The sequence below is a fragment of the Lemur catta genome, chromosome 4, assembly GCF_020740605.2.
Source record: "Lemur catta isolate mLemCat1 chromosome 4, mLemCat1.pri, whole genome shotgun sequence".
Classification (NCBI taxonomy): Eukaryota; Metazoa; Chordata; class Mammalia; order Primates; family Lemuridae; genus Lemur; species Lemur catta.
The window spans coordinates 106,114,721-106,258,899 of record NC_059131.1 but is presented as its reverse complement, the minus strand read 5'-3'; the positions used below and the strand labels follow the sequence as shown (position 1 = coordinate 106,258,899).

General features: G+C 43.6%; 2 protein-coding genes, 1 long non-coding RNA gene and 1 pseudogene across 8 annotated transcripts; 2 read left to right on the top strand and 2 right to left on the bottom strand.

Moving 5' to 3' along the window:
* Positions 1 to 5,428: 5,428 nt before the first annotated feature.
* On the bottom strand, positions 5,429 to 7,237 carry LOC123636528. 3 transcript variants are annotated; one of them, XR_006734573.1, is made up of 3 exons: positions 7,181 to 7,237; positions 6,644 to 6,835; positions 5,429 to 6,018 (listed from the first exon to the last, which is right to left on the bottom strand). It is a non-coding gene; the product is annotated as an uncharacterized LOC123636528 (long non-coding RNA). The 3 variants fall into 3 exon arrangements; XR_006734574.1 differs by lacking the exon at positions 7,181 to 7,237 and adding an exon at positions 7,143 to 7,173; XR_006734575.1 differs by lacking the exon at positions 7,181 to 7,237 and adding an exon at positions 7,106 to 7,135.
* An 8,922-nt stretch (positions 7,238 to 16,159) lies between these two features.
* TLR10 (toll like receptor 10) lies at positions 16,160 to 19,551 on the top strand. Its single transcript, XM_045550644.1, is given in 5 exon segments — positions 16,160 to 17,834; positions 17,837 to 17,911; positions 17,914 to 17,996; positions 17,999 to 18,675; positions 18,677 to 19,551. Coding segments are annotated over 5 exon segments (2,820 nt in total). The 3' UTR covers positions 18,987 to 19,551.
* Positions 19,552 to 71,226: 51,675 nt separating this feature from the next.
* KLF3 (Kruppel like factor 3) lies at positions 71,227 to 105,837 on the bottom strand. 4 transcript variants are annotated; one of them, XM_045550521.1, is made up of 6 exons: positions 105,428 to 105,837; positions 90,648 to 90,743; positions 83,004 to 83,487; positions 82,192 to 82,342; positions 77,129 to 77,289; positions 71,227 to 75,138 (listed from the first exon to the last, which is right to left on the bottom strand). In XM_045550521.1, the coding sequence occupies exons 2-6, from the start codon at positions 90,702 to 90,704 to the stop codon at positions 74,957 to 74,959; spliced, it is 1,035 nt and encodes a 344-aa protein (XP_045406477.1). In that variant the 5' UTR covers positions 90,705 to 90,743; positions 105,428 to 105,837; the 3' UTR covers positions 71,227 to 74,956. The 4 variants fall into 4 exon arrangements, with proteins under 4 accessions (XP_045406477.1, XP_045406476.1, XP_045406478.1 ...); XM_045550520.1 differs by lacking the exon at positions 105,428 to 105,837 and adding an exon at positions 96,112 to 97,627; XM_045550522.1 differs by lacking the exon at positions 105,428 to 105,837 and adding an exon at positions 92,873 to 93,674.
* Positions 104,611 to 118,896, top strand: LOC123637485 (annotated as a pseudogene).
* The last annotated feature ends 25,283 nt before the right edge of the window (positions 118,897 to 144,179 follow it).

Sequence of the window (144,179 nt, the reverse complement as noted above, 5' to 3'; positions counted from 1 at the left end):
ATCAGAAATCAAAATGGCATTGCATGTCTCAATACAACACTAGAAGCTAGTATGGGAAAATTACTTGCAACTCAGAACTTTAAATTCAGCCAAACAGTCAAATATGAGACATGGCATTCAAGTTCCCCTCCAAATCAACCACCAATGCATTCTTTCTCAGAAAACTACCGGAGGATGTGTTCCATTATGACGGATAAAAATCAAGAAAGAATATGCTATGCATTCCATGAAACAAGAGATCTAGTACAGGAGAGAGGAGCAAGGACTTTCTGCCATGGCAGCAGGTAAAAGTCAGAGGACATCAGCTCTGCAGGAGTCCGAGAGAGCAGTCAGTCCACACTGGGGCAAAGGACAGAAGGTTGTTTGAGAGAGGCGATAGTTCATTTGATAGATTTAACTGTTAAAAAATTTGACTTGAGAGCTATTTGAGAATGTGGTGGAAATTATCACAGATACATAGAAAACTAACAAAATAAAATACAAAGCTATTATTAACTAAAAGAAAACCAAAAAGTCTAATCCTGGATTGTAATCATGGTGTATAATGTACTTTTTAGCTATAGCCCAATATTACATAGATCATAATAATGTAAACAGTTGAACAAAATTTAACCAAAAGTAAGAGATTATTCATATGTAAATCCTTGCTAAAATAGTGTTCTTTTAAAAACACGAACCATTGAGCCCAAGAGAGACCTACTCAATGCGTGCCTTGCAGGGTCAAGTGGAATCACCTCCCGCCACTGCCCCCCTCTCCCTCTCGCTCTACCTCAGATCTCGGTCGTCGCTCTCCTGCCTTCCTTCCAGGTCTGTTCTGTGACCTTGGCAGGGTGCGAGTCTTAGCCCAAGCGGCCTCTTTTCTCGGAAGAGCTGCGGGCCCACAGGGGTGAAGGTAGCTCTCCTGTGAAGGCGGCTCTCGAGGGAAGTAGCAAGTCAGGGCTTCGGGGGTGGTGGGAATCAGGCAAGAGGATGAGCTCCCACAGTACTGACAGCGAAGAGCCTGCAGTACCAAGTGGACCACTGCTGAGCGCCATGGAAAGTGAGCTACAGGTGGCAGCGAGAAGCGGGACCCCACAGAGTGCCACCTGTGCTTGGGCCCGCAGAAGAGCAAGCTGTGGCTGTGCTTCAAGGAGCTCTCCAAGGAAATGATCGTGACAGGAACGCAGGAGGATGTTCCTGGTGTTGAAGGTGAGTGTGTCTGGCCAGGACTCCAACACCAGGTAGCCTTCCTGCTGCACTTCGTGGCGGCCGACAACCACCCGTAGGTGAACTGGGAGTGGCAGCGGGCGGAAGCCCTGGGCACGGGGGCGCAGATGGTCTGCCCACCCTGACTCTCCCAACGCCGGGGCCACTGGATGAAGGCGCTTGTCTCCTTCAGCAAAGTCAAGCTCACCAGGTGCGACGGAGGCCAGATCATGCAGAACTCACCCAGTGAGAGCCAGGCTCCTCAGCGCAGGGTTCCCAGCCATTGCCTTCCTGACACCCTGTTCACAGCTGTGATAGCTTATCAGAACGAGGAGATCACAGCCCTCAAAATTAAATACAATCCATTAGCAAAAGCTTTCCTCGATGTAAAGGAAAGAAGCGATCACAAAGGCGTGATGGAAGAAAGCGGAGACAGCGAGCAACCTGGGTGCTCCCAGTGCAGGGGCTTATTCCCGGAACCAGCACCCTGTGTCCGCCTGCCATCCCCACCCGCAGGCCCCCTCTCGCTCCCCTCCATGCATGCGGGAAAGGGACCCCGCCCTGAGGAGCCACCAGTCCTCACCCTACCCCAGCCCTTAAGCTCATGGGAACAATTCTCCAACCTATTATTACAATTTGCATGTTTATACTATACACGCTGCAATCCCGTGAGAATTGGTCCAGCCTGGGAACGCCTGCGCATGCCAGCATGCTCCCCATGAATCATAACGCCGCCCCTCTGCTCCTCTAGTGAGCACCCCAGCCTGTGGTCTGTGAGCAACGAGGCCATCACTGCAGGCTCTCCGACAGCAGGGGTGTCTAGCCTGCCGGGAGCCCAGGGAGCCCAGTTCTTCCCGGCTCCCAGTGCACCCTGCACCCCTCGCCCCTCTGTCTGAGCTTCCTCCTCCTCAGGATGCCCACTGTATGAAGGGGCTGCTGCGGCCACAGACATTCCTGACAGCCAGTTCCACGGCTTGGCCCAAGGAGGCCTCACAGCTTCACGGACACCTGTGTCATCACATTTCATGTGAATCAAGGCCCTTGTCTTAAAGCATGCAGTGACTTTTTGTTGTAGCAACCAGTGTGGGTTGGATTGATCTGCTAGGCACAAGATGTCAGTCTCATGGGTCAAAGGAAGGAAATAAAGCCTCACTAACGTCATTGTAAAATAAGAAGAATACATGCTCTGCTACTTATCAAGAGTCCTGCCACTCCTTGCTCACATCTGCAGTGTTGTCCTGAGCGGTTTACAGGTGAATCTAAGCACTGAAAAGATGCAGTTGGCCCAATTCCCCATGATTCACAGTCAATTTTTTTTTGCCATGGTCTAGAAACTTTAAAAATTTATTTCTCATACAGCATATAGGTGACTTTGGCACACCAGGATTTGTACACTCCACTGCTCCTACTTTAGTGAGATAAAAGGCACTTTAAATTCTCTTTCTTGTTGCTTTACAGTAGTTAGAATTGGGCTGTTAAGGCCAGAATAAAACCACAGTTGAGGACAGCAGGCTTAAGTCGCATTAGAAATTGACTGCTCTGCCACTACGATGTGTTTATTTTGAGTATACATAGTTAATCTCTTGTGTTGTTGAACATACTGTTCAACAACTGTTTTATATTTTTCTTTTGACAAAGTAGCCAAAAATAATCAATAAAAAGCATTTCCTGAATAATAAAGGCAATATTCAAAAAAAAGTGAACCATTGAGTTGAAGAAATTCTTTCTTTTTAACATCAGATATAAATGATACCAGCTGCAGTGGTATGCTGGTAAATAAATATTTAACAACAGATTCTCAAAAAGAAAGTTTGACAAATTAACATTTTCTCCATTTACTTTCAAAAGTCTAGAAAATTAAAACAATAAACAAAATCCTAATTTATAGTGTTTGCCAATTTCATGGTGTAAATTACTCCTGCTATGGTCAATTTCAAGGTATCAGCGTGACAACACTTAAGATGGAGTTGGAAAGAAGTGTGCAGTGACCATTAGGTAGTGTTTTCATGTCACAGATCCGATAGACATAGATAAGCTCAAGAGCATAATAATAGCAAATATATAGTAAAAGAATTAGGAAGCAATGAGTTCTGAGTACTTACTACCTTTGTTTTAAATATAGTTTATGCCAGAGAAAGAAGTAAAAGGCATTTGAATCAAAAAGGAGGAGGTCAAATTGTCCCTCTTTGCAGACAATATGATCTTATATATAGAAAAACCTAAAGACTTTACCAAAAGACTCTTGGAATTGATACATGAATTCAGTAAAGTTGCAGGATACAAAAGTAATATACAAAAATCAGTATCATTTCTACACATGAGCAATGAACTGGCTGAAAAAGAAATCAAGAAGGCAATTCCATTTACAATAGCTACAACCCTCCCCTAAAAAAAAAACCTAGAAATAAATTTGACCAAGGACCTCTATGAGGAAAACTACAAAACACTGGTGAAAAAAACAAGAGGATACAAACAAATGGAAAGACATCTTATGCTCATGGATTGGAAGAATTAATATTGTTAAAATGACAATACTATCTAAAACAATCTACAGATTTGATACAATCCCTATCAAAATACAGTGACAATCTTCACAGAAATAGAAAAAAATTCTAAAATTTGTATGGAACTGCAAAAGACCCCAGATACCCAAAGCAATCCTGAGCACAAAGAACAAAGCTGGAAGCATTAGACTACCAGACCTCAAAATATATTACAAACCTGTAGTAACCAAAACAGCGCAGTACTGGCATAGAAACAGACACATAAGCCAATGGAAGAGAATAGAGAACCCGAAGTTAATCCACATATATACAGCTAACTGATTTCTGACGAAGGTGCTAAGAACATTCATTGGGGAAAGGAGAGCCTCTTCAATACTTGGTGCTGGGAAAACTGGATATGGATTCATATCAGCAGCAACCTGGGTGCGGTGGCTCACGCCTGTAATCCTAGAGCTCTGGGAGGCCGAGGTGGGAGGATTGCTTGAGTCCAGGAGTTGGAGGTGGCAGTGAGGTACAATGATGCCACTGCACTCCAGCTGGGGTGACAAAGCAAGACACTATCTGAAACAAACAAACAAACACAAGCATAGGCCGCAAAAGCAAAAATAAACAAGTGGGATTATATCAAACTAAAAAGCTTCTATTCAGCAGAGGAAATAATCAACAGAGTGAAATGACAATCTACAGAAGGGGAGAAAACATTGGCAAACTACTCATCTGACAAGGGATTAATATACAGAATATATAAGTTCTCAAACACCTCAACAGCAAAAAACAATCTGACTAAAAAATCGGGCAAATGAGATGAATAGACATTTCTGAAAAGAAGTCATACAAATATATGAAGGCAACAAATGTATGGAAATAATGCTCAACATCACTCATCATCAGGGAAATGCAATTCAAAACCACAATGAGGTGTCCCCTCACCCCAGTTAGGATGGCTATTACAAAAAAAAAAAAACACCCCAAAACTAACAACTACTGATGAAGTTATGGAGAAAAGGGAACTCTTAAACACTGATAATGACAATGTAAACTAGTACAGCCACTATTGGAGAACAATATGGAGGTTCCTCAAACTACAACTAGAACTACCATATGACCCAGCAGTCCCACTACGAGGAGTTTGTCCAAAGGAAAGGAAATGATTATATTGAGGAGACATCTGCAGCTTTCATGTTTGTTGCAGCACTGTTCACGATAGCCAAGATACAGAATCAGCCCAGGGGTCCAACAACAGAGGAAGGGATAAAGAAAATGTGGTACACATATACACAATGAAATACTATTTGGCCACAAAAAGAATGAAATCCTGTCATTCTTGGCAACATGGATGGAGCTAGAGGACATTATGTTAAGTGACATAAGCCAGGAACACAAAGTTAAACATTGCATGTTCTTATTCATCTCTGGAAGCTAAAAAAAATTGATCTCATAGAAGTGAAAAGTAGAATAGAGGATACTAGAAGCTGCGAAGGGTAGGGAGAGATTTGTTAAAGGATACAAAATTATAGCTTGATAGGAGGAATAAATTATAGTGTTCTGTATACCATGGTAGGATGACTAGAGTTAACAATAATACATAGTTTCAAATAGCTAGAAGGAGAATGTTGAATGTTCCTAACACAAAGAAATGATAAATGTTTGACATGATGGGTATGCTAATTACCCTGATCTGATCACTAGACATATATGTATTGAAACATCACTATGGACCCCATGAATATGTACAATTATTGTCTTTCATTTAAAAAACAAAATTAAATATAGTTTATTTAAAAGCAAGTAAATATAATTTAATTTTAAATTATGGCTGTTTTGCCACTGGCTCACAAAATTCTTGAAAATTAAAAATTAACTCTCAGGAGCTGGTATAAACTGGCTCTAGTACAGCCCTGGCTGCCTTGGAAAAGAGCAAACATGAGTCAGTGCGTAATTTTTCACATTCAATCAAAAGGATGGCACATGGTTTGGATGCAAACTAGGAAATTCAGGAGAATTCCTCCTGCTGACATGTCTTATAGGATGTTTATTACATGATTGAGCTTGGTAACTCTGAAATAACCCTAAGCAACTCATCAATAAAGTGATAATAGTAACTACCCCTGGATGGACAGTCCAGACTTTCTGCTTTTCCTCTCGTCTCTTTTCCCTTCGCACTCCTTCATTTAGCCTGCGGATTTCATTTTCTCCCTTCTTTCCTGTCTCCATTCGCCTCCTGCTCTTTGTCTTCCACTCTCATTTTCTGCATTTTGAGGTTCCGTGTTTTTTCTCCCATCATTTTGCTTTCTTCTTTTGATCCTCATTCTTTCCAAACTGAAATGTGCTGTAAGTATAAAAGACACACCAGATTTCAAAGACGTTGTATAAAAAATGTAAAATATCTCATTGATTTTTAAAACATAGAGTTCTTGTAAAATAATCTTTTAATATGGTGGATTACATAAAATATATTATTAAAATTAATTTTACCTTTTTTGTCTTTTTAAATGTGGTGACCAGAAAATTTAAAGTTACTTACAGGGCTTGCATTATTTCTATATTCTCGTGGACATTGCTGCTCTACGCCTTGAAAATAAAAAATTTACCAAATCTCTGCTAAGTCTTTAATTAGGTTCCCACTAGATATCTGGGACTATTTAAATTTATCTGTTTGAACTAAAACGTTCTCCCTTCCTTATACTCTTCAAGTACAATGAATGAATGACAAACTATTTGAATTTCCTAACCATGTGAGAATTTTGTTACCTTTTATTTATTTTTCATGATTATGATTCAGAAAAAATAACCCCTGTCACTATTTTCCCTTACGGATTACCCGTAAAAAGAGTCGCTTTCTCCAGCTAACACGTGCTCCTACTGGACTCCGAGCCAGCCCGTGAGCCCACGGGGAGAACGCAGCCCCGGGCTCTCCCACCCCTGAGCAGGCCTGAGTCAGGTGACTTTCCTACCTGCCTGGGGGAGGGACCTAGGCACTGTCAGTCAAAGGCAAGACCCAACGTAGGCCCGCGGACTGTCAGGTGGTCCGTGCATCCTCTGCGCGTTTTGGATGGTGGACCAAGACCAGTCAGATTTCTCATCTCGGGGGAAGTTTCCTCCGGATTAGCCTCAGCCCGAACTGCAAACCTGGAGAGCGAGGCCGGCTCCAGGAAGAACATGCAGAAGCAAAGGCAGCAAAAAAGAGAAGTGGGGAACAGGAAGAGGAGCAGATTGAGGAAGAGTTAAAGAGAAGCCAAGTCATAGCTAAAGTGAGAACAACAGCCCATGCTGCTTAAGAGGGTCCCACGAGATGGCCTGACCAGCAGGGCTGCTTCCGGGTGGGTGTCCCAAGCAGCCCGTGCCCGTCTCCGCGAGGCGGGGCTGCGCGGCGCGCCCCCTGCTTCCTGTGGCCCGAGCTGCACCCCGTCCCCCACCTCCTTCCTGCGGCCCGAGCTGCACCCCGTCCCCCACCTGCTTCCTGCGGCCGCGAGCTGCACCCCGTCCCCTACCTCCTTCCTGCGGCCCGAGCTGCACCCCGTCCCCCCCTCCTTCCTGCGGCCCGAGCTGCACCCCGTCCCCCACCTCCTTCCTGCGGCCCCGAGCTGCACCCCGTCCCCCACCTGCTTCCTGCGGCCCGAGCTGCACCCCGTCCCCCACCTGCTTCCTGCGGCCGCGAGCTGCACCCCGTCCCCCACCTCCTTCCTGCGGCCCGAGCTGCACCCCGTCCCCCACCTGCTTCCTGCGGCCGCGAGCTGCACCCCGTCCCCCACCTCCTTCCTGCGGCCCGAGCTGCACCCCGTCCCCCCCTCCTTCCTGCGGCCCGAGCTGCACCCCGTCCCCCACCTCCTTCCTGCGGCCCCGAGCTGCACCCCGTCCCCCACCTCCTTCCTGCGGCCCGAGCTGCACCCCGTCCCCCACTTCCTTCCTGCGGCCCGAGCTGCACCCCGTCCCCCATCTCCTTCCTGCGGCCGGCCCCGAGCTGCACCCCGTCCCCTACCTCCTTCCTGCGGCCCGAGCTGCACCCCATCCCCCACCTCCTTCCTGCGGCCCCGAGCTGCACCCCGTCCCCCGCCTCCTTCCTGCGGCCGCGAGCTGCACCCTGTCCCCCATCTCCTTCCTGCGGCCCGAGCTGCACCCGGTCCCCCATCTCCTTCCTGCGGCCCGAGCTGCACCCCGTCCCCCCCTCCTTCCTGCGGCCCGAGCTGCACCCAGTCCCCCGTGGCGGCCCGCGCTCTGCGCACCGCGCTTTGCACGTGCAGGCGGAGGTCTGGAGTCCGAGGAAGACGGAAGGGGGAAGTGTGTGTGTATGAGGTCTGATCAGAAAGTATCCAGCCATTGCATGTCACATTTTTCATACTCCACGGCTGGAGACTTCCCGGACAGACCTCACATGAGACAGAGAGAAAGGGGAAAGTTTTTGTTGGTTTTTTTTACAGGAAAAAAAATTACATCCCAAAGATATCTTCACATATGGTTCTGAGCATACTATTTTTGGCTGCTAATTGTGAATAATGACTTACAGATTTTAGAAATCCCACGTGAAGGCAGTGCAGACTCTTGCACACCTAGATTAGTGAAAAAACTATGGGCTTTGGGACCAGACAGACTCGGTTTTGAATCTTGGCTCCATCTCTTACTGGATGATGACCTTGGGCAAGTTTCTTGTTCTCTCTCAACCAATGTCCTCATCTGTCAAATGTATATGCTGTGTGTAGTTTGTGGTCAGGATTAGCCAATATCTTGTGTGCGATACCTCCTGCACTTAGAAAGTAAATGCAAACTTTAGTGATAATGATGAAATGACACAGATTCCTGTTCCCTTACTTGGCCCAACTTGTTTTTGGTAAATAAATCAAAAAATAAGTAAAGAAGGCGGGGCGCGGTGGCTCATGCCTGTAATCCTAGCACTCTGGGAGGCCGAGGCGGGTGGATCACTCGAGGTCAGGAGTTCGAGACCAGCCTGAGCAAGAGCGAGACCCTGTCTTACCAAAAATAGAAAGAAATTATCTGGACAGCTAAAAATCTATATAGAAAAAATTAGCCGGGCGTGGTGGTGCATGCCTGTAGTCCCAGTTACTCGGGAGGCTGAGGCAGGAGGATTGCTTGAGCCCAGGACTTTGAGGTTGCTGTGAGCTAGGCTGACGCCATGGCACTCACTCTAGCCCGGGCAACACAGTGAGACTCTGTCTCAAAAAAAAAAAGTAAAGAAAACGTCTTCATTTACTGACAGTGTAAAATGTTTAAACATGTTGGTCTCTGGAAAAAGGAAGAATATGTCTTTGGACAAGTGATTATATACGATATACAATGTGAGTGTGCTGATCATAGTTGTTTGAGAATTTCTGAAATGAAAAAGATTTTAGAGCTTAGTTCATCCAACAAACTAGGAATACCCTCTCCAACATTCCTGAAAGGTCCAACACTTGTTTTCCTGTGTCTGTAACGTAGACAAGCTTATATATATATTTGGGTGGGCAGCAGAGCAAACTGGGTTTGTTTGTCTTTGTTGTTTTTCTTTATACAGTTTTATATTATGTGATTTCCTCCCCTCTACAATATATGTAGAAATACATGCATTCCATTTTTAATAAAAAATTGCCAATGATTGTAAATTTTTTTAGAACCCACACCCTCCTCAATTTTACACTACATAAACCCATTATAATCATTAACTTTTAAATTGATCGTTCCTCCTGTGGACAAATCCATTTGGAAATTTTCATTACTGGTGATCTCCAGCAATGTGGCCTAAATCTTAAGTCAAGTATCAATAGAATCTCAAAAATGATACTTTAAAAAAATTGATTTATACTCTGCAATCTACATATAAGATATCATGTCTATTTTACCACTTCACTTCAAGACAAGGCCTCTAGGTAAGCCTTTCCTATCCTCTTCCAGTCAGATTGCTAAAATTATGAAGCCACAGTTTCTATTCCTTCTTTTCACCAGGTGGCCACCCCACCCAATTTGATGGGCAGAATAACTACCCTGGGCTTTGAAGAAATGCATCATCAAAGTGCTCTAAGCTGTTGTGGAAAACCAGGAAAAAATTAAACATATAATGATATTTCTAAACATAGAATGATCCAGCAATTCCATTTGTAGGTATATACCCAAAAGAATTGCAAGCAGGGACTTGAACAGATACTTATGTAACTCATGTTCATAGCAGCATTATTTACAAGAGCAAAAGGTGAAAAGAACCCAAATGTCCATTGATAGATGAATGAATAAATAAAATGTGAGATTACACACACACACACACACACACACACAGGAATATTACTCAGCCTTAGCAAGGAAAGAAATTCTGCTGGGCACAGTGGCTCACGCCTGTAATCCTAGCACTTTGGGAGGCCGAGGCGGGAGGGTTACCTGAGGCCAGGAGTTCACGAAAGGAAAGAAATTGGGATACATGCTACAACATGGAAGAAGCTTGGAAACACTGTGCTAAGTGAAATAAGCCAGTCACAAAAGGACAAATATTCTATGATTTCACTTACGTTGCAAGGCCTCACCAGGTTCATTGCTTGCTGCTCAAGAGGAAGCCAATACGCTGAGACAGCAGGGGTTACAGCAGAGCAAGAGTTTGATATCGCAGGTGCCATGCGAGGAGATGAGAGGAAGTTCTCAAATACGTCTTCCCGAGAATTTGGGAGACAGGGTTTTTAAAGATACTTTGGCAGGCAAAAGCCTGGGCAATTGGGTCTACTAATTGGCTGGGTTTGGGGCAGAACCATAGGGGTGTAGAAATTGTCTTCTTTGCTGAGTCGGTTCCTGGGTGAAGGTCACAGGACCAGTTGAGTCAGTTCCTTGGTGTGGGCCATGCGTCTGGGTGGGTCAGCCATTCCACTGGAATGCAGGGCCTGGAAGATACGGCAAAAACTAGCCTTAGGTTTCCCAAGGGTGATGTTATCTATGGGAGCAATGAAGAAAGCTAAGAATCTTGTTGACGGTTGGCTATAGGACTCCTGAGTAGTAAGTTTAGGAAAGCGAGCTAGGGAACAATGGCTGGTTATACGAGGCCTGTCCAGAAAGTATCCAGCCATTGTTAATATAGCGACAATGGTTACAAAGCTGGATACTTTCTGGACAGCCCTCGTATATATCTATTTCCCCTACCACTGTTCCTACCTTGTGGTCCTTTATTAATTTTATAAATGGCAGTTTCAACATGAGGTACAGAAAGTAGAATGGTAGTTTCCAGAGACTGAGGGGAGGGGCATGTAGGGAGTTATTTTAATAGGTACAGAGTTTCAGTCTGGGATGATGTGAAAAGTTCTGGAGATGGATGGTGGTGATGGTTGCACAACAACGTGAATGTACTTAATGCCATTGAATTATACATGTAAAAATGGGTAAATTGGTAAGTGTTATGTGTATTTTACCACAATTAAAAAAATGCTCTGAGATTATGATGTATGAAACATGTAATGCTACTAACATGCAGTAGAGGGTGGAGGGGGTTTAAGCTTTACAGAAAAGCTCTATTCAGCCCACTCCTGCAGCTAACACTGACCTTGTCCATGAATCAGCCACACACCTGCAGCTCTGCTGGGACAGTGCAAGTCCTGGGGTAAGAACTGCAGCTTTGTTTATTGCAACCTCAAGAAAAAGAAATAAGGGTTGCAGGGTGTTTTCTTAAGAGGAGATAATTTGAGCTAATATAGATGGGAGGAAAGTAGACTTACTCAGATATTTAGTCTTTATTATTTTGCCTAAAGATTAATGATTGTTGACCTTGGCACTATTGATCTGAGGAATTGTCTTGCAGGGACTTAAGGTTTGAGTTTCCTTTCACTGGTTGTAGATTATACCTGGTCAGTCCTTCCATCCAGAGTGAATGGTCCCAGGCATCATGGTGAGTTTTCTCTAGCTTTTATTTTCCCATAATACATGGTAACAACATTTGTTGATGAGATCGTTGGCTATTTAAAGCATAATTGTTGCCCCTTAATAAGTTAAAAGGTTTTGCATTTGTGCCACATGTCTAAAAGTAGGGGCAGATCTGACGGGTCTTGTCCAATGCAGTTCTTGCTCGGTTTCCTTCCGAGGTCCACAGTGGGCAAAGAGGGCCCTGTGGCTGCTGTGGAGTAGAGGCTGGTTAACAACACGCAGGCATTTGACTCCCAGAAGAGCTTTCTCCCAGACCACCTGTACTGAGCTATTAGTTAGGGATGTGTGCACTTTGAGTTTTATTTAAATTCTTGTGAACTTATAACTCTTTAAAGAATATAGTTACCTGTAGGAAAAGTCTCTTGAACTTTGTGACAGCTAGCATAGTGTCCCATAGCAGCTGCATAGGGCTTCAGAGAGAGGCATATGGGGTGGGAGGGAGGGAGAGGCCACCGTGGTGCTGGCCAGGTCAGTGGAGTCAACCTTGGCTACCACATCCCACACCCTAAGCCACCTCACTACAGGTCTTGAGGTGCCTTCCATTTGGGCTTGGCTACCAGCCAGAAGGGACCAGACACGTCTGGGCGCAAATTCCTGCTCTACTGCTTATTGACTGGGTCACCTTGTGCAAGTTACTTAACCTCTGGCCTTAGCTCCTCCCTCTATAAAATAGAAATAGTAATAGCTACCATTTTGTCAGGTTGTTGAGGGGATTCAATAAAATAACGTATGGAAAGTACTTAGCTCCATGTTGGACACAGGCAACACTCAGAAAAATGTCCTTTTTACTCTCATATTGCAAAGATCATTCAACATTCAATGGGTTTTTAACCCCTTCTAAATTTCTTTGCATCACTGAAAAAAGAGAAATTAGATGATTAAATATTCTTTGCCAAACCACCAATTGTCATTTCATGGTGTCCTTTGACTTGGACTATTAAATCACAAGCTATTAAAGAACGTCATTCTCTGTTTTTCATCTACTTCCAGCATAGTAGTCATAGTGGTAAGGATATGATAATAATACATATACTATTTATTGAATACATCTTTTATCAAAAGCTTATGTCCTACTTTTTAAATTGTTTTAATGAAATGTCATAATGCATAGGCACTGCCTGACAGATAGTTATTTTATTCTATTAAGAGGAGTTCAAAAAGAGTTACTTCCTCTTCCATTATATTTCCAGACAAGGTTATGGTATCAGGCAGAGAGAAGTGGGTAGGAGATAGAGACTCTGACATCGTAGCCCACAGGACAGCAGATAAAGCAACTATGTTAAATTCTGCTGCCTTTTTCAGGGGCTGTGGCTCTCAGGCATAAAGGCTTAAAGTAATTTGCTACACATTAAAGCATTCTGTGAGATGATAACATTAAAAGCACATTTTTCAACTTAATTATTATAACTGCCAGGGCCCTGCCAACCTGTGATGGAGCCTAAGGCAAAAGAAAAAAAATCAGTAATACTGATCCTGGGTTTATGAAAAATTTCAATATTTTGTTCCACATCGATTTTTGTATCAATTTTGATTTTTAAAAATATTCATGTAAACATTATTTATCTTGATTACTGAGTTCCTTGACACCCCCTTAAAATTTATGCCTTACTTGCCTCACCCTAGTCTTGGCCCTGATGACTGCTACCATTTATTACCTGTGATACGGTGGGTGGGGGACTGGGTCAGTTATGCACGGCGTCTATTTTGTGCCTCTGCACAAGCCCCATTTTACAGATGAGAAAACCAAAACTTTCAGAGGCTAAATAATGGTCCAAGTACACAGCCAATGAGTGGTAAAGATTGGACTCAAACACAGAGCTATCAATCCCTAATACCAAACTCATTCTTTTTGTTTGTTTTTGTTTTACTCTGTTGCTTGCGCTAGAGTGCAGTGGCGTCATCATAGCTCAGTGCAACCTCAAACTCCTGGGCTCAAGCGATCCTCCTGCTTCAGCCTCCTGAGTATCTGGGACTACAGTTGCATGCCACTATACCTGGCTAATTTTTCTATCTTTTTGTAGAGATGGGTCTTGCTCTTGCTCAGGCTGGTCTTGAACTCCTGGGCTCAAGCAATCCTCCCGCCTCAGCCTCCCAAAGTGCTAGGATTACAGGCGTGAGCCACCATGCCTGGCCCCAAACTCATTCTTTAACCATCATGCCCTGTACTGTATCAGGAATTCACAACATAAACTCATTCGTGTAACACATATTGTTTTTTTTTTTTTTTTTTTTAAGACAGAGTCTCACTCTGTTGCCCACGCTAGAGTGCTGTGGTGTCAGCCTAGCTCACAGCAACCTCAAACTCCTGGGCTCAAGTGATCCTCCTGCCTCAGCCTTCTGAGTAGCTGGGACCACAGGCATACTCTACCATGCCCGGCTAATTTTTTTCTAAGATTTTTAGCTGTCCAGATCATTTCTTTCTATTTTTTTAGTAGAGACGGGGCCTCACTCTTGCTCAGGCTGCTGTCGAACTCCTGAGCTCAAACGATCCGCCCGCTTCGGCCTCCCAGAGTAGGATTACAGGCGTGAGCCACCGCGCCCGGCCCACATATTGTTGAGAGCGTACTGTGCACCATGCTGTGCTAAGGGATCAAATGTTGAAATCATTCATTTATACATACACACATCCAGCCGGCATCAATATTTGCTCAGCACATGTCACGTGCTGGGGATGCAGAAGTGGACGAGACAGACAGCGCTCAAGAGGCGAGGGGGGAGGGGCAGGCCATAAACAAATGAACCAAAGTTCATCTGCTAAGAGGTCATTCAGAAGAGACAGTGAATTCACAGAAAATTATTTTCCCCACCTAGTGTCGCAGAAATTAAGATCCTCTAAAATTTAAGGAAACTGAAAGAAAATGTAAACTTTATAGTTACACACTAGATGATATGGACACAATAATTTGAGTAGTAACTAATCCTTCAGGCAACAGTGGTAAACTGATTTTCTATTGGGAATATTTAGAAGTAAATGTAGAAAACTTATTCTTAAATATATAACAGTTTAGAAATTTGTCGGGAACTAAATTAATTACATAGAATATTCACTTGTTTTATCTGATAATTACACTATGCATTTACATATTAATGCAGTATAATATTTTAGTATATACTGTACTCTAGGGAGTCACTAACATGTGAACAAAGAAAAATACTACTGAAGGTATCTGAAATCATTTGATCATGTTTTTAAAAGTTGGTGTTTTGAGAAATCATCTAATGATGGGGACCTCGACAAAATTAGTGTTTTTTCCCCCAAGATATTTGAGAACACTTAACAGAGAAAAAATAGTTTATAAAATATAAAAATCATGTAATCAATGTGAATAATTAATTTTTTATTTTTATATATTTTTTGAGATAGAGTCTTGCTCTGTTGCCTGGGCTAGAGTGCCATGGTGTCAGCCAAGCTCACAGCAACCTCAAACTCCTGGGCTCAAGCAATCCTTCTACCTCAGCCTCCCAAGTAGCTGGGACTACAGGCATGTGCCACCATGCCCCGCTAATTTTTCTATTTTTATTAGAGCTGGGGTCTCACTCTCGCTCAGGCTTGTTTCGAACTCCTGAGCTCAAGCAATCCTCCCACCTTGGCCTCCCAGAGTGCTAGGATTACAGGCATGAGCCACCGCCTCCGGCCCGATAATTAATTTTTTTTTTTAAATAGGAATTCTCTAAGTATACAACGTGAGGGAATTCACACAAAGGTGTTGCGATGGTATGTATTAGCAAGATTAGGAATAGATGCCGTCTATACTTTACTGGTATTAATGGCTACATGGAAAATCCAGGTGGCACTCACTCACATGCATGCCCCCTGCCTCTCTCTCTCTCTGTTCTCCTCCCCGTGATGATACAAACCAGGAAAAGGGTCCTCAGAAGGAGCTGAATCGGTGGCTCCTTGATCTTGGACTTCCCGGTGCCCAGAACCGTGAGAAATAAATGTTTGTTGTCTAAGCCACCCAGTCTACGGTGATTTGTGATAGCCTGAACTAAGACAAAGCATTTCTTTTTTAAGGGATTTTGGGAAATAGCCACAGGGTTTCTAGAATTTCTTCACTTCAAAAAAAAAAAAAAAAAAAAATCTAAACTTGAGGGGCTTCTAGAGAAAGAGAAATCCAGATGAGAGGTAATATTCTCAGTGGCCTTGTTCGTGTCCCGCTTTGTTACCGCACCGCGTTTGCGGGCGCGGGCGCGCATGCGCACACACAGCGGCGCCGCTCAGGGTGGCAGGACGGCGTGAAGCGCAGAGCGGTCTCTGCACACCGCGCTCTCCCTGCTGAGTCTGGCTTCTGTCCCCTGCGTGTCCATGAGAGGCCTGAGGGTCACTGTGTAGGACGCATGCCAGCGGAAGCAGGACACCCGCCGGCACGCCGCGCAGACAGCGGGAGGGCGCCCCGAGCCACTGTCGCTGACTTCGCCCCGGCCCCCTCCCACGGGGTGCTCTGCAGTGTCCCAAGGGGTCTTCCCTGCCAGGCTGACACCTTCCAGGCATTTCCACCCAACAAGAAGGGGAACCTTTAAAATGTACGTCAGAACCAGTCACTCCTGGACTCCAAATCCTCCTCTGGTTTCTCATTTCAGTCAGGAAAATGACCCAGTTCTTAGGCGATGTGACCGCTTCCGTCCTCGCCCCCCAGCTCCACTCCTGCCGCTCCTCACCGCTCCAAGCACGTTCCCACACCGGGATCTCTGCACCTGTACCTGCCGTCCTCTCCACCACCGCTCCAAGCACGTTCCCACAGCAGGATCTTTGCACCTGTACCTGCCGTCCTCTCCACCACCGCTCCAATCATGTTCCCACACCGGGATCTCTGCACCTGTACCTGCCGTCCTCTCCATCACCGCTCCAAGCACGTTCCCACACCGGGATCTTTGCATCTGTACCTGCTGTCCTCTCCACCACCGCTCCACGCATGTTCCCACACCGGGATCTCTGCACCTGTACCTGCCGTCCTCTCCATCACCGCTCCAAGCGTGTTCCCACACCGGGATCTCTGCACCTGTACCTGCCGTCCTCTCCACCACCGCTCCAATCATGTTCCCACACCGGGATCTCTGCACCTGTACCTGCCGTCCTCTCCACCACCGCTCCAAGCACGTTCCCACACCGGGATCTCTGCACCTGTACCTGCCGTCCTCTCCATCACCGCTCCAAGCACGTTCCCACACCGGGATCTTTGCACCTGTACCTGCTGTCCTCTCCACCACCGCTCCACGCATGTTCCCACACCGGGATCTCTGCACCTGTACCTGCCGTCCTCTCCATCACCGCTCCAAGCGTGTTCCCACACCGGGATCTCTGCACCTGTACCTGCCGTCCTCTCCATCACCGCTCCAAGCGTGTTCCCACACCGGGATCTCTGCACCTGTACCTGCCGTCCTCTCCACCACCGCTCCAAGCACGTTCCCACACCGGGATCTCTGCACCTGTACCTGCCGTCCTCTCCATCACCGCTCCACGCATGTTCCCACAGCGGGATCTCTGCACCTGTACCTGCTGTCATTATTAAGAAGGTAGCCGACCCATCTTAAATGCAGCATAACTTCACATTGTTTTACCAATGAACACAAATTTCTGGGTTCTTTTGCGTGACGGAATCAAGACTTCAGAAATATTAGAAATGACAAATATAGATGGCAAGAGCCAATTTGTCAGTTATGAAATTCAACCAAATCTTATTTTAGAGAATGCCAAGACATCTACTCTGTTACTTAGTAAAGTTGATTTACTCTGGGATGAACATCTCCTTCTCTTGTAATTTGTTTGGCATGTATCAGTGGAATACTTCCAGAACCAAAGTATGGCTTTTGGAGGTAAGGTTTCTCTTGATGACAATGCATTTGACTACTAAAATACTGTAATGAGAACTATAAAACTGGAGCATGTACATTTCTTAATTTTTTGTATTCCACAGGATAAAGTCTACTTGCTTTTTACCAAAATGGGTGTAGAAAACCTGACAATATCGAATGCACAGATGCCACACATGCTTTTCCCTACTTATCCTACAAGATTCCAGTATTTAAATTTTGCTAACAATATCTTAACAGATGAGCTGTTTAAAAGAACTATCCAATTGCCTCATTGGAAAACTCTCATTTTGAAGGGCAATGGACTGGAGACACTTTCCTTAGTGAGTGGCTTTGCTAGCAATACACCCTTGAAGCACTTGTATCTGAGCCAAAATCTATTACAACATAAAAATGATGAAAATTTCTCATGGCCAGAAACCCTGGACATCATGAACCTGTCATCCAATAAACTGCTGATTCTGTTTTTAGGTGCTTGCCCAGAAATATTCAAATACTTGACCTAAATAATAATGAAATTCAAACTGTCCCTAAGAGACTATTCATCTGAAGTCCTTACAAGATCTAAATATTGCATTCAATTTTCTAACTGATCTCCCTGGGTGCATCTCCCTGAGAGTCATTTCAGTAGACTCTCAATTCTGAATATTGAAATGAACTTAATTCTCAGCCCATCCCTGGATTTTTTTCAGAGCTGCCAGGAAGTTAAGACTCTAAATGCAGGAAAAAATCCATTCTGGTGAACCTGTGAATTAAGAAATTTCATTCAGCTTGAAAAATATTCAAAGGGCATGATGGTTGGATAGTCAGATTTATACATCTGTGAATACCCTTTAAATCTAAAGGGGATTAAGTTAAAGGAAGTTCATCTTCCTGAATTATCTTGTAACACAGCTGTGTTGATTGTCACCATCGTGGTTATTATGCTTGTTCTGGGGACAGCTGTGGCCTTCTGCTGTCTCCATTTTGACCTGCCCTGGTATCTTAGGATGGTTGGTCAGCGGACACAAATATGGCGCAGGGTTAGGAAGACAGCCCGAGAACAACTCAAGAGAAATGTTCAATTTCATGCATTTATTAAATACAGTGAACGTGATTCTCTCTGGCTAAAGAATGAATTGATCCCCAATCTAGAGAAAGAGGATGGCTCTGTCTTGATTTGTCTTCCTGAGAGAAACTTTAACCCTGGCAAGAGCATTGGTGAAAATATCATAAGCTTCACTGAGAAAAGCTGTAAGTCCATCTTTGTTTTGTCTCCCCACTTCGTCCAGAGTGAGTGGTGCCATTATGAACTCTGCCCACCACAACTTCTTCCATGAAAATTCTGATCATATAACGCTTATCTTACTGGAACCCATTCCATCCTACTGCATTCCTGCCAGGTGTCACAGGCTGAAAGCTCTCATGGAAGAGAAAGCATACTTGGAATGGCCCAAGGACAGGCATAAATGTGGGTTTTTTTGGTCAAACCTTAGAGCTGCTATTAATGTTAATGTACCAGATGCCAGGGAAATGTAATGAATGTGTGAATTACAGACCTTCACAGAGCTGAATGAAGAGTCCAGAGGTTCTTCGGTCTCCCTGATGACAACAGACTGCCTATAAAACCCCACACCATTAGGGAAATTGTGGCCCACATACACTGTTGGGCTATAAATTGATACAACTTTTATGACAGCAATTTGGCAATATCTATTAACATAAAAAAATGGTTATTCCTTTCATATCAGTTCCTGGAAGGAGTTCTAAGAATATATCCTACAGAAACACCTGCATGGATTTGCAAAGGTTTATGTAAGAAGGTGTTCAACCCACTATTGTTTATAACCGTGAAAAATCGAAAACATCCCAAATGTTCACAAAATAAGGATTCAATAAATTGTAATACATTAATGTAACAGAATATTACATAGCCATTAAAAAGAATCAAGCAGTGGTATATTTACCGGTGTGGGAACATTATATTAATATGTTAATTTGTACATTGAAATAAAAGTCTAAAGGAATCTGTAGCAACACATGGATGTAGTGACAGTGGTCGGGTCTGGGAGGTTTGGATTACAGGGAGTGTTTGATTTTCGTGTTATATATTTCTATAGTGTTTGAATTGCTTAGAATGAATTTGTCTTTTGTAAGTAGAAAAAACAATAAAGATAATTTTTAAAGCCTACATCCTACTCATTTTGCTTGAGTCTTCCCTTCTAGTCTCACAGATCACAGGAAGAAAACATGCACTCTTAAATTTTGCAAAATTGTATTTCAAAAACAAGCATCATGTCACATCCTTCATTAGAAAAAAGTTGTTGTTGCTTACCCCGTGATAAAGGAAGAGAATGTCATAGTCCTTTAAGATCTGTCACCAATCTCCTCCTACCTCCTTGCATCCACCCTTGATCCCTACCCAGTTACTGGCTCTTCCCCAGAACACTGAGTGCCCTTTCTCGCCCCCAGACCCTACGTTTGACATTGTGCCTACCTGCAGGGCCTTCCCCACCTTGGTTTGTTCAGGAAATCTTATCTTTCCTTCAAGGCACAATCTAAATGTCAACTCCTCTTTGAAATCTTCCTCACTCCTTCCCCTAAGCATGATGCTCCTCGAATCTCTTTAACACTTTGGATGTATTTCTACCACCCAACGGATTATGTTCACCTGTAAAGTTTCCATTTCTCTCTGGACTAGAGACTCCTCAAAGACAAAGAAAGACTTACATCCGCCCTGTCTCAGGAGTAGTCCCTGGTGCGTGGAAAAGGTGCTCTGTGAATGTTTGTGGACCGGATGTTGGGTTAGCTAGAGGGACTGACTATGGACATAGCTGGCTTCAGGATAGATGGTGGAATTTCCAGGCACATTCTGAGAAGCTGGGGAGGAAGAGCAGGAATAGGTCAAACTCAGGTGAGAAGACAGAGAATCCAGGATTGAAGGATTTCTAAATATAGCTGGAGTCATGTGAAATTGCCAATATTTCATTGCTCTTGACCTATAAAAACATCTATTTTTTTTCTTACTCAATTGAATAAAACTAATCTCCTAACAGATTAAAACTGTATTCTATATCTACTTTATTTCCTTGTAGTTTGTGGTCTTATGAATTCCTCATGCTGGTAGTTCTTTTAGAAATTGTATTCCAGAAGGCCACCCTGAGGGTGTAGGGACAGGGCCGGTGTCAACCTAGAAAGCAGGCTGTGCTGGCATTGGGCCGGTGGGGACAGTTCAGCAGCCTTGAGGGTGAGAGTCTCTGTCTCCTCCCTGGTGAGCCGTGGTGTGCCTGGCAGGAGGGAAGCCCACGGAGACCGCAGTGGGCAGGGGCAGAGCTGGGGGACTATGCCTGTCCCAGGCGGGGCCCCGCTGGCTGTGTGATTCTGGAGGAGCGAGACAGGTTCTGCATGAGGGTTTGTAAATCTTGAGTAAATTACTCAGTGTGAGGCTTTCACCTTTAAAGATTAATTAATTGGGAACATGCAAAGAAGGTAACATTAGTCACTAGGATTCGGTTATTTCATGGTAGAATCTGCAGGTTAGTAATACAGTTTTAAATATAGATACGTTTAATTACAATTTTTAAAATAACACATTTGGCTTAGCTCTCAGCAGTTTCTTATTTCAGCAGCTGGGCAACCTTTAAATCTCACCTATCAGACCGCTGTACTGTTCCTTTCTCTGAAACTGAGATACCGTCCCAGACTTCCTAATGTGCTTGGTTTTGACCGTTATGACTTATAATCAGAGAAAATGAATTTTACATAAGTTGAATGTCATCTGCAGTTGGGGGCTTGAGATATAAGTGAAAACCTGGCTTCATGCCAATCTGATGATATACTTTTATGCAAGAAATTTCAGATTTCAACCATGACCCACTGTTCTGAATTGTGACTGTGACGGGGAAGTGAGCCTGCCTTGCCCGCGTGCAGTCACGGAAGCCAGTGTGACAACGCTGGTCGTGTTTTAAAAATGACTCTAGAGCTTGGAACTTGCAAGTTCCTTTTTATTTCCTTGCCATTTGTCAACCTGGAGCCTCTTTCCTTTTTTTTTTCTCCCAAGGAAACTGAAGTCTCTATCAATGTGATTGAAGTCTGTGGATTCCTCAGGGGACCCTCACGATCACTGATAAATGGCAATCTTTTCTGAATGTCAACAGCTGAGTTGTCGAGAATGTTCTATAGTCTCTCAGTAAATGTGGCAAAGAGATCTGAACTGAAATGGGATTGTAATCCTTGAATTCCAAGCTGATTAGGGGAGAGGAAGAGTTTTAAATCTAATTTATGGCAAATGCTCCCAAAGTTTCACTCCTTTATCTATTGTGATGAACCGTTCAAGAAAAGCATAGATTAGGAATATTTAAACTGAGTAAGAACTTAGAGATTGTTAAGTATAACTATCACTTTCAAGTGGGGAAATGGAGGCTCTAGAATTTTAAATAACTCACCAAGCCTAAGGTCAAATATTAGTCTTTTAACTCCTAGATTAATGCATTTCCTTCCTATCTACAAAAAAGTGGCCTTTACTGTTTGCATTTAATTTTCCTTATCTGAATGCCCCTATTGCCATTCCCAACATCAGAGCTCTGAGCAGGGCCCACTGCGTCCCCCGCCTGGATTCCCCAAAGCCATCTGAGATCCAGACTCTGTCTGCAGTCTTTCCCCGCTACATCTCATTCTGTCAGGAACTTGTGATGGGGGCTGCTCCTCAGATAAGCCACCCTTGGTCCGTAACCCAGACTGTGTTCTCTATGTAGCGGGTGGAGAGTAAGGGGGAGCCTGGTCTCCCCTGGAGGTTTCGAAGGCGACTTCATCACTGGTACCCTGCTGGGGATACATCCCACAGTCCCTAGCTCAGTTTTCCATCTGGTGTGCTGTGACCCATGATGTGCTGCTGGTATTGGTCCCTTTGGCCCCATACAGGGTCTGAGGTGGGGCTGAGAGTGCATCCTGAAGCCCCCCAGGGGGCGAGCACAACGAAGCACCCGAAGGTGGATCCGGAGGTGGCCCACGCCTGCACGTCTCTTTCCCCAGCCAGCCGCTGAGATGCTGCGTCCTTCACAGACAGGCGGCTACGGAGCTGCCGGAGGACATTGTGTTCCAGTCATCCAAGGACAAGGGTGCTGCCAAAGGTAGGGTTGTTCCGGGTCAGGGTTAGGGACATTGCCTGGGGGTCCTGGCCAGTTCAACTCCAGACAGGAGCCCCATCCCCACCTCTTCATGGTGACAGCTACCTGTCCTCGGCATGTGTCTTGTTAGTGGTGTCCAAGCAGCCTCAGATGTAACCACCCTACCAGTGCATGCACATTCTAATAATTATTTTAAAATATTTAGTGAGAACCCAGTGGAGTGAATACTACATTCCTTCACATTTTCCCAAGACATTTAAATGTCCCCTTTGCCCTTCAAATCTTTGTTCCAGTCCCATGCCCAGTGAAGACTTCCCGGATGACCTAGTTGAAAATGGCGGCACTCCTTGTCCACCTTCCTTGCTTTGTATGTCTGTACAGCATTTGCCGTCTTCGGCGTTTCTGTATCATTTTCCCATTTATCCTGCTTATTCCCTGTTTTCCCCCAACAGAATGCAGACTCTTTTAGGGCAGAGGTTTTGTCTGCTTTTGCTCACAGATGTTGTCTCCACCTCTGCCTAGAACAGTGCCTGGCGCACAGCTGCTCTCCAAGTGTTTTCTGGAGGAGACGCAGGGTGTCTGTGGACCCTTTGTTAGTTGCCCGGCCCCCTCTGAAGTCCAGCAGGGCTTCTGCCACCAAGGCCGCCCACCTCAGTGTCGGCCCTGTTGAAAATCAAGGATCCAGATTTGACTCATCGGGGGCACCCTTCACCCTCAGTAAGTGTACTTTTGCTGATGCTTTCTGGGACCTGGCATCGCTGGCCTGTTCCCCCCCCCACGCTCCCCGACTCTTCTTTTCGCACGCTCCTGTCAGGAGCTGCCCGGGCTCGGGGCCTTGCAGTGGGCAGCCCGTGCGCCATTGCCAGGTCTGTGGTGGTCACTGCAAGTGGAGTGCGTGGCTTCCCCACCAGCCACAGCCCTGCCCTTGCCGCCGCATCAGCCTTGGCAGAGGACAAGGGGCAGTACTGGGCCAACAGAGCCCCTGTCATGGGGCTGCCACAGACCCCCTTCCCAGGGCTGTGGAGGGCCTGCCTTGAACTTCCTAAGTCCTTCGCAGGGCCTGGCACTGCCAGTCTTGTCAGTGCTCTCCAAGCAGATGCCCCTGGCCCAGACCCAGACCCAGACCCTATGGGCCACACTCATCATTTCTCCCTTTCGAAGTGACTTCAGACCCTCACCCTGAACGTGGGGTCAACGTGCTCTCCCCGTCAGTAGTAAGCTGTGCCTGACGAGGGGAGGGGATGTCCTGCCGGAGTGGACCCCCGGCCACCCTCCCTGGTGGTGTGTGGAAGGCGGGGTTCGGCCAACAATGAGAGCTCTCATTCTAGGAATACAGCGATTACCGCCAGAGGAGGCCAAGGGAAGGCACGGCTGGAAGATGAGTTGTTGCATGTTTATGCTGTAAAATTCGGAACGGTAAACTTAGCAGGACCGGAACGCGAGCGCTGTACTGGCTCACATTTTCCCGCGCACGCTGGGGAGACTCGCACCGACGCTCCGAGGGAGTCGCCGGGAGCCAGCGTGGCCGGATGACAGGACGCAGGGATCCACGTCAGCTGGAGGCATCTGGTAGGGAACCGCAGAGGCAGGAAGATCTTCCTGTGTAATGCAAACAGCTTCTGAGGAGCCGAGTCCTTGTGATGAGCTGCAGCGCCGCTGCGCTCTCCTCCTGGGGAGACGCGAAGTCCCCGGAGCAGCGCACTGGGCGATTGAGTGCGCGGAGAGGTGGCTGCCCAGTCCCGGCAGGAAGAGGTGCTGCTGGGACGCTACGACGACTCCTCCCGCGTAGCAACTGGACAGCACGCAACTCGCCCTCCTCCGCCTGTCTTCACTGACAAGTCACTAGACCGCACGTGGCCCACACATTCTCAAACATGCTTTTTCATCAGATTGTTGATACAGACAGGAGCCCTGCGCTACAAAGAGATCTTTCCCCAGGGCCACGCACACCCCGGGAAGGGGCTGTCCTGCTTATGCTTCTTGTTTCTTGGCTGCACGATGACTCGTTTCCGTTGCAGAGTAGGCCGCGGGCAGCAGGGCAGGTTTTATCTCCAGTGCGACTGGATGATGTGGTGACATTCTGTGGCAAGTTTGATTGCTCTGACGGATTGCAACAGGCAGATCCCAAAACCACAATATTAAGGTTTTTCGACATTCCTCCTGTGATTTTTATTAAAAATTGAAAGGAGACGAGACATTTCTTGCTTTATGTCATCATGGGTTGAGGCACCAGATTATTAAGTTCTCTTCTCCCTGTGGAGAAAGTTAGATCCTTAATCACTCCCAGGAACTTTCTAGACGTAAGGACTTACGTGTCTTTCCTGGCAGCAGTACCTTTGGCCTTGAGGGGGGAAAAATAGGCCAGAGAAAGATGCTGAAAGAATCTATACCAGATTAGCTCTAATATTCCATTAGGATCAAGATCTTCTCCTGGCCCCAAGGAGATCCAGAGACCCCTTAACACTCAGCCTCCTCCTGGTTCTTCTATTTCTGGAAAAATAAGCCTCTGTGATGCTGTCATTGGTGTCCTGGCCTTGTGCTTGACAATGCAAAGTGCGGACCCTTCTTGAGGCTTTATATGTGACAGCCACTGTTCCAAGGCTGTCATGAGTTTTACCTTTTAAATCTCAAAGACCTGTGAGTTAAATTTTACCATTATTCTCATTTAACAAGTAAAAGACCCAACCAAAAAGTTAGGGTTTTGTGACTAGTAAGTGGCAGATGTCTAAGACAGCGTGGTCGTGGGGCCGCTTTCACGGGTGCTCTGCTGCGCACAGCAAGGGACGGTGACTTGACTATTGGCTTCCTTCCTACGCACAGTGACCCTGGACACACTTGTTTCCGCGAGACTCCATTCTTGGACGGAGGCGTCTTGTTGTGTAAGAGCAGTTCTTCCATCACTTTGTGTGTACCCCAAATGCTACCAATCCTCATCGGCCTGTGGCTGCAAAGAAGGCAGGCACACCCATATCAGGGACCCCAGCTCTCGACCTTGCACCCACCCACTGAAGCGAGACCCCTGGCTCTCTGCGAGGGTCCCCACGAGTTTTTGCATCAGAATCCCGGGAGCCTTGCGAGTGCCCGGCGCCTCACAGTCAGGTACTGTCACCACGCGCCGCCGCCGTAGCGCACTCTTCTCCAGCTCGCGGGCAGCTAGAGCGGGGGGGCACCCAAGGTCCTTGCAAGAGTCTCACTATTGACATCGCCGAATGAAGGCCGTTCTGGGTGATGCCAATGTCCATGCTAAGGGAGCCTTCTCCCAGTAATCCCAAATCCAGTTCTCCTTGAAGGGAGGAGCCGTGCTGGGTTCCGCGTCGCTCACAGTAGGTTCAGTACCTTTCTCTTCAAACTGTATGTCAGCACCTCAGCATCCCAGTGCCACATTGCTGGGGCCCAAAGTCTCATCGAGGTTTTCTCACGAAGTCCATGTGTTCGGCACTACTCCCACCTCCATGGGGGCTCCAGACTGGTCCACAGGGGCACAGAGTATGGCATGGCACCCACCCTTCCCACCGTCATGACTCCCTCCCGCCTCCCTTTCTGATCCCCAGAATACTCCTTCGTCCTCCTACCTACGCACATCAGTGGAGCTACAGTGCAACTTCTCAGCTCACAGGGGACATCCGCCTTAGAGCAGGGCCCGGCGGGGTTAGAGGCAGTCTCGGTCCATCGCTGGCTCCCCGCGGGCCCTTTCGCTGTGGAAAGCAGAAGTTCATGGCATTAAAATAAGTCCCATTGTGCATGCAAGAGTAACACCACCAGCAAGGCACCTCTTCCTGTTTTCCCACTTCTTCAATTCTGAGGTTGGCTCTTTCTAACTCATTTATATGAACCCTGTCAGAAACTTGACTTAGCTTTCCGGGGGAAAGCCACAGAGTGTTTTTTGAAGCACTTGGCTACTTAGCTATGAATTCTCTAATAAATTCCGGAATGAGTCTTTGTGTCCGAGAAAGAATGTACTAGGGCGAGCCATTCTGACCTTCTCTACAACTCGGCTTGATCGGGACCCTTGGGTCAGTTCTCAGAGGGCAAAACTGCAAGAGCCCAGGACTGCAATGCTAAGAGAAAGCTGCCCTGTTTTTCTTTTGTTCTTTCTCATTTTTCTTTCTTCATCTTCACGATCTCCTAAAGGTGTAGAATGGGGCTGCTTTTGGGGTCTACGTAATTCTCACTCCTCTCCCAAATCAGAAGCAGCACAGAGACTCGCTGAGGGCTATGCTCTGGCCGGAGCCAGGCTGCGGCCCGGGCGTCGCCGGAGACCTTGCTAGAAACGCAGGATTTCAGGCTCCATCCCGGAGTCGGCATTTTAACCAGATCCCGGCTGGTTGGTGTGCAGTTGCGTTTCAGGAGCACTGAGAAAGAAGGGTGTAAAACACACTGGCCCATACAACCTTTTTTTTTTGGCTCCATGGCAGAGTAGTGTGACTATAGTTAGTAACAGTGGATCGTGTATTTCTAGCTAAAAGGGAGGACTTAAAATGTTCCCAATACATAGAAATGCACTCCAGGTGACGGACACCTCAGATACTCTGACTTGATCATTACACATTTTATGCATGTAACAAAATATCACACGCATCCCATAACTATGTAAAAAAATTATGTATCAATTTTTAAAATCTCAGAACCCCCCTCCCAACCTTGTTTTTCGCTGCAGGCCCTTGTGTGAAATTTTGGGTCGCAGCGCCCCCTTGTGGTCACTGTGGCGCTTGCGGCGGGCAGGCCGCGGCTAAGGGCACCGCAGCCCGCTCCCAACTCCCGGGAGGAAACGGACCGCCCTGTGCTGGTGCCCAGAGGGGTCCAGCCGGGGCCTGTCTGGACCTCACTGCCAGTTGAAGAGATCTGGGCCCTCTTCCAAGGATGCCTTCTACCCAAGCTTAAAAGAATGGCTCCTGGACTTAGGCATTTTCTGCATTAGAAACAGCAGCAGCAACACATCCACAGATCTCAGATCTTGTGCCTCCATCGCAAGACTTTTTATAAAATTCATAGCGCCATCCAAAGCCAGAAGCACAACGCATGACTTTAGAGACCATCTAAATGGGCGAGCCCCACCTCTCAAGGATGAGGGTTGCTTAACGGTAACGGCTGATGCTTGCTGAGTGTGTACGGCGGCCCCGCGCTGTCCTAAGTACCCGTCTGTATGTGATCATTGGACCCTCACAACCATTCAGTGAGGCAGCTGTTACATTGTCTCCATTTTCTAGACCCCCACGGTGACGGTCCTTTTGTTTGTAGTATTTGCTGGTTGGGAAAATCTATACTAAGAAAAAACTATTATTATGAATGTAGCAACTCTTGAAAATGAATTTGAATGAAACCCAATAACTTCTCCATATATTTAGAGAAGGGCAGTGCAGGTGTAGGGAAGATGTTGTCTGCCGCGCCCCAGGCCACGCTGGGCGCAGACAGCCTTAGGGCCACTTGCCACAGCTCCAGTCTCTCCCCAGGCTGGGGAGCCCAGTGCAGAAGCACGAGCCAGATGCTTTGTAGGCGGCATGCTGCACAGTCCCAGACACCCCGGATGCCATCTGGTCTGACGGTTAGTGAGAGCAGGCTGGCCTTGGCCTTGGATGGGAGACGTTTGAGGAGTAGCAGATGAGGAACGGACTGCAGAGAGGTTGCGCGTGGTTACCCTTCCAGCTTGGAAAAGCTACACTATAGAGAAAACCAGTGTCCATGGCTAGTCTCTCCTGTCTGTTCTGTGACCTATACACCCTAGGAGTGTTAGTTTTCCCAGAATACAGTTCTGTTTGCGGTATTCTCCAATGCAAAATTACCTCCAGCTCTGCCCAGCTGGCTGTGTGAGATAAAGCCATCTTGGTTTCCAAAGCAAAGTCTAACCCCAGCCCGCCTGCTTGTTGCTGCTCCCTTCATGTCCCTCAGGCTCTGTCCAGACTCTTCCTCTTGTCCTCCGTGTTGCCCATAGAGAACGATGGCCTCGGGAGACGCATAGGGAGGCCACTCTCCCTGGGTGGCAAAGGCGACCCTCCCTGGGAAGCAGTGCTGTGGTGACGTCGCTGGGAGTGCAGGGTTAGGTCCTGCACAGGCACAGGAAGACAGTTCTGGCAAGTAACAAAGTTGGATGGCCTTCTCTCAAGACCAAGCACAAGTTTACTGTGAGAAATATAGTGACTGAGGTGACCAGGTAAGTGCACGAGCTGGCGGTGTTCTCTTCTGCAGGCCCTCGTGGAAGAAATGTGGAAGAAATGGCGTAATCAGAAGGATGCTTGGTCAGCATGTGTCTTGGCCATTTCCTGTTTCTGGCTGCACAGTATCAAGCCCCTCTTCTTAAAAGTACCTCGTTCCTTTTGAGGCATCTTTCTCTCCACTGGATACGGTGTGGGATGCTGTGGCCAAGACTCCCGCACCCTCTAGGTCGTGGGCAGAGGTGGTCGAGGCTAGGGCAGTTGCATGCTCTCTTCTTGGCATTTGGATCTTGCCCGGAGGATCAAAGAAATAGAGAATAGTTCTATTTCACCACAGCAATGGTGCCCAGCCTTACAAGAGCCTGCTTTTAGACTTGCTGGTGGTCCTTGAATCCATCCTCCAGAAACATCCTGGTTCTTGCCTGTTTCCAAGCTTCTACCTACGTACTGATTCTGTGAGCCACCCACATCATTCCCCCTCCAAAAAAAAAAAAAAAGTCTCTTTGACTGTGTTAAATGCACTAGTCAGCTATTGTTAGAATAATATTACATTAAAAACAACCCTCAAAATCTCAGTAGTTTGTAGCAACAAGAATGCATTTTTCTAGCTCACAGTTCTGTTGGTCGGCCAAGGTGGCTCTACCTCCACCCTCGGGGCAGAGTGAGCTGCGTGGAGATGCTCCCTGCCTCCGCAGGCAGGCGCTCTGTGTAAAGGGCACAGATGCATTACCATGTTGTGAGGAGAAAGTGTAAAATTGGAACCAATAGCCTACCTTGGTGAACCGGAAAATAACAAGACATTAACAGAAATTAATTTTAGCATAGTCACATTTACCAGTCCTTTCCTTTGTGCTTTCCCACCCTTAAGAAAGTCTTCTCTGACCCAGAGTCATCATAAAGATCCTCATCTTTGCTTAGTTTCTCACACTATGTCTTTAGTCCAGGCTAGAATCTAATTTTGAGTTTTTGCTAATGGCCGACCAGTTGCCCTGGCATTATTTTATTGGATAATTCATCCTGCCCCCACGGATCTGTAATACCACCGTCGCCATCTATCAAGTTTCTGTAAATGCAGGAAGGTCTTTCTGGACTCTCTATTCAGTTTCATTGTTCTATTTGTCACCCTCTGTACTGACACCACACTTCTCAATTATTTTCTCTTTAGTCTTCATTTAGAATCAACTCATCGAGTTCCGCAAAAACGCGCTAAAAATACTCATCAATACTTTGTTTTCAATGACCTCGAATTAAAGATTAGTATGGGGAAAAGAAAAGTGTTCAAGATAATGAATCTTCCTTTCCATGAACATGGAATAGGTCTCCATTTATTTGAGTCATCTTTAATTACATGGGATACAATGTTATAATTTTCTTTTTAAAGGTCACACACAGCATTTGTTAGACTTGTTCCTAGGCAGCATATTTTTATGCTATTTTAAATATTAAATGTGATCTTTTAAAAATTATATCTTTTAACTATTTGTTGCAGTGTACAGACTGGAATCAGTTTTTGCATATTGATAGTCATATCAGGCTATCATAATACCGTATTATAACAGCCAAACAACCCTCGCCGTGTGCCAGGCACTGTTCTAAGCATGTTACATGTGCAAAATGCGTTCAATCTCACAATGACTTCGTGAAGGAGGTCTTATTGCTGTCAGTACTGATAGATGAGAAAACTGAAGCCCAAAGCAGTGCAGAGAGGGTAAGTAGGTTAGATCAAAGAGGTGGAGCCAGGATTCAAACTCATTGTCCAACATCCAGGGCTGTAACCACGACACTCTACTTACCTCTTACTCTTGTTAAGCTCTTTCATTAATTCTAATAATATGCCTATTTTGGGGTTTTCCATGCAAACAACAATAAATATTTTAAAAATCAGGTAGCAAACACACGGTTAATGCCCTAGAAAAGCAATGCAGGGTGTGTGTGTGTGTGTGTGTGTGTGTGTGTGTGTGTGTGTGTGTGTGTTGGGAGGGGAGCTTTATGAAGAACAGCACTCTCAAAGCGAATAGAATTCACCAAGCCCTTGGGATCACTGCGGCACTTCCTGAGGAGAGAGGAATTTCATGCATCTCAGGGCTTGCCAAGTCAGGGCACCCTCAGAGAGGGCCCTGGGGCTCCAGGGAGGCCAGGATAGGCAGCAGGGCCCAGGGCCAAGCCCAACAGAGAGTGTCAAATAGCAGAGCTGCCACCTCCCACCCTCCACCCCCAGATTTGGGCTGAATCAAAGGGCCATTCAAGCCCCTCCCTTTCGGGCCACCGGGCCACCCCCTGAGGCTGGAACGAAGCAATCCTGCCCTTCCAGCTCCGTGCAGGCTTGTGTTTGAAACCACAGTATACTTGGCTCTGGTTTTGCACACATTACTTTTCTGGTGCTGCAAAAAAAGGAATGAGAAGAATGAAAGGGAGAGTTCTTGGGAGATGGGGAATTCTTTTTCCAGGCTAGTGAATGAGGTTAATAAGTGGAAAAATAAAACTACTTTCCTCGAAGGGTCTTTGAAAGGGCTACCGGGCCAGGACAATTAAAAACAAATTAAAAGGCTATATTGGTCATTGTCTCCATTGCTTTTCTCAGCCCTCAGGGGAACGAGGGGACCTCAGTGCTTTGGAGGGAGAACTGCGCCTTCTTAGCCGGTCTGGGAGGAGCAGAGGCGGCTGTGTGGGTTCCTCTCTATGGCATCTCAGGTGCTACCACATGAAGTGAGGAATGGACTGCACAGAAACCTCCCCAAGCCCCGCTAGACATTAGACCTTTGTTCACATGTTTCAAAGGAATGTTTTTAGCGGTTTGCATGGTGGTGGGGGTAGGGTGGGGTGGCGGGAAGAACCCCGGCTTTGGGTCTTCTTGAGTGAGTCACTTGCATCTCTGGCTGTCAGTTTCCTGTCTGTAAAACGAAGGTGTAAACCAGAACGTGGCTTTCCAACAGTGGTCTCCTGAGTCCTCTCTGAAGCTGCAACAGGTAGGAGGGAGGGAAATGGAAGAATTTAATCGAGGGACGTAGCCCATGTTGCGTCTGTCATCTGCGACCTCAGACCATTTCCAACAGAGCAGTTAATCTAACAAGCCTGGTTCTGGGTAGACCTGGTTAGGTCGAGCTAACTCTCAACAACGCCAGGTGACCCTCAAGGTAGGAACCACTGTCTCCATGCTGGCTTGGCCCACGTCACCACCTTGCAGAAGGCATGGAATCTTCCTGCCAGCATCATAGCTCGTGTCTTTCCCAAGGAGACTGAGGAAGGCTCGCAACAGTCCCCGCGGTGGGGAGGCCCACGGCTCCGTGCCCGTGTGTGGAAGCAGCCCTGCGGTTCGTGTTGAAGTGAGAGCCACAGATCTACATCTGTATTTTCACAAATACAGGTGAGGTTTTCCTTAAGATTCTGTGACAATTTCCATGGTAAACCTTTCTCAAGCCCCAAAGTTGGGTTATGATGCTTTTCCTATGTTTTCCAAAGTACCTCAGTTATTTGCTACTATATAAATTAAAATATTATCATTTTATTATTATTACATTCTATTATTGAAAATAATGGTGTTATTGCTTGTTAATCTACCCTTTAAGCATCCTTTCTCTTGTCCTGAGGCCAGAAACATGACTTTTCGCTGATTCCTCCCGGACCTGGAAAAGTCTCTGCCCTAAAGAGGTGATTGTGTTTTCCAAAAATAGAAATAGTAATATTTCTGGTGTCACGTGTTCTTTCACAAACTTTTCACTCCCTGTCTAGAGGCAGAATCTATTTCTCCTCCCCTGAGACCCAGGGTGGTGGAGCAAGAGGCTCGGTAGACGGCTGCAGCATGCTGGACTTCCAGGGCTGAATCATAAGGAGCAATTAGGCTTCTGCCTGCTAATCTTTCCCTTGGGTGTTTACCCTTGAAACCAGCCACCAGGCTGGGAGGAAGCCTGAACCAGCCCACCCAAACAGCAAAATATGCCCCCAGCCAACAGCCAGCTTCCGCCACCAGGTAGAGGAGTGACAAGCCTTCAGGTGGCCCACCCTCCTGCCCTCCGCCCTGCCAGCTGAGGCCTCAGACGTTATAGAGCAGAGGCAAGGTGGGCCATGTCCAATCCCTGACCCACAGAATCCGTGAGCATAATAAATGCTGTAGTACACCACTAAGGTTTGCAGTAATTTGTTACAAATCCACAGTGACTGCAACAATGGCCAATGATAGACACTGAATACATCAAGGAATGGTTGGCCATGGGCTCTCTCAGATCCCTGGACCCACCGTGGAAAAGATAAGAGCTGTTCTAGGAAATGGGTGGAAATGTGTTGTGTTTTTCTAAAGTTTTAAGGCACAAATATGCATAAATATTTACTATACCATAGTAGAAAAAATTCTTTTAAAAATCATTGTCCTACCTGTGTTTGAATGTTTATTGTAGCACAATTCACCATTGGAAAGATGTGGAATCAACCCAAGTGCCCGTGCATTCATGAGCGGATTAACAAAATGCTGTATGTATGTGTGCCACAGAGTGCTACTCAGCCATAAAAAGAAATGAGTTAATGTCTTTTGCGGCCATGTGGATGGAACTGGAGGCCATCATCCTAAGTGAAGTATCTCAGGAATGGAAAAACACACACCATATGTACTCTCTAATAATTTGGAACTAGTCAATAGGCACACATGGGCACAGAGAGAAGTAAAAGTCATTGGAAATCAAGAACGGGGGAGGAGGGGATGGGTAAAAACCTACCTGTCAGGTACAATGAACACTATTTGGGTAACAGGCATGCTAACAGTCCTGACTTCAGCATTATAAAAGCAATCCATGTAACAAAAACATTTGTACTCCCTTAACATTTTAAAATAAAAAATATCTGGATCCTATTAAGCCATAAAAAGACATGGAGGAAATTTGAACGCGTCTTACTAAGTGAAAGAAGCCAATCTGAAAAGGCTACATATTGTATGATTCCAACTATATGATGTTCTGGAAAAGGCAAAACTATGGAGACAATAAAACATAACAGTGGTTGCCAGGGGTTAGGTGGGAGGGATATACGCAAAGGACAGAGAATTTTCAGGGCAGTGAAACTATTCTACATGATTCTATAATAGTGAATACATATTATTATGTATTTGTTAAAATCCAGACTATTTGTGTGATAATGATGCCTCAGTGTAGGTCCACTGATTGCAACCAATGTGCCGCTCTGCGGGGTGTTGACAGTGGGGGAGGCCGAGTGTGTCGGGGTGAAGGGGGGTATATGGGAACTCCCTGCACTTTCTGGTCAATTTTTTTCCTTTCTACTCAGCTTTGTTATGAACCTAAAGTTGCTCTAAAGAAATAAAGTCTATTTTTAGAAGTGGTCATTTAGATCTGGTCCTGTTTGTCTAAGGGCCTGAGCACTGTTCTTTTCCTCTCCCCGACCTCCTCACAAATAAATGGGCTGTGCAGTCGTTGGCGGAAACTTCGCTGTCTGTGTCACTGCGCTGGCACCTCAGGGCCCCGTCTGACCTCGCAGCAGGAGTTAATTTACCTTGGACTCTTCCTTCCTTCCTTCCTTCCCTCCCCTCCCTCCTTCCCTCCTTCCCTCCTTTTCTCCCTTTCTCTCTCTCTCTCTTTCTCTCTCACTCGTGGAGTGTGTGTTATCTGGGAGCTGATTTATTTCTCACATAATTTAAGGAGTCTTTTGTTTTTGCCTTGAGTGACAGTGAAAATACTTCAGCCTTAAAAGGTGTAGCACTAAATGAATGGCTTAGGCTGAGATTAAGACAAGGACTCTGCAGAGCAGTTTGAATAACGAGTTAAGCATTCATTAGTCTTAGTTTTTCTCTCTCTATTATTTATTAATTAACAACTGTTTTCCAAAAAATATTAGTGCAATCATCACCCTTGAAACTGGCCAAAGCAAATGTGATGTTTAATTTTGTATTTTAATTAAAACTAGATGTTATAATTGGGTTTTATTATTATGTGTGTTTCTTTACTAGATTTTTCCTCAGAAAATACAGCAGGTGACCATATAATTCTGAGTGGTTATTTGAGTGGAAGGTGATTACACGGGGCTTTCTTAGTTTTAAAAGCATTTGCAATGATGATTATTCATGTTTTTGGTTTCAGCTGTGGGTTTTTTTGATATATCTAATCTTTAATTTTTATTTTTTTTTAATTTCAGAATATTACAGGGTACAAACGTTTTGGTTACATAAATTGCTTTGGTATAGTTTGAGTCAAAGTTATCCCCCAGATAGTGTGCACTGTACCCGTTAGGTGTCAATGTCCCCCTCCCAGCTGCTTGATTTCTGATGAATGTTATTTCCATATGTGCACATATGGGTTGATTTATTAGTTCCAATTTGACGGTGAGTACATGTGGTGTTTGTTTTTCCATTCTTGTGATACTTCACTTAGAAGGTCTCCAGTTCCATCCAGGTTAATACAAGACATGTTAGTTCACCATTTTTTATGGCTGAGTAGAACTCCATGGTATACACATACCACATTTTATTAATCTACTTATGTGTTGATGGGCACTTGGGTTGTTTCCACATCTTTGCATTGTGAACTGTGCTGCTATAAAACATTTGAGTGCAGGTGTTTTTTTTACAGAATGTCTTTTTTTCTTTTGGGTAGATACCTAGCAGTGAGATGGCTGGATCAAAGGGTACTTGTACTTTTAATTCAGCTGGATTTTTAATCTGACTTGTGCGCATGTGCATGGGGCGCACACTTGCCAAGCATCTTGGAAGAGGAGCAGCTGTCAATCTACGCCACAGAACTGCTCCAGCCTCCGTGGAGGGGAACTGATGGCAGTTTGATTGAGTTGAGAATCTGCAGCACAGGGAAAGGCATAACCGGAAGCCTAGACTGACAACAGGTATATTCCAGATCTGCTGTGAGTTTTTCACATAGAAATGATTGCAGCAGTATGCTTTCTTTGAAATTTCAGAATATTACGGGGGTGCAAACGTTTAGGTTGCATATATTGCCTTTACACTGCCTGAATCACAGCTACATGCATGCCCATCCCCCAGACGGTGTGCACCTTACCCATTAGGTGTGAATATACTCATCCCCTCCTTCCCCTCACACCTGCCTGACACCTGATGAATGTTACTTCCATATATGCACATAAGTGTTGATCAATTAGTACCAACTTGATGGTGAGTATATGTGGTGCTTGTTTTTCCATTCTTGTGATACTTCACTTAGTAGAACGGGCTCCAGCTCTATCCAGGATAATACAAGAGGTGCTAAGATCACCATTGTTTTTTGTGCCTGAGTAGTACTCCATGGTATACATATACTACATTTTATTAATCCACTATGTATTGATGGGCACTTGGGTTGTTTCCACATCTTTGCAATTGTGAATTGTGCTGCTATAGACATTCGAGTGCAGATGTCTTTTTTATAGAAGGTCTTTTTTTTCCTTAGGGTAGATGCCCCGCAGTGGGATTGCTGGATCAGATGGTAGCTCTACTTCGAGTTCTTTGAGGTATCTCCAAACAGTACACTTTTTTGTTAATTAAAAATAATTTATATGCATATGTATTTATTGATTGGTTAATAAATTATTGTATTTATTATTAACTACTATATTAATTGATTTTTCAAGTTTTATCAAAGTTCTGCACGTACAAAGTTTACCAAGTGAGATGGTTTCAGGAGGTTCCTACTGAGCGCCCCAGACCTCTGCTTATGCTTTCCGTCCCGGATTTCCTCTCCACGGCACAAGCCCTTCTCTTTCTTAAAGCTGTTGTTTTGGGAGTTTGTCTCCGTGTTTCTAAATTATATGCTTATACAGCTATTTTTCATTTTTTCATCTGTAAAATGGGCTTACAAGCCTCATAAGGTTGCTGTGAGTATTAAAAGGAATTAATTCATAAAAAGTACTTTTAACAGTGCCTGTTCCTGTCAATGTTATACTGATTTTACAGTTTTCGTTATTGTGTATTGTCTTCCTACTATAAAATCATGTTGATTTAGCTCTGTTACAACACTCCCTTTGTACACACCCACACCCCCCACATCTCCCCCTGCCATCTGTCAATATAACTTTATCATACATTTTTAAGATCTATATTTCATGTTTGTAAAATTATGATTTTATAAACATCTATAGCAGAGCCACATAGAATATTAATGATTACATTTTCTTTCTTTTTACACTATTTGTTTACACTGGAGTTTATCATCTCATTCTTTTTCTTGTTTGTTTGCTTAGTTTTCTATGTAGAGTGGTCCCCCTTATGCATGGTTTCATTTTCTGCAGTTTCAGTTACTTGTGGTCAATCCCAGTCTGAAAATAGTAATGGGAAAATTTCAGAAATAAATGATTCATCCAGATTGTGCCCACGCTCCCTGCCTGCTGGTTACCTAGAGGCCATCTGGATCGTCAGATCCACCGCTGTGGTAGCGCGGTGCTTGTGTTCAAGTAACTTTTATTTTTTTAATAATGGCCCCAAAGTGCAAGAGTGTTGTGCCTAATTTATAAATTAAACTTTATTGTAAGTATGAAGGCATAGGAAAAAACATAGTATATATAGAGTTCAGTTCTATCTGTGGTTTCGGGCATCCACTGGGGGTCTTGGAATGTATCCCCAGTGGATAAGGGGGGACTGCTGTTCCTCTACTGAAACCATTCCAAATCCTCCATCAGAAATGTAAGTCTCCTCTCCATGTGTTCTACCAGTGTAAACTTGTTTTTTGGAAGTTATCCTTCCTAGAGCTCTCTCTCCTGCTACAATCTGGACTGGCTGCTCTTGAAGTCTGCTGCACAGCTGTCAGCCCAGGATTCCTTTTATCATCAACCTCAAAATTCCTTTCAGTTCTCCTCTGTATTGGATCCTCTCTTTCTTTGTCCCAAGAAATCCTCTTTCTTGTTTTAAACTTTCATTTTGGGTGAGTACATCCTCCTCTGGCTTCCAGATCATGAATATCTATAAAATTACTTCAACCTCATTACATGAGTGATGTTGGATTAGGTATAGAATTCTAAACTGAAATTATTTTTCCCTTAGAAATTTGGAAGCCTTGCTCTTCTTGCTTCCAAGGAAGCTGTTGAGAGGTCTGATATTTTATCTTTTGAATGAGGCTTATTATTTCCTCTATGGATACATTTAGAATCTTCTCTTTGTCCTTAGAATTCCAAAATTTTATGATGACGTGTCTTGGTGTGGGACTTGCTAAACTTTTTATGCAGAGCACCCAATAAAACCTCTCAATATGAACACTCATGTCCTTTGTTCTGAGGAATTTTCTTGAATTATTTTTTTTAATAGCTTCAACCCCTCTATTTTCTCTATCTTTCTGGAACTCCTGTTTCATTTGAATGTTATAATTCTTGGGTCTTCAAATTTTCTTATTTTTTTCTTTATGTTTTTCATTTCTGGATTTTTTTCTACTTTCCTGAACTTTATCTTCTAACATTTCCACTGTATTTTGTATGTGTGCTGTCATAATTTTAATTTTCAAGAGCTCAATTTTTGGTCTTTCAATGAGCGTTTATGTAACCTCCTAATTTCCTTTTCTTTTTTACTGTGAACACATCAGTTATAACTTTTTGAAGTTTTCTTCTGCTCTTTTTATTATATCTGTTTCTACTGAGCTCTTTTAAAAATCTTATTTGTTTTTTTTAATTATTTAAGACCTTTATTAACAGGTGCTTGCAGTTTGTTGACTTTTATGAAAAAATCAAGGTGTAAGCTTTTATTACAAATTAAAAATGAAGGTCTTAAAAATCTCAACTTGACCAGATATGAAACAATTTAAAAACCTTTAAAGTCGTATTAAGAAAAACCAGGCTTTTTAAAAAAACACGTTTGCTATTATCAAAAAAGACGTCTTTAGGTAAAAATAATAAAAACCCCATGCTGCATAGATAATGCAGATATGTTAATTATCTGGCCAACAGGCAAAAAGCAAGCACTTAAGGTCTTCAGCTCCAATCTTGTTCATTTCTTCTTGCCGGAATTTCATACTCATTTCTTCTTGTTGGATGACTAAACTGGACGATGGTAAAGACGGGGGAGACGGTGGAGATGGTGGAGACGGGGGAGACGGGGGAGACGGTGGGGGAGACGGTGTAGACGATGGAGAGGGGGTGACGGTATAGACGGGGGAGACGGGGGAGATGGTGGAGACGGGGGAGACGGGGGAGACGGTGGGGGAGACGGTGTAGACGATGGAGAGGGGGTGACGGTATAGACGGGGGAGACGGGGGAGACGGTGGGGGAGACGGTGTAGACGATGGAGAGGGGGTGACGGTATAGACGGGGGAGACGGGGGAGATGGTGGAGACGGTATAGACGGGGGAGACTGCGGAGACGGTAAGCCGGCATCTACTCCGCCCGGCCCCGCTCACCTCGGAGCGGACGAGTTCTCCCCCGAGGACCGAGGACCGGCTGCTCCTGTGTCTCCGGCATCCCGCGGTTTCGGGTTTCCGGGCGTCCGCGCGGGTCGGTGAGGTCGCGGCGGTGCCGACGCTGAGGCGGCTGCTGACCTCGGGTCTCCCGGACCCCCTTTGCCCTCCGTCGCGGGCCTCGCTGGGCCGTCACCCCATACGTGCCCTGTCTTCCTGGTCTGCCCTGTGCCCTGCACCCGCTGTCAGCAGCCCCCGTCGCTTGTCGCTGCGCAGGAGGGCTGGCGTCCTGAGGTCGCCGCCCGGGCCCGCGTGCAGGAGGGCGGGGACCTGCGCAGCCCTCGGGAGCGCCCCGGTCCCCCCCCACCACTGTCCTGCTAGCTCCGCCGGCAACGCGTTGGGGACCCGCGACGCGGAGAGCGTCGGTGATGGCTGCGGTCTGCTGCGTATTGACTGCCTTGACCTGGAAGGCCACCGGGGCCTGTGACATTTGCCGCCTCCGCCGCCTTTCTCCTTCAACAACATCGCGCTCCCGTCCCTCCGTCTCCTGCCCTGCGGGTACGTCCCGGGGTTATTCTTGACGGCAGGCTGGTGTGCAAACGCATCCTCCCCGGTGTCACTCCGTGGATGGAACCATATCCGTTTCTTACATTGAACCATTTTACTGTCCCCCAAACCTTCGTTGCATGACCTTCGTGTCCCCGCCAGCAGGCGCCGCCGATGTGAGGCCGCCCGGCCGCTGCCTGGCCGCTGCGGGTGGTGCGGGGCTCGGTCGGCAGCGCTGGGGGCGGGGGCGGCTGCGGTCGGGCCTCGCTGCTCACGTGGCGGTGACGGTGACGGTGACGGCGACTAGGCCGGCGGCAGGGCTGCACCGGGCTCTCTGGGGTCCGCTCTCCGCTCCCGCTACCGGTCGAACTTACTATTTGTTTTTAATCTGTTTTCCTAGTAGACAGTTTTCTCAGATGTTTGGTCATCCTTGGCTCCCATTTCACATTTAAATGTGAGGCACTAAAAGCCGATTGGAAGCTGTGCAGTGCGTGTGTTGAGCGTGTGTTGCGCGTGTATGTGTTGAGCGTGTGTGCATATGCGTGTGTTGAGCGTGTGTTGTGTGTACATGTGTGTGTTGAGCGTGTGTTGTGTGTGTATGTGTGTGTTGAGCGTGTGTGCATATGCGTGTGTTGAGCGTGTGTTGTGTGTACATGTGTGTGTGTTGAGCGTGTGTTGTGTGTGTATGTGTGTGTGTTGAGCATGTGTGCAGTGTGTGTGTTGAGCATGTGTTCAGGGTGTGTGTTGAGCATGTGTACATGTGCCTGTGTTGAGGGTGTGTTGTGTGTGCGTGTGTTGAGCATGTGTGCAGTGCATGTTGCGTCTGTGTGCAGTGTGTGTTGAGTGTGTGTTGAGCGTGTGTGCATGTGCGTGTGTTGAGTGTGTGCATATGCGTGTGTTGAGTGTGTGTGTGCCTGTGTTGAGCGTGTGTGCATGTGCGTGTGTTGAGTCTGTGCAGTGTGTGTTGAGCATGTGTGTATGTGTATGTGTTGAGCATGTGTGCAGTGCGTGTGTTGAGTCTGTGTGCAGTGTATGTGTTGAGCGTGTGTGCAGTCCGTGTGTTGAGCGTGTGTGCATAAGCATGTGTTGAGCGTGTGTGTGCCTGTGTGGAGTGTGGGTGTGTGTGCACGTACATGGTGGTGTGAGGGCTGCAGGGAGCTGCGGGGGGCGGGGGGGGGGGGAAGGGGAGTGGCATTTCTTACACAGTGACTTGGCTGGGCTGTTTCACAGGGAGACTCCCATTTGTTAGTTTCTTTGGATTTTTTTCTTTTAGTCTAGTCAGTTTCCCCAAATCCTGTCTGGTTCCAGAGATATAAACCTGGCTGCCAGCATTCTGAGACTGGAGTAGGGGAAGGGGATGAGGGCCCAGAGTCCAAGATATAGAAACCAGTTGATCACCAATTTTCAGTATGGTGTCCTGCCCTGATGTCATCTAAGCTAGAATGTCTCTGGCCTACCCTCATTAGAGAGTCAACCTCTGGACATCTGAGATTGAAGATGGTAGATCCGGGGGACCTACATGCTTCTTGTACAGACTTAGAAACTACCTTCTGTTCTCAGCCTCACTTGCACCTGGGGCCACCAACTCCTGCGTCTTTCTGAGACCCGGTGGCTCCAATCATCCTGCTTCCAGGCTACCCCCAACGTTAGCATTGGTTTCAGCTTCCTTTGGTCAGTTAAGCCAGTAATTACTTGTCCATATGCTTTCCAGCTTTCAATATATATTTTTTCTACTTTCTTTTTTCTTTGTTCTTGGGAGTTAATTTTTTTTTTTATCCATTTACTGTCATTTTATTGGGACAGGTGGAGAAGGGGGCAAAACCGGAGTTTTCAATTTGTCACATTTAACAGGACTTTTGAGTGATAGAATTCAAACAATGTATTGGTGACGTATAAACTGAGCTGCATTAATTTAATTCTAATTGGAGCCAGGTAAAAGGGTACAACACTGCAGTCCCGGCTACTTGGGAGGCTGAGGAGGGAGGATGGCTCGAGGCCCGGAGTTCCAGGCTACAGCGCACTGTGACTGCACATGTGAATAGCCACTACACCGCAGCCTGGGCAACATAGTGAGACCCTGTCTCTAAAATAAATGAATAAAAGAATTAATTTTTTTAAATAAATAAAAATAAATAATTCTAATTGGACTTTTAAATTTTTCTTGGGGTGCAAAATTTGATTGTTATTATAAGATTTTCTATTTCCATAGGTATTCTATTTGTGTTAAATGTTTAGTTAGAAAAAAAGAAAAGCTGAAAATTGGTGAACTCAAGGAATTTGAAAAAATAGCAGAAAATTATGCTTAAAGAAAGTAAAAGGAAAGAAATAACAAAGATAAAAGCAAAATGAACTAGAAAACAATGTACAATTCAGCAAAGTCAAAAACAAAACTCTGGTGAGAATGATCTTGAACAAAATAGACAAGGCTAAATCACCAATATCAGAAATGAAACAGGAAATCTCACCTTTGATACTTGGTAGATCGTAAGATGATACTATAAACAATAAGTTCAAACTTTTTAGGTGAAGCAGACAAATTTTTAGAAAAATAACCTGTCAAAGTGGACAAGGAAAATCTGATTAGTTCTATAAATATATTTTAAAATTGAATCTGCAATTTAATCCTTCCAATAAAGAAAACTCCAGGCTTAAATGGTTTTACCAGAGAATTTGACAATTTAAACAAACTCTTCCAGAGGTTAGAAAAGGATGGAACAATATCCAAGTTGTTTAAGAGGCCAGCATACCCTTGGTACCAAAATCTGACAAAGACACTTAAAGAAAGGAAAATTACAGGCCATCCCACACAGAAGAAAATGCCCTAAATAAAAAATTATCAAGCTGAATCCAACTGTGTATGAAAAATATGAAACATTCTGACCAAGTTTATTTATTAAAAGGGTTGCAGAGGAAATTCAAGGTTGATTTCCCTTTCAAAAATCAATATAATATACATTTTTCACCTCAGCAGAAGAAAGGCAGGTGACTATTTAAGATGCTCTGTTGTCAAGCAGAGTTTCGGTTAACTTGGCAGTTTTATTCATAATTCATTAATCAAGCCAGAAGTAAAGAAATTCTGTCCAAAATCTAGTTCCAGCTCAGTTCACTGGGGGGGGGGGGGGTGGTGGGTAACAGGGAATCCAGAAAGTATCGAGACCTAGACCCGGACCCGACCCAGACACTGAGGGACAGAGGACAGGGGTGTGGCCACAGTGTCTGGCAGGTAAGGCCTCAGCAGGGAACACGGTCCCTTCCCTGCCGACAGACAGAAAGGCTTCCTGAAGAGAATCTGCGTTCTGGTTTTCGAAATATGTTAGCACTCCCCAAGGATTAGTCACGTTTCATGATACACACCTGGTCCAACTTCATTCTGCCAGCGTCTCAGCTGAGTCTGGCTTGGTCCCATGTTCCAGAGTTAAAAACATTGGTCATCTCTGACACATTGACCCACAGTGGCGGGCACAGTAGGGGCCTGCAGGGGAGCGCTGAGGGCTGCCCTGTGTTTTCTCCCCTTAACTTTGCTGGTCATTTCTGAGAGAGGTCAAGGCCGTGGGGCATGGTGCTACTTGAAGTCAGCTATACATTATTTCCCAGAACCTTGGGTTATCCTCCCTTGTTTGACCTACTCATTGTTTCCATGGTTGAAACCATAATGCTTTTTCTTTCCTTTTCTTTCTTTTTTTTTAAGCAGCATCGGTCTTGCTTTAGTCTGGGAGTTAAGAGCGCGGCTTCTGGAGAGAGACAGCTCAGGTTCAACACCCACCTTGTTGACTCACCTGAGTCAACTCGGTCAGACACAACTTTTGGTTTCTCTTTCACAGAAGAGAATTGAAGTAAGTGAGGATGAGTGACTCTCACAACCATGCTTCCAGGTTATAATTCTGCCACATTTATTTATGTGTTTGTTTATTTAGCAAACACGTATTAGCAAGCAAGTGTGGAGCCGTTACTGTAACCTGGGCTTTAAGGCTAGAGGAAGCTCCAGCTCTCTGTCTCTTTGGGTGGTTTATTTACCACCTTGCATGACAATGACATTCAAAGCAGACACATCAGACCTCCAGACACAGGATGCTGTTGCCTTGACAGCTGGCATTGGATGGAGAGCGAGCTAGGATCCTCTGAATCATGGCTATACACGGAACCAGGCAGGGATTTAGCCCAGAGCTTTACCCTTAGAGGGAAGACTACAGGAATCAAGGATCTTTGTATTTCATTCGTGCAAGTGCGGAGTACCTCTAACATGGTTTAGCCAAGCCACCCCTCTTTAATACCCTTAATTGCTCTGATTGGAACACTTCTCTAAAATCCATCATGCTATTTAACAAGCCACTGTGATCACAAATAAAAACCTGTTTCTGACATTCACTATGCTGATTGGCAACAGTCACTGCTGATCAACAAACACTTAACTAAAGCACGTATAGTAGCTGCTGCAGCGCAGGCTTCCTTAGTGGAACGCTGGACAACCACCTGGTTAGAAATCTTGCTTAGAATTGACCGCCTGGGCCAGGCGTGCTGGTGCGAACCTGTAGTCCCAGCTAAACTCAGGAGGCTGAGGCGGGAGGATCACTTGAGCACAAGAGTTTCAGGCCAACCTGGGCAACATAGCGAGACCCCTATCTCAAAAAAAAAAAAGAAAAAGAAAGAAAGAAAGAAGAAAGAAAGAAAAAAAGAAGAAAGAAAGAAAGGAAGGAAGGAAAGAAAGGAAAAAAAAAGAATTAACAACCTGGTTAAGGTTGTGACTTAACCAAAGTAACACATATGATATCATACTGTATATATGGAAGTATTTAAAAGTAAATTAGAGATATTGGAACAACCATCTCTGCCATATCCTAATTAATAATCTGGACACGTTATTCAACATTTCTGTGCCTTAATTTCTTCATTTGTCTATACACTGAGATTGTTACATGAATAAAATGAAATAATGTACACAAAGTACTTAGAATTGTGCCTGATATACCAAAACTCCTAATAAATGGTAACTGCTATTGTTAGCTATATAGTGCCTACCACTATATGTCATCTCCTTGCCTCTTAGAAATCCTTGGCTCTCTGTCCAAGTCTGGTAAAAACGGAGAGACAAAACTGAGGTCCAGGCCGGGCGCGGTGGCTCACGCCTGTAATCCTAGCACTCTGGGAGGCTGAGGCGGGTGGATTGCTTGAGGTCAGGAGTTCAAGACCAGCCTCAGCAAGAGCGAGACCTTGTCTCTACTAAAAATAGAAAGAAATTATCTGGCCAACTAAAATATATATATAGAAAAAATTAGCCGAGCATGGTGGCACATGCCTGTAGTCCCAGCTACTCGGGAGGCTGAGGCAGTAGGATCGCTTGAGCCCAGGAGTTTGAGGTTGCTGTGAGCTAGGCTGACGCCATGGCACTCACTCTAGCCCAGGCAACACAGAGAGACTCTGTCTCAAAAAAACAAAAACAAACAAACAAAAAAAAAAACTGAGGTCCACCCAGGTATGCTGCACATAGTGCTTACAAGGGACTGGGCTGTCACAGTGCAAAGGCAGGCCCTGGGCTTACAAACTGGGAAAATTGATTTTCCTCAGTATTCCTGTAACTCATGATAATCAAGCTTATTAGAGACTGATGTATAAATCAAACTTTCAATTTATAAGTCACCATGAGAAATTTAGTTACCAAGTGCATCGGATATTTGAGTTCTTAGGAGTAAGTGATAATATCTTTAGGATGGGTTCATTTTATGCCACAGATACCTTCTTTGAGATTGCATTATTCAAGACTTATGTAATTCAAGGCAATTTTCCCGCATTAATAAATTTAAAGTATGGAGGAGTATTTTCTAGAGTACATAAATCTACACTCGTTGGTATGTAACTGCCTTTTAATGGTGCTTTTCATTTCTTCAGCATGAGCTCTGATATTTTGCAGAAATCAATCTGCTAAATTATAAGCACATCACATCATAACGGCTGTTAGGTCTTTGCAGAGCCTTTTTATGACATCTAACGTGTGGGATAAATGCAGTACTTCTGGTGCTTTTCTGCACCACCACATTCTGAACGCTCACATGACATGGTCATAGGGTATTTAAGAAGAATTTTAAACTATAATAGCAGCTCAATTGTCAACAAAATTACTTGAGGTTCTGAGCCCTTGAATAGCAGCACAGTTTAAGAGATACTGGCAAAAGGAAGAGGGGATTTCTGTTTTAGAATTGAAGAGGCACAGTTTACAATTGCGCAGCTTTGACACTGAGCAACTCTTGATTTTATTTTAATTTGGGGGATTTGCACAATTTCTTATGTTGAGCACTAAATGAGACCTTATAAATGTTCTGTACTACACATTTTCAAATAAATGTATCTTAAATTCACTGAAAATGTAACTGTGCAGTGCTGATGGATTATTGCTCTTTAGATCTTTCCCTTTACAAGGAGGGTAGTATAGTAGAAAGAACTTGGCTTTGGAGCCAGCAGGGGAGGGCTGCATCTAATTCAGTTCTTTGTCACTTACTAGCTGGGTGGGACCTAGTTTCCTCATTTATGAAATGGTAGTTATAAGTGCCTGTCATGAAGGGTGATTCTGAAGATGAATGATAATATTTACCATTTACTAGGAGGCTCACTATAGGCCACCCAATTTATATATGTTATTGTATTAATTATACAGAAATTCCATGAAATAGAAATTATTATTCCACAGACAGAATAGGACTCGTGGAATTTAAGTAACATGACCAAAGCCAAATAGCTAATAAACAGCAGAAGTGAGATTCAAATTAAGACACATTCTTCTTCCTTCCAAATGAAATCATGTCTTTAAAATGTCCAGGAATAATATCTGACATAAAGTAGATGATCAATAAATGCCAATTATTATTACCATTATCATAACCTTCTTCCTCATGTCCAAAATACTGATACACACACATACACACACAATAGCAAAGAAAATGTATGCTAAATTGCCTTAATCTTCTCCTTTTTCTCTGTTCATTTTCCCACGCACAGTGTGTACATGCACAGAAACATACCTATTGTGTGCACAGTGATATGACAGGAGACAGGGAACTTCTCAAGGCCTTTCCAGAGAGCTCACAAGGACAAAGACAAATACCTATTGCTTTTCTTCCCAGAATAGATAAGTCTGGCAAAGTCCCCATGTTATGTGACGATGAACTAAGCATATGTGTTAGTTTTTTAGGGCTTTGGTAACAGAACCACAAATGGAGTGACACAAATAACAAACATTTATCGTCTCATAGTTCTGGAGGCCTCCAAGTCTGAGATCCAAGTGTTGACAGGTTGGTGTCTTCCACTGGCTGTGAAGGGGTCTGTCCCACGCCCTTCCCCTGGCTCGTGGAGGTTTGCTGGCAATCTGCGGCCTTCCTTGGCTTGTAGATGCATCACCCTGATCTGTGCCTCCATCTTCACTTGGCGTTTTCTGTGTTTGTCTCTTCACATGGTCTTCCCTCTGTGCACACCTGTCTTTGTGTCCGAATGTCTCCTTTGCATAAGGACACCAGTCATACTGGATTAGGGCCCACTGTAATGACCTCATTTTAACCTGATGACCATTGTAATGGCCCTATTTCCAAATAAGGTCACATTCTGAGTTGCTGGGAGTTAGAAATTCAATGTGTCTTTTTGGGGGGACACAATTCAACCCCTTGTTAGGGGTACAAAAGTGTTTCTGTGTGTGTGTGTGTGTGTGAGAGAGAGAGAGAGAGAGAGAGAGAGAGAGAGAGAGAGAGAGGCAGAGGGAAAGGGAATACATGTGAGTAGAACTAACACTGGACCAAAAAATTGGGGGAGGTAAGATAGATTTGTGGTTGAAGTCCATCTACCTGTCAGAATCTCTCCTGGTGTCTGCATGTTGGATGTCTTAATTCATAAATTTTAGGGTTGCAAGTGACAGAAACTCTGCTTGACCCAGATTAAGCAAAGAGGGAATATATTCGGTTATATAATCAAACCATAGGAATGGCAGGGGAGGAATACAGTCTTAAGGATCCAGGGACTTGAATGCTGTGGAATCAATCAATCTCCCTCCTGTCCCCTCCTCTCCCCACCCCTTCCCTCTCCTCCCTCCGTTCTGCCTTCATTCTTCTGGCTTTCTCCATGAGGCTGCAGGCCTGATGCCAGAGCACTCCCCCACTTCCATCCTCACAGCCTCATAACTGGAGAATTAGGGAAACGTGCCAATAGGCACTTCTTACATCACATGATTTTTTCCCTAAACCAAACCCTAATTCTGAGGGTGTGAGGAAATATGATTGGACTCACCTGAGTCATATGCTTACCTCTAGGATCTTGGGGTGCTAAGATTGGCATTATTATGATTTTTGCGTGTGAAGGGAGAAGACAGAGTCTTGTTCTGTCACCCCAGCTAGAGTGCATCGGCATCATCATAGCTCACTGCAGGCCTCAAACTCCTGGGCTCAAGTGATCCTCCCACCTCAGCCCACTGAATAGCTGGGACTATAGGCGTATGCCACCACTCCCGACTAATTTTTCTATTTTTTGTAGAGATGGGGTTCTCGCTGTTGCTCAGGCTGGTCTCGAACTCCTGAGCTCAAGAGATCCTCTCGGCCGGGCGCGGTGGCTCACGCCTGTAATCCTAGCACTCTGGGAGGCCGAGGCGGGTGGATCGCTCGAGGTCAGGAGTTCGAGACCAGCCTGAGCAAGAGCAAGACCCCATCTCTACTAAAAATAGAAAGAAATTATCTGGCCAACTAAAATATATATAGAAAAAACTAGCCGGGCATGGTGGCACATGCCTGTAGTCCCAGCTACTTGGGAGGCTGAGGCAGTAGGATCACTTGAGCCCAGGAGTTTGAGGTTGCTGTGAGCTAGGCTGATGCCACGGCACTCACTCTAGCCCAGGCAACAAAGCAAGACTCTGTCTCAAAAAAAAAAAAAAAAAGAGATCCTCTCTTCTCAGCCTCCTAGAGTGCTAGGATTACAGGCATGAGCCACTGCACCCAGCCAAGGATTGGAATTATTGAAATCAGAGAGGAATAGCTTCCCAAAGAAGGCATGAGATAATTAAGGCTCACTACAGAAGGGCTTTGAGCATGTTTGCAGCCTGAGATAGAGCTTCGAAGTTTGGATTCCCGCACGCTTGCCTGCGAGGTAATGCACCCCAGCAGAGGTCTGATCTGTGTTTTTGCCATCCTGGAAGCCCATGTTCCCGATTGTTGGATATGGGTTGTGGCAGAGACTGCCCAGCTTCACCAAACTCATTGCCTCTTTCTCCTGGAGAAAGAGCTGCTCTATATTTTGCAGCGTCCCTTGAAGTTACAAGGCTGGTGAGCACTGGCCAAGTAACTGAGTTCTGGCCATAGGGTGATTAGATGTTGTGTGCCACTTCCACGTCTGATCCCTAAAACCTTCCACCCTCCGTGCTCTTTTCCCTGCTGCCAGCATGAAGCAGATGGATGTGGCAGCTTGAAGTCATGTGTCGTAAGTTGGTGATGCCACAAGAAGAAAGGAGCCTAAGTTCCTGAATCCCTGCTTGGAGAAAACCCGTTTGCTCACCAGGAACCCCACTGTAGACCTCATGTGAGACGGAGACATGTCTACTGCAGGAGCGATTACAAATCTCAGAGTTTGTTATAGCAGCAAGTGTTGCTCTAACCAATAGGTAGAATTTCTTCCTTTTCGCCATCAATCCTGCTTTCCCAAGTAGCCACGGGGAATACTGAGGCCAACAGAGCTTGAGCTGCTAATTACCGGCAGGCCACTCAGCTTCTTCGAGGTGCAGCTTCCCGATTTGCAGAGTAATCACGCCTCCTTCACAGGGCTGATGTAAACTTTGAACTCCAGAGGGTAGATGGTAATGCTCTAATTGCAGGCACTGGTGTTGATAGTATTCTGGTTTTCAGTGACCGTGGGGGACTCCATCCACAGTGACTTCCCACCTGCCTATGGCTGCCTCGTTGGGCATATCATCTGTTAGGAGATACTCCAGTCTGGGAAAAGAGACTCCTAACTCAGAACACTCATTTCTGTCCTTAGGCTATGGCAATAAAATGCCATTGCTGCTGATCCCTCTTTCTATCGGGAGGCAAACCCCAGCAGATTCTGTCTCTCTGGAGCTATTAACAGTCAAGTAGGAATAAGTCCCGTTCCAGGCTGGCAGCCCTCTGTTTCTGTCTTATTCACTTACTGATTCATTCATTCATTCATTCGTCATGCATCCAAGCACCAGATATTTATTGCATGCCGCTGTGGCAGGCACTGTGCTAGGAGCTAGAGATACAGCAGTGAGGAGGAACGGCTCTCCTCCCTCTCATCAAGCTTCCATTCTACTGACAGATCAGAAAAGAGAGTGACAGGGCTGTGGTGGGGCGGTGCAGGGTGCTATGGGGGCTCAGAGAGGGCATTTGGTCTGGGGGTCAGGAGAGGCGTTCCACAAGTAGTGATGCTACACACAAGTCTTTCCAGGAAAAAGAATGGCAGAGCTGGTTCTACCACAACCACCAGCTACCCCTGAAGTCAACCTTTTGGAATCTTCTACCTGTCTGCTGCATCACTTAGATACACCATCATCATCCCCACCACCACTACCACCTACCTGCCCTGCCCAGCTTCCAAACTTCTTAAGAATACCGTGCCCTGGGTAGCCCTATGGCTATCAAAACCTCTTCTGTGTCTACCTCCCTTCCCGTAACCACCAATGTTCCACTCGAAGGGGCATAACCATGTATAAGGCACTCTGTATGTATGTATATATAGCTTTAAAAATATTCACAATATATATGTGTATATGCCAAATGCCTAAAATGGAATATAGAGGTATACATGTTTGCCTACACGCATTATATGTGTATATATATGTAATGCACCTGTATATATGTGAATATACATATGTATAATCATAATCTTCAAATTTTTAAGAAAACTGTACAATTGGGGTTACTTCTTCTTACCTCAGAAACCAAACTTTATTAAATCTCCCCAAAAGCAGAAAAAAAAGACACTCTACAGATTATTTTGCTATCATAGAGAAAGCCAAGAGACCCAACAAACTTTGGAAGTGCCTGGCTGATATGGAAGTTGTTCTACCTTTTTCCTTTGAGAAAGATTTTTTTTCATTGGAATAGTGTTAGCAATATCCTCCCTTCCTCTGGTATTTAGAATAATAAACATCTACCATACACACCAAGGTGTGAATGACTAACCGCTAACACTAATTGAACCTCTACTGAGGGACGAGTGGGGGATGTATTTTAAATACAGTTATCTCCACCATCTCTCTTCCCTTTGGTATCTGCCGTTTAATGACTCCCAAATTGTTAGAATTTCTAATGGCCATGGCAGTGACCCTTCCCGTTGAGAGAGAAAAGAACAGCTTTCTCTTAGATTTTACTAATAACGATGAGAATAATGATGACTGCATTAGTAATAGCAGCAATCAACACATATATAATTAACACAATGCTCCCTATGTACTAGGCGCGGTTCTAAGTGTTTGGACACATCACCTCGTTTACGTCTCAGCGTCTGAGATATTATTTCATTCGTGTCTCACAGGTGCTCTAAGAGAGGCTCTAATATGATATTATCATCCCAGTTTTACAGATGGGGAAAGTGAGACACAGAGAGGCTTAATGACCTGCCCAAAGTCACACAGCAGTGGCAGAGACAGGATCCGAACCCTCCTGATCACGAAGCTACGTTGCCTTTACCAGCAACTACTCTCACGCAGGCCCGCAAGGACGGGAAGGAGAAGCGGCGCCGAGGGGAGAAGGAGGCGGCTGGGAGCCCCGGCAGACTCCGCCGGAGCTCGGAGGCGCCGTTTCCGGGTCGCCCTGTCCAGCGGGGACGCCCGTGGCCCACGCTGTCCCGGCCCGCACCGCGGAGGCCTCTGCTGCTGAGAACCGAAACTCTGACCTTTCATGGAGAAAGCCCTGACCTAAAACTTGGCCTAGCATTCCTGCAGTATTTACAGTGTCTAATCGCAGGGACGGCCCGGCACGTGGAAACGCCCCAGGGCACGGTCCAGTCCGTTCCTTGGAGAGCTGCGACGCGCCGGAGAGCGGGGGCCCCGGGGTCCAGGTGGACCGCGGGCCCGGCCAAGGCGGCTGTGCAAGGCGGGCCTGCTCTGGGGCTGGCGCGCACGCGACAGTGCCCTGCCTGGGCTGTCAGTCTAGGGGCCCCGCTGTGCTCAGCGCATTGCCCTGTGGAACGTGGGCGGAGGTACTGTCTCTCTAGGGGCCGTCGTCACATCCTTTGCAGGAAATTAGCTCAGAGGAGGAGCCCCAAAGGCCAAACCTCCCGCTGCACCAGAGGCAGAGACGCCAGGAGGCCAGGTTTGGTAGAATTGTCACCTTTCGCAATGGTGGGAGGAGGGGACCGGGGTCTCTTCCTCCTCCCAGGCGCGCCCCCCGCCCTGTTAATGTTCTGGAATAAAGCCAGCACGGGCCTAACTTTTCATGGGGCCTCCCAGACTCCGAGCAGGAGCCAAGGTGGTTGCCCGGGAAGCAAAGCTTCTCCAATGTCCAGCAGTTCCCTGGCTCTTTGAGGAGCCCTAGCAGGATCCAGGGGACCCTCAGCCACCCCTCTGCCGGGGCTAAATGTTTGTGTCCCCTCAAAATTCACATACTGAAATCCTAGCCTCACAAGGCGGCGGCAGGCCTCTGGGAGGTGAGGGCGGAAGCCTCCCTAGTGGGATTGGTGCCCTTAGAAAAGGTGCCCAGGAGAGACCCTCGCTCCTTCCACCACGTGAGGACACACCAGACATCAGATCTGGACTCGATCTCGGACTTCCAGTTCCGGAACTGGGAGAAATAGATTTCTGTTGTTTATAAGATGCTCAATTTATGGTATGTTGTCATAGCAGCCAGCATGGACAAAGATACTCTCCAAAGTAATCCCTTTTCTGTGTCTGCCTTGTCATAGGAGGTCTGATTCGAAATTAAATGAGAGGGAAAATGAAGAGAAACCACCCGCTGGCAGCCCTCAGGGAGGGGCTGTGGAAGACAGCCCTGGCTTCAGACTCGAGTTCCGCTGCCGATGGGCGGAGCGGCCCCGGGCAGGTTAGTAACCTTCTCTGTACCATGGTTTCTCACCTGCAAAATGAATACAATAAAATCCACCTCACAGGGCCATTCAGCACATTCAGGGATCGGATGTGTGCAGTGCTCTGCACGTGCGTGGCACACAGAAAGCCCCCGTGAAGGCTTAGCGGGCGATTAACCTGTCCCTGCAGGCCAGCCCCTGGGGAAGGAATCTTGCCGTCAGCCTCGCTCTACTGTGGTCTTTATTGGTATCCTGGCGGGATCACTGGCAAACTTCCTGACTTCCCCAGGAGAACATGCTACTCCCTTGTCCCCCCGCCCCCCACACCCGAATATAAACTCTCTCCTTCAAGGTAGCACCTAGATGCCAGGCAGAAGCTTTCCCTCCTGGAATCAGGTTCCTGGGCATTTGTCCTCGGGACTAAGTGGCTTGGAGTTGAGGTCAGTCGAAGTTCCAGAGGGCCGCCATTCTGACTTGTACTGTTCGTTGATTCGCAGCATTTATAAGCTAAAGTGCTCGTCCTCCTGGCCTTTGGGGCCCGGGCCAAGGCCAAGGTGGCAGGCACAACAATGCAGCCCTTCTTCAGTGGCCTTGTTACCTTCCGGGAGCAGGCAGGGTGTGGCGAGGACTTCTGGGTGCCAGGAGCTCCAGGGTGTGGTGAGAACTCTGGGTGTGGCTGCCCAGAACAGGCCTTGGGGAAAGCAGTCAAGAAACAAGCCACAGGGCCTGGCGCCCAGGTCTGAATGCGGGGCCGGCGGTTCCTGCTCTGGCATGGAGTAGCTATGGGGACTCGCGTTCTCCGCTTCTCACTTGCCTCAGCTGTCAGCACAGCAGCAGCAGCGATAACAACAGCACGCTCCTACTGAGGACTTACAACCCGCCAGCGGCACTGTATCGCTCTCCCTTAGCGGTCACGACCAGGGGCTGCATGTGAGTCCTGGAACCCACACTCACTGGCTTCATGACCTTGGGGGCATTACTCAGGCCCTGTGTTCCTCAACTTCATCTGTAAGAAGTGGGGCACTTAGGAGCACCTTCCTCTTTGAGTTGCATGAGGATTAAGTGAGAAAGCCCTAGAATAGTTTCTGGCCCAAGGTCATCCTGAGTAAGTACGAGCAATGACTGATGTTTCACATGCCTGAGTTCATGGCAGTCTCCTAACAACCCTGTGAACAGGCCCACTGCAGGGGACAGGCTTAGGGCACACTGAAAGAAGCAGCAAAGCTGGGATTTGATCCCAGGATTATCTGGTTTTTTGTTTGTTTGTTTTTAAGAGACAGGGTCTTGCTCTGTTGCCTAGGCTGGAGTGCAGTGGTGAGATGGAGCTCATTGTAACCTTGAAGTTCTGGCCTCAAGCGATCCTCCCCCTCAGCCTCCCAAAGCACTGGGATTTCAGGCGTGAGCCGTTGTGCTGGGCCCTTGACCCTCCTATCTCTTTTGAAGGCCTTAGCTAAAAACATCTACCGCATTTTGCTTGAAAATTCCTATATCTAGATTGAGGTTTAAAGTGGACTGTTAAATAAAATGAAACAAATAAACAAACTGGAGAGTCACTTCTCAGTTATCAGTTTATCCTTGAAAGACTAGAAAGATTTGGTAAGGGTCTGAGGAAAGGAAAGACCCCTACCGGGCATCTACCCTCTGGGGAAGGGCCTCCTCTAAGCAGTGGGCTTTGGAAAATTGCTTCCAGATTTTGGAAAAGAGGTCAGGAAAATGTCACTCAATGAGCAACTGCAAGGAAAGTAGTTAATGAGATGGGCTATTTGCGGGTGTAACCCATCCCCACACTGTGCTGTAGATTGATGCCCAGGGAGACTCAAAACACCAAAATCCAGTCCATGCATTTATGAAACAGGTGTTTCCAGAATACCCCATAGGTACTGTATCGGTCAGGGTTCTCCAGAAGAAGAGATCATGAGACTAAGGTATAAACCCAGTGGCATGTAACTAAACAGCAATGAGAGGCATGCCTGAATTCAGTACTCGCCACCCAGAATCCAGTGACCAGGGAGCCCAAGCCATTAATGAGGAGGCGACTCGGGTGCCTGCAGGAGAACCGCTACCGCTGTGGGTAAGGGCAGGGCCCCTGGAGCCAGGTCGCCGCGCTCTGCCCCCCACCGACTGGCTGTAGGAGATGCTCCCAAGGCCTCCTATTTTGGAGCTCTTGGGGAGACCGTACCTCCAGTCTACAGGTTTGTTGTGAGGATGAAATGGCCATCAGACGTAAGCATTTACAACAGCCCTGGGCACTCAGGAGGCCTCTCTAAGTGCCAACGTGGTAAATTTACCCCAGTTCTGGAGCAGCCTCAAAAGCCTAAAGAGCTTTCTCTGGCCAAACTGGAACATGGGCCTCCTAGGACTAGGTAAACCCGGAGTGAGCTTGAGGCTTACAGCCCCCTCTCTAGGGCCCCGCACTGCCCACACACTTCTGTGGTTGTGTCAAGGCTTTGGACCCTCATGTACACGTGGGTTTCCCTGAGCCCGAGAGCCTCGGGGTGCTCAGAAGAAAATCGAAGTCTCTACTAGGAACATCAAAGGACCGAGCCGCAAAGCGGACGAGTCAGGGTCCCATCAGAAAACAGATGGCGCAGGCTCACACAGCAGCAGAACCAGGACCAGAGCGCAGTTCTCCTGGCTTCAGTCTTGGGGCTTCTTACATTTGGAAAGGGGAAGAAAGGACTTCAAATGCACGGGAATAATGTTCTGGGAATGTCAAGCTGCACTTAGACACTTCTAAAATGCCCAGCGGCTGAGCACTTCACTAGGCAGCAGGTCGTTTTCGTCCCTCCCTGCAGTCTTCACTCATGGGGCTGGGCCCCCCCAGGGTGGGGCCTTCATGCAACTCCTAGAGGGTGGGTGTCCAGGGCCCAGCAAGAATGGGGGCAGGGGGCAGGCCCAGAGGCCTGGCAATGGGATTGGAGGTGGGCAGGGCTGGTTTTAGAAGCAGGTAGATTTGAACCTGCAGGGCTCTGGAGAGACTGTGAAGTGGGTTGAGTTAAACAGAAACTGGATGCCTGAGCGGCCCTCAGAACAGGAGTTCTTAGACTTTTTCTGTTAGAGCTGCAGGACCTTCTGTGGGTAGGGAGAGAAGGGCCTAGGGGTGCTGGCTCGGGTGTGGCCTGGGAGTTTCCAGGGTTGAGATAAGGCTCCCAGCCCCACCCACGTCCAAGCCCTGGAGGTATTAGAGCAGGACCCAGAGGATGCAGTTCTATCAGGAAGGAGCTTGGGTTTGACCTTACTGACAAAGTCTTAAGGGAACAGGACCTCCAAGGGGATCAGGTGCCTCTGGAATCCAGGAAATCTGAAAGAGCCAGAAAGCATTTACTGTTTCAATTCAATTCAATTCATCCAACAAACATTTACTGAGCATCCACTGTAGGCCAGGCTCTGTGCTGGGAGAGAGGAATCCCGCAGTGAACAAGATGGATGCCCTCTTCCTCCTGCCCACGTGGAGTTATAGTCGAGATGGAGAGACAGAAACACAATTAAATGGACACTTAATCACACTGCAGTGTGTGCCATGTGGCAGCTGTGAGAACAGAGGAGGGGAGCTGCTTTATAGGGTCATGGCAGAAGGGACTTTTCCTCGCTGCTGGCAGCGTGAGCAGCTCACCCTGGTGCAGTTCTCCCTTCTCCAGAACTGGCCCCTCCTAAGTCCTATTGCTTAATCCAGCCCGCTGGTGCTTTTGAAAGATTTTTTTTTTTTATGACTGTATCTAGATTTTCTGGTTTTTCTTGGCAGAGCTCTGGTCTTCTGTAGTATATATACTCTGTCCTACACAGAGGAGAAAGGATTCTTTTTCTTTCTTTTTTAACTACATAAATTGTACATGAATTCAGTATCTTTATAAAAATTACTTTTAAACAGTGGGAGTATATGGAGTAAACCCGGAAAATTCTCTTTGCCCCTTTTCACCAGACTTCCCAATGAAAGGTGACTGTGAAGGGTGAACCCTCTCATCCCCCCTGGTGATTCTCCCCAGTGTGAAGTTGCAACACCCCTGGCATCTCTCTTCCTCTCACTTTCTGCGGTGGCTGGGAGAGGAAGGGGGAGGCTTAGGTTGGTTGGTGAATTTGGGCAAAATACTGGGCATGCTCAGCTCAGGACTTCCCTTTCTTCCTCCTGGGAGTGATGTCTGCGAGAAACCCAAATTCCCCTCTGCTTCGACATGCCCTAAACGCCACCTGCAGTGGGGGCAGCCATCACCAGTCCTGAGTTGCCCCCTGGGCCGGCGAGCTGGCTGGATTCTGGGCTTGTGGCCATCTGGACCTCACACTAAGCATGTCCGTCAGCTTAGCCTTTAGCAGTAAAAAAGGGAATATTTTGGAACTTTTCTGAACCTGACTTTGGGGGAAACTAATTCTCACCCATAATCTCAGCTACAAGAGAATCCAGGATGTGTAATTTTTAGTTTGCCGGGCTCTGCGATACAGGAAGGGAAAGCAAAGGAGAATTTGCCATGCTCGAATATGCCACTTTGGCCCCATGGTTATGTGAGACTCATCTGTTGATAAACTTGTGTTTGTTTTTTTCTTATTAATCTGTCTTTTGTTACACAGCCCCAGCTGAGAGCCTAAAAGGGTAGAAGAAAAAAGTCTTTCTTTCTCCCCTGTAAAGGCATATTAGAAAGAGGTAGCATGAACTCAGAGAGCCAATTCACCATGTCCCTGGTGAGTATACGTAGTGTGTTTGATAGCTTATCTTACATCTACACCCTAGGGGCAGTTAGTTAGTATTCGAAGTGTCCTAATCAGAACCCCACAGTTGAGGTGTGTAGCTCTTAGTATTAAGATTGTATCATCTACCTCTATTCACTGGAGTCAGTGAATTTCACCAGGAGAACCTGTTGCTGCCCAGTCGAATTAGTTTAGATTGGTTTGCAACAGGTTCCTACAAATGAGATATGTACATGTTAAATTTTGATAAACACTATCAAATTACTTTCTAAAAGATCTTTATCAATCTGCCTATTAGTGTTTGAGAATGTCCTTTTCCAGTAGCTTCAGCAACTCTAGGGTTTCTTTCTTCTTTTCATTTGCTTGTCCTCCTTATTCATTCTGAAAGCACAAATAGTAATATAATGAAAATAATAACCATGATTACTGAGCAAAGTACTATGTTGCTTAAGCAGTTTGCAAACACTAAATTCATTGGATCCTAACAGTCCTATCAGCTAGTTATGAGCTGCCCCTGTTGTACAGACGAGGCAAGGGAAGCTCGGAGAGGTTAAATAGCTTGCCAGACCTGCATGCTGGCAAGGAGCAAAACGGGAACAACAAAGGCAGCCTGTTTTGCAGCCTATGCACTTAGGAGCGAAGACGTCAAAAAGGGAGATATAATAACAAGGGTTGTTATTGTTTTAAGAATAGTGTTTAGTTGGTATCTGATTATTCAAATGTATCTTGGGGTCATAGTTAGGACTTTTGGGTCTTATCCTCCAGCAGTGCAGAAATAAAGGCTTAGTGTTTACATGGAAAATCATACTTAGGATTTAAGGAGCTGCCTGTGAATTCCAGGTGGGTGGCACTGATTTCCTCACCGCCCTGCGCTGTCTGCGTGACAGATGAGCAGTACAGTTGCCTCCATTCTGGGGCACAAGGAGAAGCCCAGAGGTTCCCGGTTTCCAGTCGGTGGGCTCCGCGCCTGCTGCGCAGCTCGCCCTCGCGGCGGCAGTTCCGAGGCGGACACGGGGTGCGCATGCGCGCGCCGCCCTCGGAGCCGGTCGGAAGGGAGCGTGAGGCGCCGGGCGGGGGCTGCGACTGTGGCGCGAGGAAAGGCTGCCTGGCCGTCATTTCTTTTCTTTTTTTTTTTTTTTTTTGAGACAGAGTCTCGCTTTGTTGCCCGGGCTAGAGTGAGTGCCGTGGCGTCAGCCTAGCTCACAGCAACCTCAAACTCCTGGGCTTAAGCGATCCTCCTGCCTCAGCCTCCCGGGTAGCTGGGACTACAGGCATGCGCCACCATGCCCGGCTGATTTTTTCTATGTATATTTTTAGTTGTCCAGCTAATTTCTTTCTATTTTTAGTAGAGACGGGGCCTCACTCTTGCTCAGGCTGGTCTCGAACTCCTGACCTCGAGCGATCCACCTGCCTCGGCCTCCCAGAGTGCCAGGATTACAGGTGTGAGCCACCGCGCCCGGCCTCATTTCTTGAAACCCCGGGAGGCTTTGAAAGATGACGAGCAGGTCGCCGGCTGCGGGACCAGCTCCGGAGACACTGATTTCGGGGCTCGGTTTGTTCTCTCCGCCCCTCCTTGCGCCCGCCCGCCGCTGCGCCGCCCCACGTCCCCGAGTCGGCCGCTGGCGCGGTGGCCGGCCGGGTTCGCAGCCCGCAGTGCGGGAGGTGGGTTCGCCGTGAAGCCGGCGAGGCTGCAGCTGCGGGGCCTGTCCCCGTCCCGGCGCGAGCCCCGGCGTCGTGCGTGGCCGGGCAGTTTGCAGAAGGACAGCCGGTCCTCCTGGACGGCAGCCGTAGGTTCTTGGAAACTGCGACTGTAAAGGCAACGACGTGTCACGAAAGCGGTTTTCCCATAGGCTCGTTGATACAAATAAGGGTAGGTTCCCACAGCATATTTCTGGTCACAAAAACATCACCAAACTTCTAAATAAAGACCAAAACACTTCTGATATTAAACACTCAAATAAATAAAATGTATGTGAGCTACACATACATTTAAGAAACATTAATAAAAAGCTTACTAAAAAGATAATTATTTACCCGCTTATTCCAGTTCAGGGTCTTGGGTGGCCGGAGCCAGCCCTGGCGTCGCGACACGCGCTGCGGCCCAGGCGGGACAGGTGTGGGCGGAGGGAGGAGACCAGAGGACCCGAGAAAACCCTCACAGGCGCGGGGAGAGCGCGCCAGCTCCGCACAGACGGAGGCCCCGGCGGGAGTCAATTGTTTTTCCTCATCACTCTTCCACGAAATGACACGGAACGAAACGACATTGTTTGAGGACCTGTCCTACACGTTTAAGACGTTTAACTGCACATTGGTCAACCCTGCTGTCTCCTGGCTTTCTGACTTCGTGTGCTAATGGTGCCTGGAGTAGCTGCGGGCACTTTTGGGCTTCATCTAAAGGAATATTACCTAGGAAATTTCATTTCGTTCGGGTTTAGTCGGGTATTCATGTGTTTCGTGTTACTTCCATGCTGAGTTCTTGTTAGCTCATCCCGGTGTGGGAATGATGTCCAGGAAGGAACGCTCTCACCACCCCACTGGGCTGACTCGACCTGATTAGAGAGGTGAAGCCGCAGGGCCAGACGTGGCATGGCAGTGAGAGTGTGTCCTGTGACATCTGACCCAGATGTGCCCCGGGAAGAGAAACAAGGTTTGAATGTGCAGGATCAGAGGCTAACCCTAGAAAATTCTTCCAGTCACCAGACTTGGACAATTGCAAGCAGGGAACTCGGTCTCATCAACACCTGGTCCAAACAGAAGTTCTTTCTTGTCAAAAATCTACTTAATAATGCAACAGATATACTTATAAATAAATCATCTATGATTTTCCTTTTTTGGTGGAATTGTATGAAATAGATTTTATCAGGATTTTTATAAGGCACAAACCTGTAGCAGTTCTACAAAAGCGGGTACCTCTGTGTGTGAAGTCACATATTTTATGCATCTAATTATCAATAATAAAAAATAAATTTTAATTATCCATGCTGGGGAAAGATTGACTTGTCTTTATATTTTCTACGAAAAACATTACAAAATTGTTGTCATAGAAAGGCTGTAAAGACTACTCAGCCAAAGAAAGGTAGAAAACAAGTATAGTAGAGATGATTAGGCAGGTCATTAAGAGATATTATGAAATTTTTCTAGATTTTATGATGTTTAATGTATCTATTAGGTTTTAAAATTTGTAGTTTATTGGGACTTCTTTTCTTATTTGAAATAAGTATCATAATTATAACTGATTTTGTATTTGTTTTCATATTATTTTTCTTAAGTCTTTAGTGTCCCCCACCACCAAATGGGTAGGTGTCAGGCCCCACAAAACCAGGACCTGCCCCTGACTAAATTATGCTGCGCGTCTGAGGCTTATTGGCAGTGTGACTGCCTGCCCATCCCTCCTGCCCTCCCAGCCCTTCCAATAAAGTTGTGTTTCTCCTTGATTTTTTTTTTTTGCCATTCTCACTTAGCAAGATAATCTCCTATTTAATCCCAGCCAACTTGTCTTCCCATGTATTAAATTCTTGTAAATATCAGCAGAGTGATTTTTGCAATGCCTGGAGGGCAAAATACTTGTAAGCATATTAAATTTGGTCTAATTAAAAACTCAAATACAACCAACGGTTCACTACAGTCTTTGTTAGGGAAGAGAGGTCTTTAAAAGAGAGTAGCCAAGTGACTCCCTCCTTATTTCAAATATTCAGTTCAGCATTTTGCTCAACCATTTTATTTTTAGTAAGAAAGAAGTTCTGATTGGTAAGGTTGAAAGGTGTTGCTTATTGAAAAAAAAATACAGCACACCCAGGCTGGGTTGCACAATTGTACATGGATTTTCAAGGTGGTGGTCATGGGGGTGTGGGGGGAAAGCAGCTGATAAAACTATGCAGTTAGCTGTGACAGTACTAACTAGACATTTCACTAATATTTTCTGTCCTGATGTTTTCTTTTCTATAGAGAACTGAGTTACTCATGGACAGAATAATGATGACCTTACATGTTGAGCTGAGGTGTAAATCTCAGTTTCTTTTTTCCCTTCTTCCTTAGTTCTACTCCCTTTCTCCTACCCCTATGGGCACTTATTTTAATGTGTTTAAGTTGTGACTTTAAATATGCATGTTCTTGTAAAACATATACTTTTGTTTTGCATGTATATGTGTATCTAATTTATATGAATGGTGTGTGATATTGATAACAGTGGTCCCTCCCTTATCTGCAGGGGATACATTCCAAGACTCCCAGTGGATTCCTGAAACATTGGATAGATTGAAAACAAATGAGTTAGGCCGTTCTCTCAAGAAATTAAAAATATACAATAATAATGCAAATCCAAACAAGAAGGAAGGAAATAATGAAGACAGAAATTAATGGAATTAGATACTAACAAACTAACACAAAGCACTCCAGAAGATTAACAAAACATATTGGCTGTTTGGAAAAATTTGAGAAGATAGACTTTTGGCAAGACTGTTCAGAAAGAAGACAACATGAATGCATAAAACAGATAATGAAAAGAAAAACAGCTATAGACCTGGAGATTAAAAGCATTACAAAATGCTATTATGACTGTTTCCTAATAAATATGATAACTTAGATGAACGAGATAAATTTCTGGAAAAATATAAAGGGTGACAATTGGTAGAAAAAGAAAGAGAATATTTAAATAGACTAATGATTATTTTAAAAACCTCAAAGGACATCTTCTGCCCAGGATTTGGCCTAGGCAGTTTTTCAGAGGAATTTTACCAAACTTTTCAAGGGAGACTATCTATCCATTATTAGAGTTTCCAGAAAATTGAAAAAGAGTGAAAGTTGCCCAACTCAGTTGAGACTGACTATATTAAATAAACAATGGCCAGACCATGTATCAAAATAGAACTCTGCCGCACAATCTACAACAATTAGCCCAGGAAACTAACCCATTGTTTACAGTAATCAGCCTGATATCTACAGTCAGACTTACAGGACGTCAGACCACTATCTCTACCAAACAGTCCAGGAAGCCAAACAATAACTTCTGTAACAATAGGTCTACAGTGACCAATATCTGATTAATAATTGACAACATCCTTAATTTGTGTCCCTGCTTCAACCTAGGACCAAACAGACAAAGCTAAATATGCACCCTAATTTATCCATAGGGTACCATTCCTCAAGTCAGCCGCCTCCAGCTTCCTCAGGTAACAGCCCCCTCAGGGCACACCTGAAGCCCTCTCTTTTTTCTGTTGTAACGCTTTCCCATTCCTCTGTCTACCCTTGAGTCTCTGCCAAAATGCACGTGCTGGTGGTGGCTGGTTCCCTCACCATAGCAAGCTCTAAAAAAATAGTCTTTGTCTATTCTCACCTGGTTGGTCTTCATTCATTTTCACTGTTTATGAAGCTGGTGAAACCTTGATCAGGCAATAGCTGATTCCATTTATTTTCATAAGTACAAAATCCTAAATAAAACATTAGCTAACCAAATTTTACATTTTATTAAAACATATATATTTATATATCCTGTGCATAAGTAGGATTTTTATAAGAAATGCAAGGATGGTTCCACATTAAAAAAAATCTATCACTGTCACTTACCATATTAATGGCTTAAAGGAGAAAATCATGAGTATCTAAATAGATGAAGAAGAGCAGTGGTTAAAGTTCGATACCTATTTACGTTAAAAACGTACAGAAAGCTAGAAAAAGAAAGGAACCTCTTCTACCCAGATAAAGGGTGTATACAAAAAATCCTGTAACAGGAGGCATGCTTATTGGAGAAACTGGATCTTCATGAAGATCATTATAAGACAAGGATGCCACTAATGCTTAACATGGTGTTGCATAGTTTAGCCAACATGATAAGAAGAGAAAAGCATAAGAGATATGAGGATTGAGGGGGAAAATTAAAGTTATTATTGTAGCTATTGCAGTTATTAAAACAACAACAAACCAATAGCATCAGCCAAAGTAATAGAACTAATTAGATAGCTCAGCCGGTTTGCCAGGTGCAAGATGATATTATAAAACCAGTAGCAAATATAATAGAAATAAAGCAGGAAGAGCAGGTCCACTCTAAACATTTGTGAGACCTGGGGCAAGACTACAAGTGAAGATTACATTGTATATGTAAATATTTAAAATTTAAAATTAAAGCTATTTGAACTGTAAAATGGGAGTATATTTAATAGTAATAATATCTACCAGCAAGCTTACCACTTGTTTGTCATGTATACCACCAGCTGAAGGAAGAGATGGGGCCATTTCTTTCTGCCTCTACACCAGTTGGTGCACACCTAGGTCAGGTTCAGTAGAAACACACTCTGAGACAGAGATTTCCATGCAGGTTGTTTAATGGGGAACAACATCTGTAATAAAGAAGTCTCAGCCTGGCATAGTGGTTCCCACCTGTAATCCCAGCACTTTGGGAGGCTGAGGCAGGAGGATCACTCAAGGCCAGAAGTTCAAGACCAGCCTGTAGACCTGTCTCTACAAAACAATTAAAAAATTAGCTGGGAATGGTGGTGCATGACAGTAGTCCCATTTACTTGGGAGGCTGAAGCAGGAGGATCGCTTGAGCTTAGGAGTTTGAGTCTGCAGTGAGCTATGAATCCTACCACTGCACTCCAGCGTGGGCAACAGAGCTAGACCCTGTCCTCCCCATGTCCCTGCCCCCACAAAAAAGAAGTCTTGCATGAAGTGAGGGAAATAGGACTGGACAGACGGAGATGCTAAGTTTTGTTTAATTTTTTGGCAAAAATGAAATATTATGAAAATAAAACTACACTTCTAGTATTAATATCCATGTAGTTGCCAATGTAAAAATTCAGTATCGTGCTTCATGCATGGGTGGGAATTTCTTTGGGTTTACCCTTTGAGGGTTTGCTGAGCTTCTTCAATCTATAGGTTTTTGTCTTTCAGCAAATTTGAGGAGTTTTCTCACATTATTTCTTTAAATATTTTTTCAGCCCTGCACTTTCTTCTCTCCTTTTGGGACTCCAATGAGATGTATGTTAGATCTTTTGTTATTGTGCCACAGGTCCCTAGACTGTGTTCATTTTTTCAACCTATTTTCTCTCTGTTCTTCAGATTGAATAATTTGCATTGATCTATTTTCAATGCAAATATAATAGTCATTCTGTTACCATCTAGTGAGTTCTTTATTTTAGATATTGTATTTTTCGTTTCTAAAATTCCCTTTTCATTCTTTCTTATTTCTTCCATTTGTTGGCTGAGATTTTCTAGTTTTCCATTTGTTCCAAGAATGTTCATAATTGCTTTTAGGACAATTTTTATGATAGTTGCTTTAAAATCTTCATCAGATAATTCTGACATTTCTGTCATTTGGGTGTTAGTGTCTGTTGAATTATTTTCTCATACAAGAGGAGATTTTCCTGGTTCTTGCTGTGCAGAGTAATTTTGGATTATGTCCTAGAAATTCTGTGAATTCTGTTATGAGACTTTGGTTCCTGTTTAAACCTCCTATTTTAAGCTGGCAGTCAACCCATCTGAATTTAGAGCACACATCTTGGCCCACTTTTTGGGCTGTGGTTTGAATGTTAATTTCATTTTTGGACCTTTCCAGTACTGTTCTGGTCTGCCACTCTGTGCACTGCTCAGAGGCCAGTCTGAAACCTGGGTGGTAGTCCATGCTGTAGTTCCGTTCTCAAAGCTTTTCCTGTGTTGATTCTGGTAAGTTTGATGCTTGGGCCACTCAGAGATGAGCCTGAGGCTTCACACTTAGATTTAAAATATCTCTTTCTTCTGCTCTTTCCTCTCCATAATTCTCTCCCGATTCTCTAGTTGGAAGGGGGATGGGTGTTGTCTCTCTGGGGCTTGGTGCTGGGCAGGCATTGCCCACAGAGCCGCACCCCACGGCCTCTGGACACTGCGTCATGGTCAGGAAGACAAGCTCTGCTTCTGCTTGCGTTTATTTCCTACAGAACAGGAGTGGTCAGGGCTCCTCCCACTATGCCTGCTGGACAATGGAAAGGGACCAGGAGCCACTTTGCTGATGTTCACTTAGTGCAGAGTGGGGATTCTTGATGAGGTTCTGTCCCACAGACTCCGCAGCACGGTGGTGACGGGTGTGGGGGGTGCTGCGTCTTGTATGGTATTTACCTGGAGTACAGCAGTTCGAGTCAAAGGGGTCCAACCTGTATTGCTGTCCTCTTCCTGGACTTTTGTTGAGAGTGGGTTTTTCTTGGATTTTTTTTGTTCTTTTTTTTTTTAGCCTGTACCTGGAGTGGTTCCAGGCTGTGGGTTGTTCTAGCTCCCAGACCAGGAAATATAGAAGGGGGAAAATATCCCAGAGAGCTTACTGCTAGGTTGTTCCTCAAGTCCTAAGTTCTCTAGCCAGTCAACCATCTCTTCTTCACCTTTCGGAGTCTACTGATAGTTGCTGTATATATCTTACTCTAGAGTTTTTAGTTGTGATTAGCAGGAGGAATAGTGTGGAATGCATTTAATCATATTGTGACTAGAACCAGAAGCACTTTTCTTAGGGCTTTGATTAATCCTATTATATCTTTAAACATATATTTTACAGTTTTCTGATAGTTTTACCATATGGATTTTTTGTGTCGTGCTCTCCGCACTGTCTACTGGCTGTTGCTCACCATGTACACTTCCGTATGTGCTTTGTTCACTCAGTTGTGTCATGAGTTAAGTATATTCTCCTAGAAGTGTTTTGTGTTTGCTTCTGTCCAGAGATTTATGGAGAAGGTCTCAATTTCAACTCTCCACCTCATTCAAAACCAGGACTCGTTATCACTCCCTTGCTGCCTGTTAAAACCGATCTCTTGCATAGAACAACAATAAAAAAAAAACCCCTTAAGTATAAATCTAATTAAATATGTGTATGACCTGTACACAAAACCTATAAAACACTGATGAAAGAAATCAAAGAAGACTTAAATAAATTGAGTAATATACCATGTTCTTGGATTGAAAGATTCAATTGTTCTATAGACTCACAGTAATCCAAATCAAAACCCAGCAGGCTTTTTTTTTTTTTGTAAAATTGATAAACTGATTCTAAAATTTAAATGAAAAGGCAAAGGAACTAGAACAACCAGAATAATTTTTAAAAATAATAACAAAGTTGAAGATCTCCTACTAACTTATTTCAAGACTCACAATAAAGCTACTGTAATCAAAATAGTGTGGTTTTGGTGGAAGGATAGACACATAGATTAATGGAACACAACAGAAAGCCCAGCAACTGACCTACACATATATGGCTAATTGATTTTTAACAAAGGTACAAAACAATTTAATGGGGAAGGAATAGTCTTTTTCAATAAATGGTACAGGAACAATTTTCGAAGACGTTGTTAAGAGAATGCAAAGATAAACCACAGACTGAAAGAAAACATTAGCAAAATAGGACTTACATGGAGAATGTATAGCGATGTCTCAAAACTCAGTAATAAGAAAAACAAACAACCCAATACAAAATGGGCAAAAAATTTGAACAGGTACTCTGGTGAAGAAGACAGGTGGATAGCAAACAAGCACATGAAAAGATGTTCGCTGTAAGTCATGAGGGAAATGCAAATTAAAACCACAATGAGATACCATTCCACTTATTAGGCTGAAGAAAACAGAACACTTGGCAATAGCAAGTGCTGGGCAGGGAGCAGGGTACCTCGGAACTCTCATACGTTGCTGGTGGACATGCAAAATAGTACAGTGACTCTGGAAAAAGAGTTTAGCTCTTTAGTTAAAGAGTGAAACATTTACTTACTACACAAACTAGCAATCCCACTCATAAACATTTACCCAAGAGTAATGAATACAAAAACAAAAAACAAGCAAAAAAGGTCAAAACCTGTACACAAATGTTTATGGTAGCTTTATGCATAATTGCCTCAAATGTTTTCAAATTGGAAACAATCCAAATATCCTTCAACTGGTGAATGTATAAAGATTTTGTGGTATATCCACATTCAGTCATTATAAGGAACAAGCTACTAGTACGTGTAAGCACATGGTTGAATCTCAAATACGTAGTGCTACTCAGTAGAAGACAGGCTCAGAAAGACTCACACATACATGAGGCAAAAGTACAGGGAAAAAAAATAGGTAAGAGTTGACTACAAAGGAGTGTGGGAGCGTGAGGTAATTTTAGGGAAGAATGGAATTGTTCTATGTCTTGATTGTGATGATTACGATGTGTTCTATGTCTTGATTGTGATGACTGTATGTGTTTGTCAAACCTCACTGGGATATACACTAAAATCATTTTATTTTATGTAAATTATACAATATTCCTAACATTTAAAAAATATGTCAAGCCTCTTGTTGATGGAAACCAGCAAATTTCCCCCTTCCTTCACCACTTGGGGAGTTCTGGCTGTGCAAGTACTGAAGAATTAGCAGTATTTTCCTAGTTGAGGGATAGACAAGTGAGGCCTGCATAGTGGCAGGGCATCCCAGAAAATGGCTTGACATGGGCAAAGGCAAACCTGTGTTCATTGAATTTTTAGAGGAAGCACCAAAACAGCCGGGAGGCCACCCAGATCAGAGACCTGTATTTAATATTTTCAAGAGCATGCTCTGGATTTGAACTTGGGTCTTGCTATCTTTGTGACCTTGGGTAAATTACTTAACTTCTCTGTGCCACAATTTCCATCTGTAAAAAGAGAATGATAATGGATTACAGTGCTGAGAGTCAAATGAATTGCAAAGTGCTTAGAATAGTTCAGCACATATAGTAAGTGCTCAATTAATGTTAACCATTACTATCCACTTGCTCATTTAACTTACTTTCCTGGGCACACTTCCCAACACACACGCTGGTGCACTTTGTGCCTGGCCTTGAGGACTGGACACTGGGCACCTGGAGTAGAATCATGTGAGGATGGTCTGAGATCTGGGGAGGGAAGGAGACAGATGGGCAAACTGGCCATGCAGGGGACGAGTGCTAATAATTTAGGAAATCACAAGGGTTATGGGGTCACAGAAGGAATTGGGGAGAGAGTATCTCCATGGAGAAGGGGAGAGGAATTCACTCAAGGAAAGCCCAAAGAAGAGGTGACTTTTGAGTGGGGTTTTGGAAGATGAGTAAGAGTTTGGTATCTCCCTGAATGCTCTGTGTACCCATGAAAGTCACTGAGTATGGAAAGTGATTGAAGGTTCTTGGGACAAAAGGAAAAAAAAAAAAACCACAAAAGTTTGATGATATATGAGGCCTTAAAGGGGATGGGGCTGAATTAAGAATAACCAGGTTCAGGTGCAATGAGGGCCTTGGAAGGATTTTAAACAAAGGGGCAGTAACATGTTCAGTTCTTAGTTTGGGAAGGATGGTCTTGGTGACTGGTGGAGGAGGATGATTGAAGTGAGACAGTGAGGGCATTTCTGGGCCAGTCGCAGTGGGAAACAAAGAGGCCTGAGTTGGGGAAGGGTGCTGGCAAGGGACAGGAGAGGACAGACTCAGGAGGGGCCTAGAGGTGGCCAGCTGGCTGGGAAGGGTGAGATAGAGGTTAGTGCCAGAGCTAGAAGCAGAACTCAGATCTACCTATTCCCAGACTACTACCTAATGATGCCTTCTCTGTGTGTGTGCTGAGGACACAAGGTAAACGAGTCTCAGCCCAGCCATGGGGATCTTATTCTGGTGAGGAAGAGAGTACTGAAAAAATAGAATATAATGAGTGACTTCAGGGTCAAGTGTGTTGAGCAAGAATTAGGTACTGAAGATGATGTAGGAGAAGCTGGTTTGAATGTGTGGGTGGGATTTTAGTTCGAGGGACCACATGAGCATAGCCTTGTTGGTGTGTCACTGCCAGGCAAGCTGTTGGACTTTGCAGCAGATGACATCTGCTCTGGAGCAGATCGGTGAGGCTTCGAAGTCCCCAAGAGCCTCCTGTCCCAGAGTTCTTTAGATGCCAAGTCCTGGGTTGATGGAGTTCCTGAGTCTTGCGAGAAGGAAGAAACATGGAATGCAGTCAATGTGTGCCGTGTGAAAGAGACACGATCTAGGAGCCTGAAAATCTGGTCTATGATCTGCTCAGACAATAAGAAATGGTAACAGGTTTGGTTTATACATCTTAAAGTGAACGTATCCTTGAAGAACAATGCATTGTTGAGTTTTGTGCATACACTTTTGTCACTCTGGTCTCTAATGGTTTAATTCACGCATCTGTATGTATTTATTACTATCTCAACCCATTGTTCAAATTAATTAGGAAGGACTTAGGCTGAGACAGCGCCAGTGCCTTGGGTTCCAAACCAAAGCCCAAATCAGAGTGAATGATCATAGCCTAAGAAAATAAAACTTAAGCTTAACCAATCAGAAACCGACAACTAATCTCTAACTAGAGATTTTACCAAAGAGAAACTCCCAGTTAGCCTCTAACTATGGACTGTCAACCTTAACCAATCAAATAATTTGTTTTGCTTCTGGGAACACCTTGTGAACACTCCCCCCAGCATCCTTGGAGGAGCCCAACTGCTTTGGGTCTGGTACTGCCCGGTCCTTGAATCGCAGTCTACTCAAATAAACTCTTCACAGTTTTACTGTGCCTGAGTTTATCTTTTAACACCATCCTTATCTGAACTGAGCCATTACTAGGATTGATAACTTGTCTCCCAGCAAGACTCCTAATCCCACTTCCTTTAACCTGATGGCCTTTAAAGTATAGTCCCTCAGTATCCTTGGGGGGGGGGGCTTCCAGGACCCCCGCAGATACCAGTCTTTCTATGCTCTCCCTTATATAAAATGGTGTAGTAATTCTACATAACCTCCTCTATATTTTAAATTATCTCTACATTACTCATACTTAATACAACATAAATGCTATATAAATAGTACCGTGTTTTTTATTTGTATTTTGTATTATTATTTTTACTGTTCTCCCCCCCCCCCCAAGTATTTTCAATCCACTGTAGGTTGGATCCACAGAACCCCGAGACAGAGGGGCGAATGTCAGGGGCAAGCAGTGGCTATGTATTATCTTTGTGTTGAATATCCTTACTTTGTTTAACCATTCCTCGAAGAATTTAGTTTCTCATAGTCTACATTTGTCACACCTTGGTCACTTACCTGGGCAGAATCCAGCTTGTAACAATTCCTCCTAGAAGGATGGTCTCATTTGAACTCAGCAAGTGTCCTGTCATCCATAAGAAATATAGTGGAAGGATTACAGCCTGTCAACTGGACTAATCCAAGCTGATGTTCCTTTAGGATTTAACAGCCACACACAATCGCTCTTGAGCTTGCCGTCAACTCCCTCGGTATAAACGCAGTGAAGCTCCCCGGAGGAGGCGGAGTGCTCCAAGGCTGACCGTGTGTTTCCTGAGCTCCTGCTACTCTCCAACCCGGGCAGCTCAATCAGGGGTTAAGTGCCAGCCAGACATTATTTCCCATTTTGCTAAAATGAAGTCCAGGCTGGGGGAAGCTGCTGAGATCTAAGAAGTCAGTATCTAGGTTTCAATTACATTAGGAGGCAGAGAGGGAGAGAGGAGAGGTTATTACATTTTGCCTTAAACAAAAGATCTCTAAATGCTTGTCAGAAACTACTTGTTCCTGTGATGCTGAAGAGACTACAGTGTCCATGGACATGGCTACTAAAGGCTTGAAATATAACCATATTTATCCAGAATTATCTACTGCAATGCAGTTACTGTCCCGTTCCTAATTCCCCACTTCTCAAGATATGAATCCTGATATGTTACCCTAGTGAAAAATTTAAAGTCTTTACATATGTGTCTTTTCATACAAGGCACTGCAAATTCTTTTTGGAAGCAGGTAGGGGTAATAAAACACAATTAAGTAAAACATTTTAAGAATGTACTAGGTATTACACTCTGTAGTTTTATTGTTTGAGTTTAGAAGATTCCTTCTAAGGAGTTGGCTATTATCAGAAAAACCAGGGACATAGCTCTAGGGCTGAGTTAATACTTGAGTGCATCTTCCAGTTAGAACTTTTTTCCCCTCCATTAATAATCACTACCCATCAAGGAATGATTTACTTTGAAACTGCTAAGCAGAGGCTCTTGTATTTAAGAGCCTCTTAAACTGCTCATTTAAGATTTGTTCCTAGTGATCACTGCATGTATAGTAATCACATGATCACACTCAATATTCTGATGGTTTTATTAACAAGTATATAATACATATATTGCATACTGTATATAGTATATGAGGACTGTACAGTACAAATTTATGTTCACAGTTTGACATGACAAAATGTCATTACTGAATTCCCATTGGACTACAGAGTAGAAACAGAGAAGGTACATTAAACATTCACATCTTTAGTAAGAAAGATTACCAAAATGTCTCAGTATTTGCAAGTATACTAATGCATGCTAAAAACCTTTACCCATTCAGTCTTATTAGCTTATAAAATATATTACACTTTATTAAAAATTTCTGCATAGTTTATACAAGTATTAAAGTACTGTAAATGTAATAATCCTGCTATACTTGCAGGTATGGTTTAAGAGATGCTAAGCAGAAAGATTATTTTGACCCTCTAACACTAAGTACATAACAGGAAAAAAAAGTGCTAGTATTTGTAAAACAATATTGTTGTAGCCCTCGTTTAATGCATGTAAAATGGCTTTGTAAATGTATTATTTAGGTGAATTTGCAATCACTTAGAAATTAATCTTGACCAAGAGAATAAAGACAACTCTGAGCAACTTCATGTATGACAGCAATTCCTTCAAGACAACTATATTTTCAAACCAAATTATTTTAAAACCATAGATCTTTAAGATTGTCTTTAAAACAATCTAATCAGGAATGAGGTGCAGATATATAGTATCAGCGATATAATTTTCCAAATTCCACATTAGTGCAATACTGATAGTGCAGATGGGTGTTTAATAAAATATACATATACATATATAGTTCCCCTGTAATTCTGCGCAAGGCTCTTGAAACAGATTCTGTGTATTTAGCATCTCCTTAGTTGAACATAGTCATGCTGCTAACACATTCTCCAAACCGAGTGATTTAGAATGTTAATGCCCATTTATAACGTAGATTCACATTCTAAAACTCTAAAATATGATGGATTCTGATCTAATTCTGACTTCTCCAAGATGACATTCGGGGCACTAACTAAAGAAACTCTAAAGCAAACAAAATTTACATGACACCAACTTCATGTTTACGTACCATCCTCACCAACGTAAAACACTGCAATTAAAATCACCCCTAATGGTGACATCATTAAAACCACACGCTCAAGGACATCTTATCTTGTATTTGAGGTCTTCCACAATAACAGCTAAAAATGACTAAGAGACTAAATTTCTCAACTATCATAGTAAAATACAAATATATATATATAAGAATTTGGTGATGGCCAATTGGTAACAAAAGTATATTGACCAGCATGGGAACAGAGAATGGCCTCCATGGGCTGTTTTTCCAGAGTTGAAATGGATCTTTGTTAATGAACTGTTAACATAATCTAAGCAAGAGTCTTAGCAATGTGTAAGTGCAATATGTAACAGTCTTTGCAGGGTCTTGCTTGATCTTTTGAACAAAATTTAAATATGCCATAGCAAATGCATCAAATTTCATGAGAACTCTTGAAGCTTCATATGAACTAAACTCAGACTCAAAGCTGATTCAAAGATCAATTCTATCCTTTCTTGTCCCCTTCAGCCACCCCATATGGGTTGGAACACACATAAACTAGTTATTTCCACCATAACAAAAAAGTTCCTTGCATTCCATTTTGATTGTGTGTGTCGTGGAAGAACCATTTCAAGAAATGAACACTTTGGCATGAATGTGATTAAGCATTTACAATACAGACAATATCTACTTTTCAAAGAGCCATTTTTATCCCTCAATTCATGTCTTAGTTGCAAAAAAGAAAAAAGCCCAATTAGGAAGTTTTCATGTTCTAAACAAATTTTGCAGTGCTTAAAAAAAAAAAAAAAAAAAAAAAAGAAAAGAAGAAAGAAAGTCAAAACCAAGTGCCAAGACAACAAATTTCTCAACTACATTTCCTTTCAGTTGGTTCACAGGGCTGAGTGGGACCCTTCAGGTACACAGTCCCCACAATTTTTATTGATGTAGCGCCATCAAAGTAAGCTCCCCACAAAATTCACAGGCCTCTAGAATCACCCATTCACTGATGTTTTAAAAATGCTTAAACAATGTATTCCTCCCAGTTAAGGTTGTGTTGGATCCTGAGTTGTGGCTGGGATGAATGTTCGGGATTCCATTCTTTTCTCTTCTCGATTCATTAAGGAGGGTGAAGGGGCAATTTGGTTATCTGCACCTACATTTAACCACTGTTGCCCACTTTCTGCAAATTCAGGACCAACGGCATTTCTATGCATGAATCATTTTTATTGGCATCAACTATGGTGCTCAAAAGCCTGCTTTTGAAGACCTTGCTCCAATTATCTTCAACATAAACATGAGTCATTATTTTCAGTTTGTTCTGATACTTGACAGTGATAGGAAATTGCCAGCTCTAACAGTAAACTTCTGGGAATTTTTGAGCTATATATGTGAATCCCTGATCTCTGGTTTTCTGCGTTTTTCAGAAATCCCCAAAATAAAGGTATGTGTGCTTCACAACTAATCATATTTACAAATAGTGTCACTCTGGGCTTAATTCAATGAATCTACTAAAGCATTAGCAGATGCTTCTTTATGATCTGTGTCATGAACACAAATGACAGCCAATTTGGCACCTTACAGCTCACACAGAAGACTTTCTGTATAAAAGCTATGTGATTAATTTGATATGGGAATACAAGTACCACTCAACACTTCCTGTTTACAAAAAAGCTGTATGCAGGTTTAGGTAAAAGAAAGACCATCCGTACTCTTACCTGAAAGATTTTTTACTGTTACTAGGCAAATATTTTCATGGAGTCCCTACTATCAACGCTTGATAATCTCCTATTAAAGACACTGTAGGAATGGAGATAGTTGCAAGGATGACCCCATCGGCATTTGGCTTTATGCATGGTTCCGCACAGCCAAGCACGCACAGAGAGCGAAGCTCTGGGAATGCACGGCACAGCTAACCAAACGTTGAAATCTTACCAACCCCTAGCCCGGGAGGAAAGGGTGGCCTCCTCCTCTGCCTCGCCGGCCCCCCCAGCTCAATGGCCCCCTGCTCCTGCTCCCGGCTAGGAGAGCACAGCATCCATCCCTTGAACTGGGACGCGTCACCCACCTAAACCAAAGCTCTGGCTCATCTCCCAGCGATGGCAAACTCCTCCACAGGAGCTGCAGGCACGAAGGAGGGAAGGAACTGGATTCAGATGAAGTGATAAATCCAGGCTGACAAGCAAGATTTGTGAAGGACGATGGAAAAACTGACTGTACTAGCTTGAAATCTTGCTGTACTTCTAGCTAACAGGGGAAGGAGACCACCCTTCTTTCCGCCGTCAAGAATAAGATGTGATCACAGGGCACAGAGGTATGAATGTCTCTGGCAAGGACTAGCAGGCTGGATACTGTATTTCTAATACATTTACTTTGACATTCTTTTGAGGAATACATGGAGAAAGCAACAACTGGTTATGTTAACTTACATGTTCCCTTGTTCTCATTACATTAAACGTATCTACAAGAAGGGTTTGCTTAGCATCCCCGAAAAAAAAAAAGTGTTCACATTCTTTAGGTCTGACCCGTGGTAAGGAGAGGGAGGATTAGAGAATATCTACTACTGACCATATGGAAGTTTCGAATGATATAAACTCATAGATTCAGACCAGCTGAATCAAAATTAAAATGTACATGTAAAAACTGTGTTGGACAGTGGGAGGGAGGAGAGAGAGCCAGGTGAGTGGGGAGTCGTGCTGAGGCTGGAGACAGAGGCACTCAGACCAGCATGTGGCGTTTCCTGTGCAGGGCAAGGTGGTCAGAACGGGAGAAGCTGCGGTCACAGTCCGGACACTGGAAAGGTTTGATTCCAGTATGTTTTCGGAAATGTCTTGTTAGCTCATCAGACCGAGCAAACTTCCACGTGCATCCTTCCCATGTACATTTGTAGGGCTTTTCTCCTGCAAAACAGAAAAATTGTTTAATTTTCCTGTAAAGAAAGTGAAGATTTCTAAGCTAATGCTTGAGATACATTATTTTCAAGGTATGTTCATACATTTTCTCCTCAATAACACATTGCCTTATAAACCACTACAGGACAAATAAGAAAAAAATGAATTATTTCTCTTAATGTTTATTTGGCTCTCTGCCAAAAAAGAAAAAAAAGGTGGGGGAAGATCTTTAAGAGTTCTGAAAACATAGTTACTGAAATCCATTCTGAGGGACTACCGCCAAATGACTTCATTAACACATGGTGATCTGCATTTGTACATCTCCATGCAGTGCTATTCCTTTAATGAGAAGCCCAAATCAAAAGTTTGTGGGGCTTTCTAGTACTCTTCAATAGTTTTCTAAAAATATGAAGTCTCTTATCAACTGAACTATCCTGTTAGGGATTTCAACATCCTGTTTTCTTGTTTAGTCAATTAACAATTATGCCTAGGTATACTGCTTTAATTCAGAAGTACTAAAAACACAGTAACTCCTCCTCATCTGTCCAAAGCTAGGTTTTTACAACCCCCTCTAAAGATAATTTACAGATGAGGAATTTACCTTTACGGGGAAATGACAGGGAGAGCCAGTATAAAGGCCCTTACAAATAAAAAGGGTGTTACGGCAATCCTACATGTTTAAACCAGTAATGAGTATCATGAATTATTTCCATTTAACATCCCTTGTTCTCTAGAAACCTTGCAGGACTGCTATTCCTTAGCATTTCAATGAGACGTTCAGAATTTGTATTATCTGTTTCACCGTACAGAATATACACATTTTTCCCACATCTGAATTGTCATCCAAATATTCAATGTTGTTTTAACCGTAGGTTGGAAGTTGGTAACATCCACCTCTTGGGTCCCATTAAAGCCCTAGGGTTGCTTTTATGAGTTGATTTGGCATTGCTGTTTTCGTGTTCTTCTTAACACAAGGCTGTGACCTTCTGATTTTTCTGGGATAACATTGTGCCAAAGCAAAACAACAGTGGAATGTCGGCTGACTTTCCCTCAGCTTCCTCTGCCTCCCTCCAGGATTCAGCTGACTCCACTTCCACACTGCCAGACACTTTCCTTCCTTTTCTCTTCCAAGCCCCAGATTCCTCCCTTCATAAATATTTCAAGTAAGAATGACTCGCAAGACTCAGAAAAACAATCTCCGCTCTGAGTTAGGGAAAATGTACACAGAGGCAAGTTGCTGTCGGACTAAAATGTCACATCTAAGAGTCTGGAGTGAGATGAGCCTACTGTACACTAATCCCCGATTCTGACTGCCGTCAGTCAGGCTAGTAACGTGTTTGTGTGATTCCCTAAGATGTTTTGCTACAATGTTCAGAGGCAGTAAGAACAATTTCACGTTTGCTTCACCCCTGTAACAATTCTTGTATGACCTGGCTAATCACTCTCCATATTCAATACCAGGCAAGGTGGAAGATACCCTAAAACAAATACGGCAGATGATGACACAGGAGTCCCCTCCATTTCAGGAGACAAAAATCACCCAAATTTCTTCACTTTCCTTTCTTTCAAGGATAATCTTCTATTTGGATTCCATTTCTATTAAACTGCTGCATGTATTTGTTCTGCATAAAGAACAGTTCTTTGCTCTCAGGAATTGATAATGTACGTATGTTAAACAATAGCTCCTATGAAGGCCACATCCTCCACAGTTACAGCACTTTCTTCTCTGTTCCGGCAGCGCAGGTTCCATCCCGCTCTCCCTCCCTTACTGGAGTGCAGAGCTGTGACTGTGAGGGACCTTGTTATGTGGACTGCTTTCAACCTATTCTAACTTACCAAAACCTTCACTCTTTAAGACCAATAGAGATATCCATAGATGACTAGGATAACTTTCAAGACGCCCGAAAAACTCTTATTATAATAACCTTTGAAAGCCAGAACTTTCATCTTTAGCATTCCATTCTAATACTTCTTAAGAAAGAGGAATGCAGTCTAATACCTGTGTGTGTTCTTCTGTGTGCTTTCAAGTGGGAGCTTTTAGTGTACACTTTGTTGCATCCGTCATAATCACATCTGTGTATCCTCCGCTTCCTCTGGGTATCCGGGGACTCCACAGGCAACGGTCTCTTCCCAGGCTGCACTATGACTGAAGGATGATTCCTACGAAAGCCAAGGTTAAATATAAAATGTTGAGAAGGCTCTTCCCTTTCTTCAGTCTACTAAAAGCATTAACGATACTGGGCAAAACAAACAAACAAAAAACCCAACAAAATAAACAAAAAGAAATTAGCTCATCAACCCAAGAAGCACTGCTATATTCATTCAACAAACATTTAGTGAGCACCTACCATGAGCCAGGCACTGTGCTTGGCACCGGGACACAAAGATGAATAAAAACAGGGTTCCTGCCCTCGAGGAGCTCACACTCTAGGGGAGACAGACATGGAGATAAGTAAGGACAGCAGGAAGGGTCGGCTGCTATGCTAGAGGGGGTGCCAAGTGCTAGAGAGGCTCTTTCCCTCAGTAAACATTTGCCTATCTGGAGTCTCGCGGTACGAGGCAATGCTGAACACTGTATCTTTTCACAGGTCCTCCTTTTCATTATTGTTCTTTAGGGGAATTGCGAAAGGTCAAATTCCTGAGTCTCAGGCAACCACACTGTAAGATGTACCTGTATTTTATCCTTTACATAACTGGTATTTAGTTGGAGTCTTAGAGACTACCAATTCACATTTAATTTTTAAATGCTGGCTCTTCAAAAAAAAGCTGGCTTTGCTATCTTCACAGTCACTATTATTCCTGCACGAGGGAGAACTCCAGTGCTAGCAGCCACCCATGACTCTGGCTCCCCCAGGGGACACGTGACATTCTCCCTCCCTTGATTTCTCTCACAGGGCGGATTTGAAGTCAAATCCTGTTAAACACCATTACTAGGAGCTTTCTCTTTTCCAGAAAGAAAGGTGCAGAGAGAGAACGTGGATGGGGAAGTGCTGGGAAGCCTGCAAAGTTGCCTCAGGCTTCCCCTCTGATTGATGCAAGGACTTGAAATGTTCTCATCTGCTCACCCACTTTTCCTACAGACTAATCACTGGATGCAGTGAATGCACATGCAGCTGGGCTGCAAGTGTAATCAAAGACTTCTCTTTCGAATTTGAATCTACAGCTCCTACAATGTTCCAAATAATACATGAATGTTTTGTCCAGCTGTCTATGGGAAGAAAAGATTGGTGAAAAGGAAAAAAGAATTTCATGAGAGTAAACCCTCCAGTTTGTGAGGCTAAAAATAAAAAAAAGATAATAAGATTGAGCCATAAAAATCAAAGGAGAGCCTCTGAAATGAAATTTGCATTTTTGTCTTGGTAAAAACTTGAATGCACATCCCTTGTCAATAACTTTTTCAGGCATGCTAAGGAGTGATGAGAAATAGAATAAAAGGTGTGTTTATTTTAAGTGACCGTAATTCTCACGCTTTATTTTGAGCAAAGAAAAACTGTCAGTTTTGTGTTCCACTTTACTTTCCTACCCTGCTGTCTGGAAAAGGGGTACAGATGGATAAAATAGCGAAGTTTAGACACGTGGACAAGTGAACAGGAAATAGTGAGGAGAGGGGAAAAAAGAACACGGACTTCAATTATATATATGTGCAAACAGGGAAAACAGAAGTGAGAGTTTATGGACAGTTTTTATAAGGCTGAATTATTCACTTAAAATTCTTCAATAAAAAGAAAAAAGCTACCGGTTTATTTTTAACTTTCAACCTTAATGCCATCTAATGAAAATGTTTCCTCTTCATTAAGAGAACGTCAGGAAATAAAATACTGGGCAAGACATTTAATGATTAACTAAATACTCTCCTACATCTCTGGGATATTTCGAGAGTATTTGTCTCAGACCACTTGAGAAATCCCTCCCAATTATGGGATTTTGTGGGTTGGGAATCTAATGGTTTCTGTGTCATAATTATAACTGCTTTTTCCAGCTGTTTACTTCACATGTAAAGGTATGCTGAAAGGCTGTGGGCTCTACCTTGAAATCCCAGCTCTGGCACTGACAGTCTCTGGTCGGTCCTGGGCAGGGACCTTATTCTGTGTCGCAGTGTCTTTTCTATAACATGGGGATGATGGCAATGGCGCTGTGAGTGACGCGCACAGTGCACTTAAGAACAACGTCTGTAAAATCACTAAATGGGAGCTGTGAATATTCTGAAGCTCAGAAATGCTTTACCCATTTGGAACTTTAAATCCTACAGTTGTTTAATTTCATGAGGAGTTTCTGGGGATGTCCCCAGACTAGGGAATCTCTCCTTGAGTTACTGTCTACCTTGAAAGTAGTGACACTCTGAGAGTGGTTAGCAGCTCACCTCTGAAGAGCCTGCTGGTTCAGGCCGAGGCTAGGGAAGAGTCCTGGGTTCTTACACTTCTTGGTCTCACCCCTCATTTTTAAAAAAGGTAGTTTGGGACCATTATAACCAAGAAGTTAGAACAGCTTCTAAATATCCGATACCTGTCACTGTGTTTTGAGTTAAGCTACAATTCATACACAGCTAAATAGGGAAATCTGATCCTCAAGCTTTTTGTTCTAAATACATTTTCACATATGTAAATATATAACCCATTTTTAGAATTCAATATACCTTTGAGTGCCTTTAAAAATAATTCTACAGCTATAACACCATGGCCAAGCAAATGGATTTCAAAGCTGCCCTTTAAAGTCTGCCTCTGGGAAGGAAGGGTTTCCCGAGGCAGACAGTATTGGGGCTGCCTCACTGCAGTGGTCGGAGGAACCCAGTTTCAAGCGACTCTTTCCTGGCTAGCTGCTTTCCTACGTGGGCTGCTACTGGGCACACTCCAAGACATTACTCAAGCACATCTGTGAGAGAGCTACTTAAAAGAGTACATGTCCCAGTTGTGGCTCATCTGCTGAATTTTTTTTTTTTTTTTTTTGAGGAACAAAATGCATTCTTAGGTCAGCACTAAAATAAGCATATTACTCATTAATCATTAAAAACTACTGGAGCTTAAGATCACCAAAAGAACATTACTTAAAATAGGAAAGAAAAAAGAATTTTCTTTTTAGCAGAATTCAGAGCGTAGAATATTGCCTTCAGATCTTCTACAGACACACAGTGGCTACCGGAGAGAAGCCATCTTCTGTAATGTTCTACGCTGTCATTCGCATTAACCTGGACTTGGGGATGACACTTTCCCAGTCAGTGGATCCTCCCTATGTAGGCCCTTGGGTTTACTTAGTTTTATGGCATCTTTTTAATTGCCTGAGCGGGAACAACTATAAGTACATGGCATGTTCCTAGTTACCTTGCCAGAGATACCCCTCTTCATAAAAAAGAAAAGAAAAGAAAAAAAGAGAGACCACTCTGCCTGTAAGATGTGTCCATTTTGTTTAGCCACTTTGTTTTCTTTCACCTGGGAGCAGGAGCAGTCAGAATGGCAAGATGGCACGAAAAGCACTAATCCGAAAGCAGCTCCAGGAGACCCGCTCAGTTGTGACAGGTGATCACAGGCGAGTCACCTAACATCTTGGCGCCTCAGTTCTTCATTTGCTCTGACTCCCACATGTTGTTGTGGAGGAATAAAATAATTCCTTTGAAAACACTTGAAGAAGTTTTTCTTTTTTTTTTTGAGGGAGGAGGGCACTACGCAATTGTGAACAGTGATGATGCACATTGCAGACACTCTCTCCCTCCCCGCTGCTGCTGCCAGAAGAGTCACTCATCTATCAGGGAGCATACGACAATGGGGAAAAAAGGATATGATTCGGTGCAGTGGACAATTAATCCCTGGGCTACTATGAGGGCACCTACCCAAGCTGAACGTGGATACAACTAGGATATATCTGAAGTTATCAGAAAATAGCTGTTCCCACACCGGAGGATTCGCGTCCTGCTGCAGAGTTAATCGTCCGAGGTAGAGGGGTGAGAAGACAAAGCAGAAAGGTGGGCGGATGGTTTATTCAAATCGGAGAAAAGGTGACGTGGGAGGACCATGGAAGGGGCCCTGCAAGGACAGCAACCGCTGCCTTTGTATGAGGAAGTGGCCACCAAGCCCAGTGCTGAAGCACTATAACCCAAGACAATTATAATAACAAAAATTACAATAAATAATGAAAACAAAGAGGAGAGGAAATGGGGGCAGCGAGATTAAGGGTCTAGCCCCAGGTCATGCAAATGGTGGAGGGCAGGAATGGATCCTTATTGGATCCAAAGGCCCATCTTAGTGACTACAAACCCAGCGTGATCACTGGTAGACGTCAAGGTTACCTACAGTGGCAGACCCCATGAATGGCATTTAACCTACGTGTGGTACCAACACATTACAGCATGTTAGACCTGGAACAAACCACCGTTCGAGTGCCTGGGTGCTGAGCAGACAGCGCAAGCTTCCCAGCAGACGGCAACTGTGCCGGAGACTGAGCTCTCCGGGGGCAGGTGTGATTCAAAAGACCAGAGAACAAAGGGTTCTTCCAATCTGAGCTCCTCTGAGCTACACGGACAGCTTGCTGTTACCACCACTGTTTACAGGACTTGTTTTGGAGTGTCTCTCTTGGGCTTCTGCTTGGCCTAAAGTTTTTGATTAAAGACATTCTCCATGATAGAAACAATGTACTAGATTAGAATTGACAACTGAGAGGACTATATGTGTCCACATGAAAACTTTTCATCATCCAAGGTTGAGCAGAATACCTGGAACACCAAATTCAATCTATGCAAGGGTTCTGATCACAGGAAAACTATGCATACATAACCAGGAAGGATGAAAAAAATAAAAATGATTTATGTGGAAAGGTACAAAATCGTGGATGACTAATTCACTGAAAAGTTGACATAATCTGTCATAATGCTGTCGGACTAACAGAGAGCACATTGTTTTTGGAAAGCTTCTCCCATCTTGACTCGTGGTCCTGGGCCACTGCCCAGTGGCTGCCACATACAACAGGGCGTTCGTGGCCAAACACCACATCACGCATTTGAAACCTTGTGCTGCCATTCCAGGTCCCGAGACGCGTGCTGCCACGCAAGTGCCAGGCAGACCTAAATATACTTACTCTTGCAACAATGCTTGCGGGGGGGACACTGAGTTCATTAAGGGGGGTGACATTTCTTCAGGATAATAATCTGTCCTCTGTGGTTCGATCCCAGGTTCTATTTTAATTTTTTTCTGTAATATAGGCTTCTCATAGGATTCAATTACAGGTACTAAAAAATAAAAATAGAAAAGTCACTCTGTGTACAATTTACCAATTTCAACTTTTAAGTTTATTGCAGAGCTCCTATCTATAACACTGAGGTGTGAGCTTTATTTGCCTTTGACAAAATCACAGCAGGAATGAATCTGCGGAGGATTCTTGTCTCTCCCGGCCATTATTTTGCCAACAAGCAGCAAACGAGGACCTGGACTTCTAAGACACAGCCCCCAAAATGGTTCTTCCTTATGATTTTTGGTTCTTTCGTTTCAATCCCTTAGTCCTCTGTCTATGACCAGCTGGTAAATAAGGTGGTTTTTGATAGCCATTTGTTATTATCGCCATGATCAAAAAGTATTTATTAAACACCTTTTGTACTGAGAACTATGTTGGTATCCAATAAAGCAATATAAAATTCAAGATTCTTTGCATCCCCAAGTTGACAATCATACAGTGAAAGTAATCAATCATCTTGGTATTAAACAGCCTGACTTTGGGGAGCTCTTCCAATATCAACACTTCAAAAAAAAAAAAAAAAAGGCCATGCCTTAGGCGGACGAGGAATCCTCTGAAGAGTTCAACAGCTCCTGCCCTGTGCTTCCTCACCCAGGCCACCTGGAGAAGACCCAGCCTACTAAGCGCGTGCAGCGGCACAGAGCCGTGGTAGGATTTACCTTGCATGCTACTGTTGGAGTTTTCCATCTCCTCCGACAGGGAGACCATGAGAGGCTGCTGGAGGTGGCTCGTGTACATGAAGGGGACGGGCTGCACCACCACGGGCTGTATGACGGGCAGGATCCCCGGGCTCCGTATGCCATGCCGGGAGAGGGCAGCTGCCATCACTGGCGGCATGGACAGCGGCACGCCGAAGGGCTGCACGCCTGGAGAAGGGGGCGAGTACTTTTTCATCGGCGGGCTAGAAGAAGGCATGCTTAAGCCAGGAGAGGCTCTCCGGTGTGAGGACGGGAACTTCAGTGAGGACGGAGAATTACCAGCCGAAGGCGGTGAACTCCGCTTGTTCACTGTGAGGTCCACCGGCTCCATCTGTATTCCGGGCAGGCCTTCCGGGGTTTGAAAGAACTTATCAGGTAACGGTGTAGAGTAAATAACCCCGTACTTGTTGGGCTTCATTGATTCCATGTAATTAGATGGGTAGGACTATCGGAAAGAGAAAAAAATGTAAACAGCCAAGCAAGTGCATTTGCTTGAAACATGAATTAAGACAAAAAGATGTAACAAGGCACTTGTAATTACATGGGCTTTAAAAAGCAGTTTAGATTTAGATACATACTTGACCTTAGTGGCTCCTGTGTCACAAGGAAAAGCTGAAATTTAATTCTAAGGTGACTCCCATGTCAAATGTTAAGGTTGATACCTGGCAAAATTCTACAACAGGCGACGACACAGGCTCGTGGCCTTTTTCGTTAGGAATCAGAGTTGGAGTTCACCAAGAATCAGCTGAGCAAAACTAACCTGTTGCTTTTCGGATGGGGCTCTTGGCTGGCAAGAAATGCTCTCCAGCTTTAGCGTGTCCAACCTCAGCAGGGCTTGTGTACCATGGAGAGACATGGGGCTGCATGACAGTACCTTGCGATGGGCTACAGCAGTTGACGATCCACACCTAGGGTGGCCAGCAATCTCAGTTTGCACGGCACTGTCCTGGTTTTAGCATTCAAAGTCCCACATCCCAGCTAACTCCTCAGTCGCAGGCAAACCAGGAGGGTCAGTCTCCCTACACACCTTTGTACTGAAGGCCACCCTCACTACGGCAATTGTGTCCGTGGCCCTAACTTGTTCATTGGTCTTATTCATAATCTGGATGAAGCTGTAGATGATGAGTTGATTTCCAAATTTGTGGACGACACAGAACTGTAAATGATCCACGTGACATGACTCACATGAGGAAACATGGCGCTTGGAGCCACTCACTCCGAAGCTGAGGCCCAGTCTTCACCCCTCTATGCCCTGCCGCTCACACATCAAACAAGGCTGGAGGCAGCCTCACGAGACACTGGAGGAGGCGAAACGGTCTGTCTCATCCCAAATCTAAGACCTGTTCCAAAGTGACCTAATTTATCTTCCAATACCTTCCTCTCTTGTCATATCAGCATACCATAACTTTCACCTACCAGCTTTAAATATAACAACAATAATTTCACACTATCCTAGACCATGGAATTCACCTAAATTATGTCTATTCCTTAACTAAAATTTTGCTGTATTTTGGTTACATCTTTTTTGTAGAAGCATGTTTAATTTTTAAAAAATTAAACTCAACATAAGCCATTTTCTATATTCATAGGCATTTTAGGGGAACAAATTTTTAGTGGTAACATGCCACGCTTACTTGCAGAAAATTATTTGTACCTGAGTGTTTTACTGTGACAGTGATAAGTAACACGCTGTGTCTCTCTTCCAGCTCTAAAAACCTACGCATTTATGACTGGGACGCACTAGCAACTCGGGATACAACCAGCACTACTGATTTCTGAGCTTCCCTGGCTCCTCCAGTGCCCACCACTGTGCGTGTAGACAACTGTGGGGTAGCAGTGGTTCTGACTGGATTACTACTGAGGTCAGACCCTTTCCTCTCTGGGCCCAGACTGGGAGAATCTATCGGGTTATGCATCAGAATCACCTGTGCTATTTTTAAAATTCCAGGTGCCTGGTGCTGCTCCTCCAGGCCTCCTGAGCAGCGGGAGTGCCAGGGCACAGGGCCCCAGGCAGTCACACTTTTTATTACGTAACTTCATCTGGTTTTGATGTCAGTTTCTCATTGTTAAGATTACATGTTTTGTTTTCTTCTGTCCTTGCTTTCTCCAGATTGTTATGATCTGTGTAAGCTCCTAGAACAGGGATTCCCGCAGCGTGGTGTACACCGCTCTGGCAGTACACACGTGGGGCACGGAAAGAACATACACTACTTCAAAATATTTGTGTGTTTATTTGAACGTGCTAAAAATCCCTGATACACATTTTTTTTACAGTAGTGATATAAAGTTCCTCTTTAAAATAAATTTATTATGTTAAAAAAGCAATTCCATAAAAGAAGGCAAGAAAAGTAAACGATCAGAAGTGCAGGTGCTGTGAGGACACAGCGAGCTTGTTAGGTGGCACTTCGGACCCCCTTCCAGGAGGCTGCAAGGTGCTGAGATAACCTATGTCATGAGCTGAACATAATGCCTGACAACCGAGTTGTCCTAGGAGCCCCTTCGTAGTCAAGAGATGCTCACTGTTGTGGGCTTTGCTGCTCAACCAGGATTTCTCAAACGTTACTGTGCACGTGCATTCATCTGGGGCTCTTGTTAAAATGCAGACTTTGAATTACTGGAGAGTGGCCCAAAGGGCTACAGACCACCTATTTGAATAGCAAGACTCTAAATGAGAGATATAAAATAAATATGCTAAAGTTCAACTTAAAGGGAGGAAAAAGAATTTTCACTACTAATACTGCTTAAAAACAAGGACATGAAGGATATAAAGCCAGGAAATACAAAGTATATATAAAAACAGCTTTGATTTATGTATCAAGGATCAAATGAAGACCATTTCTATCTTTTTTCAGAGCCAGGCACACATAGTGTAACATAAGGTGCAATGTGCAAAACATACAGCAACATTAATATTAAATATTAAGTTGATTTAAATTTAAATATTAAAATAGGCACTATTAAAAGCAGCACAAGGTTCATTAACAAAGAATATTATAAATTATATACAATGAGAGTTTTAGGAAATAATCAAATAAAAGGGGGAGAAAGATTTCTCCTAGTTCTAAAGTCTAGCATGCTTTCTATAATTCTCTAAAGGGCAAAAAACAAAACTTCAGGAGATGGGAGGCAGCATTATTTCTACTCAACTAAAATGTAGCTTCTTCCTTATTTTCAGCCTTATTCTTCCAAGACCTCCCTATGACCTAGATTTTAATGCCAATAGTTTTTGGCAGCTAAATGGGGAGCAAAATGAGGACACACTTTTATTGCTGTCATGGCTGGATTTTTCTATCCATGGGGTGAGTGTAAGGAAAGCAGGAATTTAGAACCTAAGTGATTTGCAAATTTAATAATATTCTCAGGTTTCTCAAGCCATTAAGAAAGAGAAAGTGACACAGAAATATTAGTTTGCTGATAGTTTGCTCTCAAAGGAATGCCGCTATCCCCTATATTGGGGAATGCATTTATTGTAAGGTTCAAGGCTAAAGGTAGGGAGACACATTTTAGATATAGACACCTAACTCTGAGTACATAATAAACTATTTCTAGTCCACCTGTCTCACAAAAGGATAAAGAAATGTGTTCCTTCAAACCAGCTCACTGGCAAATTTAATAGCTGTGTTTACCAGAACCTTCTATAAGACAGATTTACTTTATCTGGGTGGAGCACATGAGCTATGGCAACAGCGTGCAATAATCTGGTTCTCCACAGTGTAAGGACCGACACAGGGTTTGATCAGGGCATGTGCCTTGGGTGGGTACACTCTGGAAACAGTCACACCCGCTCTGTTCCAGATCATTCCTAGCTTCTAATGAAGCAGTGCAAGTAAGCAAAGCTGTACCCACCTGAAACCAAAACCAAAGGCAAGTGGTGATGATGCAGAAAACGTGCCTCTCACCACGGATGGACATCCAATGGCCTCCGTGCATACTGCGACCTCAGGACACCTGCATCCTAGAACGCAGCAGCACGAAGGCCAGACACACCAGGGGGCTGCCCCTTCCTCCCCGCCCCCACTAGGGATGGTAATGAGTTTACTTTTCAAAATGATCTGCTATTAAGAAAAAGTTCCTTCCTTCTGTTGTAACATGCATTCCAACGTTCACACCTCTACACAGTGTGCATTCACTGGCTGACTGCCGCTGTGCTCTCACTGACACGTGAGACACGGGCCTCGCACAGGTGCTCGGTAAATACTTGATGAATGCACAAAGTGAATTAACACACTCTTGCAGCATGAGGGCTGAGGATAATACCAATTCTTTTGAATCTCAAAAAAAAAAAAAAGACTGTAATTGTGATGGAGAAAAAGACACAGGGTTTGGAAAATTTCCCAAAGCTCTAAATAAACTTTTTATGCTAAAGTGAGAGTTACAAGAGTTTCTTATTTTATTAGAAATACTTCGGTTGAGTTTTCCATTACAAGACATATTATTAAGTGGATGGTGTGACTGAAGGACACATGGATGAAGTTTCTACTTCACTATTCACCAATATGAAAAAAGTACACGTCCATGACAGGGCAAGTCAAAGGAATCTTCATCCAAGGGTGGGGTTCCAAGAGCAGAAAGGCATGGTGCATTTATAAACACACACTCTGGAAACAGCGGATAGCATGCTCCTCTATGCAAACCAAAGTTTCTACCAAGCTCAGAAAAGTCAAGAAAAGTTTCTGTTTGAATGGAGCAAACTACTGATTCTTCTCTATCTGTAAGGAGCCTGTTAAATGACAATTTTCATTAAAAACAGAAAAAAAAAAAAAGGAACAAACTTTGTTCCAAAATAATCTTTTAATAGGAATAAAAAAATCAAGACTATTTACTATTTAAAAAATTTTGTGGGTTTTTCTTTTTACAATTCTTTTTTACTCCTTGAATTAAATCCTTTAATTTTCAACCTTTTTGGAAATAGTCAAAACAACTTCTTTACATGTGCATTTTATATACATGTTCATTTTTGACAAAATTTTAAAAAAAGAAGGCTCAGAGAGGTGATGGTGATTTTGCCAACACTGTGTGGAGAGTGAGTAGCAGAGATTCAAGGCACAGACCTGGGGAGGGTCTTTTCTGCTCCCCACTCTTGCAAATTTTAACAAAGTGCAAGTTTAGCAGAGAATGGTATGAAGGGCTTGTATTTTGGTAAGAGAGAAATGGCACATCCTCACTTTCTCTAAGCTATAACTAAATACCAAACAAACATTGTTTTTGCTGTGCTATCCTTTTAAAAGTGGGTCAGTTACTGTAAAATATTTTTATTCATTTGTAGAATTAAATTTTTTTTCAAATGCCCTATGATGCCTTAATGTTTACAACATTGACTTGAATAGCCAAAGACTTTGACTTTCAGATCAAAGACTGAATTAAAAATAAAAATGATGGGCACGGTGGCTTGAGTCTATAATCCCAGCTACTCAGGAGACTGAGTTGGCAGGATCACTTGAAGCCAGGAGTTTGAGACCACCTGGCAACATAGACAGACCCCATCTCCACCAAAAATAATAATAAAAAGGAATAATAAATTAGGTTCAACACACTTTGTCTATGAAGGTAGGAAAGATGAAATTTGAAGATGAAGAGTGGAAACAAAAGCTTTTTATTTAATGTTTTTAAGTAAAATAATTATAATACCAGGCCGGGCGCGGTGGCTCACGCCTGTAATCCTAGCACTCTGGGAGGCCGAGGCGGGTGGATCGCTCGAGGTCAGGAGTTCGAGACCAGCCTGAGCAAGAGCGAGACCCCGTCTCTACTAAACATAGAAACAAATTAGCTGGCCAACTAAAATATATATAGAAAAAATTAGCCGGGCATGGTGGCGCATGCCTGTAGTCCCAGCTACTCGGGAGGCTGAGGCAGTAGGATCGCTTAAGCCCAGGAGTTTGAGGTTGCTGTGAGCTAGGCTGACGCCACGGCACTCACTCTAGCCAGGGCAACAAAGTGACACTCTGTCTCAAAAAAAAAAAAAATTATAATACCCTATTCTTCAAATATTTCTGTTAACTGAGGTTTCACACATTAAGATTTTAAAAAACCTTCACTGTATGGACCAACGCTAACTTTTGGTGAAACTAATTGAATTCTGTAAGTGTCAGCTGAAGTTGAAAACTAGTGCATGGAGAAAAAGATCATTAATGGCAAAAAATGCTTCTACATATTTTAACTTCATGTACCAATACAAGTTACAACATTACAAGTTTAACAGTTATTTCCAATTCATTTTATTTCCCATTTCTTCAGTTAAGTGCATTTCCTTGCACTTAATTATATCATTCCAACTTAGCAATGTGGATCTTCATTTTAGCTTTAAATAAGGCTCTCAAGCCATATTTTCATGCTTGACTGGAAGCATTGGAAGTACACTGAATAGTAAAATGCATCACTGATGGTTCTGAATCATTTATAAAATCAATCATATTCTCCAGTATTAAAAACTTATTCATATTCCAAGGATAAATTAATGGGGAAATTGTGTACCTTCATTTTCCTCCAACATGATCATGCAACAGTTGGAGGGTGTACATGAATACGATGACAGCACTGAGTAACAGTAAAAGTAAATTTATTTTTTTGATTAACAAAATTCTGAATGCTCAGTTATTATCATATTCAGACGCTTGGTTATCCAGTTATCATGCTGGAATGTAAATGTTATTTCCTTATAGCCTGTCTGACTTAACTTTTCATTACAGATACTGGTGGACACTTCACTGGCTTAGTAATATCCATGGCAACTCAGTTCCAAGGGCCTCGGAGTGACCCCCGAGTCTTGTCTGAACATTTTTGGCAGGAACCTCCACAGGCAATGCATAAGGATGATCTAATTTTGCAAGCGTGTCATTACCAACCTTCAGATACACAACTCAGGCCAACTTTTTCCCATTGTGAATATTTTCCAAGCCCGTGGAAGAAAAGAGCAAGGCAGAGGGGGAGCCCTGCCTTGTTATTCAATATTCAACAGAGCAGATCCCCTCAAGTCTCACCACTCCCTGCTCTGAAGTCAGACGCTTCCTTTGTCACCATGTCTCACCTCCATGGCACTCCTGTGGTACCTATATAAACACCTGGAGAAGTATCTAGTGGCGTGGCTCACAAGAGGGGCTAGCTTAGCACTAAAGTGTTGAAAAGGACAGTGACTATAATTCCCACCTGGCCACAGACTCTTCCAAGCGAACGAGCTTCCACCCTCACCGCAAGTCCTTTCTCGTGCTGGCTTTGCCTCAGTCCTCCCTCGCAGAGCCACAGCTCCACATGCCTACTGTCAACGGTTTTTAAGCAAATCATTTTATTCTTAATATATTTTTACACATAGAAGGGCTGCAGAGTTTTTGTAAACTGACTTCTGTCACGACTGGATTCTGGTCTGAGTTCTGTGCTGATGGTACCTTGAGGATGTGGGCACAAGACTTAAGGAAGTGCGGATCCCACTCATTGAAGGCACACAGTTGGTAGGAGAGTATTTATCTCACTTACTACTAGGGGCTTTGAGAAAAGATTTGCCTATGAAATGCCTGCCAAGTGATGAGTAACTTTAAGGAGTAACACGATACACAATAATGTTACCATCCCTTAGAAGAAACAAGGAAAGGTATTCAATCTTGGAAAACTTACCACTGAGACAGGGTCCATGGCCTCTTGCTTGACAGGGACTGGGTCAAACATGAGCATTCTTTCAGTTAAACCTTCTAGGGTGCTCTGGTGTTGGGCCTAGAAAACAGAACAAGGTCAACATTTCAATCTCAAGGTTCCTTTAAATACAAACTGGCAAAAATAAAATATAATACTCTTCCACCTTCCTTCTCTGACCCGTTCTCCACTCAGTCCCTGGAATGGCTGGAATTTGCTTCCTTTACCTATGAAAGAGGCCATTTTATATAATTAAAACCAGACCCCATGGTCATAACCAGATGAGAGCCAACTGGCATTTCTAACTCAAAAACATAAACCCTGACATTTCTGGAACAGTATGTACAGCCCCTTCTCAGCACCAAAGCTTGCTTAGGATTGCTGTGTAACTCACCAGAAGTTCACATTACATAAGATTGTTAAACACCTTTCCTTTCCCCCAGGTTCATTACAAAAAAATCAGGGGAAAAAAGACAAGCAAAAAGAAAACCTGGAAGCAAACATCATTAAAATCTTTATGGTAACAAACCCTCTCTTTTATTTTTTGAGATGGGGGTCTCACTATATCACCCAGGCTGGTCTTGAATTCCTGGGCTCAAGTGATCCTCCTGCCTCAGCCTCCTGAATAGCTGGGGTACAGGTGTGAGCCACCACTCAGGGCTCCTCTTTTTAAATGGGACCATAATTTACACACTATTTAGTACCTTTCATTTCACTTAACAATTATTGTGAAAATGCTTCTTTTTCAGTAAGTATGGTTCCATACCATCAAATTAACTGTGCCATACAGTGTGAACAGATCAGTTAATTTATCCTTTTTTATTGGCACTTAGGTTCCTTCTAAATTTTCCATTACAAGCAGCAACGAGCCTCTTTATACTTACATCTTCCTGTACATCCTTCAGCTATTTTTAGGATAAATTTTATGAAGGAGAATTCTTGGGTAAGAAGTGCATATATTTTCCAAAGCATCTGATGTATTATCCAACAAAGATGCTCTATTATTTTCATTAATAAAATAGAAGCCATTTTCCAAAATTTCAACAACTTAAAAAAAATAAAAACTTTGCCAATTTGTTAGTCTCAAAATGGCAAATTATTTTTATTTTATTTTAAGTTGATCTGATTATTGAAGTTCATTTTTTTTTCATCTTTATTGACCATTTAGACTTCTTTTGAGAAATGCCTACTCAAGTCTTGAGGCTTCCCCCAGTCCCCGGGCCATTTCTTATTGTTTTCTAAGCACTTTTCACATATGGAGAAAATCAGCTTGTTTTCATTCCAATTTCTCCTAATTAGGAAATTGGCCTAATGTAAAGGAAATGTCCACCTTGATCCTGTCCTGTGCTTCTCTTCTATTTTTCTCTGCTTGTTATCTCTCTGTTTTCTTCTGTGTTCTATACTAGCCTACTTCTAACTCTAAATTACAATCAAGCCAACTATTACACTTCCTCACAGGACAAAATATTCAGTTTCCTCAATGTTCAACTGCATTTCACAAGGTTACAGAATCACTGTCCAGCTGCTAGATTGATTGTCAGAAACCTATTTCAGGCACTTACTATCCAAAGTTGGTTTTAGTGTTTAGCACTTTGATTAGAGGTAAGACCTTTATAGATCACCTTGGTTTGGGGGGCAAAGTGAAAAATTTCTAGATTGAGTTCTACACGAAGAAGTTGCAGAGGTCTGGGTTCTGGGTTAATTTCTGTGTTTCAGTGTTAAAACCCCTTGCCCCCACCTCCACAATAGGAATCCTATAGTTTATTGAGTCTATGCTATATGGATTATGCTAGGATATCTTCTCATACAATTGTGGACGTAGTATTGTGTAGTTCTCATACTTCATTGCTTCATTGAAGCCTCTTCTACATCTCCTGCCAACACATGAATTTCATCAATAACTCATCAGGCCAACCTCAAAATTCTATTTTCCTTCATCACAGGACATACTATAATTTATAAACACAATTCGATACTAGGCTGCTCAACTGAATGGTGCTGCCTCCCTTTTATGTACCCCAGGAAGAACAAACCCCACAAGCCAGTGAAAAATAGATGATTTCATAATGAAGGATGAAAACGCTTTTGTGTCTTAGGATCTATTAACCAGTTCCCAGCCTAGCGGCTGTATGGATGGACATGATTCTAAGAATTATTGTCCAGTGCCCCACAGTGGACCATAAATAAAAGATGTGAAATCTCTTGCTTACATCAGTGAGGTCAGATAATTTAGCAGCCCCGATTCATGGCTGGCTATCCGGCTACAGTCCCCCTCACCAAGCCTTCTGAATTGAATTCACTCTTCCAGATTCATCTGCTACACTAGTCAGGATCTTGATGCAAATCCTAAAAACAAAAGCACTCACGTTCTCAGGTGTATAAGGCAAGAGCCGTGGTCTTAAGACTCAAGCAGACTGCCACCTAGCCCAGCCATGGGACAAGTTTTTTCACATGTAAAATGTAGACCCCCACCCTCCCTTACCTACTTCTCAAGGTTTAAGGTCTATCAAATAAGATTAAAAAACAACACCCAACCCCCCACATGCCTTTTTGCCCTCTAAATTATTTATGTCAACAAATATGCACATAATTTTGGGATACACACAACACTAAATTTGTTGGTTTCTACTTCTGGAGCCGTGTCTGGTATTTGCCTTTTTGCTAACATACCTAGCCTTAGAGGTCAATCCCCTCACCCTTAAATAAAACTCAGACTAAATTTAGTTTCAGAGTTAATAGTTGCCTACAGCCTGTATGAGGTCTCACAGGCCTTGTCACTTCATAACTGCACTACTGCAACAGCTGTCACGTGAGGCTGGCGTGGTCGCCACACCTTGCCTTAGCTTGCACTCTTTACTAATTGTGTCATAGAATAAATTAAGATGATGGGCTCTTGAGTTCCTTTCAGTTTAAATTCTAGCATTTAGCTCCTATAGCTTTCAATGACTTTGTCCAATGCCTACAGCAATGACTACTGAATCCATTTAGAAATGAATTACACATTAGCCTGCAATAACTTTTATCATTTTAAGACATTATTTAAATCATTATTGTTCTTAAGTTTTTGTTTTATCCAAATTTCAGGAAACTGGAATTTCACAAGCCTTGTAATCCTAAGAGAAACATAAAGTCTAGTATAAAACACTGATCCTAACGAAACACGATTCATTTTTGTTAAAAAATAATTACAAAGGTATGTTTATTTGTACCTCAAAGTAATTCAAATGTTGATGAAGGACTATTTCTCATTAATAAATGAAGAAGCATAGGATTAGGATACATCATTTTGCATCTCCTATCTAAATAATGCATCACTGGAGAGTAAAAAAAGTCTGTGCAAAATGCAAATATCATGATGAATAGAATCAAACTCACTGACCATTTACATGTCTAACAGCACTTTGTTCTTATTTCAGTAACTTCTGAAATGACTTTTAAATGATTATGCTTTTGGCGATAGGCATACAATATGAAAGGGAGAACATGCAAAGAAAATGCCTGGAATGATACATCCTAACTGTTAACAAGAGCTTCCTGGGAGTGGTGGAGAGTGAGGGTGGGGCACAGCTTTATACACACCTGTGTGCTAACTTTTAAGTTTATTAATTCTGTAATTAAAAACTCAATAAAAACAAGTGAAAGAAGTAAGCTACAAAGGAACCAAATTTAAGAAAATCAAACACATGAATATAAACCAGGCTTTTATTTGCAAAAAGTTTCTGTACTTTGTACCCGTATCTCTGAAGAGACCACTTTTGTCATTGGTATTGACTTTGTTTGTGGGTTCTGGTCTCGCATCAGAAGTGAGGGACTGTAATGTCTTCAAAGTGCCTTCTGTGTAACTGAGAAGTAACCTAAGCGCTGGAAGAATTAGGGTCCCTAAACTTGGTGGTCTCTGTTACCCTTGGGCAGTTCAGTGCTCCTGGGATATTACCATCATTTTAAAAGAATGCTAAATAAACCACAAACGCTTAGGAAATCTATTACTCGACACCGGCAGCAATCTTAAATAGCACCAGTAGGTGGCACACTGCAACAGAGATTAGAGACCAGGCCCCTGGCAGTCAATCCCAGCGTGCCAACCGCAGCGTCTTTAAACCTAGCGTTTTAACCAAGCTCAGGAATTCTATTAACCATTTTATGTGGGGTATCCCAGAGATGAGGCCCCAAATGTGGTTCTATATTTTTCTCACAACTATTTCCCAATAATAAACACATTATATTTAACTAGCTTAGCAGCAATACATTCTAAGGCAAACTAAGCAATCCCAGGATAACAAAACTGCATTTAGAAAAGAAAAAAAAGGGCAAAACTGTTTTTTAAAAAATTCTAAGTTATCGAGGTGCTTAAAAGCAAAAATATGTAGGAACATCTCCATTGCCAAAATAATCTTTCCCAATGTGTTATTTTGCTGAAAAGGGCCAATAAAGCAGAATTGTTGCCAAAAAGGAAGAAATGGATTTCCCTTCATACTTCTTCCATTTACATTTCTGACTTTTCAGATGTCAAAAAAGGGGTCAAATAATGCAAAACTATGATTATGTATTTAAAACCTTGGAGAATCAGCAACACAGCCCTGCCTGCAGTCCCTGACAGTTGCTGTGTGACACAGTCGCTGTGTGACGGAGGGTACACATGGGCCTCCACGCTTAGAAATCCACATGGTCCTTACCGCAAGAGGAGGCTGGGGGAGTTCCCAAACCTCTTCTGAGAGTGGCTTGTCTTGAAGCTGGAGTGTGTTTTATTACAGAAACAACCTTACAGATGACGGCCTGCCCCTTCCTCAGAGCGGGGGGGAGGCAGCGAGGGTGCGAGTATGAGCGTGAGCCAGAGCAAGGTTTCTTCTCAGCTTCCTGGGGATACAGCAAGACTTGCCCCTGACATTCTCCCTTCTCATCTCCTGTTTTATTCCCCTTTCCACGTCCTTATTTCTTTCCTCAGATCCTCAAGGGGTCCCTACATTATCTTCCCCCACCCCAGTCTGAACGGAAGGCTCCAAATTACCTGCCTCCCTCCAAGCGAACCTTGGTCTCCTGGCTGACCTCAGCAAGGTACAGGGTTTGTGGAAAACAGCACGACTCAACCAGCACACCATTGGTTAAGTGCCCCTTTTAAACTCCTCCAACTGTCTGGATTTTTAAAAGAGGAAACATGCCACATCCCCCACCCTTTACTCCCCAAAAGAACTTCAGGGAAAAAAAGAAAAAAAAAGTTGTGTGTGCATATGTGTGTAATTCTCAGCCATAAAGAGAGCCAGGCAGGCGAGCAACATCCCTGCAGTCAAACTTCCTTTCCAGAGAAACTTTTCTGTCTTCATTGCTTTGCCCAAACTCTTTAAAATCTCCCGATGGCAGCTGCCCGGCCAGAAACACGGGGACAGGCAACAGAAGTCAACAGGCATTTTTAAGCTGGAGGCTCCTTTAAGAAAAGCTGAGTGCTGGCACCTACCTGGAAGTGCGTCCTTTTCATACCACTCCACAATTTTCACCTGCCTCTGTCTTCTATGGCTGCCTTGAAAGGAAAAAAACTCCACGGAGTATCTCTAAATCTTGCCCCTCATGGGTTATTTTGCATGAACGTGTATTGTAAGTGGGAAAGAAGTTAATTATTTCGTTTCAGATGAAATATAATGATCCAGTGAGCAAACAATCCGCCCTCTCTCCTCTCTCTGCTAACAAGCCACCCAATTTTACTTTCCTGCCTCCACCCATCTGCTCCACCCTATGGAGAGCTGCCAAGGCAGTCCAACTTGTCCAAACAGGACATGGCTTCAGATAAGATTCTGCCCACACCCTGTACTTCTGAAAGACCAAGTGAAGCAATTGATTTTGCATGTAAATAAGGACAGGTGCAAAGGTAACAACCAAGCAAAATCCCTACGTGTTTCTCACTGAGGCCCAGCAAAGCAGGGGTGGGGGCTGGCAAAACCCACATTCACTTTTACGTCGAATCTCAAGTTCAAGGCCACTTGGTTGGCAACACCCCACACCCTTCTCAAAGAAATTATAACAAACTCAAATCATTTCCCTACCAGGGTTCCACCTTGTTCTCCTTCTTTATGCTCTCTCACAATTTTGTGTCTTAGTTTTAAGGGCAAGCAACCCAAGATAAATTGAAAAATACCCATAATGTCTAATCCTGCTGTGTACGTATCTCACCAGGCCTCGAATAAGCCCTCACAATTCTCTTCTGTGAAGCGTTACATAATCAAATCCAGAGGGCTGCGTGAGGCCACACGCCTCTCATCTGCCTCTGCCTGCTGCCCTCCCTATCGCTACAGACCCACCCGACTCCACCCTAGGGGCCTCCACCCGTGGGCCCCACCCTGCAGGGAGTGGGAACCTGGGAGGGGCCAACTGGCTCTGGGCAGCAGCCAGTTCCTGGAAATTCCAGCCTGAACAGGGATGGCTGGAACCTTAAAAATAACCAGAAAAAGTCATCAATCGGTAGTAATTCTCTCTGCTCCTGAGGACCCTCCATTAAAGTTCACCCCCAAAGAGCCACTGAACCTTTGGATACAAAACCGTGAGCGAATACTGCTTTCCCTTCAAAAGTAAACAAAAAAGAAACAACCAGAAAAAAGCATTTTGAACCACTATCAACATGGCGCAAACCCAAATCCTCCCCCTCCTTGCTCCTGCCTCTGAACGGCTGGCCCCTCCCAACCTTCCATTTGCTTTATTTTCTGGTCATTCACCCGAGAAACCTAGAGGTCATCTTCAGAGCCTGCCTCATGTCCTCTGCTCTCCATCTGTACTCCTGCCCCAGGGCCAAGCCCACAGCACCTCACACCTTGGTGGCTGCAGCTTCTCCTCACAGGTCTCCCCACCTCCAAGTGCCCTCCTCTCCGGTCCATCCTGACCCCTGCCTCGTGTACTCTTCACAGTCCTTCCCAGCTCACAAGCCCTCCTCCCATGGGACTCCCCGGGGACGCAGAGCGGGGCGCCCATACCCCGCATCCCCCTCCAACCAGCCGCCCATGCTCCAGCAAGTGCCCTTCCTGCCGGCTGCCGCGTCTCCCCCCGCCCCACCCCATGCCTTTGTCCATTTTTGGCCCCAATGCTGACGCTGGGCAACCAGTGTGGAATGCCCCCTCCCCTTCCGGCTTATCTAAATCCTCCTAATTCTTCAAAGACCAGCTCAAGGCCCTCCCCACTCCGTGGGGCCAGCTGATCCCTCCCCGGTAGATCCCAGGCTGCCTCTTACCTAGACACACGCTGGGCCTTTTAGTTTTCCCGGTGGTGCCACCACCAGTAAGGGGAGCACCTGAAGGAGACAGGTGTGCCTCACCCTCTCTCAGAGGGCTCCCTCCCCCCACTCCCCAAAGGAGATCAGGCTTGTCAAGGAATGAATTTTTTTCTGTCAAGTATATAAGAGCACTTAGCCCATAGTAGGAGTTTTACAATCATTTCCCTTTCCCTCTGAATGCACTTGTCTCCCTTATATAGGTAATGGGTGTGAAGGAGGGCCTAACCCTAAAGGACACCCAGTAAACTAAACTTCCTTAAGAAAGTCATTACCCCTAACCTTAACCTTGCCTGTCACGGGTACTCCAGAGACCTTATCAGTATCATCCTCAAACAATTTATTACCCACCCAGCAAGGTCTTCTAAACAAGTCTAGTGTCAAGGTCTGTACTCTCTGTTTGAAAGACTAAAATAGAGAAAGAGAGAGAGAGAGAGGGAAAAGAGGAGGAGGAGGAGGAGGCAACTACGGGGGAAGGTGTGTGTGTATGGGGGAAACACTAGGTTTTTAAAAAAGGACACTTCCTTTGAGCAGGGACAGCAAGGGGCTAAGCGATGTCACAGGCTTCCTGCTGACCACCACCATCTTCATGGTTGGTAATCACCAGGTGTTGTTCTTTACATGGACTGTGTCATTTAATGCCAGTGGGATGGGTACTGCCTTCCTCATTTTACGGATAAGAACACTGAAACAGAGAGGTAAAGTAATCTGCCCAGATCACACAGCTGCTAAATTGTACAGCCAGAATTTGAACCCAAGGTAGACTGACTTCAAGGCTGGTGGCCTTAGCACTCCACTCTACCACCTCCCCAGGCAGAGGACGTTACAGCACAGACAGTAAGAGTGGGATAGTGATTTCTGTGAACAGGTTGGTCCTCGGGGAAGATGGAACACGGACGGCGAGCGTCTACTTAGAGTAGTGGCGATTTCTACTCCTCCCAACTGGCCCATGCTGCCCACCCTCTGTCTTGGCATGCGCGCGTGGACACGAGATCAAAAGACACATTCGGGAGGCCCCAAATTAAGTTATTATTCTTCCCAGCCAATGCACCTGCAATTGTCCATAAAACTACTGAGAAAAATTGGCAGCTTTACCCAAGTAAATACGGAAATCCTTATAATAACTGCACAAGGGTGGAAGGGTCAGGTCCTCATCCCCATTTTAGAAATGAGGAAATGGAGGAACAGAGGTGAAATGACTCGCCCAATTTCACAGAGCTGGTTGGACCTTCCACCAAGAACAGAAATTTGTCTGCCTGCAGACCAGGGCTCTTTCTGTTCTGCTTCAGAGCCTGTGTGCTATGGGAACTCACACTGGGGCCAGTCCCCCAGCAGGGAGGGCGTGGGTGCGCTGTGCCACTCTGGCCCCGTGAAGCAGGGCCATCAAGAGGTTCCAGCAGGCAATTAAGATTTCAAAATGCCTTTTCAGGTTATACCACTGTAGATCCACTCCATCCTGTGGCATAACTCAGAGTAATGATTGCACATAATCTGAGATGAGCTCTAATAAGTAGGTACTCAATAAATACTTGTGAGATGAATAAATAAATGAATGGATGTCAAAGTACACTTCTCACGTGCTAGAATAAATGAAGGATGAAAGGCCCTGGAATAATCGTATACCAGGAGTCCTACATGGAAAATTTATCCAGTGGCCAGTGAAGCCAGCCTGAAACATCATCTTCTAAAATGCAAAGTAAATGTGAAAAGTTTTGGGAGCTGGGGAGAGAAAAACTCCCTTGTTTGGAGAACTAAGTGGAACAGAACTTGATCATACAAATGAAAGTAGTTTTTGAATGCAAAACTATGGAAGGTACCAGGGTTTAAAGTGCAAGAAGAGAAAAAGGAGTGGATTTCAGTGATTAGACTCAAAGAACAGCAGCGGTAGTAGTAGAAAGAAGAGCATATAGGCCAAGGGAGAAAAAACCCACACTCGATTCAAAAGTCGCTCTCCAGGGTAGAATGCATTGACCTCAATATCCACGTGATCTCTTATGTCCAGATTGGGTCAAACCCCACTGATCTGGGCTGAGACTAGCTCTGGGCCATCCTGGCGGGATCCCCAAGCCTCCCAGGATTGGCAGCCATCTTGAGTATAGCAGACTAAGCTGGGCTCTCCTGGGTCCTCCTGCAAGAGGACTGCCTCAGGGAGCACCCCTTCCTGAAAATGAGGGTACGGGGCAGGCCCAGCGGTTAAACTGAATGCACGGGCTGGAGGCAGCTTAACTTGCTCCATTCTAACTCTGGCCCCCCTTAATAATTAGATGGAGAAATGATAATGAATTCAGCCTGCCAACACAATGAAGTGAGTTTCAAAAACCTCTAGGAACCTGTTTTGCTAAAGAAAGAACTTTACGATAAACCCTCTGACCTAGGGATAACAAAACATACAGATAATTTTTTAAATGTTCCATTGAAGATGGCAGCACTTCAGAATCAGCACAGGGCCAGTGGAAAGGATAGTTTTTTGTTTTGGGAGAAATCAGTCCTAGTTCTGGCTCTGAAACTGTTTGTCTACAGCATTGTGCCTCTTTTATTACTACTAAATTTCAAGGAAGGAGAGTTTGAGTTGGGGGAAGAAAAAGCAGGGCTACCCTCTTTAGACAATGCTCTCCCTTATCAGGGCAGACTGCTGTCTGGTTTCCTGTCTCCAGCCCTGGCATGACTGCTTAAGATGAGAAACGGAGTCTAAGAAAGGGACAGGTCAGGCTTGAAAATGAGAACGCTAACAACCATCATAATCCTCTTCCAACTGGTTCGAAGAATATCACATATTAGCAAACCTGATAACAATTGTTTTAAGACTCTAGGGATTTTTTTTTAAGCTAGAACCAATGATAAATGAAGCACTTCAGAAAAAAATCTCATTTCCAGAATAATGTATTTTCTGGTTATTTAAAGGACAAGGCTGCTTATATATATATATATATATATATATATATATTTTTTTTTTTTTAAACAAAACTGGGTGTAAAACCAGTAAGAAATGCTGCCCAAGAAAGCTGTCATTTTATAGCAAAAATGTTGACTGGGAAATTCTAAGAAGGCAAGCATCAAAAGGGAAGATAGCGATACAATGAGACCGAATTAGGAATCATGGTTTATATAGTCAAGAGATAAAACTATTTTTCTCATTTTTTGGTAATTATAGAAACTATACGATAGCATAATGTTCCTCAACTATTTAGCTTAGCATCTAAAAGCTTACACAATTTTTTTTATGCCGGTATATATTAGATCCTAATCATGTCTATTACCCACTTCCCTCTCCCCACAAAAAGGGGAGGGGAGAATTTGCAGAAAGCCAAATAAAGACTCTGTTTACCAAGTCTACTTGGACTGTTAACAAACTTTGGAACTAAAACAAAAAAACCTGCTTCAGTTTGGGTTACTTAAGAATTTAAGTTTAAAGGCCTCTTGTCCTACAAGTCAGCTTAATATTTCAAGTTGCTCTTCCCAGAGGGGAAAGGAAAAATCTTGAGACTTTCCAAAACTCCCATCTTTTCTCAAGAAAAGTTATCAGCAGCCAATTATTTGATTCTAGTACCTTCATATCAATGTTTCACACTTTCCTTTTATATATAAAGAATGAATGTGGTGGAATGTGACATTTAAAACCAAAGTACCATTATTATCAATTTTTAAGAGTTTAGGCCTGATTTGCTGCTTCAGCAACTCTTTGAATTCCATTAGAGACACTGTAGATGATTCCTTTAGATTTTAAAGAAAATCCCCAAGTAAGTTTAGAAAAGAAACTTGACATAAGTTTTCTTTTTCAACCATTTCCTTAAAACTTAGTTTCTTCAAGAAGCAAGAGAAAAATAATTTGTTAAAGTAGGTTTTAACTAGTTAATCCAGAAATTCATTAACTTATAACTGACAAAATACTTAAAAACAGTGGAATTATGAAAAAATTGTTATTGAAAAAAAGGGCAAGAGCATTTTCCTTCTGTTTTCAAAATATAAGATTAAAAATTTCCAAACTATCACTAAATGAATTTGTTATTGCCAGTTCTCCTTTTCTTTGAGCTTTTTATTCTTAAAAACAGTTGGAAAATCAGATCTAGAATACTGTACACTGAAATCTTTGTCCTTAAAAACAAATAATCCTGGGACCTTCCCATTATGTCTTAAGCTTTGCTTCAATTATTTTCCTAAAGATTTTTCCTTCAAAACATAAGCAAGACTTTGAACTCAGCCCAGGCTACCAAGCCTGCTTAAATTCTGCATCCCCAGAAGCTGCCTAGAGTGGTATGTGTTAAACGTGAACGGGGGGTGTGGGGGGGGTGTGTGTGTACATCTTTCAGGTAATGCTAGGTCTTCCAACCTGTAAGGTGTTAATCCTGATCCAAAATTGACAGCTTCAGGGCAAAATGCCTATCTTAAAACAAACACACTATCCACCTCGACACTAGAATTACAAACAAATAAAAACAACCTCTTTTGGATTTCTTTGCCAATATGCACTGAAATTTCTCAAAACCATAATCTGGTAATGAGAAATTTAAAAAAGGTAAAAGCATTTATTCACTATCATAAACGCAGTGGAGCAAAGGGTGTACGTAAAGAGGTTAACTGACTTCTCATTATGACATAACACAGGCATCTTGAGCAATAGCAAGTGTGTAGAGACATGATAACTCCCTGGGTGGGGATACGGAGTTTAGGGGCAGGGACCACGGCCTGGTCTGGGCTACTGATCTACCAGAAAACAGCCTGAAACAGGAAAGAGCACACATATGCCACTTGGAATGTATGACGCAAACCCCAGCCTTGAAACAAAGAACAGGAAACAGCTCTGCTGGCTGTGCTGGAGAGAAAGCACAGAGAAACATTTAGCCGGCCCTCCCTGACCCTATATTCATGAGCAGCTGGAGTTTTTTAAGACAACAACAGGGGGGTGGAGGTGTTTGTTCTATGGGTGTGAATAATAACACCAGCTTTATACAGGGGACCTGCCCTATTTACAAATAGGAACTGCCACATACAGTAAACATCATAAGTGAAATGTGATTTTATCATATTCAAGCAGCGGAGAACTTCCTAATGAACACCAGCCTCCCTCCTGATTCCTTTTGTCCCCTTCTGCCCCATCCCAGTGGCTAGTCCCTAGGTCTGATCAAATTCCAGATTAGGATAATGATTATCGTTTAGCCTCAGTACATGGTGAAGAAAATGAAGATAGAGCACTGCTGCTAAGAATTCAGATTACAATTCGGTTACTCCACACAACTAAAACTGGACCAATTTTTAAGCCTCCTTTAGTCACAGAACTAAATTTCAAGACACAGACTATGGGACATCTAGAGTACCCAGAATGTTCACTGTCTTTTTCAAATGCAGTTACAGGCATTTTGCAGAGCTTCTCATCTGTTCTTCTTTATACATACATCTACAGAATTTCACCTTTTGAGAATGTGGTTCTGTTCCTGACATTTCATTTAATCCAAAATTATTATACAATCTGTAGAGTACCAATTTTTACAAGACATTCTAAAACGTCTATTTTTCCTTTAGGTATTTTTAAAGCAGTAAAGTCCATTCATAGTCCCTTTCCCATTATTTCTCTTTACTTTGTTAGCCAGGACTGTTTAACTCAGGTTTACATTATCACAGATTGAAGAATATAGACATTACTACAGGTAAAAAAAAAAAAAAAAAAAAAGAAAAAAGAAAAAAAGAAAAAAAGGCATCATTGTGCTCATAGCAACAAGACGACTGACTGGGTTTTAATTTAGAAACTTTGCAGTGAAGAAAACAATAGCTTTCTCCAAAGCTCTGTTGTTGTTTTATATCTGACAAGGTTTTGTGGTCTAAGCAGCTACTTTTCTTTGTTATGTTCACATTGAGATTTTTATACTTGCATTCTCCTTCATGCAAGCCAAATTGTTCTCAGGACTTACCAATAACACATTAGGTTTTTTCCTTCTAACAGTTCTGCAGCAAACCCTACTGACTGTAGAAATGAAGAAATCAGTTTCTCCAGGGAATTTAAATTAATCAAACATCTTCTTTCAGGTTTCTACTAACAGTCTATGGTCAGCTAACATACTTCATGTTTCAAGCCAGAAAAAATCATTTGTGGACTCTTTCTTTAAACAATACTACTAACTTGAAACATTTTTGAGATGTTAATGCTATCATTTTTTCCTCTAAAAACAAGTCTTCCCTAGGGTTAGGCAGATTATCAACCAGATGAATGTCTCTCATAAAAATGCTCCTCAAATGCATGCATAAAGCGCTCAGAAAAGGACAGCACAAAATTGCAGTGTGGAAAAACCTATAATAAACAACCGGCCTATTCCCCACTTGATTTTGCTTAATAATTACAGATACTAAATCTAAATTTAGTCAGACTTCCACTTCATACTTTCCCCCATATAACAGACTTTTTTGAGAATATCATCAATATATGTAAAGTGTCTTAGGTGATATTAATGGAAAAATAAATTCTGAGTTGGTATAAAATTCAGTGGTTCAGTGTAAAACGTTCATTTTAGTGAAATACAAGAAGGTGAACAATTTCCAATTTCTGTCTAACTTTACTTATTAAAAACAAGTCCCATGCACATACTTCATCGAGTATTACTGTACACTGCTGTAACATTTAAAGCAGAGAAGTGTTTCTCCCTGTTATCTGCTCCCTAAATGGATATGACAATTCCAGGTCTTATCTGCCACCTCTAAACAAGCCATTCTGAAATGTTAGGTAGATCCCACCGGTCCTGGTCCAGGGATCAGCCCCTCGGTCCCACCAGGCTGGTCTGGAGGCAGCTGCCTAAGGCGCTCTCCGCCTCCAGCCGGGCTGCAATCCCAGCTCCAGGCACTGCAGCAGGTTCCCTCCGTGTCCCCAGGAGGACCCTCCAAACCCGGCCAGCTCTTCCTCCTGCCCCCAAAGATCCAGACGCCCTGGCAGCTCCTGGGCTCCAGGATCGGGAGTGGGATGCTGCCTCCAATCCCAGTTGCCCCAAGTTTCTTCCCGGAGAGCCCAGGAGTCTGCTCCAAGTCGTCTCAGCCGGGCGAGCAGCTGCGCGCCCCGTCCGGGGAGGGGCAGGAGCCCCGGTGGCGAGGGGGGTGCGGAGGGAGGAGCAGGAGCGCGCGGCCTCGGCGCTACCTTTCCCCAAACGCCGCCACGCGCGCAGAGCACCGAGATTTCTAGGGCTCTGGAGGGAGTCGCGAGCGGGCGGGCGGAGGCCGGGGACCACACAGGTGAGCCCCGCCCGCGCCCGCCCCGGGGCCGCGGCGGGCGCTGCCGGCCTCGCTGTCCCCGCCCCGGGGCCGCTCGGCGTCCCCTCAGCCCCCACTCCCGACCGCGCGCCCCGGGCCCCCTCCCCCGCCCCCTCTCCGCCCCCAGCCCGGCCGCGAGGGGCGGCCGCACTTTCCCAAGCCCGCAGGCGCCCCCCCGCGCGGCACCCCCAGCCATTCCCAGCGCCCTCCCCGAGAAAAATGGAACCAGACCAGCCGAAAAGGGGGCGGCAGGAGTCCGGGCGAACAGAGAGGTGAGGCAGAGGGGACTTACTTTGCGAGACGCGGCGCTGAGCGCGGCCGACGAGAGATAAAGGCCCGGACGCGGCTGCCTTGAGCCCCGCGAGGGCAGCAGTGTCAGCGCTCCGGTCCGGGCGGCGGCGGCCGCAGGGCGCGGGGGCCGGGACGGGGACGGGCGCGCGTGCGGCGGGCGCGGCGCGGTTCGGCTCGGCGGACGCTCGCGCTGCGCTCCGGCTCGGGCCCCGGCTCCGCGCGGCTCCGCTCCTGGCTCCCCTCTGGCTCCTGGCACCAACTCCGGGCAGTCACATGACGCCGGCGCCGCTCGCTCTGCGAGCCTCCCGGGGCTGGCGGGGTAAGTAGAGGCTGGGACCCGGGGTGGGAGGGTCAGGGAGGGGAGAGCGAGCCGCCGCGGCCGCCCGGGCTGGGCGCGTCCCCACCCACTTGGGTGGAGGCAGCCGCCGGAGGGGTCGGCCGAGTCACTCGCGCAAACACGCACCCCGCCCTGCGCCCTTCCCCCGCCACCTCCGCCTCCCGCGCCGCCTCCACCCCGCCCCGCCCAGTCACCCGGGGACGGCCTGACAGACACTCATTATTCCCCGGAGCCGGGCGCCGCCCCGCCGGCCCAACCTGTCCCGCGAGGCGCGGCGCGGCCGTGGGGCTGGGCGTGCGCGGTGCGGCCCCCGCCCGCAGCCCCCGCCCCGCCCCCGCCCGGCCCGGCGCGCCCGGCCCGCGCCCTCCGCCCCGCAGGCCGCGCCCAGCCCGCCTGGGCCCGCCGCCGCGCCGCCGCCCGAGCCCTGGGGGAAGGAAGGGCGGCGCTGCCTGCTCCGGGCGTCACACGGCCGCGGCCCGCTGCGCCGCTTCCAAAACACACAGCCGGCCGGGCTCGCGGGCGGCCCCGGCCATCGATCAGCCAGCTCCGGCGGGAAGGGCAGCCCCGGGCGCGGCGGGAAGGGCTGGGCCCCGCGGCCAGCGCGGCCCCTCCTCGGCCGAGTGCACACAACTCTCTGAAAGAAAAAACGGCGCACAGGCAGCGCCGGTGAAGGAGCGGGAGGGCCGGGACGGATTCGGGAGGGAAAGGGCGACACCTGGGGAAGGGACAGCGGTCTGGGGACTTCCAGCCTCAGCAGGCCCCGAGTTCCCAGGGCCAGCGCCTGCGGGCGCGCTCCTCCATTGTGCCCCTGGGCCCGAGTCCCGCCGGTCGCAGGCTGGTGGAGGGGCGGCCCGGGCGGCGCCCCCGCCTTACGGGGCTTTCTTGAAGACCAGGAGACCCCTGAGGCGAACCTCCCACGGCCAGGCCTGCCACTGGAGCGAAAGGGCGACATTAGTTCAGCCGGGCCTGCCCGAAAACTTGGCAAACTTCGGTCGGATCCTCCCACCCAGAAAGCTCGGGGCCGGCTGAGGGTTGGCCCGGCGACCCTTCATTTTATGTCGCGTCCCTGGGACCGAGCGCGACCGAGCTCAGTGGCCTTCCCCGAGCTGTGAACGAGTGGGGCGGCGGCAACGCGTTCTGTCCAAGCCAGGCCCCCTTCGAGGACTTTGTATAGCTTGCTACTAGAGTTTAATGCCTTCTGAATTTCTTTTTAAACAGTATTAATGTAATAAAGAATGCAATAAAAAGAACAAAGGACAAATTGGTTCAATTGTTTTAGTTCTGAGTAATGTTTAAAAACGCCCCTGCTTCAGTCCATGGCTTATTATTGCTTCAAGATGTTTTAAAGGCCCTTTAAGTTCACCCTTCTCACTTTGATGCTTCATCCAAGCTGGTACTACTTAAAACGTAGTGATATAGTATGTTCCGAGCTCCTTCATGTAGCTACACGATATTATAAAATTAGTACCCGGTAACCTCAAGTAGTGAAATTGCATATTGTAAATAATGCACATACATGAAAGACCACTTGGAGGACACCCAGAACTGATACCGGTTCCTGTGCCATCATGCTGTCCCATGTGATTACACTTTAAAGAGGTGAGGGTTTTTTCCTTAAAGATAAGAACAGATGCAAGAAAAAAAAAAAGTTGGATTCTTGTGAATTACTAACTGCAATTCATTGATCGCTGACATCATTAAACATCTGATTGGATGTATTAGATTTTTATTCGCTGAGAAACCGTGTTAGTGACCACTGATGGAATTGTTTGCATGTTAGTGCGTGGCTCATAGTAGGTGCTCAAAAAACATGGATTTCCCTAAAGGGATATAGTGATGAAAACTTCAAACACCTAAACCATGTTTTTGACATTGTTCACGTGGGTGTGGACTCAAAGGGGAAGAGTGTAATAGGCCTATCAGAGAAAACTGTGATACAAGATAAGGGAGTGGCTTTGATATGGAAGGTGGGGGAGGGAGAAGAAAAGGCATCAAAAAAAGTTAATGAACACACGCTGTTCAGTGCCCTAGGGGAAGCAGCTCAAATGCAACTTGTACAAAAATGAATCTATCCAGTGCTGGATAGATAGCTTAGTGAAGGACACCACCATCCTTCTAGGTGCCCAAACCAGCAGTGCCTGAAGTGATCCTTGACTCCTCTCCTCCTCAGCAGGTCATAGCCCATCATTCACTGAATCCTTGGTCACTACTCACTCGCTCGCCACTACACTGGTCCAGACTATTGCCACAGTGTCTTTTGGTTACCCTGTTTGTAGCATGGCTGAAGTGTGGGAAAGGGATTGGAGCAGTGGCTCAAGAGTGCCCTTTCTGGAATGCAAACCTAATTATGCCTGCCCCTTTGATGGCTTCCCTTAGGATCAAGTCCCCTGCCAACCTGGCCTCTACCCGTCATTGTAGACTCATCTCTCCCTGTTCTCCCTTTCCACTATTTTCTCCAGCAGTGCTGACCTTCTTTCTTTTCCTTTCCTCCAACTCTCTCTCCCCACCTCTGGCTCTTTGCACATACTCATTTTTCTAGGTGGAAAAGCCTCCTTGACCGCTACTCCCATTTCCCTAAATTCTATTTATCCTTTCCTTAACTTAAATGACATTTTCTCCAAAACATATCTTCTCTTATCCCACCTTTGGATGAGTTAAAGTGATCCCTCTTGGTGCTCTGGGAGCACTCCTGCTTCCTCTCTTCTAATACTTTCCATTCTTTCTTGTAATTGGCTATTTAATGATCTCTCTAAGGCACTAGAATGAGAGCTCTGTGAGGGGAGGGAACTTGTCTCTTCAGCAAAATTGTATTATATTCCGGGGCCCAGATGCTCAGTGAATATTTGTCAAGAGAATAAATGTGTTTTATGAATTGAAAAGAAAAAGGAGTCATTCTGAACTGAAGACATAAACAGAGGCTTCAGTGACATGAACTGAAGTGACATGAACTGCACCTCGATTAATCCAAGGGCTTTGAAACGGGGAAGAAGAGGGGCGAGGGAGTTCACTGAATGTTTTTAATCAATGCTGTGAGATGGTAAAAGTGGTGCTTAGGTCTTTTTATCCTTAACACTAGCACAGTGCCTGGCACATGGGTGGTATTCAATAAATCCTGGATAAAATTCTCAGGTTTGGTCTTTGTGGGTTTCTTGCTGAGAGCAGGCCAGTCTGGCTGAGGCTGGCAGCATGTGCTCAGGGAAGGACACCCTCCCTGGTCCCAGCAGAAGAGACATTGTCGCTCCCAGTCAGTAAGTCATTGCAGTCACCGTCTCTTTTGTAGGTGACTGGTTAGAGGGTAGGTATGTGACCTAGTTCTGGCAAGTGGGACATGGAGGGAAGTGTGCTGGGGGGTTGTGGAAAGCATTTTTCATCCTGATAAAAGGAAATCTCCGGACCTGCTTTGAAAGTTGTTATGTGAGGCCGCAATACTCGATGCTGTGGCAGCCATCATGTAATTCGGAGAGCCGAGGTTTCAGATTTCCATGCCAATGGTCCTTTTTTTCACCATTTAATTTTCAGCTCAAATGTTACCCTCAGAGGGATGACTTCCTTGACCACACAATGTAAAATATACCCCCCTTCCCATTGCTATATTTTGGATGTTTGTTCCCTCTAAATCTTATGTTAAAATTTGGACCCCCCAATGGTGGAGGCTGGGCCTAATGGGACATGTTAGGGTTATGGGGGCAGATCCCTCATGAATAGATTAATACCCTCGCTGGGGGTGGGGAGTGAGTGAGTCCTTGCTTTGTTAGTTCCTGAGAGAGCTGGTTGTTTTGATCTGGTCATTAAAAAGAGCCTGGCACCTCCCTCCTCTCTCCCCTGATGTGATCTCTGCACAGCCAGTTCCCCTTCACCTTTTGCTGTGAGTGGAAGCAGCCTGAGGCCCTCAGCACATGCCCAATCTTGAACTTTTCCAGACATGAGAATCGTATACCAAATGAACCTTTTGTCTTTATATGTTACACAGGATGAAATGGACTAAAACATCCATTCATTGTCTAGTCATTGTCCTATTTTACTTTCTTCTTTTTCCTATCATTAACTAAAATTACCTTGTTCATTCTTTTGCTTCATTTTCTACCTTTTCTTCTCATTAGAATGTGAGCTCCATGAGAGCAGGGACCTTGTCTTATTCACTCCTCTTTCCCAAGCTTCTAGAACAGTGTCTGGCAAATAACAGGTGTTCCATAAGTATTTGTTGATTAATAAATGACAACTAAAGTACCCCAAGACAACAGCACCATCTTGAAATGGATTCAGGGCCTCGTGGACACAAGCCACTACAAACCTCCCCTTTCTCTTTGGTGGCTTATATCACAGTTGGTTCCATCTCAGGCAGTCTCTATCTGCTACACAAATACATATTCTTGACATTCCTTCTTCCTTCTCCACCCTACTTTAGAGGTTTTCCAGTCCTTCCCCAGGAAAGTTTCTCCTCCTCATTTGATGATGGACAAAGTTATGAAGGCAAAAAAGTGTTATATGCTTATGAAATTACGAGAAGCACAGATACATCTACCTTAAAGGAAAACAAAGCTATATGTTTTTTTTTTTGTTTTTTTTTGTTTTGAGACAGAGTCTCGCTTTATTGCCCGGGCTAGAGTGAGTGCCGTGGCGTCAGCCTAGCTCACAGCAACCTCAGACTCCTGGGCTTAAGCAATCCTTCTGCCTCAGCCTCCCGAGTAGCTGGGACTACAGGCATGCGCCACCATGCCCGGCTAATTTTTTCTATATATATATTTTTAGTTGGCCAGATAATTTCTTTCTATTTTTAGTAGAGACGAGGTCTCACTCTTGCTCAGGCTGGTCTCGAACTCCTGACCTCGAGCAATCCACCCGCCTCGGCCTCCCAGAGTGCTAGGATTACAGGCGTGAGCCACCACGCCCGGCCAAAGCTATATGTTTTGAAGTAAAATTGGAAATGTTGGGCTATGGATCATCCATATCTGGAGCAATACAGAGGGCCTGGAGATCCTCTGCAGCATCTCTGCAAGTCTCCACCTGTGCCATCCATCCATCCATCCATCCATCCATCCAAGTTAGAATTGCCAGAAAATACTGCGGTTGAGTTAGGTGACCAAGTGTTCTGATAAAGATCAAACTGGATGTATGCCCCACCCCTCCTCCAGGAGCTCTCAGCATGGCTAGTACAGGTGGACAATTGTCCTGTTTTTGGTAGAACAGTGCAATCAAAGGACAATGGCACAAAAACAATCAAAATGTTGGATCTCAGAATTTAAGTTGGAGAGGTAAAGCAGAAGGAGGCTCTGGAGAGACAGCCAAGGGATTGGTGAATTGGACATTCCAAACAGGTTGAAGAGTGGGTGTGTTGGGAATAACATAGTGAGTGACCGGGAAGGTAGGGGTGGGGGGTTGGAGTGGGGACCTGTGAGTTTAACATTTAGAGGTGAAACAATCCCAGGGGATAGCATGGTCCAGGGAGTTCCTGTGGGAGTGGGAGACTAGAGGGGGTGGAAAAGATCCCCAAAGCAGAGAGACAAAGGAAAAGAGTGAGTGGGGTGTTTAACATGGTACCCTGTGGATCAGAACTGTGGCTGGACAGACGCCATCCAGAGGAAGATCCTCAGGCCACATCTTCATTCCACATAAAAAAAGCCTCCAAGAAACTGGTGGATGATGGCAACCAGGAGAGGATGGTTGGAAGATATCCTCTGTTTTCTATAGTTAAATCTGCTTTCCTTGAATTGTGATTATTAAAGTTTAAAATAATGACTCATATTTGGTTGTTTATTAGTTATTTTGTTAGTAAAATATATCAATAGTTTTATTTTCTACTTTTTATTGCAAACATACTATTTCTGCTTCATTGAGAATTTAAATCAGCTTTTGGGGACTTGTCAGAGATCTTAAAACATTATTTGTAATATTATTTCAAAGAGAAATGATTTGTAATTCCCAAATCAATGACCCACATATATAAAAATTTAGAGTATAACTTATTGCTGAGCTGGGGACTACCTAGATTTCCCGTATGCTGGTGGACAAAGTAAGAAAAACTACTTTCCTTGTTTTGGAATCAGGCTGTTTTTCAGCTGTTTTGGAATAAGCCCTCTCCTCTTTGTGTTAAGGAAAAATTATTGGCATTTAAATCTTGGACTTAATGTAGTTGAGTAAGTATTGCTTGAACATTTACCATAGGTCTGGGGTGGGGTCAGTAGTATAAGAAATATGTATGATGTAATTCCTGCATTCAAGGAATCTGAGAGAATGTATGTTATTCTACTTAATTATTACACAATGAAGAATATAATGAGTAAAATTTAGAAAAGGACAAAAATATGGGAGTTAAATGGATAAAAAGATAAATTTATTTGTTCAAAAAAATATGAGTATATTTGTAACTTTGACTCAAGTGGTACAAAAGCAATTTATGTAACCAAAACATTTGTACCTCTGTAATAGTCTGAAATAAAAAATAAAAAATGTTTAAAAATGAGTATTAATATGTGGTTTAGCTTTTGTCTTCAAGGAGCTTATGGTCTTGCAAAAGAATCAGGTCAGGAAATTGCCAAAAATCTTCATGAAGGAGGTGATATCTATGTTTAAACTTCATGGTTCAAAGGCAAAGGAACTAGAAGTCACATTTTGGGGTCAGGAAAGGGCAGGGGGAGCATAGAGGGTATGGAGCATGGGCCACTCAGGAGTGGTGAGACACAAGGTGGGACAGGTCAGCTGAGGCCGAGTTGTGGAGGAAATTGAGAAGCCATGGAATGAACATTAAATATAACGTTAATAAAAAGTTCCAGCAGCTCAGAGCAGGAGACAGCAACTATAGTACATGTATGAAAGGGTGGAATACACATGTACATATATACACACATACATTCTCTCTCTCTCACTCCACACACACATACACACATACACACGCCCTTGCATTTTTCTCCCTCAGTGACTAAGCCGGCAAAGAGATAGCGTGCAAATTGCCTTCTAGGGAAGTAGTAGTCTTGCCACCTTTCTTCTTCTGCCCATTCCAAGAGTGTTGCATGCCTACACTTCCAAAACCCTTAAGTTTGAAGCATTTCCCTCTTTGTAAAAGCTCAGTTGCCCAGGCTTCCTTGGTACTTGTCTGGGAAGAGGACTTCAACCCTTTATTCCTTGGTCTCCCAACCTGGCAAGCCAGTCTACACTCACAAATGCACTGGAAGTTTTGCTGATCTGTCCTAGAAAAAAGTAAGCACATGGTCGTACCACATGAATGGCAGAGAGCTCTTCATTACCCTTGTAAATAAAAAAGATTTGCTAACAGAAAAAAATATAAAGATAATAATGATGGCCATAGCAAAGTGATAGAACAGAGGGGGATATTTTTTCTTTGCCTTTCCATACTTCCCTGTGTTTTCTTCTTTAATGAGCATGTATTACTTTTATAATAAGAAAAAAATGTGTTTTTAAAAATAGCTAAGAATGAAATGGTCAAGTTGTGTATAATCAAATGTAGGACCTCAAGGACAGCTTTGCAAGGTGGTCTTTGAAAGCCCCCTGGACCCAGAGGCACGGTTCCCTGCTTGCAATTTTGAAGGTGCGGGGGGGTTGGGGGAGGCTCTAGGAGGTGAGGGTAGTGGGAGAAGGCGACCATCTTTCGTTGACTCTTTGGCTTTTTAATGGCTACTTGGCTAGTTGGGCTTGTGCAGCTTCTTGGAACAGGAATTCTTCCTCAAAATAATATGTACAGTATTTACTTAAAAAGCCTCTCCAGAGAGAAAAAGCTAAAAAAACAGAAAAGCCAGCAAACTAGACTGAATAGAGCCCAAGTTCCTATTTCTCAAGAGATAGAAATGTACTTCCTGGAGTGCAGGGTCCGCTCATCGTGGCCCGTGGGCTTTCGCCAGGATCTGTTGCTTGAACGGGAAGCAGAAGTGTCAGCAGCTGTGGATGTGAGGGTGTGAGAGGTTACTTCCAGGCCCCCCAAACAGTAAGGTTTGGGGCACCATCTCTGCTGGGGGGCTCCTAGCTTCTCTCCTGCGTCTCAGCTCCGTTTGCTTGTCTGTTATTGTTCTGAAGGTTTTCTGGGTAACTGCAAGCAGCAGCCCTGGTTAGTTCCTCTTGAGATTGCCCACTCCTCCCCACCCTCCTTTCTCACCTCCCGGCATCCTGTTTGTCTCCCCGACTCTGTGCCCCCGCCCCACCCCACCCCCACAGAGCTACCAGAACTTTTAGCCATGATTTTCTTCCCTCAGATAATTAATTTCGACTGTTTATTTTTGTTGTGTTCTCACACCCAACAAGGCGTGCCATCGACTTAATTTTTTATTCGTTGATATGTGTTTTCTTTTATTGCAAATACCTTTAAAATATGTTTAGATATGTATTTTAGTGTTTGTCTTCCCCTCTCCCCTTGTCTTGAAGATACTATATTTCCAGAAAATCCTAAAAGAATGGAGGGGGATAAAAGGAAGTATGGGGAACTTTGTGCCATGCACAGGACCTTTTTGGTGCTCTTTGCCTATTTAAAGTCACTTGGTTATGACTGTGTAGTATGCTCAGGCTCATGTCGGCATGATGTTTAGTGTATTTGATTTGAAAGACTCTTTCAGCACTGTGGTCCCCAGCCCCTGGGCTGCGGATCAGTATGGGTCTTTGGCCTGTTGGGGACCGGGGCTCAGAGCTCTGTGGTCTCCCCTGTCTTCCACGAAACTGGTTCCTGGTGCCAAAAAGGCCGGGAACCACTGTCACGTCAATAGTTTTATAGGAACTATTTGGACTTACATTTCAATTTTTCTCATTGTTGTTGCGAGTGGACCTATTAACTATGAAACATTATGGAATCTAGCATCTAAGTTTTGCAGGTTTATGAGAAATATTTTAAAAATTTTTAGAATGCCAACATAAAAGAAGTCTTTATCAGTGCTTTAGTACAACTGAATATATAATTCTGACCAGTAGTCGTATCTTCACAGTAGAGACAATTTATCTTCTAAAAAAGAGAAAAATTCATTTTTTGAAAAAGGAGGGAAATACTTTCAAAACTCATTGAGTATAAGTTTTGCTACGCAGTAATTTATCTGATCAGTTTCCTTTTCTGTGTTGAAGATCAGAGAAATAAAGATTCAAAAGAAGCAGAAATTGATGATGGTGGAATTCTAAACTCATATCAGTATCTTATGTTTCTCTTACTATTTTATGGATATCTGAAAATGAAGATTTTCCACAGATTCATGCAAGTTTTGCTCCTTTTCTGTGTTTGTTTTTTCATGTGCCAAATTTTTCAAATACGACTCATTTTATTTCACTTGGTGCTAAGAAGATGAGGGCATTTTAAAGAAGTTCCCAAGATACAGGAGGAGACAGGAAAAGGCTTGAGGAGGATTTATCACCGTGTCCAAGGAGAGATACTCATAGCAGAATCTCAGTTTACTTTCCCTCAGCAAATATCTCAAGTGTCTCCTGTGTGTTGTGTTTGAAAGTACCTTTCCAAAGTCCAGTCCTTGGGACTTTTTGGTTTTCTTTAGGTGGTAGTGCTACTATCACATGAGTAGTGTGGTTTGGATAACAACAAATTAGTCACATTTCTTAATGTATTTCTCTTAATTTTCTTCTGTACTTGGAGAAAAAGTACCTTAGATCCTTTACAAAAAAGAAAAAAAAAATCCCAGTTAATTTAATCTAGGCCGTTTGGTACAGACGGCCTGACGACGATGCGTTGTACAATTCAGACACAGTGATTGCTGTGCTGGTGCCCTCCTAGTGACACTGGAGACTATGTTGTTTCAATTCCAGGTAACTGTCTTTCTATTTCACAGGTTCTAGAAACTGGGAAAGGAAGGCAAAGTTTGTTTAGCTTATTTTAAAGAAAACCTTTCCTGTTTCATTGTCTTTTTTTAAAAAGAGTGTGTATAGTTTAAATCTTCTTCTCAAATCTAAAAAATAAATCCTCCAAAAAAATTTTTTTTGCTCTAAAATTATCACCACTATCCTGTACAGTTTAATTTCCAGTTAGCTTGAACTCCAGTTGTTGTTTATAAGATAATTAGGGAAAGGTCTTTGACTTTTTTACAGTTTGTTACAATTTTTATATTTAACAGACTGTTCTATATTATTCTAACAACTAATTTCTTGACCAAATAAATGACTTTTAAAATTTGAATTTATTTGTCCATAAAAAGTATGCCTGTACTATTATTTATATAGTATTGATTTATAGTTTTATATTTTATGCCTTTTGTATATCACTTGCTTTAGTATCTCTGAGTTATATTCTTGAAAATATAAACTTTACTCAAAATAGTATTATTCTGAGCCTTATTTCCCAAGGAAAACATCGTAATTAAATAACATTATATTTTAAATATTATAATTAATATGATAGTTAAATATTAATATAATATAATTATAATTAATATTAACCCCTCCCACACACCCCAATTATTTTTATTTATCATTATTGCTTAGATGCAACTACATGAAAAGAAACATAACAGCAGGACTTTTAAAGGTCATTTGAAGATGGCATCAAGTGGTCAGAAAACAGCTTGAGGAATATACTCATTTTTCCTAAAGGCTTTGTATTAAATCAAAGGAATTTTCCTTACAATGGCTCATGTTTCATGTCAAGTGAATGAGAAGAATCACTGATAGTAAAAAAAAAAAAGTATTCTTTATAGTATTTCTTTTACCTATGATTGCATAAACATACTCTAGCTGTTTGCCAAAGCCCACAAAAGCAGAGATCAAATGTATTTCTGCATCCTGCTGCTGATTTGGTGATCTGAGGTTAGTGCCTAGTCAATCAAAAAAACAGCAAGAGGAAAGAATAGTACCAACCTTGGAAAGAAAAGTCCCAGCATTAATCAAATAGGCATTTTTCAAAACTAGGGCCTAATGGATGCTTATTATACTGATGTTAATGATAAAGCTGTACCTTTTGTAAGCCACAGCATCACTGTTGACTGTTATTGCAATTCTGTATTTCCCAATTTTAGTAGGATTTGTGCTCAAGTATTTATAGAGAATTGGATTTGCTAGTTCCTTTTCTGGCTGTTAGTACTGTCAGGGGTGGGGTTAGGTGCAAATGCTGACTATGTGTTTTCCAATGATTTAAGTCAGAATCTACTTACAATATTTGCTGGACTCCTACTTAGATAGAGATAGAATTAAGTATTTTTTAAAGGCCACTGTTCTCAAAGAGCTTATAAGCCATAGTGGAAACCAGACAGATTGACAGAACTAATGGTATGAGGAAGTAAGTGATACCTTTTTAAAAAGTAGTCCAAAAAGAGAGTGGTATCACTTTGGCTTCAGAGGGTGAGGAAGGCTTCATGTGAAAAGAGGGGTTTGAGCTGAGCCCAGAGGGATGGTGTTTCTGGAGGTGTTGCAGAGGCCAGTGTGGCTTCAGCAGGTGGATCCCGTGGGCCACTTGGGGAAGTGAGGCTGGCCTGGAGAGAGAGAAGGCTATGCAGTGCTTACATGGAGGCCAAGTAGGCTGGATGGTAAACAGTTAAGGACTTACTCTACCAAAGTTGGAATATCCAAGACCAGCTTGGATTTCATGACATCTTGCCCTTTTCAATTAAGGTGATTTAAGTGTGACTTAATATTTACAGCATTAAAAAGCTTATATAAATACATTTACAAATCAGGTAACATTTTTTTTTTCAGACTGTGTCCTGATTTGATATTTGGAAGATAGAATTATTTATCCAGTCTTCAGATATATGCTAAATATCTGTGCCAAGCTCAGGACTGGACATTTATGTAATAGTTCAACAATTATTTATTAGGTGCTTACTATGTGTCACACTCTGTTCTAGGCACTTAGGGTATAGTATAGAACAAAAAGAAAAATACCTGCGCTCCTGGAGCTTTTATTGAGATGGTACATTAGTTTTCTAGGGCTGCCACAGCCGGGTGGCTTAGACAACAGAAATTTATTTTCTCATACTTCTGAAGCTTGGAAGTCCAAGTAAGGGGTTGTCGGCTTGGCTGGTTCCAGGGAAGGATCTGCTCTGACTCACAGAGGGCCATCTTCTCCGGTGTCCTCACATCAACTTCTCTCTATACTGTCTGTGTCCAAATTTCCACTTACAAGGACACCAGTCATATTGCATTAGGGCCCATTCTAATGACCTCATTTTAACTTAGCTACTTCAGTAAAGACACCATGTCCAAATTCAGTCACATTCTGAGGTACTGAGGGTTAGGATTTCAACATAGGAATTTTGCCTAGGGACACCATTGAGCCCATAACAAGTGGACATTGGTGATAGAGCAATGAATAAATCCCAGAGCTCGGGTGGTCTTGGGTGCAATGTGCCAGGCACTGTACCAGGCATGTTCATATGCATCATTGCGTTGAATGCTCGTAACCAATCCACTTTACAACAAGGAAACTGAGGGCAGACCACGTTGCTTCATGGGGGGTTGCTTTAGTGATAGTGTGTTTAATGCTTTCATCAGGTCAAAGCCTTGCAAATGGAAATTGAGCCACAGCTAAATGTGTAGGATGTAATGCATAGCTAATTCTGACTCAGAACTGACCATTTTCTGGATATTAACATAGAGATGGGGGTGGGAAGGTTTTTTTTTTTACATTAGATTCTAAGAATAAAACCAAAGATAGGAGTAATTTTTGATGATTAAGTACCTTTTTCTCTCTGTAGACAGTCCCATATATTATATTACATAATAACATTTTAATAACATATTATTAATAATAATAATTTATAATTATAACTAAAATTATAAAAAAATTATAATAAATACATAATCATTTCTGACCTGTACCTTTTGATTTCCTCCCCAGACCAACAGCCCGGCTGGGCAGTCCTGCCATGGGAGAAATCCTGTTTGCGTTATTTGCTTTGCTTTTGATTCAACTCTGCTGCTCGTCTGGTGGACAGATTCCGATTCAGCAAACACTGTGGAGGTCCTGCCCACCGTGTGGCAGGTCGTTTCACACAAATCCATGCTTCTCAAAAACATGGAAGCCAGAGGATAACATGGGACATTTTTTATGAACATCAATTTTGCTTCATTATTTTATGGAAGAAAAAGTTGTGTCAATTAACTTGTGAATAAATTTAAAACATAATTTCAATATCAAAACAATGTAGGTATATATTATATTATTGCATGAAATGCAAAATTTGCATGAAATTTCAACAGAAAACCTATTTCAGAGAAGTTGCTTTTGTTTTGAGTGTGCCTTCAGTTCAACACAGATGTGAATTCCCCCTTCTTCCGGAGTGGTTCTTTGGGAGAAAACATTTAAGAAGTTCTGAATGCTTTCTTCATCCAAGCTTCATAACAGCCATATAAGGTCTATTATCCTCATTTAAAAGATCAGAACACAGAAGCTCTGATCAGTTATCTTGTCCTAGTGCTAACTAGCACAATAAGTAAATTGCAGAGGCAGGTGTTCGACTTCCTAATTCCTGGGTACTTTCTGTTGCACTCCAGCCCCCCCTTGGACGAACAGACTTCAGCCCTCACGAGGCTGGGGAGATCTCACAGCTCTGCATTTCCACATGCCCCAACCCACTTCATTCATGAAATCATGCACTTTTTTATGCCTTTACTCAACAATTTATTGGGAGAGAAATACGGGCCAGACTTTATGCCGGCCCCCGAGGACACAGTGGATAGCAATAAAGCCATAGCTGCTTCCCTCGTGGATCCTGTAGTCTAGTGGGAGAACAGATGTTAAGTAAATATTAATAGTTACCAAAAATATTTTTAAAAAACTGTAATAAGTGATATAAAGGAAAATATAGGGTGCCATAAAGGAAAAAAATAGGTGAATTAATTTAGACTGATGATTAGGGAAGGCCTCTGTAAGGAAGTTGACCTTTGATACGAAGTTTCAGGCATGAGTTAACTGGGGGAAACTTATTTAAAATGGTTACAAATTACTACCCAACAACCCTTCACTACAGTTCCCTCTATGTCCACTAGATTTCTTCTCTGTCCACAAGATCAAAATTTCACCCTCAGCCATCAAATTTATCCTTTTCTATTATATTATTCCCATTGTCTGTCCTTCCATCCCTCTATCCATCCATTACCCATCTAGCAAACCTTCACTGAATACTTAGTATGAGCTGACCCTAGGTGGGAACCTGTGGCCTCTTATTACAAGTTTGTTCTTTTTTAAGAACCAAAGGAGGCAAGAAAAGCTTCATCTTTCTCTGCTGCACCCCTTTTAATAAAAGGATTTGTTCCGTAAAATTTGGGTTCAGTCAAAAGGCTGCACTTAAGGACCTAGAAGGCCACATGCAGCCTTAAGGCCCCAGGTTCCCCACTCCTCTATGGATTCTTCACATTTGTATGAAATAGATACTTTTCTAATTAGGTATAGATGAGGTTTTTTTGGTGTGTGTGTCACCTGATTGGAGTTTTTAATCCCTTAATAAAGAAATGCCACTAATATAAAACTTTTTGGGGGGATATCTGTCTATCTATCTATCTGTTTCTATCACCTATATTTTGGGTTGGTTCTTTCTTTCAACTATAAATTTCTGGAGGTAGACAGTCCTATTTGTTTAACTTAATATAGCATCTGGAGCTAATGGTAATTGCTTGCTACACCTTTCACGTTCTTTTAAAAGAGGCACATCCCTTCTGGGCCTGCTGATAGACTTGTTGTACCTCTGATATAAACGTACAAGTGAATTCAGAATTGTGCCGCTCAAGATTAACCTTCTTTCAGCTTCTTCTATAAAGTCCTCTTTGCTTTTTCTGTCATAACCTGGACGTGAGAAACTCAGGCCAGCGCTAATATAGCTTATCATCAACTATGTAGGCAAACTCATCAGGAAAAGCCTCTGAAGCTCCAGACAAGTCCCACCACATAAGGTGGGAAAACGTTTGAGGTCTGACTAGCCAAAGGGGCGTCCTCATTCGTCCTTGGAACATTCAGTGGAGACGCAGAGTAACTGTGTGTTAGTAAGTAGGACTGAACTATCCTTGGAATGAAGGATACTCTACACCAGGGTGTGGAAATCTTTTCTTAAATTTACAGAAAGCAAACATTTTAAGCTTATGAGTCATGTGGTCTTTGTCACAGCTAATCAATTCTGTCATTATAGTGTGAAAGCAGTCATAGACAATACATAAATGAATAGGTATGGCTGTGTTCCAATAAAACTTTATTAACAAAATATGTGGCTAGCCTGTAGTTTGCTGACCTCTGCACTGTCCAATAGAAACAGAATGCATGCCACATATGTAGTAAAAAAAGTAAAAAGAAATAGATAAAATTAATTTCAGTAATATACTTAACAACATAATCCAATATGTTATCAATTCAATATGTAATCAATATAAAAATTATTAATGAGAAGTGTGCATTCTTTCTCTCATACTAGGTCTTCAAAGTCCAATGTGTATTTTATATCTATATCACATCTCAATTCAGATTAGCCACATTTCAATAGCAACATGTAGCTGGTGACTACCATATCTGACAGCATAGCACAAGCCTCTCTCTAGTAAAGTTAATAATGTAACAGTAACTGATGTCAGCATCAAATAAAATTAGTAGACATGCTAAAAAGCAGGAAAAAATACCAATAACAAGGAGAAGAATCATTTAAGAGAAATAGACCTAGAAATGACAAGATAATGGAATTACAAGACAAGGATGTTACAACAGATTTTATTATTAATGTATAAATATTTAAAAGGGAAACACAAAAAAATCAGAAAGAAATGAAAACTGTAAAAAAGAACCAAATGGGACTTCTAGAGGTGAAAAGATACTATATCAGAAATGAAAATTTCATTAGATGGGATTAATAGCAGATTAGGCAATGCAGAAGAAAAGATTGTGAAACCTATAAACATAGCAATTTAATCTATGCAAGATGAACCACAGAGAGAAAAAAAGACAAAAAAAAAGAAAAAAATCAGTGAACAGAGGCTTAGTGATCTGTGGGATAATATCAAGCAATCTGTATACCCGGACAAGAGGAGGAGGAACAGAAAAAATATTTGAAGAAACAATGGCTAAAACATTTCAAAATTTGATGAAAACCACATTTCATAAATCCAAGGAGCTTAATGAACCAGAAGCTGAAAAAACTCATAAAAAAGGAAATTAAGGTAGCTGGGCATGGTGGCCCATGCCTGTAGTCCCAGCAACTTGGGAAGCTGAGGGGGGAGGATCACTTGAGCCCAGGAGTTCAAGGCCAGCCTGGGCAACATAGCAAGACCCCATCTCTTAAAAAAAAAAGAGTAAAATAAGGCATATAGTAATCAAATTGCTGAAGACCAGTATCACACAGAAAATCTTAAAGACGATCAGAGGAAAACACACATTGTATGCAGAGCAATAGACTCAGGAATGATCACAGACTTCACCTCAGAAACTTTGCAAGCATGAGACAATGAAATAACATCTTTAGAGTGCTAAAGAAAAAAGTCAACTTCGAATTCTATCTCCAGTGAAAACATTCTTCAAAAACAAAGGTGAAATAAGAACTTTATCAGACAAACAAAACTTGAGGGAATTTGCTGCTGGCAGATATGTGCAACAAGAAATGTTAAAGGCAGCTATTCAGGGCAAAGCGAAATGGCACCAGATGGAAACTTGGGGTGCAGTACGCCAGAAATGGTAATAGGTGGGGAAATAGAAAAGATTTGGTTTTCTCATTTTTAAATTTCTTGAAAAGTTAATTGACTATGTAAAGCAAAAATAATAACAATGTATTTTAGAGATTTATCAAATATATGGAAGTAAAATGTTTGACAGTACCTTGAAGGACAGGGAGAAATGAAAGTCTACAGATGCCCCTCAATTTACAATGGGATTATGTCCTGATAAACCCATGGCAAACTGAAAATATCATAAGTCAAAATGGGCATTTTGTAGATGTGATGGAATGTGAAAACACAAAGCACAATTTCCAAAAAATGCTGGCAACACAGTACACTGTATAGTGTCAGTTGTTTACCCTGGAGATCGCACGGCTGACTGGGCTCTGCGGCTTGCTAGTGCAGCCCGGCATTGCACGAGAGTGTCCTATGGCATGTTGCTAGCCCAGGAAAAGATCAAAATTCAAAATCCAAAGTATTATTTCTGCTGAATGTGTATTACTTTCCCACCATCATGAAGTTGAACCACCGTAAGTCTGTAGCTGTAAGGGCTTTACATTACATGTGAAATGGTATGATATTAATTGAACATATATTATGAATTAAAATGAATATTATAAAGTGTAGAACAATCATTAAAAAATAAAATAAAGAGGTTATATATATATACACACCCATATGTGTGTATACATATACATATATATATCTGACAATGGAGATAAATGAAATATTGAAAAGCATGAATTAATTCAAAAGAAGCAGGAAAAAAAGAGAAAAATAACAAGGACAGAGGAGACTAATAGAAATCCAGTAGCAAATAGTAGATTTAAACTTAACCATGTTGATAATTATGTTAAATGTAAATGGTCTAAACACTCCAATTAAAAGTCAGAGATTGTCAGACTGGATAAAAAAAGGTAAGATCCTATCATATGCTATGTACAAGAAAACCACTTTAAATATATAGACCAGATAGGTTATAACTAAAAGGATGAAAAAAGATATACCATGAAAACACTAATTACAAGAAAGCTAGACTGGCTATATCAATATCAGAGCAGACAATATAAAAAGCCATATTACTAGGAATAAGGAAGGACCTTTTATAATAACAAAGGTGTCAATTTATCAGGCTAATATGACAATCCTGAATGTAATAGAGCTTCAAAATACATGTAGCAAAACCTAACAGAACTGAAAGTCAATTTTTAAAAAACCCACAATTACAGTTGGAGAATTTAACACTCTTCATTTAATAATCAATAAAGAGACAGAAAGTCAGCAAGGACGTAGGAGACTCGAACAACACCATTAATCAACTGGACCTAACTGGACTCTACTGAATGACAGCAGCATACATGTTCTTTTCAAGTTCACATGGAACATTAACCAAAAGAGATGATATGTTAATTATAAAACAAGTTCCAACAAGTTTAAAAGTATTAAAATCATAGAGTATGTCCTCCACCCATAATGAAATTACGTTAGAAATCAATAACAGCTATTTGGGAAATCGCCAAATATTTAGGAATTAAATGACACATGGGTCAAAGAAGAAATCACAAGCAAGTTTAGAAAATATTTTGAACTGAATGAAAATGAAAACACACATATCAAAACTTGTGGGATGTAGCTAAGGCACTGTCTCAAGGGAAATGTATAATATTAAATGTTTATATTAGAAAAGGAGAAAAGTCTAAAATCAATAATCTAAGATTCTACCTTAAAAAAGCAAAGAGGGACAACTTAAACCCAAAGGAAATAGAAGGGAGAAAAGAACAAAGAAAAAAGCAGAAATCAATGAAATATAAAGCAAAAATAATAGAGAAAATCAACAAAACCTATGGCTGGTTCTTGAAAATTTCATCAAAATTTATAAACCCTCTAGTGAGAATCATTAAGAAAAAAGGGAGAAGATACAAATTATCAATACCGGAAATAAAAGTGGGACCCACTACAGATGCTATAAATATCAGTAGGATAATAAAGAATATTATGAATAATTTTATGTCAGTAAATTCAAGAACTTAAATGAATGGGCAAATTCCTTAGAAAACACAACTTACCAAAAATAACTGAAGAGTAGAAACCTGAATATTTACTTAAGAAATTAAATGTGTAATTTCAAAACTTCCCACAAAGAAAACTTCAGGCCCAGGTGGCTTTACTTATGAATTCTATCAAAGATTTAAGAACGAAATGTACCAATGTTTCACAAACTCTTTTAGAAAATAGGAGGATGAAATACTTCCCAACTCATCCTATGAGGCTAGCACCACCTTGACATGAAAATCTGACAGATATTACAAGAGTGAAAAAGAAAAACAACAACTAGAAACCAATATCGTTTATAAATACAGACATAAAAATCCTTAGCAAAGCACCAGCAAATTGAATGCAGCCATTTCTTTAAGAAATAGTGTTACGATGACCAGTGGTAGTTATTGCAGGTCTGCAGGTGAAGCTAGAGGAAGACCACTGAAGGTGGAGGTGTTTGTCAATGAATGGGAAGTAAAAATACAAGTAAAATGGGAGCACCTTGGCTCCAATGGTCTTGATTTCCACGTTAGCTGCTAAGCCTTTATGTTCAGAGCTTTATATGAATTCTTTTGTTTAGTCTTTGTGAGAACCCTGTGAGGTAGGTACTATTGTTGTGGGCACTCTACAGATGAGCACAACTGAGGCACAGAGACATTTCAGAACCCATCCACATGCCATAGCTAGTTAGAGCTGGATCTGGGTCTGTCTGGCTTCAGACCCTGCGCTCCGCACTGCTGCACCCTCTGCACAGAGCTGCTCGTGTTCTGGGCTTTTGCCCAGCAAAGCTTATTGCATCAATCCAAAACATTTATCCACTTTTTTGGCCCACAATTAAGAACTGCCATGTGAGTCAAAATGTTAAGTAGTTTCAGATGCCAAAATTTGTGTGTCCAAAATAAAAGTATGTTTACTGAATTATAAAGCTCGTAATGCCGGAGTGGGGGATGGGCTCCATTATTCCCGCCTTAATTTTTATGTGGCTACAAATGTCATAGTCTCCAAGAAGCAGAAAAATGCTTTCCCTTTTCTAACTGTTGAACAAAATGCTTTTCCTTTTCTCCATTGTAGACCTAGAGTTCGATGCTGGCACTGAGGCTTGATAGCATATGGACTTGGGCAAGGTCACTAAACCCTGTGAGCTTGCGTGCCCCATCTGCAAGACGGGCTGGTGCTGCTGTCCACACAGGCTAGTGTGGGGATTAGAAAGCTACACTGGTGCGTCTCAGGATTCTTTTCTTCCCTCTGCTTTTCCTCCTCCATGCCGCTTAGAGTTGCAGAAATTTGAATCTCTCAAGAAAAGTGTTTTTGACCACTTTTTTTGGACCACTGTCCACTGTAAGAAATATATTTTATAAAATAGTATACACATTGTACATAAATGTATGTATAATGAAGGTGATCACCTAATTTATTGTACAAACTGGGAAAATTATTATTTTGAAAGTAATAACTATACTGGGCTAATAGGAATAGACCAGGCTGTTCTAGGCAAATTAGGTGACATGTCCCCAAATCACTTAACCTTATTTATTTCAATGCATTCTGTTATTTTATCATATATTTTAGCTAATGTAAAAGATGCTTTTCAGAACCTATTCAATGGATGTTGTAACCCACTAATGAGTCCCTAACCAAGCATTTTTGATTCCGTGTAGACAGTGACTTGTCTGATGACGCCAATATTCTTAGGTCCAGAAGTGTGGAAGATTAGCATACACAAATACGGAGAATTTCTGCAGAACTCAGGTGCTCAGGACAAGGTACATTCTAATTGCCATAGTTATTCTAACTCTGTCCATTCATTCACTATCCATTCTTTCATTTACTCATTTACCAAATACTGTGAGCACGTTCTGTGTTACCAAGTGCTGGAAAGGATCAGACGCTGAGTGCTGAAACATGGTCTCTGTCCTTGAGGCGTTCCTGTGTTCTAGTCGGGCTGACATGAAAATAAATTGTCACAGGACAGGGGGATGAGTGATGCCGAAGAGAGAGAATCAAAAGGCATAGGAACACAGAAGAAAGATCCACCACCTGTGCCAGAGACAAGGAAAGGGTTCCGAGGAAAAGAGTAACGTTTACATTTATGAAGTTCCTGGGAAGATGCCGACGCTCTCAGGGAGTGGGAGGGGCGGCCACCAACTGGCCACCACGCTGCCCGCTTGGTGCACATGACATTTCACTAGTGGGCGAGTATGAGTCTGTATCTATTTCTGCTGTTTTTCTCAAACATTTTGAACTTCCTGAGTGCACTGACATCCTTCTCTTCCAGTCTCCCCAACCCAAGTTTTTACCATGAATGAATGGGTTTTAGCTCCCTCCTCTCCGTTCCTCTTCCCATCCGTCTCATACAGCTTCATTTTCTTCACAGCCCCTTTCGCCTTCTAAAGATGCCATATCCTTTACTTATCTGTGATGTTTACTGTCTGTTTCCTCCTCCTAGAACATAAGCTCAGAGAGAGGATTGGTCTGGTTTTTTTCACCGTGGTGTCTCCCAGTTTCTGGAGAAGAGCCTGGGACATACATAGTGAGTTCTTGATAAATGCTGGGAATGACTTGAAAGGGTTAGCAAATTTCTGTATCCAGGACACAGTTACTATCCTTTCATGTTTGGAGAAAAGTATAGAGAGAAAGATACAGACCTGCAAGGGATCATTTATAATAGCATCCTTTTCCTTCCTCCCTGCACCAGCGTTTATTGATCACCTGCTCTGTGTCAGCCCTACTCTGAGCAGTGGGATTTCAGAGAAGAACAGAACAGATCCCAGCCCTATTTTCATGGAACTTTCCTGCCAGAGTGGAAGCAGATGTTAACGAACTATATCATTGCAAATTTGGGATAACTGCGAACGAAAAAAAGTAGAGAGTGCTACCAAAGCATGAAATAGCAGCACATGACTTGGCCTGGGAGGTCAGGGAAGTTATTTTTAAGCTGAGTAGCCATCCACTCAATGACAGAGAGAAATAGGAGAGAGAGCATTCAGACAGGAGAAACAGAACGACCAAGTTCACAGCACGGGAGAGAGAATGCCTGAGTGTTCCAAGTGTGCAGGTGCCAGGCAGGCGGAGGGGCCGGGCATCGTGGGGAAGGGAGGCTGGGCTGACTGCACGGCTCTGGCTGGGCACGTTCGCCGAGGGGCTGGCTCCTTAGCTCAAGAGCAAAGAGGAACCAGGAGAAGGTTGTGAGCTGGGGGATGCGAAACTAAAAGAGAGCTCTGGCTAAGGTGTGGTCGGTGGATGGAAAAAGGCAGAGAGGGCACAGGGCGGCAAGTTAGGAGGGTGCTGCAGTGGCCAAAGCAAGACGTGCTGGTGGGAGTGAAGATGAAGAGAGGCAGGCAGATTAGAGGCCTATTTAGGAGATAAAATTGAAGTTAATGGCTGTTCTGATTTCAAATAAATAAGTTACGGGCTTGTATGTATAAGGTTTTCAAATGTGTCTGTACACCAGAATATAAATAAAGAAACATCTTGAGTTGTTTGCTATCATTTCCTGTGATACATGTAAAAATGTTCTTAAAGAAGTGAGCCTAACCCACATTAGGCTGCCGCTGGCAGGTGGGCCCTGCGGGGGAGGAGAGTGAGCAGAGCCGCCGGGAAGGCCAGGTGCAGTTGAGGGTGAGGTACCAAAAGGTGTTGTGTCTGTGTGCGCTTGTGTGGACTCAAAGCACCCTGCCTTATCTCGTTTACACCCTTCCTTCTAGGCCTGCTTCTTTCTTTCCACGTACTCCTCTTGGTCACAAAAGACTTTAAGATCAGTGGTTCTTCATGTTCTTTGGACCCTATCCTGAGAATGATGCACATCCAATAGGCACAAAAAATTTCACATCATATGAAATCCTTGTGACCACGGATTAAGAATCTTTGAAAAGTAAAGTTCATAAAACGGCAATTCACAGACAAAATATGTGTAGCCAGTAAATATAGAAAAAGAGATCAAGTTCATGAACAATCAGAAAAAAAAAAATGCCAACTGAACCAACTACGAGATGACATTTTTTCATCCATAGGATTGGCAAAGACTCAAAGGCTTGATAATACTCCCCTTTGGCCATTGTGGGGGAAGTGAGCACTTGCATACTCTGGATGAGCATACGATGGAACAACTTTTTAGAGGGCAAATTGGCGATAGGGTTCAAAATTTTAAATACCTAGATCCTTTAGTAGTAGTAATTCCAATCCTAAGAAACCGTTCTTTACAAAAACAAATATATGGGTGCAAGTAGTCAAAGATGTTCATTGTAGCAACAACTAGAGAACTGGGAACTGCTTAAATGACCGTCAACATGGAAATGGTTCAATTAGTTTTTAAACGTACCCATCTTATTTTGTGGAATACTACATAGTTGAAAAGAATGAGATTGATTTGTACTGATGGTCCATTAAGAGAAAAAGGCAAGTTGCAGATCATCATCTGTAGTGTGATACATTCTCTATCAGAGACCTCACAAAACACTTTGCATTATCTATAAATGTTTTGCATATATTTGTATATGCTCAGGAAAAATATATGTGGATTTACATGAAATTTGTAATGGGGATTGACTCTGGGGATTAGGATTTGGTTGAGGGGATTGAAATTTTCCCCTTTTAATTTTATGTACTTCCATACTGTTTGAATTTGTTTTTACAAGTTTTTACTCCATTACCTTTATTCTTAAAAAAAAAAAAAAAGATAACGTAGAAATTACTGACCTTGAGATTCTTTTCAACTAGAAAGCTCTATTATAAAATTTGAGCTGGAGGAAGAGGCAAATTGTGAGATGTGCCTCAGTTTCCTTCCCTGATTAAAATAGTTCAGTGACATCCCATTGTGTTGGGGATCAAGTTCAGACTCCTTAATGTGGCACTGCAGGTTTACCTTGGTCTGGCAACTTGCCTGCCTCTCCAGTGTCTTCGGCAATCCTCCAACCCACAGACTCTGTCCTCACGGGAATGCACTGGGATGTGGAGTTCCCGGCATTCTCCACGATTTCTGATACACGTGATTTCTGATACAGGCTGCTCATGGCCTGCAGTGGCATCCTCAGCCACCTAACACTCGTCCCTCAAGACTCAGACTAAGCGTCACCTTATCCAAAAGATCTGATTCACAGGCTTTTCCCAACCCAGTCTGGGTAGAGAGCTGCTCCTCAATGCCCGGAGCACTCAGGAATACCTTCTGTATTCTGTTACTTGTTGTGCCCTCCTGCAACTTTATTTTGGTCTCCTGTTTCTTCCCAGGTGAGAGCACCCTGAGGTCAGAGGCTGTGCTTTGTGTCTCTGTGTCCTATTGCCCAGCCCGGTGCCTGGCCGCAGGAGACCCTCCCTCAGTAGGTGCCCACACCCTCTTTGTGGGATCCACTCATTGGCAGCCTCAAAGAAGTAAGAGAGGCTGAATTTAAAAGCCCTTGCAAATGACTTCTTCATGTAGAGCCTGAATTACAATTTGGAATCACAAAATCACAGCATTCTAGACCTGGAAAGGATTTAGGAGTTATCTAGAGAAGTTGTTTTCAATCAAGAGTCAGTGGACTAGTGCAAGTTTGCAACACAGTTTTCACACTCCAGGGCAAAAAGAGAAAAATATGAGCAATGGAGCAGATAAAAAAATCAAGTTAAATGCATTCAATTTAGATGATGCTTTCTTATTCAGAGATTATGTTGCCCTTCTCCTGTTTTAAGGTTATTTATTTGTGAATGATATGCTAATAGATGGTGTTTTAAAATTTTTATTTCCTTGGCAACCCTGTATTAATTGTTAGTTCCTTCTTGATTTTTTTTTTTTTAGTGTAATTGTTCTGTTAAATTTGCAAAGTCTGGAAACCCTAGCTCTTGTGTCTTTCCTCTCAGAACTGAGACCCAGAGAGATGATGGCTTTGTCCATAACCAAAGAAAGAAATAAATGTTTCAGTCCTGTGTCCTTCTACTGTTCTATATAGTGCAATTGTGCACATTTAAAAATCAGCATGATTGGTTTTTTTGTTCAGCATTTTAAATTCAGAAATGAAATAATCAGTTAACATATTTGTTGTATTGCAATTGGAAACAGGCTTGCTTTCTGAGAAGCATGTATTAATATAACCATATGGTATTTCTGTCTGTCAGTATTTAGTGAGGTTTTAAGAAATGTCAGAATCCTGAAATTATATATATGTAATATTATTATTGACTTTGATATGGAAATAAAGACTGTTCTCTTTCAGTTTTTGAATGCTTACTAAGTTTGAAGATGCTATAAGCATCTTAAGAAAAGAATTTAAAGTGACTTTGAATTTGGCTATAGCTTTAGTTCTGTTTTTAAACATCTGAGTACTGTTCTACTTAGAAATTCTACTTCTAAGAGTTTATCAGCAGAAAATAGCAAGAGATGTGTGCAGAAATGTACACATAAAGTTTTCATTGAGATGTTTGTGTTAAAAGATTGGAAATATCATCCATTTCCAATAATAGGAAATGGGTTAAATACATTTTGATATAGTCATTCAATGCAAGGTACTTATTAAAAATGGCTGTGCAGTCGACTCTTGAACAGCGCGGGTCTGAACTGTGTGGGTCCACTCACATGCAGCAAGACCAGCCCTCCTCTCCCTCCTCCTCCTCAGCCTACTCAGTGTGAGGAGGGTGAGGATGAAGACCTTTATGATGCTCCACTTCCACTTAATGAATAGTAAATCCATATAACACACAACATGTGTATCAGTTGACTGTCATGTTATCAGTGAGGCCTCTAGTCAACAGTGGGCTATTAGTAGCTAAGTTTTGGAGAGTCAAAAGCTGTATGTGGAATTTGGACTTTGAGGGAGGTCGACACCCCTAACCCCCACATTGTTCAAGGGTCAATTGTATTTTTATCTTCTATGTGCTTGTCTACATTTTCTAATTCTACCTACCACAAACATACTGTACGTATTAACTAAAAAGTGGTAAAATTTACCTACCTTAATGCTTTGTCCAAAATAATGTGCCTTACTTGTTTTTCATATGCTTTGTTAATTTGACATTACTGATTAATATAATTTGATAGCCAAAGTTCAGTGTATGTGGACTCTAAGTTTTAATTTTTCAATTTCCGCTTTTACACCTTCTGTTTTGATGTAGTTTCTCTTCCTTTCAGTACCTGAGGCTGAGCTGCTGTGAACCAGCACGCGGCCCACTGGGAAGCTGTCTTTTCATTGACAGTGTGCTCTCGTGCAGGCTCAGATTGGAGGTCTGCATCCTCTAATTCAGTATCGATAGGCACAGGTAGTAATACCATAAACTTAAAGATCTAGAAGACATCTGAAGAAGAAATAGTCTAAGTATTTCTTTCTTCCTCTAGACCCAGCTGCATCTTAGCTCAGAGTAGGAATATTGGCCGTGGGACTTGCTGGGGTCACAGCATGTTGGTCTAAACCCCAGAAGAAACAGCATCTGTAGCATTTCCAGCTCCAAAGCAGTCTCCTTGAAAGAGAAAGACAACAGGTGCCTGATCACGTCATGCTGTGCATGCCTGTGTACATGTGTGTGTGTGTGTGTGTTAGCGAGAGAAAGACACGCACACACAGAGAGAAGAGAGAGAGAGAAGACAAGTGGGACTGTGTAAAGGGGTTTCTGGTATCTTTGGCACTAGGTTAATTTGCCCTTTGATAGCTCATAGAGCCTTCAATAGTTTTCCTTCCTAGAAGCTGTCCTACTTTTAAATAAATGATTAGTTGTTTGATATCTGACTCTAGAATGTAAGAGACACGAGAGCAGGAACAATGTCTTTCCCTCCCTCCCACTAATTCCTCAGTACCTAGAGCAGGGCCTTGTTTATATATTATATACAGTGAGGATTTAATAAATATTGGCTGAATAAATGCCTGTATGGGTCTTAAAAACCCTTCTTCCTTCCCCCCCCCCCTTTGGCTAACAGCTTTTGTGGCTGCTGTACCTTTTGTTTTTCTTTTTATTATTCCAGCTGCTCCTTAAAGCCATTCTTAGAAGGGAAGAGGACCCCTCCACCCCCTCCAGCAGACTGCAGGAGGTGCTCGGCTCCTTCTGTCCTCCGCAGCACCGAGCTTAGAAGGGTGGGCTCTGGGCCTCAGCCCTGCTGTATGGCAGTCAGGGCTGGTGTCCGCTCCTCCCCTTCCCACCTGCTCCTGTGCTCCGCAGTTCTGCGGCAGAAGCCCCATGTCTGTCTCAAGGGCTGCGGTAACTGAGCGCTGCACTAAACACAGTTGCCTTAGGACGACTGATTTGTATTAGAGCATCCATCTTTAATTTGTGCGACATGCTGTGGCTTTCCCTGACGAGCTCCGTGAGGGCAGAGGTTTTTGTGCCCTGCTCCGTCTCCATCCCTAAGGACGGCAGGAATGCCTGCGCTGTGGGCCCCCGGGACCTGTATGCTGCATGAGTGAATGAATGGGTGATAGAATGTCCCCATGGCTGTTGAATGTCATCTTGTGTTTGATGTGCTACTTCAGCTGTTGTTCATCTAGTTAAGAACTTGAAATCTGTGCTGTTTATGACAAGGGCGACCCTTTGCCCATCCTCTCCCCCAAATTATAGTGCCAATACTCTGCTACACAATCCTTCTACACTGCATGCCAGTTCTCCCATTTTCCTTTACTAAACATGCCAAACCATTAATATTGACAAACATGTGCTATCAGTGTGTTTTTATAATTTACAGATCTTCTGATCAACCACAGACTTCACAAATTTAACAAATCCGCTATTTTTTTTTGTAAAACAGTATACTTTTAAATCAACGTTTTCCATAATACCAATTTTTTCTATGTGCTTTAAAAATTAGAGAACAAATGGTGATAATATATGCTAAACTTAAAATTAGTATGCCTCCCTTTCCTAGTCAACAAGAACTTTGTCACTTCCCGGTTTGCCTTGTCACTCAGGTGGCTCAGTTACGATTTGTGCCCACTCGTGCTACCTATTCTTAACTTTGATTTTCTGAAGCAGTGATTTCATCTCTGTTTCCCTTCATTACCTTGTTCTTTTAACCTTTTTAAAATGGTATTATGTTTTGTTGAAAGTGGCCTTAAAGTTTTTTGTTTTGTTTTTCCTTGCAGAAGGGAAATTATAATTAGTGAGAAGAAAAAATTTCAAAATCATTCTCAGGTGGTTTTTGAAGCCTGCATTCCATGGTACTATTGATGGTGGCTTTTAACTCACTGGATGTGAACACTCTTGCTAAGCCTGATGGTGCCCGTGTCACAGGCACTGGGAAATATGCGTATCATTTGGGACAGGAGGGCACAGTAGAAAGAGCTCTGGGCTTGGAGTCCGCAGAACTGGTTTTTGTTACGACTTCTCTCACTAGTGGGGTGATCTTGGACAAGTGACTTACCCTCCCTGTGCCTCAGTTTCTCTTCTGTTGGGTATCAAATCGCGTGTGGTACCTACTGCAGTGGGTTCTCGTGATGTAAAAGGAGATCATGCGTGTCAAAGTGTTTCATAAACATTACAGTTGTCTGTATCTTTGTGTCTCCCACAAGTCCCTAAGTCCCTCAAGCTTAGAGACTGCACCTGGTTCAGATTTGTGACCCCACAGCCTGGCTTGTTGACCTGAACTTTAAGAGAAACTTTAAGATGCGAGGGCACTAAATGTGGCTGACACTAAGTTACTCACTGTTTTCTTCCACGAAGTTCCACTGGTGTTTGTTCACGAACAAGCCAGTTCGCGGGCAGCTGGGCGGAACCGAGCAGCCCGTGTGCGCCTTCCGCGGCCGCCGCGTGTCGGGCTGAGGAAGGCGAGCGGAAGGGGAGCGGGGAAGCAAACACGCGGACACTGTAGAGTCACACGCGTCAGGGGTCACAGATGGTGACTTAAGGGCTAAAGCTATCTCTAGACGTGCTTTCTTTGGCTAATTTTCAAAAATGTAAACCAGCAATTCAAAATCCAGATGTCCGGTTTTGCCTTCTCTTGAAAGTGGGGAGGGCCGGGCCCCTGCGTGGGGGTCCCCTGCGTGGGGGTCCCCGCAGCCGCAGCCCTGCCCGGCGGCCCTGGGTGCTCCCGGCGGGTGGGAACCGCCAGCGCCGCGTTGGTTGCCGGCACCTGCTGGCGTTACTGCGCGCCGGCCTGAGCGCTCCGGCCGTCCATCTGTCTGTCACAGGTGGGGAGACCAAGGCACAGCCAGCACCCGGTGGAGCCAGGATTCAAGCCCCTGCCATCTGGCGCTCCAAGTTCTTGCGTTTAACCACTCAGCTCTGTCGCATCTTGGTGTGTGTGTCGGGGTAGGGGACAGATACTAAAGAGGGAACCTATCTGAAGTGCAAAGTTGTGCTAGAGGCTCTTGTCCAGGGCACCGTGTTCTGTATAACTAGAGAGGGAGTCATACAAGAAGTGATTCTTGTACAGTTTAAAGATAAAATGTCCAGGCACATTAAATGCATTGTGCGAAGACCTTCGCTGGAGATCTGAAGGCCTCGGGAATCGGGAGAGTGCAGACAGATCAGCAGGCGGGGAGCTGCGGCCAGACTTGGGGCTTGGGGCTGACGCTGGAGGGTCGGAAGGAGGATAAGGTCGAAGTCCTGTTTGACCCACGCGGCGTGGGCTGGATCGGCATTCTTACCCCAGTCCCGCTGAACTTCATTCATCGCTTTCGCAGTGTAAGAAAGTCGGTTTTGTAACACAGGTGTCCCCATCGTACTGGCCTACTGTTTACTTCTGCTTCGGTCCCTGAGCACATGAGCAAACACTTCAGGCTCTATAACGAGCAGAAACTTGAGACAGAGCTTATCTTGTAATGCTGGGTTTTGCATCATATCCAGGGTGTGGTGTTACTTTAGAAGGCAAGTTAAATGATTACGTGTTTACAGATTGAGCAAGCAGTACATGTGCCCTGAGAGGGCACAGGATCTATACTTTGGGAGCCCCGTGAACTGACTTATTCAGTGGGACAGTAGGTTCAGTACCTGGATATATCCAATGTTCTCAATGTATTTTATATATATACACACACATACATATACATGTGCATATATACATATGTATGCATATGCATATATATATGCTTATATTGGATATTTGTGTATCACTCTGTATTTAATCATATTTATTTACAGAATAGCTCAGGGAAGATTGGAGATGTTGAGAGAATCAATTAAAGCTAATTTGGGCAAACCCAAGCCCAAGCTTTTGACCCACACCATGTGTCCATCTTTGTTACATGTGATATATTAAGTACAGTACTTTGTGTTTTAGATGTTCCCTAACAACATAATGAAGTGAAAAAAATTAATGTTAAAAGCATAAACTGCTTTTTAGACAATAAAAATGCCAATTAGTTATATTCTTTATTCTCTTATTCTATTATTATATCTCTTTCCTGGACAGAGATTGGAAGTGTGTTTAACTCTTTGTTTTTAACAAGGCTTGTCAACTATTGTCATACAGCAAATGTTCATTAGCATCAGTAATAATGGTCTGCACCCCACGCCCCCACCTAGCCTTTGTTTCCCTGGTTTGTTGCTCTCAGATAATTTCTTCCTTTTCTATTTTTGCATTTCCAAAGACAATGCAAGGCATAGTAGTTATCCGATTCAGGAATTTTAAAACACACTTGAAATATGGCAATCACTTGTTATTCTAGCTTGCTAACAAACCTAAAGGCAAGCTATCAAGCACTGAATTGTCCTTTTCCTCCTCATTCCAGCTACTATAGGGCTTTGAAGTTATCTGCTTAGTAGGCTGCATGTCACTGCTGTCCTTAGAAGTGGCTTCAGGACGCGAGTGTTGGTTTCTTGGACCTCCTTTGCTGTGATTTTACATGCCTTGTTTTCATTGTTGTGCTAGCTTCATGGACCAGGAGACATCCTTGGCTTCCCCTGGGGAGTGTGGGGTGGGACACATCTTCGATCGCTCCATTCCCTTTGAGGTAAATGCCATCTGAGTCTGGCTCTCTTTTGCTCAGGTCATTCAAGTGTTCTGGACTTAACGTTTCTCCTTCTTTTGGAAAGTCATCAAATATCTGCATAGATACTGTTTTTTTTTTTGTTGTTGTTGTTTTATTTTAGTTTTTGTTTTTGACATGGAGTCTCACTCTATTGCCTGAGTTAGAGTGCAGTGACATCATCATAGCTCACAGCAACCTCAAGTGCCTGGGCTCAAGCGATCCTCCTGCCTCAGCCTCCTGAGTAGCTGGAACTACAGATGCATGCCGCCAGCCAGGCTAATTTTTCTATTTTTTGTAGAGACAGAGTCTTGCCATGTTGCTCAGGCTGGCCTCAAACTCCTGGCCCATCGATCCTCCTTCCTCGGCCTCCCAAAGTGCTAGGATTACAGGCGTGAGCCTGGCCTTGCGTAGAGACTTTTGGAACACTTGGAGTTATGCTAGGGGAAGCATGAAATTACCTCCTAAAGGGATGTGGCTCCTGCTCCTTCAGAACCAGAAAGGAGAAGGCCTCAACGGGACTGGTTACCTATCCCAGCTTAGTCTCAGTTTCCTTATTTGTAAAGTGTGAGAGTCAGGCAAGATGGTCTCCAGGATCCTTTTCTGCTCAAATATGCTATGAGCCAAAGAAGGCTAAAAACACATATAAACTGAGAATTCTATAATTTTCGAAATCATCTAGAAAAATGGGACTTTGGCAGCAGCTGTCAGGACAGAGATGGAGAGTTTACAGTCAAATGAAATTAAGGTTGAACCCTGCCCTGTAACCTCTAGCAAATTACTTCTCTCTGAGCCTTAGGTTTCTTGTCTTTAAAATGGAATTACTGCTATCTACATAGCATGGCTGTTGTAAAGATTTAGTACACGCACGTCGTGCATTCTAAGTGCTACATGAGTAGCCGGTGTGTAGCAGTCATTCTGTACATGGTAAAGGTTACTATGATGACAGTAATCTTATGACTACATGTTTTCTGGAACAGTGAGGGGTTTGAAATAGATTAGATCTAAGGAAGATGACATATGCAGAAATCTTTGAAGTTGAAGAAGGGTTAAGAATGATGTTGAGGATAGAATAGCTACGGAAAGAAATGATGCAAAGCATGTGATAAAAACTTGAGGTAAGGGGTTCTGCTGGGCAAGATCATTTCTTCACTTATTGCCAGTGTATACAATTGTAACCAGCATAAACATTTTGATGAGATAATCTCATTATCAGTCTTGTGCCTTGTCCAGCATTTATCTTCCAGACACAGTCATTCTTTGTATTAAAAGATGAAGGTATATTGATGACATATTGTCTTAATCGGCTTTGTGTTGCTATGAAGGAATATCTGGGGCTGGGTAGTTGACAAAGACATTTATTTGGCTGAGAGTTCTGCAGGCTATACAAGAAGCATGGTGCCAGCATCTGCTCTGGTGAGGGCTTCCGGGAGCGCCCTCAGGACAAAAGGCGAGCGGAGCTGGAGGGTGCAGATCACATGGTGAGAAGGGAGGCAAGAGAGACAGCCAGCTCTCACTGGGAACTAAGAGAAACCACTCATTGTGACAATGACAGCACCAAGGCATTGATGAGGGACCCACCTCCTTGCCCAAACACCTCCCACCCCCAACCTTGGGGATCAAATTTCAACATGAGATTTGCAGGGGACAAATGTCCAAACCGTATCACCGTAATAGATACATGAGCGTGTCTGAAAAGACCAACCCTGGACCAGCAGTTCTTTTTCCAACACCTAAATATGAAGATTGGCTTTATTTTGCAGGTACTAGGAATGTTTGTAGCACCTGCCAGGTTTACTGTTTCTGCAAACATCTGGATTCTTGGCAATCCCACCTTAGTTCAGGTCTTCTTAACCTGGGCTGTCTATGGTCTCAGGAGATTGTGAAGCCCTTGAAATCCCTTGCGGAACTGCATGTGTGTGGTAGACTTGCATTTGGGGCTGCTGGCCAGAGCAAGGGAATCAGACTTTAAAAAAGCCAAGAACTGCCGCTGAGGGTGTCTCGGACTAGGAAAGAATTAAAATAGTTTCCAAAGATGAAAAAATGGCACAGCACAAACACAGAGAGGTCCTCAAATGCCCGTGTGCCCCTGCAGCTTTCATACTGCCTGCAGACCGTCTGCTTCCTCTAACACAGTGTGACGCTTCACTCTCTTCCGCAAGGTTTTCAGTCTTTCAGACCAGCACTTTATGACGTAATCCAGGGTCGGGTCAAAGGGTCTGAATCTCTGGTGAGTGGATGTGTAGACTTTGCACCTTCCTCTTTGTCCCTAGAATGGGCATTCCCCCCCCACCCCAAGCCCAAAGTGTTAGAGAGTAAAGTTTCCAGGGAAAGAAATGAAAACTGATTTGGACACCAGCAACCTAAACGTGTAAAGTAAAAGTGGCAGGATGAAACTTTATTTTTTTTAAAAAAAAGAAGGAAAAGCGCTCTTTTTTCCAGGTTTCATTTGCAAAGAGAGTAAGTCCTTTGTGCCTGGCTTAGCCTCCAGGCCGGCAGGGGCCACAGTGCCACACCCTAAGGCGGGTTTTGGCTCCATTTGCCCTCTCCTCCTTCCTCCTCCTCCTCCTCCTCCTCCTCCTTCTTCCTCCCTCCCTCCCTCCCTCCCTCTCTCTCTCTCTCTCTCTCTCTCTCTCTCTCACACACACACACACACACACACACACACAGACATGCATGCATACTCATCTTTAAAAGGTACAAACTTCATTGTGTCCCTAGTGTCAGGATGTGGAACATTTTAAGGAGGTGTTGACTGCCAAAAATCTAGATTGGGAAAGGAGGTAGATTTTAGTTGAACCTGACTTGAAAATACAAAACTTCTCTTTTAAAGGGAAGGGAAGGGAATACATAAATAAATAGAATTTGTTGAGTCCAAAGCTACCATTAATCTATGAGGGAGTCAAAAGCCCAAAGTTCATTCACTCTAGAAATTATTATGTAATCCATGTTAGATGCTGGATGTGGAGGTCTGGAAGTTTCCCTTCTGGTCAGGGAGACAGACCTCACCCATATGAAACAACTAAGGGGGTAACAAAGTGCAATCAGACTTCCGAGAAGAGAAAGATTGAGTGGACCAGAAAAATACCCTGGGGCATCAACCGGCACATATTCAATGCCCATCAATAAGGGAATGGTTAAATAAAGCTGGTGGCTTCAAATGATGGAATACTATTCAGCAGTCGAAAGGAATGAACTAAATCTATATGTAGTCACATGGAGAGGTCTCAAAATTATTGTTTAGTGAATGAAGCAAGTTTTAGGATATGTACAGTATTATACCAAACGTGTAAAAAACCCCACATATAGTAGCATTTATTTTTTAATGTGTGTGCATGTATGTGTATGTGTGTTACTATTTAAAGCTCTGGAAGGAAACACACTGAACCCGTGATTGTGGTTATCCTTCAGGGAGGGAGAGACCAGGATGAGGGAGTCAGTCGAAGGTATCTTTAGTCTGATCTGTTTTGTGCTGGTTTTGTATTTGGAGATTACTCTGGTGACTGGGAGTCTGGAGGCCCAGCCTTCTTCTGCAGAAAGCAGTTGAGGATTTTGTAAATATCCTGCCTTCTTCTAATAGACCACATGACTTCCTGGCAGCCAGGATCTTTTAGCGGTCCAGAGAGCTGGGTCTCTTCCATTTTTTGGGGCTTGCAGCCTAGTAAAAAATGAAGAAATGTCAAAAGAATGTTAGAGCCAGCACGGCATATTTTAAGTGTTTCTATTTAGCTGTTAAAATTGTGGGATGAGTCCTTCCCCTTTACTCTTGTGGGGGTGTTTCTGTGATTCCATCCAAAATCTACATTTTAAACCTTGAGCCCAGGGCTTGTGGGTTCACTCCTCCAAGTGCCCCGGCCGCTGGCCCCAGGGAACCAGAGAAGGCCCGTACAAAACAGACTGTGATGGGAGGGCTGGTGCAGGCAAGATCTAGCGCCTTTAGCCTTTTCCCCAGAGTGTAAGTTCTCTCCTGGGCCTGACAGTTGGATCTAGAGCTTCTCTCCTGCAGGGAGCATTCTGTTTCAGAACCATGCAATTGTCCTACAGCACTGAATGGAGAACATTTTACCTTCCCAACCATCCTCCTCTTCCTCTACTCAGGGCATTTAAGGTCAAACAGGTTTTAACTACACACTCTGTACCAGCCCAGCCCAACCCTTCCTCCCCCCATGCTCAAGGAGAAAATTGGGGCCAAATGTATGACCATGGTTTAATAGACCTGTAAAATGTCCAACCATTTTATTTTCTAAGTAGGAAATGTTTGTCCTAAGAAAAAGTTGCAAAGAGACATAAAATATTAAAAATGTACATCTATTTCACTTTATAGAAGGGAAATGGATGTCATTTTTAAAGCCTTTACTTCTGTGCTTAGTGAAATTCTTGCATAAACATCTAGAGAAGTAATAGCTTTAGCCAATTATGAACACACTTTTGAAACGTTTCAAAGAGGTCTGTCCCTCCAGCCTCCCTCTTTTTAATATTACATTAAGAGTTTTGTATAAAGTGTTCTCATTATGAAAGCCCTAACTTGTCATTTGAAAGAATACATTTGTCTAAACAAATACACTCCAAAGTGAACCGAATGCTAATGCACATTTTATTGGTTGAAAAGACAAACAATATAATTATACTTGAATTTCAGGGAATCAAAGGTAGTAAAACAAAGTGTACACCAGAGTCCAGGGCAGGGTTTGTAAGTGAGCCATACCCTTGCTCATTTTTGCAAGCTTGGGAAGTTTACTAAAATGAACTGAGGGCTACTTCGGCAGACTAACAAAAAGGAAAATGTCTATCAGTTTTTCTTTTGTTCCTTCCGGATCCTGTTCAAGTGTGCTCTGAGCCAGCAGGTTCACCAGAAAGCTACTGAGCATCTGCCGGAACACACTATGCAGGGTGGATTTCTTCTGGAACGTTGCCAAGGGTTTTTATGCTTCTGTGGTAGGCATTTCTCGAACATTGTCATTTAGCCAAGCAAAGAACATTTGCTTAAAGGATAGAAAATGTTTTAAAATTCTTGTTTGTTTAAAAGCAGGTTCAATAGCCTTATAATCTCAGGAGAAGGCAGAGAAACTTCTCTAAATGATCTGATTAGGTGATTTCAATTTTTTCCCTTTAAATGGATTTAGTTTTTCCTAGATTGATATATTAATACTGTCTTCTAGAAAGTATCCCCTAGTGCCTACTTTCCTGCGATGTCATTAGCTGTCTTTCAAAACTGAATTTTCACTTTAGAGATTTCTCACTTGTTTGTGTATATAGGAGTCACTAATAATAGCCAAGAAAATTTGGAGGTAAGGAGAACATGCTGAAACAGAATATCTTTTTACTTTCAATTCCAGAACTATGTCATAAAAAATAAATGTGAAAGGAAAACGTGGAAATGTCTTTATGTTAGATCAGATAATATCTAAAAGGTATTGCAAATTCAATTATAAATTCCAAGCTTAAAATGTGACACATTAGAAAATATAATATATAAATATCTCTTCAGAAATTGTCTAATGAATAGTAAAATTTGACCACAAACCACCTCACTTTAGCAAGGTTTCAGTTAGTACCAAGGTTTTTATCACATATTCTATGATACACAGTGGTATTCAAAGGCTCTTTCTAAATGTGGCAAGGAAAAATAAAATATCAGGATTTGACTCTTGTCTCTGCCATTCACTAGCTGTGTAAGTTACTTGGCTTCTCTGAGCTTCAACATCTTCTGTAAAATAGGAACAATAATACCCAGCTCATGGGGCTACTGTGAAGACTAGAGATGTCTGTAAGGTATCTCAGTGGTGCCTAGCACATTGTAAAGGCTTAAGAATATATTAGTTCCTTTCTCGTCTTTGTCAATCCATTCCACCAGTACAAGTCAATCTGGAGATTAAAATAGGCAAAAGTGTGATCTAAGTTAGGATAGTGTTACTTTAGTGTTAGGTTATTTCTGGCTGCTTCATTTTATACTTGTACTTTAAATATACAAGTTTCTGTAAACATTCTTTAAACAAAACAAATCTGTTTTTATTTTGATGAAGATAAGACTGATTCTGATATAATGTTTAGAGAGCAGAATTATGTGCACACGAATTTTGTTTCTGAAGAGTTGACTCTATTATGAAAATGTACTCAGTGAAAAGTAAATAGGATGCTACCTTTTCCTACACAGTATGTAAATTAACTCATGAGGAAAAACATGGCAATTCTTTTATGCCTAAATCCTGTGGTATTTGCTGCCTCCTGTATTCAAGTTTGGGCTGTGACTGTAAACTTGGCTCCCTTCAATTGAGTTTTGTTACGTACTTGGAATGTTCCCACACCCAAACCTCCCATCTGTAACCTGCACCTGCAGCTCACCGTATTCAGCCCAGAGGTCTGTGCTTCTGGCCACTCAGGTACGTGTAAGTGCAGACTGTAAATTTTTACCCCACAGATTCTCCGCCAGTTGAGATGCTGCAGACATTTGGGTGTCGCAGTTTCAGCTATTTTTGTTTAGGTTCTTTACAAACAGCTCTTCCCCCACCCCTAGCACCTCCCCATTTCTCCAAGGCACTCACTGCGAGAGGGGAAGGCTGGTGCTTGTCATTTGCAGTCCAGATTGAAACTAACAAAATTTAGATTTTTTCCCCCTTTATTTGTTCCATGACAAACAAATGAGAATCTGAGATGTATTTATTCTTTTGTAAAATGCAGAAGTATCAATTCCAGGAGATGTTAAGTGTTTCCCTCATCTTTGCTGAATTGTTTATGTGACCTATGGCCCCTGTTTGTAATATGGGGAAAGTACGAATTTGGTGGGGCGGATGGGGAGGAGGACATGGTGTGGGAAAACGACCCTGTTCTCACTCGCCAAAAGGCATGTAATTCCCGGAAAGAGCATATATAATGGCAAATAAAATGTCCTGGTCTGTAGGGCCAAGACCTTGTGTCCCGTGTGCATGTTACGCTGGATGCAGGCTTGCACGCGTGTGGCTTTCTTAGCCTTAGCATGTGGGGCTCTTCCGAGGCAACCACAGCTCACGGGGGGACCGGGATCTCTGGGTAGAGAAGAATAGATCTGATAAACAAGTTCATAGGGGTTAACAATTTAATGCCTTAAAAAAAAAAAAACCTTTGCAAAAGAGAATGTCAGAAACAGGTGCAGCCAAAACAGCACCCTCCCTTAAACGGACTCTGGGTTGAGGGGTGCAGTTGGAAGCAGATGTGATATGATGTCAATGGGGGTTCTTCAGTATTTTAAAATATTTCTTGGGAAGATAGTACTGAGGATCGATGGGTCAAAAAAATGCTTCTTGAACACACTGAGGTTCGTGTTAAGGTTTGGAGAGTCTTGAGCATCAACATTTCTTCCCACCCCCTTCCCTTCCCCTCTTCTCTTTTGCAATGGGCTTGAGACTTGTCTTAGATGCTTGTGAGAGAGTAAAGGAGGCCTCCAGGCAAACAAATACAGACAGCCCAGAATGGAAAGGGCTATGGAAAGGGTTGTACTTGCAACAGAGGGAGGTCAGAATAGTCAATCTGGAAAGGCTTCATGGAGGAGGTGTCCTGCAGATAACTAGATCAACAGGAAGTGAGGAAGACACAGTGATCATGGGATCTCTGGGACTAGTTCAGGCAAAGCGAAAAAGCATATGAAAGCTAATAATAATAAGAGTCCCTAGTATTTGTTGAGAGTGTATTACATGCAGCCACTCTGCTAACTATTTTATGTAAATTATCTCGTTTAATTCTCACAAAAAACTTTGGGACAGAGTTTATCCCCACTTTAATCAAGAGAAAATTGAGGCAGAGCAAAGCTATGCTACTTGCCCACATTTGCACAGCCAGTAAGTGGTAAAAGCAGGATTTGAGTCCCAGAGTCCAGGCCCCTTAACCTGTTTACGGAAAGGATCTGCTCTGTTTGGGCAATATTAAGTGGCCTGATAAACCCAGAGCCTTGCCTAGCCTGCTTCCTGAAGGTGTGGTGGGAGACTGTTGGATTTTTA

What these genes read in the sequence shown, in the direction of transcription:
- KLF3 (XM_045550520.1), bottom strand. Translation starts at nt 96,132, where the DNA reads ATGAAAAGGACGCACTTCCAG. An exon ending in CCATGGACCCTGTCTCAGTG is followed by an intron (nt 83,488 to 90,647) that starts GTAAGTTTTCCA and finishes TCTTTCCGATAG; the next exon opens with TCCTACCCATCTAATTACAT. An exon ending in CTCCAACAGTAGCATGCAAG is followed by an intron (nt 82,343 to 83,003) that starts GTAAATCCTACC and finishes TTTATTTTTTAG; the next exon opens with TACCTGTAATTGAATCCTAT.